Below are 144,179 nucleotides of genomic sequence, written 5' to 3'. Positions count from 1 at the left end.
CAGGGATTCTGGACAGATACGCTGGCCTTCTCCCAGGAGATTTCCCGAAACACAAGGACAGTAGACCCTCTTTTTTGCTTATTTCATATCATAGATAGATCTCTTAATGAGAAGCACCCTCCAGTCACGAGATGGGAACACCTTCTTCTTCTGGCAGCCAAAAAGGCTGTCATGAGGAAATGGTTAGAGCCTACTGCACCCTCTATAGGCGATTTAAAATTAACTCTTACTCACATTCTTCACCTTGAGAGATTATCAATAGAGATGATAAAACCAAAAACAGTTCCAAGGTTTTTTAAGACTTGGCAACCATTTATCGAGCACTCATTCACGAGAAGCCAAATTATTACTCTAATGAAAACTTTTGAAGATACCACAGGGCAAGATTGGGGGATACCTGGGTCGCTTGGAAATATAGTTAGGGGGACGCGCAAAATGACCAGCAAACCTTATGTTGGAAATAGGCTTATACTATCTAGGAAGAGGGATTAGGGGAAGAGAGAAAGGGTTTTTATTATTTTATTTTATTCTATTTCTTTTTATTTTATTTTATCATAAGTTCAATTTTAATTTTAATACTGTTTTCTGACATGGGTCACTAGTATAACCTATGTACTAGATCGTAAGAGATAGACTCTGATCCATGTTACATTAGAAAGTTAGAGCTAAATTAAGACAGCAAGAGAGATTCTATGGGTAGGTTATGAAGCCCTCACTAGACTGAGGGGCCTGCTTATAATTGAACGATGCCATATGTGTTATATTTTATAACAAATGATATACTCATTGCAACGCCATTAATATGTCTGATCTTCTTGGCTACAATCTTTATGATGCCATTATTAAAACAGCTGATCAAATTGTAATAGTACAGTTGCTCTGATATTGTTACTGAATGTTTTGGTTTCTGTATTCCCCTTGCTGTTCTAAATAAAAAGAAGTTTAAAAAAAAAAGAAAGCCATAGACCCACTACAAGAGGTACTGGGAATTTGGGAGACTAATGAGAGCACTGTAAAGCTGGTGAAAAAAAACAGGGACACTGGAAAGCTGCAGCACTCTGGACGAGGAGGGGAAGGAGCACTTAAAAGCTGCAAACCACTATGGGAGGTATTGACAAGCTCCAATACACTACAGGAGGCATTGACAAGCTCTAACACAGTATGCAGACTGCAACATACTATGATGGGCACTGGAAAACTGAAAAATACTGTGGCAGGCATGGGGATATTTAACTGTAATACAGTACTGGAAACCTGTGAAATACTGGAAACACTGGAAAGTTGCTGAAAAGCTTGCACCACTTCTCATAGGATGGAAACTTTGGAACACTGCTTGGGGAAATACTGTTTAAAGCTGTGACCACTTTTGCCCACTGTGTTGTAGTCTTCTGGGAACACTATTGTAAATATGCAGAGGAGTGTGCATTATGTGATACACCCATTTCAATAAGAAGTTGGTAACCAGTAACACAGCATTTTGTGCTGGGTACAACTATAGGAAAATTGCAGTGAAAATCCAACCAACTCCCTGGAGGATCAATGAATGGAAGCTTGGTGTGAAAATGCAGATACATTAACCCTTTCCACTCGTATGTCCCGCATAGCAGGACGTCGCTAATTACCTGTTGCACTCGTATCTCCCGCAGAGCAGGACAGAAATATAGCAGCGGTTTGCAGGCACATCGGTCCCCCAACAATTCCCGATCTCTCTCCCCTAGTGTGTCCCAGCATGTAGACTACATGCCAACACCGTTAGTACCTCGCTGGCTGAAACCGGAAGTGCGCAATCAGCGCTACCACGAAGTGACCAATGCATTGAATTTTCCTTGCTGATTCCTTGCAGATTCCTTGCTTATTCCTTCTTGCAGATTCCTTTCTGCAGATTGCATTGCAGTTTTCTTGCAGATTGCCTGCAAAGTTGCATAGAGGAGCAATGGCATCCTATGCAATGGACGTTGGGGAGCATCTAAATAGTAGCCAGCATTTCATTGCTCTAATTCCAAATCGAAAATACCAAAGATTGCATCATGTGTAGTGACATGAAAACACCGGGTGGCGGGCATAAAACCACCGATTATTGCGAAACTTGCTCACGCAATTCAGGATTACACCCAGGAAATTGCTGTAAAATTTACCATCCCTTATCTTTCTTCTCTGCTACCAGCCAATAGAAGATGCCAAACTGTACTAATAAGGTATTAAATTAAACGTTATAATGTGTTCTTTAAAATAAAATATACCATGTTACTATGTTATGTTCCATGTAAGAATGGGAGAGAGAGTAAGAGGGAGAGTGCATTTCTGTAAAAAAAAAAAAAAAAAACTCTGAGTAGAAATGACTCCCTTTAGGAAAAGACTCTGAGTGGAAAGGGTTAATGATTATTTGATGTCTGGAGATAACATTAGCTCTTGGTTACCCCTCAGGGATGAACTGACAACATATGAAGATATGCCTCCCTATTCATTCCCAGGTTCAAGCAGAAGAAAAAGCCAGGAGTATTGAAATTGCTGTTTTGCCTTTGCAGATTTTTAAGATAGATGGGTGCCTGGATGGAAGAATGAGCACACAAACAAACAAGCAAGTAAATAGAAGCGTGTTGACGACTTTTGTAAAACAAATGTCTAGTTTCCTAGCTGTCCTGCTCATTTTATGTCTAAGAATGAGCAGAAAAAAAGAGCCTAAAGAATTAGAATGACTTTTAATGAGAAAAACAACAACAACAAACAAACTGCAAAAACAAAAAGATCGTAAAAAAATGAAGCAATGTTTAGCAGAAGAAAACGTTCAGTAATAAAAGTCTTTCTCTAAGCACATATCTAAATTTGCCTTCTGATAGCTTAGTAAGCAGCCTGCTCAAATGTTTCTTTTTAACACAAAGATGCTTCTGCAGATACATTTACAGTTCTAAAATTCTAATCACATGACCTGAATCAGGCCTAGGCAAACATCTCAGCCTAGGGTTGGGCATACAGTTGTTGAGCAGTCGTTTAGGCAGTCAAAAGTCATTTCCCTGCTGCAATGGCTACAGCAATCAAACAGCAGAAAAAATAGGAAAGTACTTCTATTTATTACTTCTTTAAATAGAACAAACAAGCAAAATTTTTGAATACTGCAATAGCATGGTGAAAAGTACTAGTGGCCATCTGATTGCCGCTTTATACACTGCTCCAAAATTTGAACGGCACACTTTGAATACACATCAAATCTCATTGAGAAAATAAATATTCAATGTGAAAAAACTATGCAGCTCGCTAGTTCATTTTGACGAAATTGAATTGCAGCAAATCATAAATCGTACTGAATAGTTGTATGCCCTCTACATGTTCATGCCTGATAACACTGGACGTGCTCCTAATGAGATGACATGTAGTGTCCTGGGGATTTCCTCCCAGATCTGTACCAGGGCATCACTGAGCACCTGGACAGTCTGAGATGCAACCCAGCTGCATCAGATAGACTGAGACATAGGCCTCGATTCATAAAGCATTACCTCATGCGGTAATGCTGAAAACAGCAGACTTTACCGACCACTTAGCAAAATGTCAATTCATAAAGGCTGTTACCGCATGAAAAGCTGACATTACCGACCAGGGAGCTAAATTACCGACTTGGCTGCAGTTACCGACAACACATGTCAGTAAATTGTCAGCAAATGTCAATTCATAAAGCCTTCAACATGCGGTAAGCCAGGCGGTAGTTACCGACACCTCTAGTGAGGTCTTAACAAGTTACCGACAGCTCTGACAGCTCTGATTAATGCAAAGTGCAGAGATCCGAAAGTCTGTTTGATTCATCTGTGGAGAGAGCCAGAAAGCCCTCTGTGTGAATCATTTCAGCAGGCAGGGAAAGACTGTGTGACTCATCTGTCTGAGTCATCAGTGGTAAGAGCCGGCTGTGTGAGCAATTTCTGCAGGCAGGGAAAGACTGTGTGACTCATCTGTCTGAGTCATCAGTGGGAGAGCCAGAGAGAGCCGTCTCTGTGATTCATTTCTGCAGAGCAAAGAGGGAATCGGGACACTGCTCTACTCTACCGCTCAATGGGCTGCGGTAATTTACCGACCTCCAAGGGCAGCTGGGGAAATCTTTATGAATTAGCACACAGACCGGGAAAATACCGAGTGCGGTATTTTCCCGACAAGATTTTTGTTATCGCACTGCTGTTTATGAATCGAGGCCATAATGTCCCAAAGGTGGTCTATTGGATTTAGGTCAGGCAAGTGTGGGAGCCAGTTAGTGGTATCAGTTCCTTCCTTCTCCAGGAACTGTCTGCATACTCTCACCACTAGAGGCCAGGCATTGTCATGGATCAGGAGGAACCCAGGACCCACTGCACCAGTGAGAAGAGATATGAAGATTTCATCCACATACCTGATGGCAGTCAACGTGGTGCTGTCTAGCTTATAGAAATGTGTGTGCCCCTCCATGGAAATGCCTGCCCAGATCATCACTGACCCACCACTAAACAAGTCACACTAAACAATGTTACAGGCAGCATAATGTTCTCAACTGCTTCTTCAGACTCTTTAACGTCTGTTACATGTGCTCAAGGAGATCATGCTCTCATCTGTGAAAAGCACAGTGGCACACATGACAAATCTGGTATTCTATGGCAAATGCCAATTGAGCTAGATGATGCTAGGTAGTTAGCACAGGGCCCTCTAGAGAACGTCAGACCCTCAGGCCACTCTATGAGGTCCATTGCTGATGGTTTGGTCAGTCACACCGGAGTCAATGTTGAAGATTATGCCGTACTGCTCTGGCCATGCTCATTATGTTCCTCTTTGCCCAAAGGTGCAGATACTGGTCCTGCTGATGGGTTAAGGACCTTCTATGGATTGTCTAGCACCTCAGAATTTACTGTCTCCTGGAATCTCCTCCATGCCATTTAGACTGTGCTGGGAGATACAGAAAACCTTCTGGCAATGGCATATATTGATGTGCCATTGTGAAGGTGTTGGACTACTTGTATAGGTTCTGTGGGGTCCAAGTATTGCCTCATGCTATCAGTAATGACATTGGCCATAGTCAAATGCAAAACTAGTGGAAAGCCTGTCAGAATAAATGACAGTGCACCTGTTAATGTCATTAACACCAAAGCAGCTGAAACTGATTAACAAATCCCTGTGCTGCTGAAGTGACCAAATCAATATCCCAGAAGTTTAATTGACTTAATCTCATGGTCTGATTAAAAGTGTTCTTTTATTATTATTTTTTTGAGCAGTTTATATAGGCCCTGTAGTTGTTCCTGGATGTTGGATTCACAAAGTCACTGGTAGTACACAGCCATAACATATTGATTTTCAGTGTCTTATTTATTCATTTACCGAGAAAACAGATTAGACTTTCTAACTAAAAATAATTTCTGTGTATCCTTGTTTTGTATCTTGTAAGTCTTATCTCTCATCAAAGTCACACTGCGTTTACAAATGTAATTTTAAGTTGCCCTCTGTGACTGTATCGGAGACATGAGCAAAAGTACAGGGAGCAAATGCTGAAAGCCCCTAGAGCTGAAATGATCTGATATGATGTGCTGTATCATAAATAGGGCTTGAAAATAGCTAGATAATGCAAACCACCCATGTCCTGTATCCACTGTCAGACACAGCACTGGGGAATAGTGCACTAAATATACAAATATTTACCACGTTACAATTTAGCATAGTAATATATATGAAAATGAATTATGTTAATCCCATTCTAACATCTGATTTAGATAACGGCACTAGGGGATAGGACTGCATCTAACCTTACCTATTGCATAAGTAATGTGATGCTGTATTTAAAAAGAAAAAAAAATGTTTTTCCAATAGCCACAGAAGCATGAATTCAAAGAGAAATCAAGATTACATGTCAAGGGAAACTATAGTGTAGACAAAGAGCGTACTAGAGGGAAACAGCAGCTGTGACCGCAAGGAGGCCCAGAGCCGTGGGGACCCTACCTACTAACCTTCCCTTCCTCTGATACAGGAGACTATTTATCAGATCAGGTGTTTTTGTGGCTACACTTGTTAAGGGTGTTAAGATCATGATGGCCACACTTGTTTTATGACCCCTGTGAGATGGGTCCCAAGGCTGTGAAGGACACCAAGAGTAGGCAAGGGGAGGGGTGTGAACACTGGGGGGGGGGGGCATTAAAGTGAACCAGAGATGAAGCACCCGCATGTATTTCACCATATATATCAGTGGGAACATTTGACAAAACACCTACCCTGCTCTCTGTTTCATCATTCACTGCTCAGCCTGCTTGTTATCAGCCCTGATAAAATCCCCGACTGAGCATTCAGTCTGTCTTTGCTCAGGAATCATTATAGCTGAGTCATTATAACAGAGCCAGAAGGGGCGGGCTTGGGCTTGAAAAGACATCAGAATAGACACAGCTATAATAATTCCTAAACAATGCCAGACTGAATGCTCAGTCTGGGATTTTATCAGGGCTGATAACAAGCAGGCTAAGCAGTGAAGGATAAAGCAGAGAGCAGGGTAGGTGTTTTCTCTAATGTTCCCACTAATATCTATGGTAAAATACATGACTGTGCTTCATCTCTGGTTCACTTTAAAGTTTTGCTGGGGGGCCCCATGAATGATAGTTACATCACTGGTGTAGACTTTAATAATCAGAAGTGTAGTAAGACATTGCTGTGTCCAGGAAAAGATGCTGTCAATGCCCCCATCACACCCCATAGAAGAGCTGTGGGTGAGGCCAGTTTGAGAAATATTGCATGGAAAATACAGAGGCCATTACTAGAATCCTACAAGACTGTAGTGTCCCCCATAATATGTTCCCCACCTGACAAGTGCTTCCATTATGTCCTCTCATAATATTTCTCCCACAAAACGATAACATAATAATACATCCCTTAGATAATAGTTGCTGCCATTATGTTACCCTGTAAAAAGTGCGGACATTAAAGCGGATCTGAGATGAAAAACTATCTATAACAAGTAACTTGTCTATATATCTTATGTAAAGTTTAGATACACAGCAAATCTAGCTGCAAACAGCTTTAATAGAAAATAATTATTTCTTCCTGTGATACAATGACAGCAGCCATGTTGTTTGTAAACATTACACAGAGGCAGGCTTATCTGTATCTTGAGCACTCAGCCTGTGAAAAAAACCTAATCCCCCTCCTCCATCCTCCCCTCTGCCTCTGAAATTAATGGCTAGTAACACCTCCTCCTCCTCCTGCCCAGACTGAGCTCCCATGAGCCCTTGCTACTGCCCAGGCTCTCTGGAAACCTGTGGGTGTGGTTTATTTAGTTTATAGGGAATTAGAGCATTAAAACAAAAACAAAAAAGTATTTGGCTTGATGAATGCCCTATAAACAATAGGAAAGGAACACAATTATGCAATTAGTAAAAGTCCACCTCGGCTTGGATCCACTTTAAGCACCTCATGTACCCAAAAAAGGGGTGCCAATATGTTGCCCTATATTATGCCTCCCTTATAACTAGAGCTGCTATTACTGTATATGCCTTTCCATAAAAAGAATTTCTATATAATATGTGCAGCCATTATGTCCCTCTATAATGTGTCTCCCATATTACAAGTGATGATGTTATGTATCCTCATAATCTGCCCCTTGTATGACAAGTGCCTCCCTTGTATCCCCACATAATATGGTTCCTATATGACATGTACTGTTATTATGTTATTTTAGGATTCATAGCCTTATTCATAAGGCTATGAATCCTAAAATAACTTTCTGGAGTTTTTTTCAAATTGTCAAAATTATTTTTAGCTATCTGTAGGACTGGATGAGGTGAGTGGTCAACTGTACAACCAAATAAACCATTTTTAAAACTATTGCCATGCTTCATCCTTGCCACTGCTACTCTCGCCACCCTTTTCCACCATCCTTAAAGCGGCAGGGCCAGCTATACTGTCCCAGGAAATAAAACAAACACTTATACTATACAAGTAGATAGCAACCTGTTCTACGTACATAACAGATGTATTATACTGTCCATGTTTTGATTTCAGTGAATTTTATATAGTACATAAAGAGAATTCTGTTCCTTCCATTTTCCATCTTGCTTCCCTCTGACTGAAGCCAACCCAGATGCAATTTCCTCCCTTAATTTTTTTATTCTCCTAGAAACTGCACTGTCATCGCTAGCTTGCTTTGTAAACACATGTGAGCACAGCATAGATCAGATTTCAGCAGCTCACTGCCATGAGCCAATCAGTGAGGAACAGGAATGTGGGAGGGGTGATAACAAGCTTCCTTCTCATTGGCAAGGGCAATAATAGAGTAAGGATGATTGAGATAAGATTTATTACAGCAGGAACATTTCTGAATAAATTGAAGTACTTGCAATGCAGGGTAAGGTTGCAGGCTGCATAATAAAAACAGAGCAGTAGAATCAGAATCAGAATCAGTTTTATTTCGCCAAGTAAAGCAGAGCTGTACTCGGAATTCTTTGTGGTACACATGGCATAGGCATAGTATAGGAAAACAAAACGCATAACACAACACAAACAGTTGGAGTTACAGTAAAGGTATTGGTCTAACCCACATTAGTAGCAGACCCCAGTCATCAGTTAGTGTTCTTCCTGTCATGCAGGAACAGTCAATACTGCTAATAGTCATGATAATGATAATAGTAATAATGTTGATGATTGATGGTGGCCCCCATACTGCCCAGGGCAGCGAGAACCAGGGCGGGCAGCGGCGAGGACTGGCTGGAGGGCCCCACCAGGGCATGCCGGAAGGCGGGCCTGACAGGGGGAGGTTGGAGTTCAACAGCCGAACCGCTTGGGGGAAGAAGGTGTTCTTCCGTCTGGAGGTTTTGCATGGTATAGTCCTGTAGCGGCGGCCCAATGGGAGAAGCTTGAAGTAGCGTCTCCCTGGGTGGGAGGGGTCACGGGAGATCACAGTGGCCCTCTTCATCATCCTAGCGGAGTGGAGGAGATCAAGTGGTGGAAGAGGAGACCCGATGATACTCTCTGCGTCAGTTATGACTCTCTGCAGTTTGTATTTTTCGCTGGCCGTTGCACCCATGTACCATACAATGATTGAGGAGCAGAGGATGGATTCTATAGTGGCCATATAGAAGCTGGCCAGCAGCTTCCTGGGCATGCCGAATCTCTTCAGTTGGCGCAGGAAGAACAGCCTCTGCTGAGATTTCTTCTGAATGTTGGTGGTGTTCTGCCCCCACTTAAGGTTGTTGGAGAGAGTCGTGCCGAGGAACCGCACAGATGTCACCCTAGAGACTTCGGTACCCCCAATGAGGACGGGTGGGAGGGGGGGGGAGGGTTCTTCCTGAAGTCCACGATTAGTTCAACGGTCTTAGCGGCATTGAGTACTAGGTTATTGTCACTGCACCAATTGCAGATTCTCTCTACTTCGCTGCAGTACTCATGCTCTCCGGAGCTGCCAATTAGGCCGATGATGGTGGTGTCGTCTGCAAATTTGATGATTTTCACAGAGTCCGCGGATGATATGCAATTGTTGGTATATAGGGAGAACAATAGTGGTGACATTACACAGCCTTGTGGAGCCCCTGTATTGGTGGTTCTGATGCTGGAGTAGCAGTTGCCGAGCTTCACTTGTTGCGTTCTGTTTGTCAGGAAGTCCTTGATCCATGCTCGAAGGGAGGGATCTACTCCAAGCCGCGTCAGATTTGTGAGCAGGATGTCTGGGCAGATCGTGTTGAACGCTGAGCTGAAATCTAGGAACAGGATCCTGGCGTAGGAGGTAGGGTTGTCTAGGTGCTCAGTGAGGTATGCAAGGCTGGCATTGATGGCATCCTCCACGGATCTATTTGCCCTATAAGCAAATTGGAGCTGGTCGAGGTGGGCGTCCGTGTGTTACTTCAGATGGGCAAGGACCAGCCGTTCAAGGAGCTTCATAACGTTGGAGGTTAGGGCCACTGGTCGGAAGTTGTTGTGCTCAGTGCTGCCGGGTTTTTTGGGGATGGGTACAATATCGGACCGCTTAAAACACGGGGGAACAGTACCGTCCAATAATGACCGAATTTTGAGGCTGACAATCCCTCTGTAATGACATTTTCTTCTGTAGTGGTGGGAAATGTAGTCTGCTCACTCTTGTTCTTCCTGGTTTGGGAGTAAAACTGTAAATGTACAAAGGGCAGGAAGTTAGCTACAGTGCACAAACTCAACTCAGAAAAAATGTATTTTTGTCCACCACTTTGTTGTTTATAGTGAGAAAAACTAGGTGAAAGATGTTAGGAACTAGGTTCCCCAGGCAAATTTCAGAAGGAACAAATAAAATGGTACAATGGTCTCTAGCATTAAAGGATACCTGAGGTGACATGTGACATGATGAGATAGACATGGGTATGTGCAGTGCCTAGCACAGAAATAACTATGCTGTGTTCCTTTTTTTCTTTCTCTGCCTGAAAGAGTTAAATATCAGGTATGTAAGTGGCTGACTCAGTCCTGACTCAGACAGGAAGTGACTACAGTGTGACCCTCACTGATAAGAAATTCCAACTATAAAACACTTTCCTAGCAGAAAATTGCTTCTGAGAGCAGGAAAGCGATAAAAAGGTTCAATAGTTCATACATTTTAGCTCTGGCATACTTCAATGAATGTGTCATTGAGCAAAAACAATAACAACAGTTAAAACTTTAAAAGTAGATTTAACAATTTCACAACTGAGGGGTTTTACCCCTGAAACACGAGCGCGATTTTTACCTTTCAGCGCTGCTTCCATTCTAGTATTGATGTACTATGATTGGTTATTGGGGACTGGAGAGTCCCCATAACCAATCATAGTACTGCAGAGCCGGGGTGTGTGCGCACTGCACGTTTCTTTACCTACATTGTTTTGAATGAAGACGGCTTTTGTTTGAAGCCGTCTTCATTCTACTCGCAATCGGCGAGGCTAATTGGATTTAGGAACGCTTGTTCCTAACATCCAATTAGTCACCTGCTGTGCGGGCTGGCTGGAGTGTGAGCGAGAGTTCCCCGCCCACTCCCAGCCAGTAAACAAACAAGTGCGCCTTTCTCTGTCCCTGGGGGTGAAGCGGTGCGCAGAGGGACGGAGAAATTTAGCACTGGGGGGGTGAAGTGGTTAAACAAAAAATAGAACTGTGGAATATCTTAAAAAATATTTTTTAGGAGAAGGAAGATAGGTACAATCGTTTGTTTCATTTGTTTATTTTTGCCTCTAGTGTCCTTTAAGATTGAAAAATAAAATACTTTATAGAATCGTGTTAAAAAAAAATGTAGACTCCAGGACCACCACATGACACGTTAAAGTATAACAAGCCTCCTTTGTTTATTATAGGAGTTTATACATTTGCCTCAGTGATTACAACATATGCTGGAAACATACACACCAGATATTTACAGAGATCAATACAATGCAAAGGTGGATCAATTAAACATCAGTCAATGCAAAACTGTCTCGACTCAGACTTCGGGTCAACACGTTTCACAGACACTTCCTTTTATTAAATAGATATTCAGGGACGTCTGTATGGCTGATATTGTGGTAATACCCCTCCCACAGTGTAATGCGATGACCATAGTCCTGACAGTTTGCCGTCTGTGAACCTTGTTGCATTGTGGGAAATAACAGGTTAACAGTTTTTTGCAACTGCCAAGCTTGCAATATATCCCTCTGTGCTTAGAAATCTCAATAAACAAACATTCCATACAGATTAACTGGTAGGGCTAAAGATGTCGCCTTCAACCACCATACATAAGACCATCCAATCAGGAGCAGGGAATCGGTGACCCAGGCAATAGCTGTAAGGAAGATATCCCGCTGCACTTTGAGTTCGCTTAAAAGTCCAAATTTTTATTGTGACATCAATGGACAAAAGATAAAAAGCTCACGTGTATCGGAGAAAGCATGGCTCCCTAGTCACAGCTATGACTAAGGAGCCATGTTTGCTCCAATACACATAAGCTTTTGATTTTGTTTTGTCTTTTTGAAAATTAATTTTTATTGAGTCAACTTAGGTTACTTACACACCAGGACGTAGCGTTTAGGGGACGTTATAGGGCACATAACGTGCCCCTAACGCAACGCCTGGTGGTGTTGGAGCAGGACGCTACCAAGAGCCGCGTTACAAGCAGCTCTTGGTGCGCCTGCTCTGTCAGAGGTGCTGCAGAGACCACGTGAGCGGAGCTCTTCACATCACGTGGTCCCACCAGCCAATCAGCGGCCGCTCCAAAGAGTAAACACTGCAAGTGCAGTGAATGCCAAGTAGCCATGTGCCTGGCTACGTAGCGGCCTCTCCCCGCCTCCTCTCCTCCCCTAAAATTAAAAAAAACACTCGTACTGAGCATGTGCAAACAGTCTAACGTGGCTTAGCCGCGTATAAAGTACTGCATGCAGTACGTTCTCTTGAAGTGAAGCGTTACTGTGTAACGCAACGTAGGCACTGTGAACAGCCCATTGATTTTTCATTGCTGAGCGGTGGGGGTGCGTTACGGGCTGCTCTAACATGAGCCTGTAACGTCCCACTGTGAAAGCAGCCTAAAAGAACATTAACAATCACAGTATATGATTACATTGCATATATTGTCAAGCAATGTATATAATTGTGTTAATGTGACAGAGTAATAGTTATGTAACATGTCTGTTAACAGGTAGACTCATTTTATAAAGTAATCTATAATAAACAGATTGGAACAAGAGGAAGAGAGAGAGAGAGATAGGGAAAAGAGGGGATGAGGAGGGGAGTAGCAGGGATTCCAGACCTCGGACTCATGCACTTTAAGAATGGCATGTCAAATGGGCACAGTCCATCATAATTTAGCAATTAAAGCATGAGAATGGGCTAGATTCTATGGATCCGGAGTTGCTGAAGACAATTCATCCAAAGTAGTTTTTATTTGTAAATGAATCTTGTTTATCAAACCAGCAAGCCCAGGTCGAGACGTATTTGTAAATTCTGTTTTGCGAGGAGTGAGCTAGTTCTTCCATTTACATTAATATGATTAATTGTTGTAACGATCGGTGTAACAGAGAGAGGATCTGATTACCGGTGATCTGCAGTATCACCGAGAATGCAGATATACACCCGATTATTGATGATCTGCAGTATCACCGATAATCAGATATATCTCTAACCTCTGGACACCTGAGAGATGGGAGTATTTTGGTGCAAACAGTAATACTTTGAGGACCGCACCTGAAGATCAGGTGCTAGAGCAATAAGGAGTACTGCTCCGCAGCAAGTTCCTTCCGTTGGTCTGAGCTCTCCGCAGGGAGGAGTCAGGCTGAGAGTGGGAAGGACAGAACGTGAATGACACCAAAGAGGGAGTGTCACTGACAGATCTGTGAACTATCTCTCAACAGGAGAGATAGTTCTCGAGGTCGGGCAGGCCAGGTCATTAACACACGAACAGATACAGTACAGATACAGTGTAGAGAAACCGAGAGTCCAATATAGTGTAGTATGTTAAGCATAAATGAAGTAAAGGTTATCGTGAGAAAATTATACTCACAAACATGGGTTACCACACAGGCAACCACTGTATAGGCAGGTGAGGAGATTAGACCTGTCCTCACTCAGGGATAAGAAGTCGCTCTCTGTAGATGCGAAAGGGGGTAGATCACCCCTCCACCAGGGGTGGACACGGTATAGCAGTAGGAGAACAGAGGCGCCAGCAGGATAAAAGTGGATAAAAACTTTAAAATTTGCTGGGAGGAAGCGGTGGACTTGCCTCCATAAAGCAGACACGAAAGACTGTCTGAATAGTAGTCACATTTATTAATTAGTACCCCAAAACAGTGCAATGCGTTTCGCAGGCCCAGCCCGCTTCATCAGGCAATAAAAATGGGGACAAGACAGAATTTCAGCAATAGCAGGTGAGGTGCTACACCTGCTATTGCTGAAATTCTGTCTTGTCCCCATTTTTATTGCCTGATGAAGCGGGCTGGGCCTGCGAAACGCGTTGCACTGTTTTGGGGTACTAATTAATAAATATGACTACTATTCAGACAGTCTTTCGTGTCTGCTTTATGGAGGTAAGTCCACCGCTTCCTCCCAGCAAATTTTAAAGTTTTTATCCACTTTTATCCTGCTGGCGCCTCTGTTCTCCTACTACAGTACAGATACAGGAGACAGATGCAGAATCCTAAGACTAGCCGGGTTGGCAACAGAGTATCAGAATGACAAAAGGAACAAAATCAGAGATCAAAAGAATGGTCAGGAAAGCAGAAGGTCACAACAAATAATCAACAATTCCTAGACTAAGGTGTGAGTTCCTTGGTCATCAACACCTTGGAAACTGGTCTAGATAATAACACAGATAATAACAGAATTCCTAGACTAAGGTGTGAGTTCCTTGATCATCAACACCTAGGAAACTGGTCTAATGAAACACAGATACTGACAAGGTCTGAGTGCTACCACGTAGTGATCGCAACGCCAGACACCAGAAGAATGACCAGCACCCAGTATATATACACCAGCGCTCACCTGCGCCTCCCCTAAGTGCTGGACCAATGAAAACTGAAAGAATTGTCAGCTGACCGGCCTGGTCAGCTGACACCCTTCTGGCTGTCATAAATGCTCTGCCTCTCCGTGCGCGCACGCGTCCTTCTGAACCTGTGTGGACTATCAGTCCCAGCCACACCAGACATGTGTTGTAATGCCTCTACTGTTTTGAATGCGGAATCCGCCGCACCGCTGTCCAAGCGTGCGGCGTTTTCTCCACATTCAGCAGTACTGACAGAAGTAGGCCTATGTGCCGTGTCAGACGCGGAATCCGCCGCCCTGTTCTCTGGGCATGCGGCGGTTTCTCCGTGCTCCGTCAAGCCAGTGAATGCAGGTCCCTGCGCGCAACCTGCCATGTTGAACGCGGAATCAGCCGCCTTACTCTAAGTACTTGCGGCGGCTTTTCCATGTTTTCTCACAATTGTATTAATAAGTTTAGGTAATTGTGGAGTATTAGTTGATTTCCAGTGTCTCGCTATAATTTGTCTGGCAACCACCAGAATATGTCTAGGCCTCAATTCACGGAGCTTTATCAAACGTTTGATAATTTACCTCATGGGTAAAATCTAATTTTGAATTCACTAAGGTGTTATAGATTTATCGAATGTTTTATCGATGAAATGATCAATAAATCTATAACACCTTAGTGATTTCAAAATTAGATTTTACCCATGAGGAAAATTATCAAACGTTTGATAAAGTGTTTGATAAACCTCTGTGAATTGAGGCCTAAGAAATGGTTTCTTAGCTCTATAGTAGAGCCTGATAAGCAAGATAATAAAGCAATTTTTGGAGTTGGAGACCATGGGATACCCATAACTTTAGAGTATAGTTTAAATGTTAAATGCCAGAATGCTTTGATAGGTTTACATTCCCACCACATGTGAAAAGCTTTTGATCTTTTGTCTATCGATGTTCATTTTAACCTATCTCAGTGCAGTGGGATATCTTCCTTAGAAATGATACATTTCAGAATGTAAATCAGGGAGAGGAAATATTTTACAATGGGCAAACACTGACTAAATAATTTATATTGAATATTGAAAAAACAAACAATTTTATTAATTGTTATTTTCACTACAGTTCTTCTTTCAGGACTGTTTATATTAACTTATCAATCTGATTGCAATTGGAATTTGCCTTGTTTTATTTTGGGTGTAATTGTGCGTTTAAGTGCTAATGAGGGACCAGGACCAAATTTAAAAGTCCGGGCAATATAGGCACAACAATTTGGTGCCTCAAACTGCGCCATAATGTGATTTGATGCCACGCTAATTGCTGATAAGGATAGAGAAAAACATAAAAACATGCAAACAAATGCTACGTGTGGAGTTCCCTTTGTGAGGGGAGCTCACCGATAGCTTTGAGCAAAATAGTTACGAAGTATGGCTTACACACTAAGTTCTGCAGAGAGAAAGAGTAAGGGAAATTAGAGTATCCATACTATTTTTTCCTTTTCAACATTAAAATACTAACCAATCATTACAGTAACATGTGTGTTACATTTTACTTTCATTTTAGTTTATTTACCCAGTATCCTTTGTTCGCCACGGTAATTCACTGCTTCCATGTAGGAAGTCCTTACTGCTTCGCAATAAGTAATGCAACAAGACAGTTATAACTGCTTTCCCACAGTTTCATTAGAAAAAGTAAAACCATGCTCTCAAATATGCAATTTTGTCTCGTCTATCTTTTTCTGCTTGGCTGCATTTTTCATTAGATTAGTTTGAACATAGAACTGACATCAGAAGTTAATTTAGTATCACCAGACTTCAGCAACAGAAGTCTACCACTTAGCTGCAGTACATGCATTTATTCTAGTTATACCTTGACTGCACAAGGTTACCGTCAAAATACATTTAGATTACTTAAAAGAAAACAACTAAGCTCTTAAAGTGCACATTAACGGTGCAGTGCTGCCCTCTGGTGGATGGTGAATTAATACACACGCTTTGAAGTATGCAAAGGCGTCATCTTTAAAAATAGTTGAAAATATTGTATGCATAAATTAAAATGGAAGCGTAAACACTTCAGGGGTTTGAGATGTGTTGGCTGCACACCTTACAAATAGGAGTTAAATTGTAATATCAAGATGCACTCACAGCCTGTTCCGCATTTAAAGCAAACCTGAACGCAAAATAAAGTTATGAGATAATTAATTGTATGCGTAGTACTAATGGTACTCTAAATAGGCTGTTACTAGAGTCTTATATGTTTTTATTTTCAATTTGAAGGGTTGTATTTCTAAAACTGCATTCTAAACAGCAACCAGGCAGTGTGATGGAGAATCTGGTTCATTCAGCATCAAAACAGAAAGATCTTCAGCAAATCAGAAGTGTTTTGGGGGCCCTGATTATTTTTTTACTTTCTGTAATAATAAAAGGGACATAAAATAAGTTCCTGGTAGCATTGGCTGTGGCTTAACAAGAATCCCCCGGCGCTCCAAGCACAATTATCAAGGGGGGCCCTTTCCACCCTCTCCCACAGCCAGTCAGTCACCCACGGCCCCCCAAACACCCCCTTGCAGAGTGAGCACAGCGGAGGAGTATATATTTACCTGCTCCATTGCTGTGTCAGGTCTCTTCTTCTTCCAGGAAGCCACAGCTCTATTTTGCAAACCAGACTCCGGATCACGTGACACACATCAGGAGCTGGAAGATGGCAGCATAAAGCGTACGGCTGCTAGGAAGAACAGGAGAGCCCACAGAGCGCTGCAGCAAGTAAATATGCAATGATCTGCTGCATTTACAGTTCGTTAGACAGGGAATCAGTGAATCGGGACATGGTGCCTTTCCCCGGCAGAAAAAGCAATGGCTTCTCTCAGAAACCTCGCTCTTTCTGCCTCCTATGTCCCCCCTACGTCCCTCTAAGCGTACATGTTACGCTTAGAGTGACATAATGTAAACAAACTCATTATTGCAATCTTGTGGCCAAATAGTAAAACTACATCTACATTTAAAAAAATAAATAAACACATACTTACATTAAAAAATTACAATTTACATCCCACCCTCCCAAAATTACCCAAATAAAATGTTTAATAAAAAAAAAAAATACAATAAAAAAAAACGTAAATATTTACCTAAGGGTCTAAACTTTTTAAATATCCATGTAAAAATGAAATATTTTTTTATTTTTTATTATAAGCTTGTAAATAGTGATGGATGCAAAATGGAAAAAAATGCACTTTTATTTCCAAATAAAATATTGTCGCCATACACTGTGATAGGGACATAATTTTAATGGTGTAATACCTGGGACTATTAGGCAAATACAATACGTGGGTTTTAATTATGGAGGCATGTATTATTTTAAAACTAAAATGGCTGAAAACTGAGAAATAATGAATTTTTCCATTTTTTCTTATTCTTCCTGTTAAAATGCATTTACAGTAAAGTAGCTCTTAGCAAAATATACCACCCAAAGAAAGCCTAATTGGTGGCGGAAAAAACAAGATATAGATCAGTTCATTGTGATATGTAGTGATAAAGTTATAGGCGAATGAATGGGAGGTGAAAATTGCTTGGATGCATAAAGTGAAACACGGCTGAAGTGGTTAATAGATTCATAACTCTTCATGTAGAGCTGTTTACTCTTACTTATATCCTTTATCACATATGTGTGCTGTGATTATTCTTTAAAAAGCTTGCCTACCATCGCTCCATGTGCCAATCTCTGCATAGGATTGAGGAGGAAACTGTATAATGGAGGGGCGTGGTTTTGAAAAATTGGGGCATGGTTAAAAATGTAGCAGGGGTGTGTCTTAGTGTCCCTTTTTCCTGGCTCCAAAAATTGGGAAGTATGCGTGAGGTTGTGGGGCGAATGTTACGCCAGTGAGAATTAGTATTATATATGTTTCAGACGATACACAACTGTACCTCTCTGCCCCAGACCTTAACTCGCTCCTTAAACGTGTTCCTGACTGCTTGTCTGCTATATCCTCCTTCATGTCCTCTCGCTTCCTAAAACTTAATATGAGTAAAACAGAAGTAATAATTTTTCCACCGTCTCTGTCCACCTCCCTGCCTGAAGTAACAATAAATGTTAATAAAACTCCCATAACTTCAGTTACCAAAGCACGGTGCTTGGGGGTAATATGCAACTCTTCTCTCTCTTTTATTCCTCATGTTCACTGCATAACCAGCTCCTGCCATCTCCAACTCAAAAATATATCTCGCATCCGTCCCTTTCTCACTCAAGACACAACCAAAATGTTAATACATGCTCTCATAATTTCTCGTCTGGACTACTGCAACGTACTACTTTGTGGACTACCTTCTAACAAACTGGCCCCGCTCCAGTCGGTACTAAACTCAGCTGCTCGTCTCATTCATCTTTCTTCTCGATCTTCCTCTGCTGACCCCTTTGTCAAGCTCTTCACTGGCTGCAAATTAACCAGAGGATTCAGTTCAAACTCCTAACCCTAACCTACAAAGCTCTCCACAATCTCTCTCCCCGGTACATATCCTCACTAATTTCCAGATACAAACCCAATCGCAATCTCAGATCGGCACATGATCTTCTGTTGTCCTCCTCTAGAATCAACTCCTCACATTCACAAGACTTCGCACGCGCTGCACCCCTCCTCTGGAATGCCCTCCCACAACACATCCGTCACTCGCCAACCTTTGTTACCTTTAAACGCTCTCTAAAAACACACTTGTTCTGACAAGCATATGCGCTACCTTAGGCCACTTCCCTTTGTACTAAGACCAAACTGTGCTCCTACTAGGTATCCTAAAACACAAAGCCTCTATATATTTGCTGCATACTACCCCTCCTCCTGTCCCCCCCTCCCCCCCCCCCATTCCCTTTATATTGTAAGCTCGCAAGGGCACAGCTCTCTCTCCCTTTTGTGTCTTGGTAACCATTATACATTTTATTCGTCATGTTAATTTTATCAGTCATTACCAATTCTATAATTTGTATTTTGTCACTAATTATGTATCTTGTATTTTGGTGTACACCATTGTCTGTATCATTATGTACCCCATGTTTGTTTCTAACTTTGTACAGCGCCACGGAATATGTTGGCGCTTTATAAATCAATAATAATAATAGTAATGTTTCATGTTATCTCGCCAATGTCACATGCCATTTCAGGAACATTTTAATCGTAGCAGGTTTGGATCTAGGACAGAAACATTTTTAAAATACAACTTATCCCTATAGAGTTATCATGTCATTATCAAAGCAAACCTACAGTAAATGTACACTTTAAAAATCGTGACATTGTCTGCAGCTTAGAGTAACAGACATGCTTGCCGCAGTGTATTTTCACTGTTATGTCTCTCCCGTAGCTGATTTTTGTTGCTTGTTGTTGATGTACAATAGCTGCTTGTCCGTTTCTGTCAGTTATTATTATTATTATTATTATTATTGATTTATACAGGGAGTGCAGAATTATTAGGCAAGTGGTATTTTTGAGGAATAATTTTAATATGGAACAACCACCATGTTCTCAATGAACCCAAAAAACTCATTAATATCAAAGCTGAATATTTTTGAAAGTAGTTTTTAGTTTTTTTTTTAGTTTTAGCCATTTTAGGGGGATATCTGTGTGTGCAGGTGACTATTACTGTGCATAATTATTAGGCAACTTAACAAAAAACAAATATATACCCATTTCAATTATTTATTTTTACCAGTGAAACCAATATAACATCTCAACATTCACAAATATACATTTCAGACATTCAAAAACAAAACAAAAACAAATCAGTGACCAATATAGCCACCTTTCTTTGCAAGGACACTCAAAAGCCTGCCATCCATGGATTCTGTCAGTGTTTTGATCTGTTCACCATCAACATTGCGTGCAGCAGCAACCACAGCCTCCCAGACACTGTTCAGTGAGGTGTACTGTTTTCCCTCCTTGTAAATTTCACATTTTATGATGGACCACAAGTTCTCAATGGGGTTCAGATCAGGTGAAAAAGGAGGCCATGTCATTAGTTTTTCTTCTTTTATACCCTTTCTTGCCAGCCACGCTGTGGATTACCTGGACGCGTATGATGGAGCATTGTCCTGCATGAAAATCATGTTTTTCTTGAAGGATGCAGACTTCTTCCTGTACCACTGCTTGAAGAAGGTGTCTTCCAGAACCTGGCAGTAGGACTAGGAGTTGAGCTTGACTCCATCCTCAACCCAAAAAGGCCCCACAAGCTCATCTTTGATGATACCAGCCCAAACCAGTACTCCACCTCCACCTTGCTGGCGTCTGAGTCGGACTGGAGCTCTCTGCCCTTTAGCAATCCAGCCACGGGCCCATTCATCTGGCCCATCAAGACTCACTCTCATTTCATCAGTCCATAAAACCTTAGAAAAATCAGTCTTGAGATATTTCTTGGCCCAATCTTGACGTTTCAGCTTGTGTGTCTTGTTCAGTGGTGGTCGTCTTTCAGCCTTTCTTACCTTGGCCATGTCTCTGAGTATTGCACACCTTGTGCTTTTGGACACTCCAGCGATGTTGCAGCTCTGAAATATGGCCAAACTGGTGGCAAGTGGCATCTTGGCAGCTGCACGCTTGACTTTTCTCAGTTCATGGGCAGTTATTTTGCGCCTTGGTTTTTCCACACGCTTCTTGCGACCCTGTTGACTATTTTGAATGAAGCGCTTGATTGTTCGATGATCACGCTTCAGAAGCTTTGCAATTTTAAGAGTGCTGCATCCCTTTGCAAGATATCTCACTATTTTTGACTTTTCTGAGCCTGTCAAGTCCTTCTTTTGACCCATTTTGCCAAAGGAATGGAAGTTGCCTAATAAATATGCACACCTGATATAGGGTGTTGATGTCATTAGACCACACCTATTCTCATTACAGAGATGCACATCACCTAATATGCTTAATTGGTAGTAGGCTTTCGAGCCTATACAGCTTGGAGTAAGACAACATGCATAAAGAGGATGATGTGGTCAAAATACTCATTTGCCTAATAATTCTGCACTCCCTGTAAAGTGCCAACATATTCTGTTCTGTTCCATATTCTCATATGGCAGTTCTCTACATAGTGATCTGATCTTTTTCCTTTTAGAAGAGTAAAAAACTATTATGAACTATTACGAACAGGAAGTTTGGTGCAAAGATAAACTGGATAGCTTTTCTACTTAGTTCACCATTTTGATAACTTTTGTTCAAGAGAAAAGTATACCTTGAACCTATAAACAAAACCTCACATACAAAATTAGATACTTACCTAAAGAGAGGTAAGCCTCAGGATCCTATGAAGGCTTCCCTCCCTGCTCTGATGTCCCCCGTTGCTGAGCGCGGCCCCCCGGAATATTAGCGACAAGGCATTGTCCCTAATCATATTGGGGCCGCTCAGCTCCTGTACTTGCAGTGTGGCCACGCAGTAGCAAAACGAGCCCACCCACATATGCACAGGAAGCCAGAGCCATAGGTTCTGTGGTACTTCCCATGCACGGCCATGCTAGCGTGTCTACTGCGTGGCCACGCTGCAATAAAAGAAGCTGCGTGCCCCAATATGGAGAGGGGCAGTGCTCATTGTTGGGGACATCAGACCAATGAGGGAAGCCACAGTAACATCCAGAGCAGGGCTGCCCAATAGGTCGATCGTGATTTACAGGTAGATCGCCGCCTCTTGGCCGCATCTCATTAAATGATGCGGCCGGCAGCTGTAGATCATCATGTTTTGCTGCCGGCCGCTAGCCAATAAGGATACAGGGGAGGAGAGAGGGAGGAGAGAGGCGGCGTGGCCACGACGTCATGGCTGGGGGTGGTGCCGGGCATGTTACAAGCAGTGCGTGCTTGTAACGTGCCCGGCACCACCCCCAGCCATGACGCTGCCCGCCGCCCCTTTGCCCACCAGAGCGCTCCTGAACCCTCAGCAGCTAGAGGCCACATTACAAGCCCGCTGCCCCATAGCCTGCCAGAGCGCTCCTGTACCCTGAGCCGCCGGATTGAGGTAGCTATATACTACCTCCTATACTGCAGGCACATATACCTGGCTAACCTATACTGAGGGCACATATACCTGGCTAACCTATACTGAGGGCACATATACCTGGCTAACCTATACTGAGGGCACATCTCCCTGGCTAACCTACACTGAACGCACTTATACCTGGCTAACCTATACTGAACGCACATATACCTGGCTAACCTATACTGAACGCACATATACCTGGCTAACCTATACTGAACGCACATATACCTGGCTAACCTATACTGAACGCACATATACCTGGCTAACCTATACTGAACGCCCATATATCTGGCTAACCTATACTGAACGCACATATACCTGGCTAACCTATACTGAGGGCACATCTACCTGGCTAACCTACACTGAACGCACTTATACCTGGCTAACCTATACTGAACGCACATATACCTGGCTAACCTATACTGAACGCACATATACCTGGCTAACCTATACTGAACGCACATATACCTGGCTAACCTATACTGAACGCACATATACCTGGCTAACCTATACTGAACGCCCATATATCTGGCTAACCTATACTGAACGCACATATACCTGGCTAACCTATACTGAGGGCACATCTACCTGGCTAACCTACACTGAACGCACTTATACCTGGCTAACCTATACTGAACGCACATATACCTGGCTAACCTATACTGAACGCACATATACCTGGCTAACCTATACTGAACGCACATATACCTGGCTAACCTATACTGAACGCACATATACCTGGCTAACCTATACTGAACGCACATATATCTGGCTAACCTATACTGAACGCACATATACCTGGCTAACCTATACTGAAGGCACATATACCTGGCTAACCTATACCGGGAGGGGGGGAGGAGCGCTAAGCTTAGAATTTGCAATGTTGGTAGATCTCCTGGCCTCGGCAAATTTTAAAGTAGCTTGCAACCAGAAAAAGTGTGGGCACCCTTGATCCAGAGGATTCCCTCTCTTCAGGTGAGTATCTGATTTTGATCCTGCGCTTCAGCTCGGTATCACTTTAAAACAAAGAAGTTCCGGGGGTGCACTGATGCTGGAAAGAGTAGAGAAGCAATAAGACGGGTCTAGCCTCTCATGAACCTTGTGCTTTACTCTGCTTATTAAAATTCGCTGAGATTTGGCACTCTGCAGAAAGATCCTCAGATCCGTTAAAAGACAGAAATCTGATCTGCGTTTTGGGCCTGTGCTGGCAGCCTGTAATAGGGTTTCTCAGTACAATCTGATCTGCAGTTTGTCTCGTATTGGCAAATACAGCTGAGTTAGCGTGAGATGGTCTCGCCATTCACTTGAACGTGAAACTTAATTATAGTTCTAAATTATAGTTTCCATTGACTTGCATATAAATTTGCATAAATGATGCTAAATTTGAATGATGTGCTCGTTTCTAGAACACAGCCCGGCTTAAATGGAAGTCCCTGTACTGACAACTGTGCAAAAACGATGATGTTAAAGGAGTCAAAATATGCATATGGCATTTAAGCAATTACTTTCAATCTCAAACCATAGTTTAATTTATGGAAAATTTGATTTACACAAGTCCCTCTTGGAGCACAACTCGGGCGTACCTTGAGAGCCCCCTGACTATAAAGAATCACTGCACGCTATTTTGGGAGCAGCCAATCAAGAAATTGTATTGATTAAAGCACGCATGGCTTAGTGGAAGAGGGGCGCACACAGAGAGCTGCAGATTGAGCGGTTTCTGTTTATTCAATTAAAGGGAAAATCCACTTTTGATAAGATTTGCTATAAACATGTGTATCTGTTCTGCGCAAATATTTTGCAATTTTATGTTATTAAAAATGATCTTTTCATTTCAATTTACAGCCATTCAGAGGAGTTGGGGACACATTAAAGAAATGGGGCAGCTCTGGGCAATGTAAGAGAAACTGTGCTGAACGTGTAATGGGCCACATCAAAAAGTGCCTAACTAGAATTAAGTGGCAACACCACCAGCAAAAGGTTGGGCAGAGCGAAAATCAGGCCCTAACTACCCTACAAACAGCTACTTGAGACAGACTTAATACAGACTTTGTAAAATCTTTGCTCATAGTGGGGTTGATGCACAAAATAGCAGTAATACTGCTGTGTACAAACTGTGCACCAAAATATTACCCTTACTATCAGCAGCTGGTACCACTAGTTACACTGTTAGCATGACCCCCGGTACTCGGGGAGCATGACTGTTCCTACAGTAACGTGTATTACTAATGAGCGATTCCATTAGTAACGCACTGCCTACCGCAGCCACGATAATAGCGTAAATCGCAGTATTAGCTGCAGAGAGTAAGGGTAATATTTCTGTGTGCAGTATTACCGCTATTCTGTACATCAACCCCAATTAAACAGGCATATCCCTCAAACAGCATAATTAGGCAACATATCCCCAGAAACAAGCATGTCACAAAAACAACATAGTTAGGCTATTTGACTCCCCTCCCCCATCACCACCAAAATTAGGCAGTATGCCATTCAAAATATCATTACGCCCATCGGAACATAATCAAGCAGTGTTTCCCTAAACCATAATTAGGTAGAATGTCCTCCGTTCTAATTAGGCAGTGTATCCCAAAACATGATTATGCAGGTTGCTTGCCCAAATTCTAAGCTTTGTGCTCCCAAACATAACTAGGCATGGTTCCCTCCAAAATATAATTATGCAGTTTGCCCCCCAAAATAAGCATTGTACCCCCAAACCTAATTAAGGAGTGTAGCCCCAAAATATTAGGAGCTGTTCCTCAAAACATAATTAGGCAGAGTGCCTTTGTTGGTGCCAGTGGTATCTGTATATATAAAAATAGAGCCACCACACGCACCATCACTCACATCCTGCAGCCCCTTCATCTTCAGCAGCAAATGTCCTGTGCTCTAAGCCACACTATAATAAAGTGCCAGGTGATGTAGCTGTAGCACATAGGGCTTGATTCATCAAGCAGCTTAATGAGCCGTAGAGCACCCTATGCACACCTTACATAGCAGCGCTCGCTGACATGTAAGGAGTGAGCCTTCCTTAGTTACGCGCATTGCTTCCTCAGCAATGCGCGTAACATTGACTGCGGGTGGCCCTGCTTCTGTGAAGTATCGCTACCGCAATACTTTACTCGCAGCCGCTACTGAATTAATTTACATTGCTATGTAAATAAATACGAGCATTGCGCAAGGTAGCAATGCGCTGCTTGATGAATCAGGCCCATACTGTATTACTCCACATCATCTCAGACTACCATTATGACAGCCTCAGCATGCAAAGAATCACTTTTGCCTTGCGCCTGGCTGCAGACAGGAGATTCAAAAGGGCACTTTTTAATCCTGCAGAAGGATCCAAGAAAGTGCTGCAAAATATTCAGGGCAGTGGTCCACTGACCAGCAATGGGAACCAACATCAAAGCCTACACTATCTCTTCTCATGTTAGAGGGTGTCTAGTAAGTCATTCTGTTGCTGAGGTAACTCTGTTATACCTACAGCAACAAACATTGCCTCAGCTTGTTGCTCACAGTAATGTGTATGTTTCATATATACAGTAAATGCATGTAACATTTAGCAAGGCCGTCCACCTAAACTTACAGGCCAAACAAGGAGAGCGCTGATCAGAAATGCAATCAAGAGGCCCATGGTGACTTTGGACAAGCTGCAGAGATCTACAGCTCAGGTGAGGGAATCTGTCCATAGGACAACTATTAGTCATGCACAGTACAAAGTTGGCCCTTATGGAAGAGTGGCAAGAAGAAAGCCATTGTTAACAGAAAAGCATAAGAAGTCCCATTTGCAGTTTGCCACAAGCCATGTGGGGGACACAGCAAACATGTGGAAGAAGGCTCTCTGGTTAGATGTGACCAAAATGGAACTTTTTGGCCAAAATGCAAAACGCTATGTGTGGCGGAAAACTAACACTGCACATCACTCTGAACACACCATCCCCACTGTCAAATATGGTGGTGGCAGCATCATGCTCTGGGGGTGCGTCTCTTCAGCAGGGACAGGGAAGCTGGTCAGAGTTGATGGGAAGATGGATGGAGCCAAATACAGGGCAATCTTGGAAGAAAACCTCTTGGAGTCTGCAAAAGACTTGAGACTGGGGTGGAGATTCACCTTCCAGCAGGACAATGACCCTAAACAAAGCCAGAGCAACAATGGAATGGTTTAAAACAAAACATATCCATGTGTTAGAATGGCACAGCCAAAGGCCTCGATTCATCGAGACTTATCGAATTGGTTAATGACAGTTCGGTAAAATACCGAATTTGTTAAGTTGATTTCAGGATTCATCAAATTTATCTACAGCTGTTAGCGAGCATTCGGTAATAATTTGGTAATCATTCGTTAGTGATGTGTTAAAACGGAAGAAAGTGCAATTCATGAAAATGAAAGTGGAAGTGGTTTTGCGGTAAATTTAGGATTAGTTATCTCCTTCACTGCTCTGTCGTTATTCCTGTCAGATCATTGCTGACAGAGAAGATGGAGCCATTTGAAGTGGTTATGTATCAGCTGAGAGTGATTCAAAGGTGCAGAAGGGCAAGAATATGGTCTAGAACAGTGGTTCCCAACCTGGGGGCGATCGCCCCCAGGTGGGCGATTTGGGTTCTAAGGGGGGCGGTAAATTTGTGGGGGGCGACAGGGGGGCGATCAGTATGAAAAGGCAGAAAAAAGTAAAGTGTCGCAGTGTCACTCATTTTTAAGAAAATTATAGGCAAAAAATATGATCTGTATAAAATATACAAGTGTGCATGATAGAGTTGCGTAATTCCTCAGGGCTCGATGGTCACGCGCCGGTGTAATGTCAGATGTTGCAGCCCGGAAGCAGCCTTCCTCACTGAGTATCGCACATGCTCAGTGGGAAGTTAGATATTATTTACCTGAAATATCTCCGCTTCCGCAACACGTACACTCCCGAAATTTTCAGGGGAGGGAGGGGACCCCCAGATCTAGCTCTGTGTCGAATTGCAGCCCCCGAGCCCCACTAGTTCCCAAGATAGGTTTGCTGCAATCAGTCTCGGGAACCAGCAGGGCTCGGGGGCTGCAATTTCGGCACAGCGCTAGATCTGGGGGTCCCCTCCCTCCCCTGAAAATTTCGGGAGTGTACGTGGTGCGGAAGTGGAGATATTTAGGACGTCTTACGTGGCTGCACAATTTAATGGGACGCAGGCTCCTACTGCGCATGCGGGGCTGCACAACGTGCGGGGCTGCAATAGCTGACATTACACCGGTAAGGGAATTGGCGCAAAGTAGTTGAGTCACCGGCTATTTTTAGCTGGCAAGGTCACAGCGCTACCCCCTCCACTGGCACCAGCACCTGGCGTAAGGGTATACCGTACTAAGAGAAGGGAGGCGACAGGGGTGAGTCGTCTTCCCCTAAGGGGCGATACCTCATAAAAGGTTGGGAACCACTGGTCTAGAACCATATCAATTTGCAAGGGAATAGATTTATTTGCTATAACAGGACATCTGCATTTCTCTTGAATCATCTTGTAAGAGAACAGTGTCAGGGTTAACTAAATTGCTAGCTGCACTACATTTTCTTAGAAAAGGCTCCTATCAAGCCGTAGCTGGCAAAACTGTGGGATTGTCCCAAGCCACTTCCAGAATCCTGGTCCAGGTGTTAAGCCCTATTCAGAATGTTGCTACGTAGTGTTCAAAGGACTGCCTTTTACCTACAATTCTATGGGAATCTTATGGCCTTGTGTTAAATTACCACTGTAAAATGAAAATATCGACACGTTACCGAATTATATCGACACGTTACCGAATTATTATCGATATTTTATCGAATTCACACCGAATGCTGAAAAACCTTCATGAATACAACTAGAAATCGATAAACTTCGAATTCGGTAATTTAACAAACTGGAAAAAGTTTTCTCAAAGACAATGATGAATCGAGGCCAAAGTCCAGATCTAAATCCAATCGAGAATCTGTGGCAAGATCTGAAAACTGCTGTTCATAAACGCTGTCCATCTAATCTGACTGAGCTGGAGCTGTTTTGCAAAGAAGAATGGGCAAGGATTTCAGTCTCTAGATGTGCAAAGCTGGTAGAGACATACCCTAAAAGACTGGCAGCTGTAATTGCAGCAAAAGGATGTTCTACTAAGTATTGACTCAGGGGGCTGAATAATTATGCACACCCCACTTTGCAGTTATTTATTTGTAAAAAATGTTTGAAATCATGTATGATTTTCGTTCCACTTCTCACGTGTACACCACTTTGTATTGGTCTTTCATGTGGAATTCCAATAAAATTGATGCATGTTTATGGCAGTAATTTGACAAAATGTGGAAAACTTCAAGGGGGCCAAATACTTTTGCAAGCCACTGTATGTAACCTAAATAAATACATGACTTTGTTCATTAAAAAACACACCAAAGACACGTGTATCTCAGCTGATTAAGTGTGATGTGTTTGAAATGTATAGCAACCATAGATTTAACCTCCTGGGCGTTACAATAATATCGCAGGAGGGCGGCGCAGCACTTTTAATTTTTTTTAAATCATGTAGCTAGCCTAGCGCTAGCTACATGATAGCCGCTGTGCAGCGGCATCCCCCCACCCCCTCCGATCGCCTCCGGCGATCAGAGCAAACAGGAAATCCCGTTCAGAACGGGATTTCCTGTTTGGCTTCCGCCGTCGCCATGGCGACGGTCGGGATGACGTCATCAATGTCAACGACGCCGTGACGTAAGAGGGAGTCCCAATCCACCCCTCAGCGCTGCCAGGCACTGATTGGCCAGGCTGCGCACAGGGTCTGGGGGAGGGGGCGGCGCGGCACGGTGGGTAGCGGTGAATCAGCGCGGAGCGGCGGCGATCGGTAGATACACGCAGCTAGCAAAGTGCTAGCTGCGTGCCGCGAAAAAAAAAATTATGCAAATCGGCCCGCCAGGGCCTGAGAAATCCTCCGCAGTGGTTTACCCCGAGATCAGCTCGGAATTATCGCCCAGAGGGTTAACAGTATTATAACTGATTAGCACCTTACTCTGCACTATGTAAATAAAATTGTGTGTGTCTTTTATCTCAACAGAATCTTACTCCATGCAAAAAATCCTAAAGCAGTGTTAGTAAGTAGGAAATCAAAATGTCTTTGGATTACAACCAAAGAGGAAAAGAAACGTGGTTGGATAGTGTACATGATAGTGTACTGATTAAGGGCCCTGCCTCTGACACAGGAGACCAGGGGCAAGGTTCCTGTTCAGTAAGTTAGCACCTATTCAGTAAGGAGACCTCTGGCAAGTCTTCCTAACAATGCTACTGCCTACTGAGCGTGCCCTAATGGCTGCAGCTCTGGTGCTTTGAGTCCACCAGGAGAAAAACACAATATAAATGTTCTTGTCTTGTACTTTGTGCAGTAGCTAAATGTCTCTTGATCCACTGCAATCTGCATTGAGGTATTCATGAAATAATATGTAAACACAACGACTACGGCCTTCTGTTATTTCTGAAAATACATGAATAAATCTCTGACTGTTAACACGGGAGATCACAGGTGCATGACATGCTCCGGAATCACGCTGTAGGCAATGTTTCCTCAGTATTTCTCAGCTAAGCAAGTATTCATATTGTAAATTCACATGCCCTAGCAGCAAACAGGATTGAATATTTGCATAGTAAAAGGCATATTCACAGTTTAAATTGGAGATTTATTGGTTCATTGACCTCCGCTGTCGAGCCACTGTGAGGCTTCCTATGGCTCAGGAAACAATAGAACATGACCCTGGTCAGCTACTTCAAATTTTACCAGATAAAGTACACTACACAAAACTCATTTTTGCAAACATTTTTTACCAACCAGTAAAATGAAACTTTTGACTGTGTTAAGAAGAGTTCTAAATTGTCCCGTGTTATTGCAAGCCAGATATTTTTGCTGAAACTCACATGATATTCATTTCACCAGAATAACAACTAGTTTAACCTCTTGAGGACTATGGGCTTTACCCCCCCCCCCCCCCCCTCCCCTAAAGACCAGGATATTTTTGTCAAAAAAAGACTATTGCAGCTTTAAGGCCTAGCTGCAGGGCCGCACAACACAGCACACCAGTGATTCCTCCCCCCTTTTATCCCCACCAACAGAGCTCTCTGTTGGTGGGGTCTGACCGCCCCCCCCCCCCCCCAGTGTTTGTTTTTTATTATGTAAATATTTATGTTGGATGTTTTATTATAAATCTGCCTATTTTTTTTTCCCCTCCCACCCCACAGCCAGCCAATAACCACAATCGGCATTCATAGGCTTCTGCCTATGAGTGCCGATCGCTCTCTAGTGTCCCATGGGGACAGCCGTGTCACACGGCTGTCCCCAGTACAGCGCTGCTGCAGATTGCAGCGCTGTACAATGTAATTAGACGGCAATTCCGCTGTCTAACAGTCTCCCAAGAGGCAACCGCTCGGAGACTGAAGGAGGAGCTCCGCTCCGCCCACTGACAGGAGATGCGCGCGCAGCATGTGCGCGATCTCCTCCCCTACGAGCCCCAAGGACTTGACGTTAGGCGGTCCTGGGGCTGTTGCCGCGGCCACGCCCGTCAGCGTGACGCGGTCGGCAAGCAGTTAAAAAGGAACTTCAGTGAAAATAATGTAATAAAAAAGTGCTTAATTTTTACAGTAATTATGTATAAATGATTTAGTCAGTGTGTGCCCATTGTAAAATCTTGTAAATCCCTGATTTACATTCTGACATTTATTACATGGTGACATTTTCACTGTTGGCAGGTGATGCAGCTGCTACATGCTTCTTTGGCAGTTGGAAACAGCTGTAAACAGCTATTTCCCACAATGCATAAAGGTTCACAAACAGGAAACTGCCAGGAGTACCACAGCCCCACAGAGTTTCTTGTGGGAGGGGTTTCACCATAATATCAGTCATACAGCGCCCCCTGATAGTCTGTGAAAAGGAATAAATTTCTCATGTAAAAGGGGGTATCAGCTACTGAATGGGATAAAGTTCAATTCTTCGTCGGAGTTTCTCTTTAATAATGATCATGTGTGTGGGTGGGGGGTGAGGGGCAAGGGAAGGGGCAAAGTGAGGAGTCTATGTGCTGTTTCCATATAGAAGGAGCTTGAAGACTGGAAGTCAGGTAAAGAGCTCTATGGCAAATCCCTAATAAACATTTGCCCTTTCAGGAAAGCCCACAAATCTAAGATGAGTGTTGTGTCATTTTCTAGATCGTCCAGTTTCAATATGCACATGGCATCTTCTTAGAACATATTATATATAGCAGTATGTAGGGGCACTACAGGCAGCTTTGGAGGGCATTACAATTGTCTATGAGGGATATCACAAGGAGGCCATTAAAGAGCACTTCATTGGTCTGCACAGGGTTTTACAAATGGGCAATTAGAGGCTCTACAAGCAGCTTTGGAAGGCACCACTAGGGGGCAAAGGAGGGCACTACAGGGGCACCAGAGGACACTACAAGAATCATGATGAGGAGGCATCTAAAACGTGGGCAAAAAATGGCACCACCAGAAAAGGAGGGTCTCAGCTTTAAGGTCCTCTCCAAGATCCGTTGGCTTTGATGCAGCTTTGTCACTGCAACATGTAGAGGGCTTAGCAGGACCATCTAATTTCACACTGACAGAGGGCATGTGACTCCCAGATTTGAGAACTTCCATAGGTAAGTATGGTGGAGGGTGGTAGGTGGGAAATGGGCTGGCTCGGTCTTAGATGGTTTAAAAGAAATTAAGACACGTTTCTTGCAAAAGGTATCGGTGTATTAGAACAATACTAGAACGCAACATATAAAAGTACCCCATATATTGCACACACCCCTATACAACGGACTGACCCAGCTATTGCTGCCAGCCTATTCTAGACTGCCTGTGCTGCATAACAGTCCTTGCTAAACTATTGCTAAACTAAAAATTCCAGCCAAATTCAATGGGACTGAAGCAAGCAGAACTGTGCACTCTTCACATGTCCATTAATACAGTGCTTATTAGAAGAAAAGCCTGGATTTCACCACTCCTACCCTCACCCACATGCACATGGGGGGTAATCGCGTAGTCTCCAGAAGCCTTGCGGTGATCACTTGCGGAGGTGGCCACACCCTCCTCTTCTCACATGGACTTGCAAAGTGCGGGCATCCCCGCATGCCAGGAGGGGGCCACTATGCTGCAAACATTGTCTCTCCCAATCTGCACTGGCTTCAGGCCTCAGGATGCTGGAATAGTGTAGTTGAAAAGCTCACAGCACTTCCTGGATGAGAGACGGATGGTGGCCAGGCTTGGCCAAACTTAGTCGACCGGTTTCATTGCATAAACAGCAATTTCTTCAGGACATAATGGCATAGTTACGCTTGGCACCATCTAGTGGTTCTTTTTATAGCTGCATGCCCTTATAAATTTATTTGCATTGGATTCAAATATAGTACAAGCAAAAGTGTAAAAGCACTCCATCTTGTGGATTTTTGCAAAATTACACATATTACAAATGCTTACATTTATATTGCATCCCATTTATGCATTTAAAGCTGTAGACCCATACCAAGCACAAATGCCGTTCATTGGCCTAATACTAAATCCTATAAAGGGGCAGGGGGGGGGGGGGGCGGGGAGGGGGGAGGAGGGGGAAAAGGGACCGCCAGACACCCACCACAACTTAAATCCAGTCCACAGCAACACTGTCAGATGAATGAACTCCCACAAGCCAGCCCACAAAATTTACGCTTATGAGGTCAATCACATCGCAAAAATCGGTGCAATCTCACTGAAGAGCAACCCAAATGCCAATCAGAGGAACACCCCCAGATTTAGGTCCACATTCAAACCATGCGGACTCATAGAATTGCATTGAAAGATCCACAAGCAATCCTTTTGCTATAGAATTTTATCAAAAACTCAGCACCTAGGACTTATGTTCAGTTTATAAATTCCTCTATACCTAAGACCTCTATTATCACTGTTATGGCATTCAGTAAAATGTTGGCTAACAACACTTTTTTCATTTTTATTTTTTATATTACTGAGGTGTTCACCTATCCTGGCATTCAGCTCTCTCTGTCTTAGATGGGACAGAAGGGTGAGAGAAAAAAAAACTTGTGGAAATGACCTGTGGCAAATACACTTATCTTTTCAAAGTGTTACTAACGAGACTTTGCCATAGGCTTTGCTGCTTTCTTTATTAAAATTTAATTCTGCATTAAAGAATGTTTTGCTGCTGTTGAAGCTTTCTAAATCCGCTCCATTATGAATCAGATTTAAAACTTGCAGATTACAGAACAATGGTACATAAGACACATCAGCATTGAGATACGGTTGTAAACGAAACACGGAGTTCCTTTACAATGCTGTTATTTACCCATCTGAATAACTAAGCATCAGTGTCTTTGTTGTCTCACGCTGGAAGTCTTTTTATCCGGAGGAGTTCTGCTAATCTGATGCAGTCATCTTCCAGCAGAGCTCACATTGATTCCTGGCTGCAAAAAAAATTCCACGTTTTAAAGAATATCTGATCACTGAAACAATTATCAAAACATATTCTGTCTTATATGTAATCCTTTTTCTCTCTGTAGGTTGCCTTTGTGCTCTAATGCAAAGTATCCTTCCCCGGCGTAACCCCAAAGGACGCCCGCTGGCTCCGCATTATCTCTTCTCTCAATTCTCTGAATTTAAATGCTGTATTGTCTCTTCTTTGCTGTTTCCCTCTGTAAATTAAAGAGAAGGAGCTTCATGAAAGATATTCAGATGGAGCGTAGAAAGGAACGCTCATAACAAAAGAAGAGATTGTGTAGAACGCTGTGCGTGAGGGAAGCCATTCAGATTGTTCTTCCGCTAATAACAATAACAATAACAATAATATTTATATAGCGCTTTTCTCCCTGGGGACTCAAAGCGCTGTGACCCTGCATTATGCAGTCTCAAAGGCTAGGGAAAAGAGGTGAGTTTTTAGCCTTTTTTTAAAGCTGTCCAGAGAAGGAGCCTCTCGTACTGATTGTGGAAGTGAGTTCCATAGAGTAGGGGCTGCATAGGAAAAGGCCCGAGCACCAAATGTTAAGTGTATCCTGGGAATAACCAGCTTCATCTTGTTGGCAGAGCGGAGGGTGCGTGGAGGGGCATAAAGTTCCAATAGATCCGCTATGTATTTGGGTCCCATGTGGTGTAGAGCCTTGAATGTCAGCAGGCAGATCTTAAAATTGATTCTCCATTTTACTGGCAACCAGTGAAGAGTTTGCAGTACTGGGGTGATGTGTGAGCTGCGGGGGGCATTGGCTAGGAGTCTGGCTGCAGCATTCTGTACTAGCTGTAAGGGGCGCAGAACCTTATCTGTAGATCCGATTAACAGGGCGTTGCAGTAGTCTAGGCGGGAGGATACAAATGCGTGAACCAGGGCAGGTAGGTCTTCAGCTGGGATAAGGTGTTTTATTTTCGCTATATTTCTTAGATGGAAGAAGGAAGACTTGACGACAGCTGATACCTGCTGTCTGAGTTTTAGATTTCCATCCAGGATCACCCCAAGGTTTCGCACAGAGTCTTTATACTGTACAGTATCTCCCCCAATTGCTAGTTTGAGGTGGTGAGCGTTTTGAACTTTATCCATCATGTGTGGACCACCTAGTTCAGCCTCAGCCAGCTGGTGTTCATCCAATTTTGTAAATCCACTAGACACGCATTTATGGATGCTGATGGGTCTTGGGTGCCAGGCTTGAAGGACAGATACAGTTGTGTGTCATCTGCATAACAATGGTATCCTAAACCATAGTTCTGGATTATTTTGCCCAGTGGGAGCATGTAGACTGCAAAGAGTAATGGTGATAGTACAGAACCCTGTGGAACTCCATAGGCAAGTGGCACTGCATTAGAGTAGTGTGTGCCCAGACATACTTGCTGTGTCCTGCCAGATAGGAAGGTCTGAAACCAGCTAAGAACAGTACCCCTTAGGCCACAGTAATTCTTCAGTCGCTGGATTAGTATTTCATGGTCCACAGTATCAAATGCTGCTGACAAGTCAAGAAGAATCAGAATTGAGCAATCACCCTTGTCCCTTGCAGTAAGTAGATCATTCATTACTCGGACTAATGCTGTTTGACACAGGTAAAGGTATGAAGCGGTTACATACCGAGACAATACATGTGAGCAATAAGGCAAGGCTGCTTCCGATAGCCTTACTAGAGAGAGCGCAGCATGGTGGAAAAGTAGAAAAAAAGTCATAAAACAAAAAACAATCCAATAAAAGGCCGAAGGAATCAAGCTTCTAGGTGCAAAAGAAGGAAAGGTGGCCATACATTATTTGATCTGCCACCAGATCAACCATTAGATTCAGCATGAAATCTATTGAAAACCACCACCCCCAAGTGTATATGTGTGTGCCCCCCCATGCTATGTGCAGTGTTAAAGGCTCACGTCCCCATTCGCACAAATTCTGGTGTCCTCCAGTGTCCAGTGTCACAGCAAGGCACATGTATATGTACACCGCTGGTGAGCTGGGCGCAGGGTGAGCCAAATAACGGCTCACCCTACTGCCACTCAAATCTCCGGTGGCAAAAAATACTATTCCGGGGTCTGGCGATTGTCGGAGACCCAAATTACCCATGTGCCCCCCACACAGTGTAACATTACTACTATGGGGATTATCACCTGCTTCGACAGCGAGTGCCTGTGCCACATGACACCACCACATGTGGCGACGTGACAACATGCGCCGCGGTCAGATGGCATTAGCCATGTCTCAGTAAAGCTCAGGAAGGTGAATGAGTAAGAATTGAAGGGATCATGGATATGGGCCAGTTTGTTAGCTACTGCGCGGGCATTCCAAAGAGCAACATATATGGGAGGGAGAGAATGGGAAAGAAAGGGAATGTTAATGAGGTTATTCAGGTTAGAAGTGTTTGTGGGTAAGCTAGAGTATAGGTAGTAAGTGCAGGATGTAGAGGTTACTATAGCAGAATGAGGACTGGGAGAGGGACCTGGATTTGATGATATGTCCCCAGCAGAAAGTAGGAGTAGTAGGCAGAGGTGAGGATGGGTTTTTTATGTGATAGAGTTCTGTTTAATAGAAGCTGAGGAGGGTATCAGGGAGCTGAGGAATAAGAATAATTCATGGCTAGAGAGAACGGGAGATGGTAACAGAGAAGGGCTATGTAAATGGCATTGTTGACAGCTGGGGGGTGAAGTGTTGTATTTTGAGCAGAAGGGATGAAAGAGCAATGGCTATGAAGAAGATACTAAACGTGTTGAGTGCTAAGTAATGTATGCAGTCACAATGTAAAAAATGTCATGAGTGACACTCTTATGGGAAGCACTGCAAACACTGTATTGGGCATAGGACCTGCTAATATGTTAACAAAGCTACTGTACTTCTAGGTTAGATAAATTGTTGATAAGTGGTGATGACTAATAGCAGGAGAAAGGAAGCTAAGCAAAAATAATCATAAGTAAAAATAAAACAGTTCACACCAAATAACTGAGAGCAGCATACGGTTAGCAGTGCCTTACTGGTAGCAGTAGCCTTGGAAGTAATCCTTGATGTAGCTAACAGTTAACAGTGTCCTGTGGCTGTTTAATTCCTGAGTGAATTTCTTGGTAAATTCGGGTAAATGTTTAGATCTGTAAAGCGCCACTTCAGATGGCACACGTGACCCTCCAAGTCAACATCAGTACATACTATGTCATAGGCATTCCATAACCTGCTGTTATGGAATGCCCGAAGATGACCAAGCACCGTCAAAGTAATGTATTTAAGCTCTTTATTTAAGCATCAAAGATAAAGGCAGGTTATAGAGTTTTAAAAGAGGCTAGTGCATCACTAATAGCAATGTTTCGGGAGGAGTTAGAGGTTCTTGAATGACTTACATCACTTCCTGGTGACGCCTTGTCTGTTTTTTCTGCTCTTATTGGTCACTCTTTTTCATTTAGGGTTTCCTGATTGATGGAAACTGACTGCTATCAGCGCTTGTCAGGCTTGTCAAGGGAGGATTCCGGGACACTTTAGGGGAGCCAGCGTAGACTGCCTGCAGCTACAGGGGAGCCTCATTGGGACAATGATGCTTCCCCCTCCCGAGGTGAGTACCCCCCAGGGGAACTTTTTTTTGATACAGAGTCTCTTTAAAGAGAACCAGAGACGAAGCACCCTTATGTATTTTACTACATTTATCAGTGGGAACATGAAAGTAAACACCTACCCTTCTCTCTTTTTCATTCTTCTCTGCTCAATTTGCCTGTTTGCCTCAGCTCTGATAAAAATCCCAAACTGAGCATTCAGTCTAGGTTTGACCTGGAATCATTATAGCTGAGTCAGTCTTCTGTGAAGTCTTTTCAAGCCCAAGCCCGCCTCCTCCTGGCTCAGCTTTCCTTCTTTGCATACTCAGAGCTCTGATTACATGGGAGGGGCTGCTCTGCTGAGAAAGAAGCTCTGAAACAACAGACAAGTGTGGCCGTGTGATCTGTCTGCACTGTGCAGTCAGTCATCATTATTATCTATGCAGTTTCATTCCTATGAGAGACCCTTCCTACAGGCAGCCACGCATCATACCAGAATAATGAAAGCACACAGATGAAAGGCTGCAGCAACAGCCCTGCTTGTCTATAGTTTCATAGAGCCTACACAGCACATCCAGAACAATTCATAACCCAGAATCAGAAGGCATATGAGCCGGTAGCCATATTGGATTTTTCCTGGAGCAATAATGGATAAAAAACACTCAAAAAATCACACCAGAGCAGCGAAATTATCAGGTAGAGCATTTATTCTTTACAAGCTATCGACTGATATGTTTATTTGGTGTGAAACGTTCATCTCTGGTTCCCTTTAAATACATTACTTTGACAGTGCTGAGTCATCTTCGGGAGTTCCAGTATGTTGCAAACCCCAGAGGCTAAGGGATTTGGACCTGCAAGCACGTCGACCTTCTTGGTGGGTGCACCCTTCATCCTGGCTGTTCCCACACCTGCTATTATGGGAGACACTTTTAAACCCTCTTAGAATATGCAAATCAGATTACTTACATTATTAAAGCAATAATCACTAGGGATGGGACGAATCCACAATTTCTTCGAATCCGAATCCGGATCCGAATCTAAAAAGGTTCTCGAATATCTCGAACCTTTCGAATCCCGAATCTAACGAATCCTGCACATAAGAATTGTGCGATCCATGGTATAGTTGCCTGCAGTATAGGTACCCAGGCATAGGTAGCGAGGTAAAGGTGCCTTCAGTATAGCTAGCTAGGTATGGGTGCCTTCAATATGGGTAGCTTTCAGTACAGGTAGCAAGGTATAGGGGCCTTCAGTATAGGTAGCAAGGTATAGGGGCCCTAAGTATAGGTAGCAGGGTATATGGGCCTTCAGTATAGGTAGCAGGGTATATGGGCCTTCAGTATAGGTAGCAGGGTATATGGGCCTTCAGTAAAGGTAACAGGGTATATGGGCCTTCAGTAAAGGTAGCAGGGTATATGGGCCTTCAGTATTAGTAGTTAACTAGGTATAGGGGCCTTCAGTATAGGTAGGTAGGTAAAGGGACCTTCAGTATAGGTATATAGGGTATAGGGCCTTAAGTATAGGTAGGTATGTAGGTAGGTATAGGGGCCTTTAGGTAGGTAGGTATAGGGGCCTTTAGGTAGGTAGGTATAGGGGCCTTTAGGTAGGTAGGTAAAGGGACCTTCAGTATAGGTAGCAGGGTATAGGGCCTTAAGTATAGGTAGGTATGTAGGTAGGTATAGGGGCCTTTAGGTAGGTAGGTAAAGGGACCTTCAGTATAGGTAGCAGGGTATAGGGCCTTAAGTATAGGTAGGTATGTAGGTAGGTATAGGGGCCTTTAGGTAGGTATGTAGGTAGGTAGGTATAGGGGCCTTTAGGTAGGTGGGTAGGTAGGTGTAGGGGCCTGTAGGTAGGTAGGTATAGGGGCCTTTAGGTAGGTAGGTAGGTATAGGGGCCTTTAGGTAGGTAGGTGTAGGGGCCTTTAGGTAGGTGGGTAGGTAGGTGTAGGGGCCTGTAGGTAGGTAGGTATAGGGGCCTTTAGGTAGGTAGGTAGGTATAGGGGCCTTTAGGTAGGTAGGTGTAGGGGCCTTTAGGTAGGTGGGTAGGTAGGTGTAGGGGCCTTTAGGTAGGTAGGTAGGTATAGGGGCCTTTAGGTAGGTATAGGGGCCTTTAGGTAGGTAGGTAGGTAGGGGGGCCTGTAGGTAGGTAGATGGGTGGGTAGGTATAGGGGCCTTTAGGTAGATAGGTGGGTAGGTAGGTATAGGGGCCTGTAGGTAGGTATACGGGCCTTTAGGTAGGTAGGTATAGGGGCCTTTAGGTAGGTAGGTATAGGGGCCTGTAGGTGGGTAGGTAGGTATAGGGGCCTGTAGGTAGGTAGATGGGTAGGTAGGTATACGGGACTTTAGGTAGGTAGGTATAGGGGCCTTTAGGTAGGTAGGTAGGTATAGGGGCCTGTAGGTAGGTAGGTAGGTATAGGGGCCTGTAGGTGGGTAGGTAGGTATAGGGGCCTGTAGGTAGGTAGATGGGTAGGTAGGTATACGGGCCTTTAGGTAGGTAGGTATAGGGGCCTGTAGGTAGGTATAGGGGCCTTCCCCATGCCTCCTCCGCTCACCGCCAACTCCCCTCCCCGTGCCTCCTCCGCTCACCGCCAACCCCCCCGCGGCCCCCTCCGTCCCCCGTGCCTCCTCCGCTCACCCCTGCATGAGTATCTACTCACCTTTCCGTGGAGCTGTGATACAAGTCTGAAGAGTCTGTGTGAATGACTGGCTGTTAGGTAAGAAACACATTAGCAAGCTAGTCAGTAGGTAGAGAGGACATATTTTGTATCTTTTAGTAGTGACGGACCATTCTCCATAGAAAACCGTTGACAAAATAGAGGTTACTACGAGTTATGTAAACACGTTGTTTGCGCTGCTATCACGCGGTGATCACGAACGATGAATCATGCTTCCACGTTGTTGATAGGCTGAAGGACGAACCCACCCAGTCACAAGTACTGAGCATGCGTGGCACGTGATATGGTTATATAACATTGTGTTGCAATAAGCGCGTAACCCTGAATTAACTGTTTCAGGGAATGCGCAACTTAACTAGAACTAGTTCTGTTCATGAAAATATTGACTATAAGTCATCCAACCGTAGTGAAGCTCATGCCTGTGCATCCCCAGGATGCAATAGGGAAAATGGGTGGAGCTATGAGTATAAGAAAGAGAGATTTCCCTTGCTCTGATGGGACTCTCCACTACTGACGAGTTGTGTGATGTTGTGTATGCGCTGCCTCCTGACGATCGCTGGTCCCCCGATACGGAGTGATGATGCAATATCCGGTAATGTATTGATTCTTTACTCTATTACTTATCCATGATTCACTGCTATACCTGTAAATAATGTAAATAATTTAATAAATATCCTAATACAGTGTGAAGTTGTAAGCTATGTATTTACCTAGTCTGTGTGCTAGTGTGAGTCGAGTGTGAGGCCTTAGCAACGCCAAAAACATAGCATTACATAAATGGCGACGAGGATGACTTTTGACCTCTGAAATATACTGCCTATGATTCTGTGGGTCTCTGGGTGTAATTTTGCAAAATTTGGCATTTTGCCAGTTAGTGGGGCAATTAATCTAAATCTTTGTAAAATTGCCCCTGTATGGTATATTGACTTGATGCTTGATATTTATATAGCTTAAGACAGATTACAGGTGTGGGCAAAGTTTGGAGTTGATAGCTCCTCCCACTTAGTTTCAAGTCAAGATATCTTTTGAACTAAGCAAAATTTATCTGTGGGAAGTTCGACCATTGGTGTCTAGAAGTTGAGGGGCACCTCTGGTCAAAGCCACGCCCAGTTGTCAGTGTGCCAAAAGTAAGGCAATATGTTTAAGAAAAAGGCCAAATGCCTAAAAGAACCTGCGGAGATCCCCGGCTGGACCGAGTCTCCGTATAATATTATAGAAGTGGAATTAGCTAGCCATGGATTGGCAGAATCGTGGGATAAGCAGTTGAAAGAATCAGAACCGGTTGATTTAGTTCAAGTACTTGAAAAATTCCCTGCCAAGGTAGGTGATGCAGTTACCCTAGCTAGAAGGAGCTGGGTGTTGGCCTCTGCATATCGTGGTGTGCACAAGCCATTGCAGAAGGCGTTCCAGGATCAAGAAAAGGCGGAACAGGCTCAACTTGAGGTTGAGGGACGCTGCCTGATGCTGGAATATAGTGATTCCCCGTTAAAGCGGGTGATGTTGTTGCTCTCTCTAGATGTAGATAAGACTCTAGGGGGGGGGGGTTCCCCGTTAAAGCGATGATGTTGTTGCTCTCTCTAGATGTAGATAAGACTCTAGGGGGGGGGTTCCCCGTTAAAGCGGGTGATGTTGTTGCTCTCTCTAGATGTAGATAAGACTCTAGAGGGGGGCCCTGTTAAGGCGGGGCATGATGTCGCTCCCGGGCGGCATAGTGGAATGTTGTTGACAGCTTATAGAAAGCTTCAACAAAGATTGTGTAAGTTGAAAGAATCAGAATCCCTCAATGTTGTTACTTTACTTGAAGGTATTCCTGTTGGAAAAAGGGTATTCCTGTTAGAAAAAGGAACTAGAGTAGAATGACAGAGTGATAGTTGCACAAGTGTCATCACAGGCAGCTGCAGATAAATACCAACATGTAACAGAATCTGCAGCTGGTAAAATAAATGTGCTGGAGGAAGTAGCTGGGGAAGAGGCTCCTGTGATGACACATTTTGGATTGTTATCAGTGGAGCAGGGAGCTTCTGTAAATAAAAGGAAGCCAAACTCTGCCACTGATCATTGCACAAGACATAGGACAATGTGCATTGAACTGGAATTGGAAGTGTTTAGCACAAATGTATTTTGTTCCATTTGAAAAGATTAGGAATAGCTGGGAACTTTCTTTAGGTTGTTACTGCTGTTTTTGTCCCTCTTAAGGAAAACCCCATATTTTTAATGATAAAATATGGATGGGAAAAAGGGGCAGAGAGTAACCTGACAGTGAATCTCAGCTTTTACTACTACGGTTTTTAATACAGTCTGTGTCTTTGTTGGTAGATTTCGGAGTATAATCTTGGAGTGCTGTGTTTAAACTTGTAAAGCAAATTCCTTAAAGTGACAGTATCTGACTGCACTGGCAGAGTTGAAATGGTAATATAATCTGGATAAGACAGGTGGGTTAACATTGTTGTTTCTAGTGAATGTTTTATATGGTGAATCCGTTATAGCGAGTCCTGATTAATCATGTATTTATATGTCTGTTTTTTGTTTAATTGAATGCATAGAGGAATGTTTTAAAAAAAAAATGCATTTGTGCACGGGAGGTGAGTGCTCCTAGGGAATGTGTGCGAGTCAGTGAGTGTTTGAGATGCTGCTCTCCTCAGCTGGGGGTGCTTGGCAAGCATTATTTTTTCATTCAGGAGTACATGCTGTAAAAAAAAAAATATTGACCTTTAACTCTAACGGATAAGTACCACTCTTACTTCATGGGACATGCATCTTGTTTGATAAAATAAATGGTGCAGTACTGTGTGTTGTGCTGGGTTTTGCTAGAACTTCCAAATCCCTGCAAATGCCCATTTTTTTGGGTTACAGGGTTAAATGTGATTATGATGTCACGGTGACATCTGTGCCAGCAAATTTTCCCCTGGTTTCTAGCTATAATTGTGCAGGAGTGAAATTGTTTACCTGTTGAGCTGAAAGCTAGATTAGATGAGACTGTGTGAAAGAAATAGAATGGTGAAGTCTATTATGGCAATGTAGCATGAAAATATTGCGTAATTAGACTGGAAAACCTTTTTATATAATATGCCTGTGTCTCTGCGTCTATTCAGAGTTTTGTTTTGTTTTTTTTAGCACTGCACATGTGCAGGGAGGGGCGCAGAAACACAGGGGAAAAGTTGAGGGAGGATAGGGCCAGAGGCGGCCAGCGTGTGCGCAACGGTGTATGAGGGCACGCGTGTGGCGGGTGCATGTGCACAGCGGGCACATGCATGCGCAGCAAAAGGCCTAGCTTGTTTTTTTTATTAAACGGGCTAAGGTCATTAGTTACTAAATGAGATTTGTTTGTCTTGCAGAGAAATGTCTGGTTTCTCTAGGGTTGAATGTTGTACTGATTAGCTGAATGGCGTGAAGTGGCAGAATGTGTTGATGATGAAGTGTGAATTGAGTTGTTTCTAATGAATTGTATGAAGTTTGCTTTGAGACCTTACTGATATAGAGTGTATTATATGTTCAAGAATACCTCTGTTAAAGATGCTAGAATGTATGCATATGCTAGTTTAGAATAATACAAACAAACTGTGAAGATAACAGATTTTTGTTTATACCAGAAACTAGCTGGTGGGGTGGTTAAATTAGAAACGATTCCTTATTGAAAAATGCATAAGGATGCGGTAGCTCCATATAGGGGAAAACCTGTATCAGCTGGGTTGGATTTGCATGCTTTAGAAGTTGTTATCATTAACCCCTCGCAGGTTACAACCATTCCCACAGGTATAGGATGTAAAATACCTGACTAACATTATGGGCAAATAGCTACCCAATCCAGTTTTGCTCAGAAAGGAGCTATAGGGATAGAAGGAGTAATTGACTCCGACTATCAAGAATAAATTAAAGCGATCATGATTAACCTGGGAAATAGTGAGTTAATTATTGGAAAAGGAGAGAGGATGGGTTAAAGTTTTTAGGGGAGGACACTGTGTATACACAGGCCAAAGAGTTGTATAGCCTAGGTTCTCCTGAGGGCCCTTTTACACTTAATGCGCTGGTATGCATTAGTACGCATATAATTTTGTTGTTTGTTTTTGTTTTTTCTTGTTTTTTGTTGTTTTTTCCCCAATGGCGATGCATTGTGAAAAGATTTCAATGTTTTTTCAGTGTATAGTGTAAAAGAGGCCATAGGGGGACACGGACGCTGGACTGTACATCAGTTGTTATTTTGATTACAGACAGTTAACAGCAGCTGATTAAGTGTAAAGGGACCCTAATTCCTTTATTTGTAGAGAGGGAAGCCCATCAGTAAAGGGTGATGAATATTTTGGTTCTACTAATACAGTAAATGTTGGAGCTAAAATGTGGGTCAGAATCTCCAAGGACCGCCTCCTCCAGCAGATGTGATTGCAGTAGGCAAGGACCGAACTCTGCTGGTAATGAGGCCAGAACAGGAAAAGTGGGAATATATCCCACAGGAAAAATGTTATTTGCAAGAATAAGTCACACTTGTTTGGGTTTTTTGCAGATTGATCTCCATGTCTATGGCATTGTCCTTGGAATCCTTGGTATCGTGTGGTTGGAAAGTTGTGGCGTTAATGCATGGACTTCAAGTATTCGAGTAACCGATACAGGGGATCCACGGTGACTTTCGTGTGGGGAAATAAAACCAAGAGTTGTGTACAGAGAAACTTTACCGGTAATGCTAGGCAAGCATGTGACGTTCTCAATGTTACTTTCAATGGAACATGTCTCGGTGGGGCCTACTTTGATATTTGTGGATATGATGGATGCTAAAGTGGACCCTGGGCATATAAAGAGACTACCTTCCACTTGTGTAAAGGTGGGGCAACATGCCTAAAAGACTGTGATTCATGCTAAAATCACGTTTCCAGCTGCCATAAACTGTTCTAAACCACACCAAATACGGAGAGAGTGGTATGACACTTTGTTAGGAGGATATGGGACATTGACTGGAACTCTTAATAGTTTTGATATTGAAACATTAGCAAATAGATTGCATAACGTTGGAAGTAAAATAAATGATGTCTTAATTTTACAAGCTAAATGGATGCCAACTATATGGGCGCCATTTAAATTACAAGCTAAAATAGATGATGATTTGCTTGGCTTAATTAACGCAAGTGCCTCTGTTATGTATGAAACAGATGTTAATATAACTAGAATTGTAAACTGGACTATCTGTTCCATGCAAACCTTACAACAGCAACAACAGAAAGAGTTATTTCAAACTATGTTGTTGACTGGAAATGAGGAGGTTTGGAGGACCGTGTTCAGTTCCATGATAAGAACTGATCACTGTATAGATATCAAAGCACCTAAAGTGATGTGCAATGATACATTTTGCAAGGGACAACTGACACTTTACAATGTTACTAAAAGTGGTATAATGTGTAAGTATGTTATTTTGCCATTATTAATTGGGCCAGAAGGTGATCAGCACTTCTGGGTACCAACGTTTTATGGACAGGTTATTGATGACAGCAACAGAACAGATGATTTGACTTTTTGTGAGAATACTTTAAACAGTAAAATATGTAAGTTACAGTCTACTGCATATGAACCTTGTTTGTTACAGAACACTGTAAACAAATGTGGGTGGACCATAATGCCTACATCATATCGCTGGATGGTGGAAATAACACCTCAAGTGATATGTGTAGTGACTGATCGTCCGGTGGTCCCTAAAATGAGGGTGCCTTTTGCAGGATGCATACACAATATCACTGTATTCCAATGGGAAAATGAAACTTTTATGTTGATGCCCGATATAGCGTTAACTACAAAGGTTTCCTGGCAAGGCCAAGGTTTGGAAGTTCCCAATTGGGATCTAAACCTGACTAAACTAAAGCAGATTGTTGAAAAATCTAACGGAAGTGAAAAAGTGCTATTAAAAAGTTGAATAGAAGTATAATCGTACACCAGCTCAGTACTACCGTGATTGCAAATAAAATTGTTAAAGTGGGCTCTGCCATAGCAGATGCCACCTCTCACCATTGGTGGGATGTATTTATGGGTTATTCGCCATCAGCAGAAACAATGATGAAGTGGATAGTTCATCCTCTTTTGATTGCAATGATTGTTATAGTTATCCTATCCAGATGGAACTGGTATGTGGCATATGGGATCTGTTGTAAGGGAAAAAAGTTGTCATGGTTTCATATGTTAATGGTCATCACTAAGGACCGAATGTGATACAAGTCTGAAGAGTCTGTGTGAATGACTGGCTGTTAGGTAAGAAACACATTAGCAAGCTAGTCAGTAGGTAGAGAGAACATATTTTGCATCTTTTAGTAGTGATGGACCATTCTCCATAGAAAACCGTTGACAAAATAAAGGTTACTGCAAGTTATGTAAACATACTGTTGACGCTGTGTTCACGCGGTTATCACGAGGGATGAATCATACTTCCACGTTCTGGATAGGCTGATGGTCGACTATACCCTCTGCAAACAAGTACTGAGCATGCGTGGCACGTGATATGGTTATATAACATTGTGTTGCAATAAGCGTGTAACCCTGAATTAACTGTTTCAGGGATTGCACGACTTAACTAGAACTAGTTCTGTTTATGAAAATATTGACTATAAGTCATCCAACCGTAGTGAAGCTCATGCCTGTGCATCCCCAGGATGCAATAGGGAAAATGGGTGGAGCTATCAGTATAAGAAAGAGAGATTTCCCTTGCTCTGATGGGACTCTCCACTACTGACGAGTTGTGTGATGTTGTGTATGCGCTGCCTCCTGATGATCGCCGGTCCCCCGATACGGAGTGATGATGCAATATCCGGTAATGTATTGATTCTTTACTCTATTACTTATCCATGATTCACTGCTATACCTGTAAATAATGTAAATAATTTAATAAATATCCTAATACAGTGTGAAGTTGTAAGCTATGTATTTACCTAGTCTGTGTGCTAGTGTGAGTCGAGTGTGAGGCCTTAGCAACGCCAAAAACATAGCATTACAGGAGCGCAGAGCGGCAGACCTCTTCGATACTTCCCTGTTCCCTCTAGTGGCCGGACCGGCTCTTACTGATGACATCATTGTAAGAGCCGGTCACTAGGGTGAACCAGGAAGTCGGCGAGAGGTCTGCCGCTCTGCGCTCCGCTCAGGTGAGTTGATGCTGGCGAACGGAGGAGGCGCGGGGGGGTCGGAGGAGGTCGGGGGAGGACGAGTGCGAGCGGAGCGGGGCGGGGGAGCGGCGTATGCGGCGATGCAGCGTCGGGATTCGGCGGATTCGAAAAGTGAAAAATGGCGTCGGGATTCGAATCCATGAATCTCGAATATTTCTCAATATTCGAGGGATTCGTGGATTCACCGGATTCGTCGTCCCACCCCTAATAATCACTATAACATTTTGTACAAATAAGAACAAATTAATAAAGATGGACTAATGCAGCTGGGTTTTATGGAGTGTTGCTAAAATGTGCTTTAGTTAGGTTTCAGGACTGATTTGTGCAACTGTTAACATTCTGGGGATATGTTAGGTCAGTACCTAAAAACCATTAAAGTCAATGGGGAAAGTTTATACTGTTTTTTTCTATTCTCTGGAGAGTAACTACCGAGGCGCTCAAGGCACCACAATGGCATGGGAAGAGTACATGAGTTCTGGCCGCATGGAATTTGGGCGCAGGAAGAAGCCCAGAGATGGCTCTGCCTGCACTAGGTAATCTAAGGGAATATAACAGATATATTCCCCCACTGATTACCTAATTTAAACCTTCCGCTGTGTAATTCGGCGGGCTATAGCCAGCACCCAAATTATACTCTATTCTGGCTATGCCGCTATAACCGTAATAAACATTAAGCTGTGCCCAAATCCGGTGCAGAGTTAGTGCTGAAATAACCTGCCTCGCATGGGAACCCCATCAGATGACCGAGGATCATAGTGATATTTAACAAAGGAGAAGAAGGAAAGTGTAAACAATAGTGGAAAGGAGCCACTTTATGCAGCTTAGGAGGTCTGCAGTCATGTGACCAATGTGTGAGGCCCGTTAAAGTTTCTTTAGTTTCCGTTTAAAGAATGTAATAATAAAATCTTTAGAAGGGTTGATCTTAAAATTGTGCACAGGCAAACATATTACGTAAACCAGAGTCAAATAAAGAAACCATATATAGCCAAAGCAGTAACAGTTTTAAAGTCATCCCTTTCAACATGACATAATTTTGTAGATATTGGCTATCATTCATAAAGCATTTCCGCATGCGGAAATGCTTAAAACAGCTGACTTTACCGAACACTCGGCAAAGTCAGCATTCATAAAGGCTCTTTCCGCATGAAAAAATGACACTACCGAGCAGAGTGATAAATCACCGCCTTGTGCGGTGATTATCGGAACAAATCCAGCAAAATGTTAATTCATGAAGATCACCGCAAGCGGTGTGAGGTCGGGAAGTACCGCTCACTCTGATGTGGTGATAACAATGTAAGTGAATGGAGACACACAGACCTCCCAGGCAGCTGCAGCAGAGCGGAACACGGAGAAATGTATCAACTCGGCAGCTTCCGTGTCTCCGCAAGCCTACCGCCTGCCTACCGCCAGCCTAGTTCGGGGAATCTCCGCACTGCTACCGCACATGGAAACATTTTTATGAATGCCCACCCAGAAGTCTAAAATACCGGCAGCGGTGTTTTCCCGCATCGATTCTCCTTACCGACAGCTCCTTTATGAATGATAGCCATTGTATACAATGTATTGGTGGCCTGCTCTTCTGATTTAGTACCCTGGGGATGAGGTTATGTACACAACATTCTGATAACTCTATACAGTCCATCATTACCGTGCCTCTACTTACACCACTGCATTATTTGTATAATTTGGATTTGTTCCTGGATGTAAAGCCTCGTACACACGCCTGACTTAAGTCGGCTGAGGCAGCCGATAATGACTGCTTCAGCCGATAATCAGGAGTGTGTACAGCTGCCGGCGACCACCTGTCGTGTGATGACGTAATGCACGCACCGCTTGTCATTCTCCCCCCCCACATAGCAAGACAGTGTGTCATCAGCTACACAGCTGACACAAGAGTGTGCAGCCTGAACCAGCGATGTCACCAAAGGGTATTCGGTCCTGATGCCAGACGGGCAACATCCGTCAAAGGTGTTATATGAGGAAGATTTTTGTCACGATGGTTGAGGAGTATATTTTTTTTACACCACTTCGCAGTAACTGAGGATTGACACTTTGCAGAGCAGCTGAGTTATTTTCAATACAGCATCATGATAGACAGAGGCATAACTATAAATCATAACCCCACCCCCACTAAACTTTACTGGGTTAACCGTCTCAATGATAGCAGCCAGTCCCCCATGGTGATCCTAACAGCTTGGTGGTTCATCTTCCAAGGATCATATAACAAGTATGGCAGTCTTAACCCCCCCCCCATCCATAACAAGTGGAGTTCCAGCAACACCTGTTTTGGAGGAGATTCTGCATTGAGGAAGAGAGGGTATGCATTTTTGCTTCTACAGTCCTTGGGCTTCCTGCAGTTGCATGGGCTGCTCCCCCAATAGTTAGGCCTCTGATAAGAGGTCTCTTTTTCAAAACAATCCAGCAATTTGTGATCATGACCACTCCATAGTGAGGTCTTGCAGAGCACGGATGGTGACATTATTTGAGGAGAAAAGACCTTATTTTGAGATCTTTCCAACAATGAAAAGTGTTCATTTCTAACCGCAAAACCTCTACCACATAAACATAGAATTTCTTCATGCCGGCGGCAGCAATAGCCATCTGTCAGTTTGAGGATATCCTCTGTGTTCTACTCATAGTCCTTGAACTGTAAGCCATTAGATCTTCATGGCCACCACTGGCTGTGTGACTGTAAACAGCAGCGGTGACACATGGAGCAGCCTCACCCGTAAGGTCGACGGGTTTCTTTGAATCATAATATCATTCAGCACTGCTTGAAGTGTGAAGCTTATATCCAGCTTTAGAAAATGTATCATGAACCTGAACCTTTAATCCCTTCCAAGCTACAGTTCTTATTGATTCATTTCTGAAGAAGTTGGGCAAAGTAATTCTTTCAGAAAAGTATGGGGAAGAAAAGAGGTAGTTCTAGAGGAAGCCTGTGATTTCTGTCTATACTTTGCATCTGAAGCGAGATCCAGACTGGTAGATGTTATAAATCATATCTGCAGTCATAATAACAGCTCCTATTGCCACATATCATTATACGTTATATGCAGACAAGGTTAAAACATATTTGCCACAGATTGGTAAGTTTACTATTTGCAATATTGACATGTTTCTCTGCCGGGCATTTCAAATTCTGCCACAGTGTGAAAGACGGGTATTTTAGTGACCACCACTACTCAAAGCACAATTATAGAGCTTATGCAGCAACCAAAGAAGAGCTCTAATTATGCAACAAGCGCTACGTAGCAACCGGAAATTTTTACCACTGCATAGTAAACACACGCCATTTAGACTCTCTTATTGTTATATACTGTAGTATTTCTATAGTGCTGGCATCTTCTGCAGCGCTGTACAGAGTACCGTATATATTCGCATATAAGCCAAATTTTTGGGACTAAAAAAGTGTCCCTTAAAGTGGGGAGGTCGGCTTATATGCGAGTCATGTGTAGATCATGCCCCCCCCCCCCCCCTTCCCTGTTGAGTGTACCCTCCACCGCTATATGGCCATTGAGCGGTTATGGCTTTGTGGTCTACCATGTGCAGAGATGTGTGGGTGGATTGTTACATACCCTATGTAGGAGTGCTGCCACAACCCACTACCAGAGCGGAGCAGCAGGTATAGCCATGTTCCATACTTGTATGTGCCTCCGTGTGTGCCCGCCTCACCAATCTGCGTTTCCATAGGATTGCTCTTCCTGTCTGACATAGTCCCATTACTATGGCCCCTGCATTGGTGCATGTAATGAGTGGTGCCACTATGTGGCGTCATAGTAATGAGACTACTTCAGAAAGGAAGAGTGATCCTACGGCAGTGCAGACCAGTAAAGAACACGCACCGCTCTCCATACACCGGCGTGGCAGGCACATACAGAGGAGAGTGATCCTATGGCAGCGCAGACCAGTAAGCAACCCGCACTGCTCTCCATACATTGGCGGGGGGTGGGCACACACAGAGGCACATAAAAGCATGGAAAATGGCTATACCTGCCGCTCTACTCTGGTTTTGGTGGCTCTCCTACATAGGGTATGTAACAATCCATCCGCACGTCTCTGCCCATGGTGGGAGGGATCACAAAGCCATCACTGCTCAGCAGCAATAGCCATATAGCAGTTGATGGTACACTCGGTGGGGAAAGGGGGGGCTGGTGGCACTCCTACATAGGGTATGTAACTTCAATCCTCCCGCACATCTCTGCACATGGGGAGGGTAACAACAGCCATCACACAGGGACCAGACAGACAAGCGAGCCCTGATCCTGTACAACTTGCAGCCTCTTGACAGTGAGCTTTGATTATTTTGGACGTCTGTGTGCATGTGGCTAGTTGCAAGCCTTTTGTGAAGAGAGACATGGCTGCATATTTGTAGATGTGGACAATTTCTGCAGTTTGTGCAAAGAGCAGCTGTTGTATTTTCCTATTCTCAGCTTATACGTCAGTCAATCATTTTTCCAGGTTTTTGGGGGGTAAAAGTTGGGTCGGATTGGTCGGCTTATACGTGGGTCGGCTTATATGCGAGTATATACAGTATATTGTCTTGTCACTTAAAAAGAAACTCCAGTGAAAATAATGTAATAAAAAGTGCTTCATTTTTACAATAATTATGTATAAATGATTTAGTCAGTGTTTGCTCATTGTAAAATCTTTTAACTCCCTGATTTACATTCTGACATCTATTACATGGTGACATTTTTACTGTTGGCAGGTGATGTAGCTGCTGCATGCTTTTTGGCAGTTGGAAACAGCTGTAAACAGCTATTTCCCACAATGCAACAAGGTTCACAGAAAGCAAACTACCAGTGGTACCACAGTCCTCAGAGTTTCTTGTGGGAGGGGTTTCACCACAATATCAGTCATATAGCGCCCCCTCATGGTCTGTTTGTGAAAATGAATAGATTTCTCATGTAAAAGGGGGTATCAGCTACTGATTGGGATAAAGTTCAATTCTTGGTTGGAGTGTCTCTTTAACTGTCCCTCCGAGGGGCTCCCAATCTAATCCCTATCATAGTCATATGCCTATGTATGTATTGTGTATGTATAATAGTCAAGGGCCAGTTTGGGGGAAGCCAATTAACTTCTCTGCATGTTTTTAGGATGTGGGAGAAAATCAGAGTGCCCAGAGGAAACCCACGTACACATAGATAGAATATACAAACTTCATGCAGATAGTGCCCTAGCAGGTATCCAAATCGTGGACCCAGTGCTGCAAGGCGAGAGTACTAGCCACCATACAACCGTGCTGACCATTTCTTCAATTTCTGCACCTTCCTGCACCACTCTTAGCCAAGAAATCCACAAAACTTTACACAACTGAGGTATGGTCTGGTGTTAGCCGTGGATAAAATCTGTCGACATTAAACCAGCAAATGTTATGGTCGCAATCCAGTTCTGTATCATGCCAGGAGAAGAAACTTGCAAGATAACTACATACAGTTAGTCAATAAAGGTATCTCCCGAATCAATATTTGTTGGTTTGCTGTCTAAAAACGTGATTTTTTTTCAGAAATTGTACCACGTTATCTGGTTTCTCTTTATCTCTATAAAACCTTTTAAACACCCAGAAAGTAAGAATTCAAGAAAAGTAATACGAAAGTGAAATGTATCAGGAAAAAATGAATTTTGAGTTATATTTTTGTATGAAAGTGCTGAAAAGTTATTTTATAGATAAGCTAAGGGAAAGGTGAGAAGAGATAATTTATGAGACAGATTTTGTGAATCAACCCCCATGGCCCTGTCATCTCAGTAAAGGTTATGGTGATCTGAATCAACACAGATGTTATTACCTAGAATGTATTATAATGCCAGCACATTCCTACTCTTAAAGGAATACACACACACACAACTTTGAGAAACTGTAACTAATGTATATAAAATGTAAATGAAAGACAATGCAATTATTTCCCATTGGGCAAAACCTTTTAAACTGCTGTTGAGGAAGATGGCGCCTTAATTGGCACCATGGCCACAGGATTCTGGCCTTTTCTTGTTTTTCTTCCCTTTTCCGTACCAATTCACTTTGCTTTTTTTTTGTTTTTCCTCCTGAAGGTGTGCAGTGTGGTCCGCTGTAGCTTGGTATATTGGTGCGGGTCATGGGGAGTCCGGATCTGGAGTTTTTTCCGCCTTGCCACTGTCTGGTTCCATTGACTGTGCAGGTACAGACCATGTGGAGTCCACCGCTGCTACCCAGGAAGTCACAGCTCCACTGAGGTTGGAAGACATCACCCTGATCGGGAAACCTTTGGCCTCGCTGGATGCCGGCTTCATCCATCCATCGGCTGCTGCTGCTCCCCCGCTGAATGCTGCCCTGCTGAATGCTGCCCAGCCCTGCTGAATGCTGCCCAGGAGTCGGGACCCACCACAGAAATGAACACTACTGCACCTTGTGAACTGAAACACCTTGGCCAGCACTGTCAGTTGTCATAAATCGGGATCCTCATCAGCATCAGCCATCACTGCTGGTTTCTTTCATGAAGAACTGGTACATCACTGCTAAACCTTCACCTCCCAACTTTCGGACATTATCACCCCCATCCTTTCAGGACTTGTATGAGCCAAAACCAATTCCAGGTACAACCTCCCGTTTGTATTTGGCGAAATAAATTATTCTGATTCTGAAAAGAGGAGAAGGATTACCCAGTTAGTTATCAGTGCACAGATCATAATATGTCAGCATCTGTGATGCTATAGGAGGGCACTAGTGCACATGGTATTAGTAGTGCATACATCTGAGAACACATAATTCATACTGGAAAATATGTACAGATTTTGGAGAAACAGTCACCACCCACCGGAAAGCCACATTTATTTCAGCAAGGCAATGGCCTCAATTCAATAAGATCATGCTGGAGATAATAAGGCAAGAGAAAACTTACCTCCACACAGTTAGGGGGTTATCTTATCTCTTCATTCCTTAAGTTACCTCCTCTGTAGTTAATTTACCTCCTCTGTAGTTAAGTTACCTTCCCTGTAGTTAAGTTACCTCTTCTGTAGTTATTTTCACACGCAGTTAATAAACAGCCTGTCTTTAACTCTGGAGTTATTTTAAGGATTGAACGTGACACAGTGACATCCTGTGGTTGTTTTACTATACTGCAGTTTAAGGTAATAATGTTAAATCTCTAACAATAACAATTACAATTATGAAAAAAGTGTACAGGTTCTATATTGGCCTGCCTGCAGTTCAGACCGGAAACTCATTGATAACATTTAGCATACATCAAAGGAAACCTCAAACTGCTGAGAAGCAGAAATCCTATAAGAATGGTACAATATTTCAGTTTTGTAAAGTGACAACATTTAGTGTCCTCAGTTCCCAATCATTTATAGTGTTGTTATGAGAAGCGGAGAGATAACACAGTGGTAAAAGTGCCCTTGTTCATTTTTTGAAGACTGTTGCTGGCATCAAAGTAAAAGAAAAAGCATATATTTTTCAAAAAAGTGAAAATTACATTTGCTATGATGGCTTTTTATAATTTTGATTTATGAAATGAGGATGGTGTCCATGGTCATGGACTACATGTGAGGTCAGTAGGGGACATCCTTTGGCCAAGGCTAAGATGAGGGGTGTGAATGGAGTGAACAATGTACACACACAATCAGGGTTGGCTCTAGACTTTTTAGACTTGCGTAGGAAGCCATAAAGTTGCCGTGGGATTGTACCACTATGTAGTGTACAGTATATGCCCCACTGTCATCCACTATATATATATATATATATATATATATATATATACACACACACATATACACACAGTGGGATGCGAAAGTTTGGGCGACCTTGTTAATTGTCATGATTTTCTTGTATAGATCGTTGGTTGTTACAATAAAAAATGTCAGTTAAATATATCATATAGGACACACACACAAAGTGATATTTGAGAAGTGAAATGAAGTTTATTGGATTTACAGAAAGTGTGCAACAATTGTTTAAACAAAATTAGGCAGGTTCATAAATTTGTGCTCCACAAAAAAGAAATGAAATCAATATTTAGTAGATCCTTCTTTTGCAGAAATTACAGCCTCTAAACGCTTCCTGTAGGTTCCAATGAGAGTCTGGATTTTGGTTGAAGGTATTTTGGACCATTCCTCTTTACAAAACATCTCTAGTTCATTCAGGTTTGATGGCTTCTGAGCATGGACAGCTCTCTTTAACTCACACCATATTTTCAATTATATTAAGGTCCTGGAACTGAGATGGCCATTCCAGAATGTTGTACTTGTTCCTCTGCATGAATGCCTTAGTGGATTTTGAGCAGTGTTTAGGGTCGTTGTCTTGTTGAAAGATCCAGCCCCGGCACAGCTTCAGCTTTGTCACTGATTCCTGGACATTGGTCTCCAGAATCTGCTGATACTGAGTGGAATCCATGCGTCCCTCAACTTTGGCAAGATTCCCAGTCCTTGCATTGGCCACACAGGCCCACAGCATGATGGAACCACCACCATATTTTACTGTAGGTAGCAGGTGTTTTTCTTGCAATGCTGTGTTCTTTTTCCTCCATGCATAATGCCCCTTGTTATGCCCAAATAACTCAATTTTAGTTTCATCAGTCCACAGCACCTTATTCCAAAATGAAGCTGGCTTGTCCAAATGTACTTTAGTATACCTCAAGTGGCTCTGTCTGTGCTGTGGGCGGAGAAAAGGCTTCCTCTGCATCACTCTCGCATACAGCATCTCCTTATGTAAAGTGAGCAGAATGGTTGAACGATGCTCAGTGACTCCATCTGCAGCAAGATTATGTAAGTCTTTGGTGCTGGTCTATGAGTTGACTCTGACTATTCTCACCATTTGTCGCTTTTGTTTATCTGAGATTTTTCTTGGTCTGCCACTTCAAGCCTTAACTTGAACTGAGCCTGTGGTCTTCCATTTCCTCAATATGTTCCTGACTATGGAAGCAGACAGCTGAAATCTCTGAGACAGCTTTCTGTATCCTTCCACTAAACCATGATGGTGAACAATCTTTTTCTTCAGGTAATTTGAGAGTTGTTTTGAGACCCTCATGTTGCTACTCTTCAGAGACAATAAAAGAGGAGGGAAACTTCCAATTGACCCCCTTAAATACTCTTTCTCATAATTGTATTCACCTGTGTATGTAGGTCAGGGGTCACTGAGCTTACCAAGCCAAATTGAGTTCCAATAATAAGTTATAATGGTTTTGGAATCAATAAAATGACAACAGTGCCCAAATTTATGCACCTGCCTAATTTTATTTAAACAATTATTGCGCACTTTCTGTAAATCCAATAAACTTAATTTCACTTCTCAAATATCACTGTGTGTGTCTCCTATATATTTAAATTACATTTTTTTTATCAAAACAACCAATGATTTATACAGAAAAATCATAACGATTAACAGGGTTGCCCAAACTTTCGCATCCCACTGTATACTCACACACAATTCCCTACTAAAACAATGAGATTTTCTGCTTTAGAGCTCTGCATTATTGTAAGGCTAATATTGTGTGTTTCTCTAGTAATGATATGCTACATTCCAAGAAGGATAAGTAGAACCACACAGGGCATTAATATCTGCCAATATTACAGTTAACAAGGCAGCATTAGGCTTTCAGTTCAGCCAGTATTGGTTGCGGAACGATTACCTGCAAAGCAATTATTCTTCCACATGTAGATATTTCATACATCTACTTATCTTCTGAAGTATTTGTTATCTCAGACATCCGTTTTTCTTTGGAAATAATTCATTTTCTATTTTATCTAATTTTAAAGGAATTACATGTGTATTTTATTTGTTTGGTTGATTGTTGTATAGTGGAGAACCTGTTGTATAATTGCTTTTGAATTCCTAGGGGGAATTCCAAGTAGCTGATCGTTTTCTGCACTTAGGAGGCCAAAACACAGCTATAGGTAGACACTCAATGCAGTCTAATATGGTACAATTTCACAATATACTGTATGTACAGTTTCTTATTGTCCAATGGTGGTAATGCAGAAAGGATGAGTTTATAGGCCAGATACCCGGTAAGCAGTATATTTTAAATGCTCTAGAACAGTGTTTCTCAACATTTTATTGGTATGTACCCCTTTTAATACCCTTTACTCACCAAGTCCCCCCTAGCATAGTAAATATTATCGCAAGTACCCCTTGACAAATATATATTTAATCATAGTACATGATAATTGGTTCTAAACAATTTCCAAGCATTTACTATTGCTTTTAATTGGCTAAAACACTAATTATAGACTTAAATCAGAAATATAGCTACTGGTATATGGTGCCTGTGTCACATCAAAGTGACTATATAACATAAAAAATACTAAAATTGTAAAAAAAAAATGTAAACTCTTTTTATTGAAGAATGCATCGCAATAGTAACAATAACAACAATTGTAAGTAAATAATCAAAAGGCAATTTGTGTTGACAGTTCAATTACTATGTACAAACTGATTGGGTTACAAAATAACAGTCAAGCAGATAGTCGCACAGTGATGAAGAAAAGGTGTTACTGGACTGGGCTAGAAAAAGCAAGGTAATCTAAAGAGAACAGGTATAATCTTCGCATTCTCATAAACATAGAACAGTAACATAAAGAAAAGAATAATAAACACAACTGCACTGTGGGCCCGGCAACTTCATCCGTATTAAATTTAAAGAGGAACTCCTGTGAAAATAATGTAATAAAAAAAAGTGCTTCATTTTTACAATAATTATGTATAAATGATTTAGTCAGTGTTTGCCCATTGTAAAATATTTTAAATCCCTGATTTACATTCTGACATGTATTACATGGTGACATTTTTACTGCTGGCAGGTGATGTAAGCTGCTGTATGCTGTTTTGGCAGTTGGAAACAGCTGTAAACAGCTATTTCCCACAATGCAATAAGGTTCACAGACAGGAAACTGCCAGGAGTACGACAATCCTCAGAGTTTCTTGTGGGAGGGGTTTCACCACAATATCAGTCATACAGCGCACCCTGATGGTCTGTTTGTGAAAAGGAATAGATTTCTCATGTAAAAAGGGGATATCAGCTACTGATTGGGATAAAGTTCAATTATTGGTCGGAGTTTCTCTTTAAGAGTAAAGCTCCAGCTCTTTATTCATAGCACTATTGTACGTCATCTACCAGAAAAATTATTAGATTCAGGGCTTAAGCAACTAGGTCTCAGAAAATTATAAATATTTAAACTTAGTTAAAAAGAACTCAAAGAACTTTTAAACTGACTCTATGCTTAGTTATACAGTAATGAAATATATTGATGGACAGACAATAGAAACACCACTGTACAATAGGAACAGCTATACAAAAGAAAAAAAACAGCTATTTGATGTACTTATTCATTGTTACATTCTGAGCCATCTATAAGTAGAAAATCTATGGGCATATAACACAGGTATTTGACTTACTCATTCGCTGGTGCATTGTGACAAGACTATACAAATGAATACAAAGGCATGTAAATCTGCAAGTCATAATCAACTTCGAAAAAACACTGTCAAACCACTGAAAAGATCATAAGATTTTTGGCATTTATACATTAAGATCTATAATTTCCACAATATGTTATTATTTGAATGTGTAGCAAGTGATTGTAACATTAAAGGACAACTATCAAACAAAGTCGTTTTCAGTGAACCCATTCATAAAGGAATTGAGGAATAATCTACTTTTAGCCTCCCCCCACCATGCTTTCTAAGCTATGCGACTGCTGCAGCAGGATTGTACGAGGATTGAGAGACAACCACTCTCGCTCCCAATCTTAATCTGCCAGGAGTAGTATCATTTACTGCTGCCCATCACTTTTTGCTGTATGCACTGTACAATATTTCACTATCGGGGTATGCGCAGTATTGGATTTTCCTGATCTAGAGGGCGGTTACAATTAGGAGAGGTTGGAAAGGAACAGAAGAAGGAATGGTGTGTTACAGGCTAGCTGTGTCACCTTTAACAATCCCCACAGTGCGTCCTGAAAACCTTTGTGCCAGTCTCAACATGCTACACCTGCTGTACCCACAGCTAACTGAGAGAATGGCACTTGCAGTTATTGGCTGTGGCATGCCCATCTTTCAATGCACCATGCCCTCTCCAGGAATGACTGTGGGAGGCAGTGCCTCTGGGATGGCATGGAGCCCACCTCCAGGAGACATAAGAGACACTACCAGAAATCCTAACATAACATCATCCCCAAAGCTTTGAGGGAAATCTTAGGAGTATTGGTAAGGGAGTGAGGCCCTCATAAATGTTGGGAGGGCATTTTTGACATGTCTGTTTTTGACTTTTAGGTGGGCTCTATGTCATCCCAGAGGCACATGGCGTGGGAGAAGAGCGAATGAGTTTCCAATTTTAGGTGATAGTGATAAAATGCAACAGATCACTAAAGAGTTTGGGAATTCCTGTACTTGCGCTAGATTTTAACCTAGAATCGTCAACACTGATTTCAGAAGATGAAAATCCAGCACGAGCACATAGCTTAAAGAGAGCCCGAGGTGGGCTCAAAAATATAGTAGGCTACCTGATCCACGGGGCTGAGCGGATCAGGTAGCCACAAAAACCGCCACTCCCCGCTGCTCTAATGGGCCGCACTGGCCCACTTTCACTTTCGTGACATCTGGGTCATGACGCTGCACTGAGAGACTGTGTGTCTCTCTCGTAGCGTGCAGGGAGGCGGGGGAGCGGCAGGGGCATAGCTAGGGAGACTGCCCAATGGCAGAGAACATGCCTCTGTGTCCCATCTGCCCCCCGAAGATCCACCTTGGGTTATCTTTAAGTGGGCGTGGGGATTCCTTTGAAAGATCGAAGAGTACTACCCAATTGCACAGTGCTAGTTTCCCGCTGTCACACTGCACAGTGCTTTGAGACACTTTATTTGCAAATCTGTATGCAGTCCCACTAAGCACCCATGTTTAATGCATGGCAGATGTAGCTGTCTGCTTCCAGTGATATACATGTGTTTATAAGCCTCCACTCTGCTAGTTTTACCAGTCTTTCATTAGATATTTTTCTATGTCGTCCTATGATGTCTGTGCATCACAGTTCTGAAGCGTGGAAGCTTATTAACTATTCCTCTGTGGAATCAAAGTATTATATAACGACATTACAGCTAGCTTCATAATTATCTCATGCTTTAACTTTGTAGTTTGTGTGAGTGCTGCTGCGGTTAATTTGACAGCTCAATGCTTCTCCACATTGCTAGAAATTTCGTTTTCTATATATTTAATTGAGGCAGAACACCATCATGCAGAGTTCACATCAATGTGTTTCCAGCTGCTTAAAGAATAACTCTAGTAAAAAAAAATGTCAGGCAGGTAAAAGAGGCCTGAACTCACGATATCATTTTCAAAGTAAACACGAAACAACCTTTTTCAGCAGCTTCAGTCTCTGGTGTCATTAAAAAAATCATCACTGATGATACATTTTCAAAGCATCTCCAGGCATGACCATGTAGAATTAATGTCACAGGCACAGCTTCCCAGAGCCTGTCCAGTGACACAAATAAGGGCGGACATACCATGAAGTACTGAATCGCGTGATTCAGGTGGCAAAATCTAGGTGGTGGTGTTTGAATAAACAGTTTGGGCCACCTGGCTCCTGCCTCCTCTCCGCTCTCCCACCCACCTTCTTGGAACACTTACTACCCTCTTCATCCACGCATCCACAAATCACCGCCCCTATTAAACCGGTGGCACATGCCGTCCTTCCCTATGACATCATAAGCAGGTGAGGTGCCGCGAGACCCCTCACCAGCACCAGTTATCAAAAGGAGCAATGGGATACTGTGATTGGCCGGCCTGGTGCCAGCACCCCTGACTGATTGGTCACATGCCAATGCTTCCCCTCTGACTTGCCATAACCACGGCACCCAAACATATGATAGTGGGATTGTCTGCAACCATTAATTATTATGTACTTGTGGATTGACTACTAGCCAGATCGGGTTGCTGAATCAGCACTTGGGAACCCGATTAGTGATAAACAACACAGGCGTCTATTAGACATCTGCCAATCGCAGAGTATTCACCGGCACAATGCATCCTTAGTCCCATCGTTAGTCCATGTACTTCATTTCCATCCCCAAGGCCTCTCTGTTCCCATGACCCAACGACATATTACGTGAATACATACATGACATCTGATCACGGAAAACAGGCATTGGCGAGAATGGAGTTGTAAGGACACAGAAGGGAGAGCGATGGCTGCACAGGTGATCTTGCTGCTTTGCTGAGAGTCCTCTGCAGCAAAACAGGGCTCTGTGGGTGCATTATTAATTTGAGAGGAGACCTTGGGGGCCCAGCAGCCAGCTCTGGGGGCCTGGGCAATTGCCAAGTTTGCCCCTATGGAAGTACTGGCCCTAGCCCAAGGCCCCCTGCAAAATATTCCTTACTTAGTAGATCACCATGTAGCATCCCTCACTTTCCGGTGCCCCTATCTTTGTAACAATCATACAATTTGCATTCCCCAACCCCCCAACCTGCAGAATGCGCAGCCAGCACTGGCTGAAAACATATGGTTCTTAGAATTCTCTGTATGTGACATCAAACGGAAGGTAATGACAGAACAGTGCCCTTTACATTCAGTGTGTCTTCTTTCCAAGCTTTATCAAGAAGCAGACGTGCCAGAGATGACCGGACTGCAAGTAAACAACAAAATAGCTGCAGAAAAAAGCAGTTTCACCCAGAAATTTTCTTTTCATATTCTTTTGAATGTCCAGATGAAGTTACCTTATTTTCCTTTTGCTATATAATTACCTGGATCAATGAAAACCACCGCCAAAAATTACTGAAAAAATAAGGATAAACAATGTTTTACTCAGCTCACACAAACATATCTTTACTTTAATTTGACAAGAAAACTTTAAGGATGGGTACAATTAGCAGAACTTTTGACATGAACAGTGATTCGCTTTATGTATGCATACTGGAAAAGGGTATTGCAATGTTTTAGCTAAAGAAATGAAATGCTAGTGTAATTTATTGGTGTAGAAGTTAGAGCTTGCCAATAAAGTTTCGGAAATACTGAATATATGTTGCTGAGTTATTGCCCATCAGTGAGGAGATGACATGACTAGACACTGTCATGTGCATTTTTTATATATTCCATTATGACCTTGAACAAAAAGTATCAAGGCTGCCATGATAAATAACTAGCTAGAGCAGAGTGTCACTGCAACACAAAAAATAATGACAAATGTATTTCTTCTGGCTATGGAGGAAAGAAAAGGAAAGAAACCCTTTTTCCAAATAAATTAAACCACCCATTAAACAAAGACAAAGATATAGTGAACCTTCCAAACAAGCCGAACATTAAAGGACAACTGAAGTGAGAATATGGAGGCTGCCATACTTATTTCCTTTTATACAATACCAGTTGCCTGGCAGCCCTGCTGATCTATTTGGCTGCACTAGTGTCTAAATAACGCCAGGAACAAGCATTCAACTAATCTTATAAGATCTGACAATAATGTCAGAAACACGTGATCTGCATCTGCTTGTTCAGAATCTATGGCTAAAAGTATCAGAGGCAGAGGATCAGCAGGGCTTCCAGGCAACTGGTATTGCTTAAAGGAAATCCATATCCCTCTTGCTTCAGTTGTCCTTTAGGTCGCATTCACAGTGGGCCGTTGCGTTTTAATGCAATGTAAAAATCACAATGTGTCTGCGTTGAGAGGTAACGCACTGCAAGCAGTGAATCACCACATTTTTCAACGCAACTTTAACGTCGCACTTGCAGCCTATACCTGCTGAAAATATGGCATGCAGCTCTAAAGACCAGGCAAAAGCCCATAGAAAGGGGACTCTAGGGGGAAGTTTTAAAAGAAAAAAAAAAGGAGGGTCATTGGGTGTTACAAATACGAAATTGTATTCCATTTCAGCCCCTCTTGACCTAATAACACTGAAGATTGACGTTCTCAAAAAAGTTCATGACATCGGCGGCATTCGCACCCTTAATGAAGATATTCTGATCACAGGAGGCATTGTCTGAATAAAGAGCATTCTAGAAGATCTTCATCCTCAAGATCGAATTGTCATTCTAGATCCAGGTTGACTCGGCACACTCCGCTTCCACTCTTCTCCAACCACTCAGCAGGAAAATCAGCTGACTGGGGATAGGGAAGAATGGCGATGCCGGATACGATTATTTGAGTGAATTGTTATACTGAAAATTCTGAAGACAAATCTGATAACTCCTTTTAGAATGTTACATCTTTATGAAGCAAGCAGTAAGAGGGGAAATATGTTCTAAAGCACCATTGCAGTTCCGTCAACTTCACAGAATGACAGATCCTTCCAAGTTGATTCTAATCCAGAGGCGTATCTAGAGGGGTGCAGGCATAGCTTGTGCCATGGGCGTCACAGCACTATGGGCGCCATTCCTACCCCTGTGCTGCACCGCCATGCCTGCCCCTATGCTGTGCCACCATACCTGCCTCCATGCCTCCCTGTCATTCAGACCTCAGAGCAGATTAATGCGAATATCTGGGGAACATCTATATATATAATAGAGTAAGTGCCTCAACCTTCAAGCAAGAAGAAGAAGTAGTGCCCTGCCCCTGGGCCGGTCCAAGCAACAAGAAGGGGCTGGTCCAAGCAAGAAGAAGAAGTAGTGTCATATCAAACCAAGGGCAAAGAGGGATAATTTGCATATTCAGTAGCCCTTGCATTGTGGGTAACCACACATGTTCACTTACAGCTGAATTATTGCAGATTTGCTTCTGTTTTAAGAAGGAAAATTACACCAAGCTTTACTTTTTTTAGTAGGAGGGCTTTTTGGTCCCTTTTATCCACCTATACATTCTTCGTAGTTTGGGTCACCCTGAGCTGCTTGGTTACTCTGTTGTACTGGTCCAAGCCCTATCTCATACAGCCTTATCAATTCCTGTTATGTACTGATGAGGACTAAATGTCTGAAATAGGCTGTCACATGTGGGTTTGGTATGACTGTGTAAAACTTAAAGCAATAGGCTTGCTTGACTTGCCAAGGGTGAAAAGGAATAATTTCCATATTTAGTAGTGGTGCATTGTGGGTAATCACAAATGTTCACGTATAGCTGAATTATTGCAGATTTTTTTCTGTTTTAAGAAGGCAAATTACACAGAGCTTCGATTTTTTTTTTTAGTAGAAGGTCTTTTTGATCCCTTTTATCCACCTATACATTCCGAGTGGTTTTGGTCACCCTGAGCTGCTTAATTATTCTGTTGTACTGGTCCCCAAGCCCTATCTCATACAGCCATATCAACCCTTGCCATGTACAGATGAGGACCAAAAGTCTGAAACAGGCTGTCACATGTGGGTTTGATATGACTGTGTAAAACTTAAAGCTATAGGCTTGCTATACATCAGTGGTTCTGGATGCTTGCTTGGCTTAGTAAGGGTGAAAAGGAATTATTTGCATATTTAGTAGCAAAGCATTGTGGGTAACTACAAATGTTCACTTATAGCTGAATAATTGCATATTTCCTTCTGTTTTAGGAAGGCAAATTATACCAAGATTTGCTATTTTTAGTAGGAGGACTTTTTGGTCCCTTTTATCCCCCTATACATTCCGAGTGGTTTGGGTCACCCTGAGTTGCTTGGTTACTCTGTTGTACTGGTCCAAGCCCTATCTCATACAGCCGTATCAATTCCTGCCATGTACTGATGAGGACCAAAAGTCTGAAACAGGCTGTCTACATGTGGGTTTGATATGACTGTGTAAAATTTAAAGCTATATGCTTTCTATACACCAGCGGCTCTGGATGCTTGCTTGGCTTTCCAGGGGGGAAAAGGGGTAATTTTCATAATTAGTAGCAGTGCATTGTGGTTAACCACAAGTGTTCACTTATAGCAAAATTATTGCAGATTTCCTTCTATTTTAAAAAGGCAAATTACACCAATACAGTGTGCGGCATTGCAGGAAGTGACGACAGTGGAACGCACGCTGGAACACGGAAGAGGTGAGTCATCCCCGCCCGCTGCCTCTTACTAATAGTGGTGGCTACTACTGTGCTTAAGCAGGAGGGGGAGCGCACATGGGGGACCCAGGTGAGGAGGGGGTTCCTGCTGAGCTTAAGCTGGAGGTAGAGCACACATGGGGGGCCCAGTTGAGGGGGGTCCAACCCCCCTCCCCGCCGCTGTGCCCAATACCCTCTTCCTGCCCTCTACCCTCTTATGCGGCGTATGTTCAGTGGCTGAATAGAGTACTGGTTAAGGGCACTGCCTTTGACATGGGAGACCAGGGTTCGAATCCTGGCTAGGGTCAGTACCTATTCAGTAAGGAGTTCAAGGCAAGACTCCCTAACACTGCAGGGTGGCCTCCTGAGCGCGTCCCAGTGGCTGCAGCTCTGGAGCGCTTTGAGTCCGACAGGAGAAAAGCGCTATATAAATGTTCGGATTATTATTATTATTATTATGTTACGCCGCGGGTCGGCTAGTGGCTACATAATTATGTAGGGCGCACTTTACTTAGTGTTAGAAAAGAGGACAGAAAGTGAATAGGAAGAACCATTTCCCCCAAAAAACCTCAGCAAAATCCAGAGCCAAAAAAATACAGGCCATCATAACACGTTTGTAACGAGAAAAGATGATGTTTTTAGAGGGGAAGGGGACTCTGGCTGAGGGGGGGCGCAATTTCAGTGTTTGCCATAGGCGCTATATTACCCAGATACGCCTCTGTTCTAATCAAAGGGTTGTTTCTGAAACAGAAGGTAATGGGATTTTCCACTAAAGAACATTTTACAGTGGAAAGAACCAGAAGATCCTTCCATAGAAGTAGGTAAATATTATCCACATCTTACCGAGGTTGGACTTGCGTTTCCTTTAATGAAAGAAATCAGAAGAGTGATTCTTGAAGAAAGGAGCAAAGTCGATAATAAACAAGAGGGTTATCGGTGTAGATTTAATTCACTCCGCAAGATATGATTATGCCTACCCATCTTCCATCATACAGAGAGAAAAGTCTGTCATCTTCAATATGCCAAACAATTAATAGTGCAAGTTGCAGTACTTGGAGGTACCTTGCTCACAGAGAGGCAAAGGGATGTACTCTCCTTTGTTGTTGTTCGGCAAGAAAACAGGAGTTTGGCAACCTGTCATAGATCTGGAATCATTTAAACAAGTACACACTGCTTCCAAAATACAAGATTGAATTTCTTCAATCCATTATCCTGACAGTCCAATAAAACCATTTTCTAGTTCCAATAAACTTAAAGCTAATGGGAACCCATGCGTAAATAAAAAAGTCAGATACTCACCTAAGGAGAGGGAAGGCTCGGTCCTAATGAGCCCTCCATCTCCTCTCTCGGTGCCCTCGATGCTGCGCTGGCTCCCCCGTTCACATCCCCTGCCGAGGGGACTTTGGAAGTCTTCGGGAGCCGAGTCCTCCCGAAGATAGGCGGCTCCACACTGCGTATGCGCGAGTGTGTCATAGAGGGCGCTCGCGCGTGCGCAGTGTAGAGCGGCCCGTCTTCGGGAGCACTCAGGCATTTCCGAAGCCTTCGGCCGGGAAACAGCAGTATTTGACCGAATCGGTCGAATACCGCTACGGGGGAGCCAGGACAAAAGCGGGGACCGGGAGAGGAGAGGGGACGCTCTATGGGACCCAGAGCCTCCCTCTCCTTAGGTGAGTATCTGACTTTTTTATTTAAAAACGGGTTCCCATTCACTTTAAAATATGATATTTCCGTATTCCCATACATCCTCAGTGCCAACAGTTTCTTTGGTTTGCAATTCAAGACATTCATCTTTCATGGGAATGTTAGCTGCTACAATAATGATGAAGTGGCCACACTGGCACATGATGCATTTTTCAACTCCCTTTCTTACATTAGTGGGGCAGAGTGCCTCTACAACAGAAAATTGTGATTTTCCACATCAATGAAGAATTTCCTTATCTGGTATTGCAATCAGGATTATTTACTCAATGGATTCTCTGATTCTGTCTCCATTGACTTATGTTTCAGGGATGCTGGTCTATTGGAATGGGGAGCATGGTGCCAAGACCAATTGGTTCAGTCATGTCACCCCTTAAAAAACAACTAAAATCCTTTGGAATTAAGATCTGCTTGTTAGGCCTTCAAGCTTTTGCACATCTAGTAGGGAAAACAGAGTGCAACACGAACGGTCAATTTTTACCACAATTTTTCTCCAGGAACCATTGTCAAGCAGCAGTGGGAATAGATGCTCTATCACAGTCTTGATCTCCTCTGCTTCTGTACGCTTTTCCTCCAGTACCAATAATCTTTCGGTTCCTGAAGAGACTTATGAAGGATAAATCAACAGTTCTTTCGATAATTCTATGCTGGCAGCACAAGCTGTGGTTCCCACTTCCTCTCCAATTATCTGAGACGGAGCCAATGTTTCTCACGTTCTCTATGAAACTGTTGTCTCAGAGCCATTGTTGTCTCAACCAACACCTCACAAATTTTGTCTGGTGGCCTGTATATTTGAGGGGAGAAGTTAACTAAGTTGGGATGTTCCAAAACAGCAAGGAAAGTATGAACAAATGTGGTATACCCAGGGCCGGCCCGCTCATGAGGCAAGGTGAAACATTTGTCTCAGGCGGCATTTCTGGGGGGGGCGGCACCCACCTGTCTATGGGTGCGGGAAGCCGCCCGCCGAGCTGGAGGCGTAGCGGACAGAAAGGGGGTATTGGGGGATCACTCACCTTCTCCGTGTTCCAGCGTGCGCTCCACTGACGTGTGGGTGACAGATGTGGGCGGGGTGGACAGCGGGAGCCGGCGGGGACTTAGCGTCCTGCAAGGAAGCGTAAGTGTATGCGGCGGCTGAGCGGCGAGTGACGTCGGGTGCGGCGTAGTTACAATGTAACAAAGTTGTTACATTGTAATAACTTTGTTACATTGTAACTGATAGAACATTTCCGAGGCTATTGCGAGGGATCATTTATTTAAAGGGACAGGTAAGTATTAATGGTTAATTTAGAATATTAAAGGACTTTTTTTCGTGGTTATGTTTTTTGTTCAATTAAAATACTTTTTCTAAGTGTTTGTGTGTTTATTTACTTTTAACTCTTAAAGGAAATGGGTAAGGGGTACAAGTACCCCTATACTCATTTCTCCTGGGAGGGGGGGTGGGCATCTGGGGGACCCCTTTTTAAAGGGGACTCCCAGATGCCACCATGAACCCCCCCCAGGAAATCTCGGCCTCCACCTCCACCGCCCATCGGAGGCGGAGAAGAGCCCCTTGTCCTTGGATTGGACAAGGGCTCGGAGGGGGAGGGGAAAGCTTGGCTGCCCCTCCCCTTTCGAGACCCCCCAATCCATGGACCATGCGGGCTGGTATAGTCAGGGTGCGGAGCCCCACGCGGCCGGTGCTCCGCATTCTGGCTATCCCAGCCTGCATGGGGACAAGGGGTTAAAGAGGTCTGGGAGGGGGGACCCCATGTCGTTTTTTTTTATATTTCCCACACTCAGAACGAAGTAAGTAAAACTCTTCCCACTTGGGGGAATCTATGAAAATAATACACTATTGTTACCTGTGCAAAAGAAACTGACATTTTCCGCATTTGAAAGACATTTTTCCCCTTGAAACTTAAAAATCGATTTTCTCAAAAACTATAAGGTCTTTTTGAAAACAAAAATTCCTCTTATTCCTTCTGATCTCCTTAATATATTCTCCAAATCTGAGGCTCTTAGCATTTAAGGGGGCTTTGCTATTAACCCTAAAAGTCGGCGGCTTTTTTATATTATACGGGAACGTAATATTACGCGATTACGGCAGACTGTGTAATTTCAATAGGAGTTTACGGTCTTACGCATAATTTGTTACGCGTAATAACGTAACTTACGGTCTACGCGTAATTAATTACGTGTAATACCGTAACCTTACACGTAACGCTTACGGTGCATTTGTAGAGAATTACGATGCGTAATTACGCTAATGCGTAATTTCGGCCCAGCACTATTAAATACTATTCCCCCTCTAGGTCCACGTGGATAGTGGGGAATTAATGTAATTCGGCTTCCAGCTATTGCCGGAGGCTGAATTACAGTGTTTTAAAAGTAACTTCAGTTCAGTCTTCTGAAGGCGCCGAAGTTACTCACTGAGCACCGCTATAGTTGTAATTCCTATTACGGTCTATGGTGGTGCCGACTGCACCCAAATCTCCTGCTCTGTTATTACAGCGCTCGCTCGAAACACCGATATGGTGTTTAATGAGCACAATGATAATAAATGTTCACCATTCCATCATGGAAGTAATGGGCAACACACTGGCAAGTGGCAAGCTGAAAGAAAGTGAGGATAAAACTAATATGAATGGGGGAGTCAAAGGTCATTGTTTCCTGCAATTTTAATGCTGAGATGAGCTCTGGATTTTGTGATTATGTTGAAGACAGGTATAGAACTGATCTATCATATGAGCTGTACCAAATGACTAGCAGAACACAGCAGTGATCCTCATGTCATATATGAGGCCTGATGCAGCGCATGTACTAAGGGCTAGAGGGGGGGCAGTGTGCATTACCCTATTAGAGCATTGTTATGGTAATGTTGAGTACACAAGTTACCACAGTAATAGTTAATATGTTTTCAGTGCACATTTTACCCCTCCTTAAAGCACGCCTAAAGTGAGAGGGAAGTGGAGGCTGCCATACTTTTTTTTTTATTAAACAATACCAGTTGCCTGGCAGTCCTGCTGATGTGATCCACACCTGAAATGCATGTTGCTGATCCAGTCACACTTCAGTCAGAATATCTGATCTGCATGCTTGTTCAGGGTCTATGGCTAAAGGTGGCCACACACAATACAATGTTTTAAATATCTGTTCAATTCAAGAATAGCAATCAGTTTTTCTGACTGATTGTAACAATTAAAAAATCTGACCAATGTACCACAAACTTATGTTCAATTTTCCCCCTATCATAAATTAAATAATGGAAAGCTCAGAAAAAATTGATTGGAACTGTACATCAAGTAATTGACAATCCATCACACACCACACAATCAGGGGCGTAGCTAGAAATGACTGGGCCCCATAGCAAAAAATTTTTATGGCCCTCAAGAAGCCCCCCAGGTTAGGTAGTGAGTGACAGGCGCCCCCCAGGTTAGGTTGTGAGTGACAGGGATCCCCAGTTAGGTAGTGAGTGACAGGGACCCCCAGTTAGGTAGTGAGTGACAGGGACCCCCAGTTAGGTAGTGAGTGACAGGGACCCCCAGTTAGGTTGTGACAGGGATCCACAGTTAGGTAGTGAGTGACAGGGACCCCAGGTTAGGTAGTGAGTGACAGGGACCCCAGGTTAGGTAGTGAGTGACAGGGACCCCCAGTTAGGTAGTGAATGACAGGGACCCCCAGTTAGGTAGTGAGTGACAGGGACCCCCAGTTATGTAGTGAGTGACAGGCGGCACCCCCCAGGTTAGGCTAGGCCCCCCTCCCCCGCTCAGGGACATTTTTGGGGTGGTGGAGGGGTGTCAGCATGAGGGGAGAGCTTGGTGGCACATCGGTGGGGAGGGGGGAAGGGCCCCCCTCCCTCACCTTGGGCTCTCCCCTCTGCGCTCCCCTCCAGCACTGATTATGCAGGCAGCAGCGGGCAGCAGCGGCAGATACATACCTTCCGTGCGCTCCATGGATGCTCCTGTCTCTAGCCTCTGACGCGACTTCCTGTTTATACCGGAAGTCACGTCAGAGAGAAGAGCATCGGTGGAGCGCACGGAAGGTATGTATCTCCCGCTGCTGCCCCGCCGCCTGCCACCTGCATAATCAGTGCTGGAGGGGAGCGCAGAGAGTAGAGCCTGAGGTAAAGGGGGGGGGGCCGTCCCCCCTCCCCACCGATGTGCTACCAAGCTCTCCCCTCATGCTGCCACCCCTCCAGGTCCTTGCGGGCCCCCTGTGACGTGGGGCTCGGGCAGGCCCCATAGCAATGCTATGGTTGCTATGGTGATTGCTACGCCCCTGCACCCAATTCTTGATAAGGTTGGTCTGAAATTTCAAACATGTCAAATCTCTAAAAATCTAGACAAAAACGGGGAAATTTAATCGGATTTATCGATGATCAAAAACAAAGAAAAGCTCTTGATTTTTCGGGACAATCCATCGAATTTATGAAATTGTTGAAAAATTTGATCTTTTAATTGTATGGTGTGTGGCCACCTTAAGAATGTTAGAGGCAGAGGATCAGCCGGACATCCAGGTAATGTGCATTGCTTAAAAGTAAATAATTATGTCAGCCTCCATATCCCTCTCAGTTCAGATGGGTTTTGAACTGTTATTCAGGCCATCCAGAGGCGTACATATAATGAAGCCACTGGGAAATTTGGGCATGGGGTAAATCCAAAAAACGCCTCACCCTGCTCCTGCAAATGTCCTGGCGATGTTACTATTACCAATGCAGGTCGCTGTGGACAGTGGGGAAAGACGTATCTTTGGTGCCAGCTATTGCTGGTGGCTAAACGCTGTGTTTATAGTAATTTGGGCTCCGTTTTTTTGACAGCGCTCAAATTACTGCCTGAGCGCCGCTTTACAGCCAATGGCAGTACTGTGCAGTAATCTCTGGCGCTGTTTTTTCTTGATTCGATCCAGAGACTTAGAGAATATAGAACACTGAAGGTCACATATGCTCTAAAATGTGTATAGGTTGAGGAAGTTATGATGAGATGAGTTCATCCACCCTTACTGCACTGTTCAGGGCACAAATGCTGGAGATAGACACAGTCTCAATATTCAGATCTGCACATCAACATTTTAATCTGGCCATTATGTCATAGTTACTGTAGAAGAGACCACATTATCCTGGAGTGAAATTAGACTGAAATGCAATTAAGTTTAGAGCTGAAACCAATACATGAAGGCAGTGTTTGGCAGTTGTTTATGAATAAGCAATTTATACAGCTTTTAAGTAGAAATCTTTGGAACAGCGCACAGATTAACTTGGTTTAGTCAGGATGGCTGGTACACAAATGGGTTTTGAAAACAAGAATGCATTTCCTCTCACCGTGTCCTCCTACATTCCCTTTGTTGTTCACTCATGGCAATAATTTAATCTGCAGCTGCATAAAATGAGAAGAAACCATAATACCAGCGCAAATCAAAAATGAATTTTGCTTAGCTTGGAAGATCAAATTAGATCATGAACAATATCAAGTGCCTTATCATTTCAAATTGCTCACAAATGATGGTTTGAAGTTGGGAGCTTTCCCACTAACATTAAATAAAATAAAAAGTAAAAATGGCCAGTCCAAGCTGGTTAGGCTCATTAAATATTGTAGCTATGATTCCATTTTTATTACGCCCATTGTATTTTTGTAAATAATATTAGCTTTCAACCCTGTAGATTCCCAAAAACAACAAACAGCAGGATTAGTGCTGATTAGCCCAGCACTGCCTTGCTTTGCTTATGGCCCTCCACCATTATTTTCCATAGGAAGTTGGCTTGTGCAGTCTCCTACACCTGCCATGCATCCATCTCTCACTCTAGAAGAACTATGGTTCAACTTTATGTTTCCACAAATACTAGCTTTCTATGAAGTAACAGTACTTAGTTGATAGAACCGAATGCATTAGGCTCAATATTTGTTTATTTTTGGGAGATTACACTATATCCCTCTCAGTTTAGGTTCCCTTTAAAATGAAATATATGTGTGTATGCTTGAGACTCCCCCATTAGTTCCCAAAAGAGCCACCTGTCACCGTGGACATTTTCCTGCAGCCTGGGAGCCACTACTTCAACCTCTAAACCCAATAGGCGTATCTGCTTTGTAATATCTGTTTCTTCTTCTGCACAGTACTGTGCATAGTTGTGGGAGGGTCACACGGTGTAAAAGCACCTATAGCGACTCATAGCAGAACATAAAAAAAAATTCAGGATACCCATTTTTATGTTTTTTTTTTGTAGTTTTCAGTATCAGAAACACTTCTTATAAGTAAGTAGCCTCACCCTCCAAGTGATGTTTAGTCTAGGCTTTATGTCTGCCCCAGAGCTGGATAGACGTAGTCAGGGGTATAACGACAAAACATGGAGCCCCCTGCCCGAAAAATTTCATGGGGTTCCAGTGTTCACACTCCTTCACTTGCCTCCCCTTGGCAGTGCGTTACCAGTACTGCAAAACACACACGTTGACAGTGAAGAATACTTTTCACTGACCGTTTGCTTCACTGTATGAGGCACAATGTGCGGTGCCACTTTTACGTTCCGTTGCATTGCTTTTCTGCTTTTACAGGGAATGCAGTGCAACACCATAGCCTGTGAACATAGCCTTAACCTTGCTTGATTAGTTTGTATCGACCATGATACCAATCTCTGATGACATCAGAGAGGGATGCTGCCTGCCCATACACCACACACCGAATTCTAATAGATTTCAGCATGAAATCTATCAGAAATTGGCCTAGTTCCGCCTGGCAACCAGCAAGTTTAAAAATATTCCCCTGGTGCCCATCACTGCCGTGTCACTGTCACCGCGATAGTGTGAGCCACATGGCAACAGGCGCGCGCGTGTGACGTTATGGCGGAGGAGGGCAGGACAGGTGATATTTTAAAACATTGCACTCGAGCATGGGGGGGGGGACATTTTACACTTGGGGGAAAACAGGCCGGGGGGCCTCCAGCCGTCGCAATATCAATTGCCGTTACCATTACGCACCTGAGATTTTGGCCCAATTTCAATAAAATAATTCAATAAAATTATCGAATCGTAAGGTTCATCAGCCCATAAAATTATTTTATATTGCCTAACACTTCTCACCCTTGAATGTGAGTTTAAACTATGTTAAGCTGTTTTATCAGCCTGGTTGCTTTGTGAATTTTTACTTATCTTGTGGATTTTTACAAAAAAAATGAGCTTTCAATTGTTGGATTTTACAAGAAATGATTAAACTTGTTTCTTAGCTGCAACCAAGTGCAGTGTTTACATGTGTTGGTATGTGTAGCCAATTTAAACAGATGATAAGAACAGAAATGGCAACTAATTGGGTTCATAAAAGCAGCGTGACAAAGACCACAAAATACTGTTTATTAAGGAAGAAGGCAGCACAACAAATCAGTGTTGCAGCAGACTAAGCAGATCAGAAAGGTGTATTGAAATGTGTGTCACATACAAGCCCTGCTAAGTGCAGCCAGTCAGAACATGAAATATGATGAGAACCACTGCAAACTGCAGTCATTTGTAAAATGATTTCACTAATTATCTTACCAGTAACAGATGCTGCTAAAATCATAGTCTGTTTTGATTTATATTGCCGCCTGAGGAATGGAATGCTGTATGATGTGGCTGATTATAACAGATACATACCTGAACACCTTAATTTTTTTTAAACCATGTATAGTTTCAGTGGTAAATGCAGCATGATCATTTGTTTTCCCTGTCTTGCTTCTTTTTCATTTTCTGATAGATTTTCCCTTTTGCCCACTTTAGCAGGAAAAAAAAAATCCTTTTTCAATTAGGAAGCTGTCTTTTTCATAAATTGCAGGAGGGCTTTCAAACAGTGGTTGTTCTCTGTGGCGAGTGAACAATGAATGCAAACCTTTCTCATTCTTCATTAATGTAGAATAGCTTATCCATGGTCATTGCATAAACATAGGACAGTTATTGATGCTTTCAATTGCAGTCGCCCGCAGGGATCGTGATTCAATATCTCGGGAAACAGTTTGGGGCCAACTTCTGTACAGACACACTTCTAAAGGTGGCCACTAATGGTCCAATTTCTAGCAATAAATTGTTTGAGCGATCAGAAATTCTGATCGGATTGGTTGAATAATCTCAGTTGATGGGCACAATCGATTATGAATGGTTATAAAAAAAAAAAAAGTGTCCAACTGGATTTTTGTCAAACCAAAATTTGGATTTTCTTGATTGGTTGTGATGGATAGGAAGCAAATATTGGTTTGTTGATGGTGTAGTGAACGATTTTTCTTCCGATCAGAATTTGATCGCTCAAATGAATTTTTCCTTTGAAATTGGACCGTTAGTGGCCACCTTTACTCAGATGAAACACTCTTGGCATAAGCGGCATCCTCAGCACTACCATAGCCTGCAATGTTAACTGCAGCTGTGGTGCGCCTGAGCTCTTAGATTGTGCATACTCAGCAATAGCATTGGTGCAGCATTATTATGTTGCCTTACCGCACTTTAGTGAATCAGGGCCCTAGCCTCTTACGGTTCTGTGACAAGGTTCTTGCTCAGCGCCAATCAACTCATTTCTTCACATTTCCAGGAAGTTAATGAAGGCGCTAGGCCTGCCATCTTTCTTTACTTCACATTCTTAGGCGGTTGGTCTCACAAAAAAAAAGTCGCACTCATGGAGAAATGTCAGTGATATAAGGTGATATAGGGCTCTTAATGATGGTCATGTTTAAAAGAACTCAGAGAAACATGCGATTTGGTTTATTAGCTGATAGATTTGCAAAGTCCTGATTTGCTGTGATCGCCGACTATGACTAGCAAATCAGAGACTTGCATATCTATCACCTGACCAAACTGATCACATGCTTCTCCATGATTTCCAGACGCTGACAGCCATTTTCCTTTCGGCCCTCGGAGGCCCTGGATCCCTTTGGTGAGATTGCGGTTTGTCATGATGACAGATGGCAATTTCACCGCACGATTACATCGCCACCCAGAGGACATAGGGAGAATTTCAGTGCTGGATCCCAGGGAGGCAAGTGCAGGTCTGCCGCAGCTCTCTCTGCTGTATAATTTTTTTTTTCTTGTTTCAGGGTCTAAAAGTGTGCAAAAAAAATTGCACCGCTTTTAGACCCTAAAATCATTCTGCCAGAGGAGGTTAAAGAGGAACTGTAGTGAAACTATGAATAAAATTGCTTATTTTTTACAATATTCATTGATAGATTATATACTCAGTGTTTCCAACAATGCAATGAGATTAACAGACAGCAAACAGTCAGTACCATGGTCATGACATCACACTGTGGGAGGGGTTTCACCACAATATCTGCTACACAGAATCCCCCCCCCCCACCCCACCCCATTCCTAAAAGTAGAAATTTCTCATGAAAATGGGGATCTTGGCTACGACTTTAGGACGAAGTTCAATCCTGGTTTATAGTTCCTCTTTAAAGAGACACTGAAGCGAAAAAAAAATTATGATATTATGATTTGTATGTGTAGTACAGCTAAGAAATAAAACATTAAGGTCAGATACATCAGTCTAATTGTTTCCAGTACAGGAAGAGCTAAGAAACTCCAGTTGTTATCTCTATGCAAAAAAGCCATTAATCTCTACGACTAAGTTAGTCGTGGAGAGGGCTGTTATCTGACTTTTATTATCTCAACTGTAAGTGAACTGTTTTCTTTTTATCTGCTAGAGGTGAAGTCATTACTTCACAGACTGCTCTGAAAGACTCATTTTGAAAGCTTAGTGTTGTGTAATCTGCACATATTAGAGAATGATGCAATGTTAGAAAAAACACTATATACCGGAAAATAAAAGTATGAGAATATTTTCTTTGCTGCTAATCTTCTAGTAATTATTCATAGTACACAACCAATTCATTATATCATATTATTTTTTTCGCTTCAGTGTCTCTTTAACTCATACCATACAGTCTGGTTTCAAATGCCATTTCTCCTTATATGTGCAACTGAACAGAGAGGGATATGGAGGCTGGCCTTTATTTCCTTTTGAACAATGTAGATAGTCTGGTTGTCCTGCAGAGCCTCAGTTTCCAATACTTTTAGCCATAGACCCTGAACAAAAAAAAAATTTGGGCCACGGGTAATACCAATATTCTACATTATCAATAGTGGAATATAAGTAATGTTATCAATATTCTATCGCCGTCCCTAACCTCTCTCACACTTAACCCTCCCCCCCTTCCCATACACACCTAACACTAACCCCTTAGAAGGAAATGTGCAATAATTCAGCTTTAAGTGATCATTTGTGGTTACCCACAATGCAGCACTACTGAATATGCAAATTATCTCTTTATGCCCCTGTATGCCAGGCTAGTATCCAGAACCACTGGTGTATAGCAAGCCTATATCCTTAAATTTTACACAGTCACATCAACCCCACATGTAGACAGCCTGTTTCGGACTTTTGGTCCTCATCAGTACATGGCAGGTATTGATATGGCTGTATGGGATAGGGCTCGAACCAGTGCAACAGAGTAACCAAGCAGCTCGTGGTAACCTAGGCATAACAACAACATCTACATCTAAAACTATTGTTAACTGTTGGAGCAGACAATGGAGGGGGTAGCTTCATCTAGGGTAGATAAGAGGTTATAGTGAGCAGCAGCTTGATTTGGACAGGTCAACCTCATGAGGGAGGGAGAGAGAGTCAAGGGTGTTAGAAAGGATGTTGGGGTGGAGATTGCAAAGGTCTGTTTGCAATGGACCTAAGGTAGACTGAGGGTGGGGGATACAGGATCAGGTGATCAGAGAAGGTTAGAGAGGAGGAAGGAAGGAATGTCTATGTCAAAAAGGGAGGTGGACGTGGAGATGAGATCAATGGTATGACCTGCAAGGTGAGTGGGACTATTGGAGTGTTGAAAGAGGCTGAAGTGACATATGAAAATTAGAAGCAGAGCTGGGATATGTGCAGGTTCAGGATGGCTTTTTATTTTTTTTTTTCTGGTTGGACTTGATGGACAAATGTCTTCTTTCAACCAAACTAATTATGTGACTATGTAACCTTCAGAAAAAAAAAAAAGTTAGGTTTGATTGTATGTTGAGCCTTCAAATTTCTGCACTTTAGCTGCCTTACACAACACAAACAAATAAAGGGCTGTGCAACTAGCATGAATAAACCCTTAAGATTTATTGGAATTCATTTGAAAGCAGTTTCTGCCCCAAATTTTTACTCTGAGAATAGGGAAAAATTACAGCAGCTGTCATGTTCTTACTGCTGAGAGTTGTCAAGTTCCATAACAACCATAAAATGTAGAGATTCAGCTCAGTATCTGACTTTGTGACAATAGTTGGCCACACAGAATAATCTTTTTTTGTGAGGTTTGAACTCTTTGCTCTTTTGGCTCACACCTATCTTCTTCATATCAAACAGTAAGAGGGCTAGCAGTGAGGGATGTTTACCACTGTAATCCAAGTGTACCGGTAAGTCACACAAAATAATCTAATAATGGTAGATGTGATAATAACACACTTTAAAGGCAGTCCATTCAAAAGTCCACACAATTGATGTAATAAACTCAATTTATTTTGCCATGCACTACCTTCAACAGAAAACACATCAAATGTATTCTCATCTGGGCAAAAGCTGATGTGCCAGAGGTGGACAACGAGAGAACAGTTCTGACGGGATTGCTTTGTGCTTTCCGCACTGCAGGTCATTAGCCTGGAGGCCATCCCAGCTGACGTCCGCCAAGAACGTGTAGGTGAACGTGGTACACAGACTGACCACCATCTGGACCATCATTGATAACCATACGGTAGCCATTCTCCAGGCCCACATCGGCGGCACATTTCTTGCCAACGATTAACAGATGTCCTAGTAGCTGTAGAAAGAACAAAAAGGTTACATGTCTGCACTGCATACACTGATATAACAATATTTAGCCATAGTGCATCGTGCAGAAGTGACAGACACAAAGCTCTGCTGCCTTGGGTTAACAAGCCTAATCACTAACCAGACAGAATATTTTTCACCCTTCAGATGTGATGAGATTCCCCAGCACAGAAGTGCAAAATGAGGACACACAGGCACAACATAACATCGCTCCACTGCAGCCGAGGATAAGGAGCAGCCGTACAATTTTATCACATCAGATATGAGGAGCACACCTGCATGACGTCTCATTTACATGATGGCTAGGACTGTATAACTGCATATTATAATTTTACACGATTGATTTCTTGCTGTCATAAAACAGATGAATGGTCAGGAAATCAATCTGCAGGAATTTTATATCCTAGCATTTCCTAATTAAATCCCACAGCTTCTACGGGTAACAGTGATTAGCCAAGCTGGCACTTTTAGAACTGAATGCTGCCTTCAATGGATAAAGTGTGCAAACATAAAATGTCTAACAGCAAACCTGGTGTCCTTCACAAATTAAAATACCTGAAGGCTATCAAAGGCCAGGACTTGTAGTTCATCTGAGGGCCGAAATCCTTGTCTAATGAAAGTCATGAAAAGTATACATTAGATTAAATCTACAATCTTCCACACTTCATAACCGAGATGTTCAAACATGTTTGATAGTTAAACGAACAAAACATCTTTGAGGGCTCTTTTACACTACATGCAATTCCGATTTTTGAAGCGATTAAAAAAAAAAAAAAAAAAAAAAGTCCTGCATGCTGTGTTTTTCTTCATGTGCTGCTAGCATCCATTGAAAAATCGCAAATCAGAAATAGGAATTGTGATTTGCAGTGTAAAAGAAGCCCAAGATGGGCAGAAATCGTACTCACTTGTCTGTACTACTACTCTGCACAAAAAAAAAAACTCAGAACAATAATAATAATGAAATCTAAAACAGTCTTTCCAGTTACAGAAGCATTCACACAGCACCACCTACTGCCCTAATAAGGCAATTGAACCCACAGACAATATTTTGTTTGCAATACATCCAGTATAATAAACACCACAACAGATCCATGGAATGATGCATTAATGTCACCATGAAATTAACCTCAGCAAAAAAGCAGTTATCCAGAGTGAAAACTCCATGTGCAGTTTTCTGCAGTTTCACAAACTGGAGACAAACAAATCAGGTACAGTAGAAATTATGGTACTTACGTATTATACTGTCAACAGATTTTGTCAGCCTTCTGTTAAAATTATGTTTACTCACCTGGTGACATCAGACCACCGTTGGAAAGCCTTGAGTCTCGGCTTTTATTTGTAATGGGTAGAGAGTTGATGCGATGCACCTTTTCTGAGTTAAGCTGCGTTGAAGGAAGGGTGTCCAATACGCCTGGCTGCAAAGAGCGCAGTGAACGGCTGGAGGAGGGAGAGAGCTCAGCAGGTAGAGAAAAGAGCAGAGACAGAGGAGGAAACTTATCACCCATCTTCACAGGGGATTCTGCAGCACATAGCCGCCCAAGGACATGCACCCCCTCCACAGTAGATCCTGCAGCCCCACCTGGATATGCACACCGTAACAGGGGATCCCAAAGCACACAGCTGTGCTGCACATACACCCCTCCACCATCCACAGGGGTTCTGCAGCACACGACCACCCTGGATATGCTCCACAGGTGAGGTTGTTGATTGGAATTGATTAGTGTGAAGAGCACCAATTTCCACTTTTTGGATTGTCAGGGGGGCAGGAGAAGATGAATCCCCTCTGGAAATCCTACAGTCACTATACAGAGGGCATCTGTAGAGTCACTGGAGACTCAATTCCTCTAAATGCGCTCTTCTCTTTACCTCCCGAGCTCTCTCGCTCCTCCAGCTCTTCACAGTGCTATCTGCAGCCAGGCACAAAGGACACCCCTCAATTAACATCCCCTAACTCAAGAACAGTGCATCATACAGACTTGAGACCTGGTGCAAAAGAAAGCCAAAACTTACAGTTTTCCAATGTTGGTCCAATGTAACCAGGGAAGTAAGTAGAATTGTAAGAGTAGACTGACAAACTCAGGAGACAGTATAATACTTTTCAGCATTCTGCAATTGAAAAAGTACCAAAAGTACTTGCTTGCTGGTGGTTTAAAGGGAACCTGAGCCGAAGGGTACAAAAAGAGATTTTAAAGTACCCCTGATCCCGTTTTTAAATGAAATATTTTCATTGTTTTTTTTATTTGCTGTGCCATATGATTCACAGCACCATCCTCCCCTTTAGCGATTTTTGTACCCGAGTTTTGGCTCACTTTAAAGGCATTTTATTGATAAGTCATGAAAATAAAACCTAAAAAAAAAAAAAAAAAAAAAAAACTTAGGAGAAAAAGTGAATTGAATGAGGGCCCGTGCACCTTATGGACAAAATTTTACATTATTAACCACTACAGGACCGACGCAGTTGAAAGTTACGTCCTGCATGTGGCAGTGCGGATCTGACAGGTCGTAAATTTCAAAACCCGTTGCCGCTCCCGGCGATCGCGCTGCTTTCTCCCCGCCGCAGATCACTTGCTCTGCCGTCTATATGACGGCAGAGCTCTGTGTGCCGGTCAGGAGCAGTTTTCATTGGCTCCTGGCCCTGTCATTACTGTAAGCCATTCACATTGGCTTACATTTGACAGGGTCAGGAGAAAATGAAAGCAGCCCCTGAGCAGCACACAGCGCTCTGCCGTCACAGCGATGGCAGAGAGAGGTGCCTGTGGCGGGGAGCGAGCAGGGTGACCGGTGAGAGAGGCGAGACCGAACGAAGATTCGTCGGTAAGCATAGTTTTACGCCACTTCGCTGTACCAGCAGTCTCTGGTCCTTAACTACTTGTGATATTCTACTAGTGGCTTTCTCCACCACCCTTTTTAGATGAACGCCCCCTTGAGGAGCAGTGATAACTTAGATGGGGAGCCAGCTTGAGGAGAGACGCTCTAGAAAGAGGCCCCTGCGTTCAGGTCTTCTGCATCACGAGGTTCCCCACTCATCAAGGATCCAGCTCTTCAGCGTCCCATCTGCCACACTCATTGCTGCAGTCTTGGTATATAGACTGCAGCCTTCTGGTGTACGCGTGTCTCTGCCGAGACCCTTCTTAGTTACAGCATCATGGGCACTTCCTGGTTACAGTGCATGTGACGTCAGGCGCACATACGACGCTGCAGGTCACACAGAAGAGGCACTGTAACCAGGAAGTGCCTATGCGCTGTAACTAGGAAGGGTGTCGACAGAGGCACGTGTACACTGGAAGGCTGCTCGAAGAGGAGCGTGGCAGATTGGGACGCTGAAGAGCTGGATCCTTGATGAACTCGGATGATCGGGCAGGCTCGGATTACCACAGACGGAAGAAAGGAGCGGTGGCGGCAGGATCAGGTAAGTATATTGCGGGACCCAAAACCGTACCTTTGGAATATAAGACACTCACTTTTTCCACCCAGTTTTGGGGAAGAAAAAGTGTGTCTTATACGCCGAAAAATACGGTAGGCCCCTAAGTGTAACCCTCCGATCTAGAGTATGATCAGCATGGCCATTTTTAAAGGTGAAATATTTATTTCCTTTTAACAAATACCAGTTTTTCAGCCCTGCTGATATATTTGGCTGCAGTAATGACTGAATCACACCAGAAACAAGCAGCTAATCTTGTCAGATCTGGCAATGTCAGAAACACCTGATCTGCTACATGCTTGTTCAGGGTCTATTGCTAAAGCTATTAGAAGATCAGCAGGACTGCCAGGCAACTAGAATGCTTAAAAGGAAATAAATATGGCAGCCTCCATATCCCTCTCATTACAGTTGTCTTTTAGGGCCCTTTCACAATGGCGCGGTGAGACAAATTGCCGCACTGCTACCGTAGCCTAATTAAACCCTATGGGGAAGTTCATACTTCCCGCGGTACTTTGTGCCTGAAGTCCCTAATCTAATGCTAGTGCAGAACTACGTTACTGTGCGAGCTTCGTGGCGACCTGCGTCGGGCCAGAAGTCCTGTTAGTCTATGGAGACGCAGGGTTTTTAAAATAAGTTGACATCACGGCACGCATGCGCGGAATCGTATTTTTACAATACACTTCCGTGCACTTCTGTATACCCCAAAGTAGGAAGTGACCACAAGCGCATGTCACTTCCTGTTTGGCTGGTGGCCCGACAGGGAACACAGCGTACTAACGCGGTTTTCCCTGAAGGCCTGTTTTTGGCGGTGCGGCTGGCGCAACGCACACGCCGGTTTGCAGTGTAAAACCAGCCTAAACAACAATTCTAATTTCCTGGATATAAAAAAAAAAAAAAAAAAAAAAAAAAAAAAAAAAAAACAGATCTCAGCTTACCATATATGTGAAAAGGGACAGCGGTACTATAAAAACCTCCCTTTATTGTTCAGCTGTACACATGCCAGGTTTTATAATTTGTTACCATCCTAGATATACTGTCATGCAGTGTACCTTTCATTCCACCACAGACTGCTGCTGGTGTTTTGATTTTAAGTATAATTGAAAGTTTTAAGTGGTTTAAATACCACAATACAGCAGGTGATAGTTTTATTTGTAAATGCTGTAAAAGATCTCTGTCCCCTATTCATCTGCATCCAGCAGACATATAGTATGATTTATATTTGTGTCTACTTCAAGGAGAAGCCAAACTGTTTTGCTAGCTGTTGGTTTCTGTTATACCCCCAGATTTCACAGAATACATCAAAGTAAATCAGTCCCTGTGCTGTCTGCACGGCCTACGGCAATGTATCCTCAGTGGGCCAAAAGAGACCGGTTATTCATCAATATAAAAATGAGCTTTCACTTACAGCTGCATCAGCAGGATCCGCTTTAGATATACCGCTAATAGCCTTCTTAGGAACCACTAGGAAATGCGTTGGTGCTTGTGGAGAGACATCATGGAAGGCGATACACTGGAGGAGAGAACAACAGCAGCATTACGTAATAAAACACACCTAGGGCACTCCAGGCTATGTCTGGGTTAAGCACAAAGTATAGACATCACAGGAGAGAAGAGAGAACAACGGAGGGAGTAGAGTAGGAAAGATCAACATTTTACAATAAAATACTTAAGATTTGAAAATAACCCAGGATCCTCCTGAGCTCAGGAAAGGGATATATGAAAACCGGGCCACTCAAAACTACCAAACATGCAGCAGGTTTTTGTAAGAAATATCTGGTCTGGACAATATCTTTTTCTATCAGTGCTTCTTTATTAACAAAATACCACCATGCTCCCTGGCTACGTGCTGGTGTCATTTCCATGTATGTTCTCTGTGCTACATGCAAATGTAAAGTGGACCGGAACTCAGAACGTCCTCTGCTCTAAAAGATACTTAACAGCATAATAACCTATAAAGAAAAACATTTCTTTGTTACAGCTGATACAAATTCTGCAATAAATCCGAAGCTTGGCGCGGCTATAGCAGTAATGCTTTAGTCCGCACCCCGAGCACGAGTGATCCAGCAATCGCCGGACCCCGAATTACTTCTCTCTCCGTATTGCGACGACTATGAGGGGGAATTATATTTCACACCTTCCCCCCCCCCCCTCCCCTCGAATTTGTGCTAAAGGGTGAGCCATCATTCAGCTCACTCTGCACCAAAAGCCCTGTGCGCCGAAATGCCGTGTAAACAATAAATCTGTAGTGTTCAAGTGTTACTGCTGCGCTCACCAGCTCTGTTACTTGCAATATTAGTTCAAATCAAAAGAGCTATAATTTATCTTAGGGCTTGTTTCCACTGTTGCGACGCGATTTCGGCCGCATTCCGACGCTTGTAAAAACGCATGCGGATGCGTTTCCACATGCGTTTTTACCCGCGATTTCGCCTGCGATTTCGCATGGCAGGGTGCCATGCGAAATTAACCATGACACTGCCAGGGCTAAATAAAATTGAAAAAGGTGCGAAATCGCGGGTAAAAACGCATGTAACAAACGCATGCGTTTTTACTATTAAATACATTAGCGGCGATTCGCACGGATTCCCGACGCAGGCGAAATCGTTGGCTCTTTTGTGCGTTTTTTTCACGCTGAAAAAAACGCACCTCAACAACGCTACAGTGGAAACAGGCCCATCCACTTGTATTACATGTGCGGATCTGCATGCGTTGGACGCATGCAGATTCGCGATAGTGGAAACGAGCCCTTACACAAGTCCTCAAAGTTCCGATCAGAAAAAATTCATCCACCTTTAGAATTGCTGCTAGAAGTTCACTGAAATAGTACGATTGGACTTGCCACTCCTAGAAAAATACAAAAATTCTCCACATAGGGTGATAACGTTCAGGTTATCAATAGTAAGCAGCACACCACCCAGAAGTGCTCTAGTGAATTGTGAAGGCTGGTGTTAGTTGTTTATAGACCCACACCCCTTCTCCTTATATGCTCACCGGATTCAGACCACCTCAATTATTGGTGGGTCTTAGGCAGTGCTCATATCCACATATAGATAATAATAGTCCTGTAAGAAAAACAAATCTCGACATAGGTTAATACTGTTCATATACAAATATGCTTCTCCACAGTGTCACTCCGTGTAAACCGTGCTCTCATTCCATGCAGTGGGGATCCCACTCCCTGCACAACAATCTGCTCACAAGATGGAGCCCACCTCTACAGACAGATGGAGATTGCGCTTAGTAATGCCTTGCGAACAAATTTCCTCACTCCTGTTCATAAAATCTAACCTCTCCTGAGGTCTTTTATTCCAAGGAGTCTCAAACACATAAAAGAAAACAGTGTAAAACTGTAGATGCTTGCCTCTGGGCGCACATAGAAATACACTTGCGTGTCCAGGGCAAGTTCAAGCATATCACAGGCCACTTTCGCCGATGGCCATCCGCTGAAGCAATGAAGGATTTCCCGATCCGCGGCGTCCCGCTCTATTCCTTCCTCCACGCCGGACTCATCAGGGAGCCCCTGATGAGTCCGGCGTGAGGACGAAACGCGTAGGGCGGAGCTTAACATCTGACGTCACGCGCACACCCAGAAGCGAGTGGACCGGCCCGTCACCGTTACTAGCGCGGAACTACATTGAAACACTCGGCGTGGAGGAAGGAATAGAGCGGGACGCCGCGGATCGGGAAATCCTTCATTGCTTCAGCGGATGGCCATCGGTGAAAGTGGCCTGTGATATGCTTAAACTTGCCCTGGACACGCAAGTGTATTTCTATGTGCGCCCAGAGGCAAGCATCTACAGTTTTACACTAGGTTTTCTTTTATGTGTTTTATTTGAGACTCATTGGAATAAAAGACCTCAGGAGAGGTTAGATTTTATGAACAGGAGTGAGGAAATTTGTTCGCAAGGCATTACTAAGCGCAATCTCCATCTGTCTGTAGAGGTGGGCTCCATCTTGTGAGCAGATTGTTGTGCAGGGAGTGGGATCCCCACTGCATGGAATGAGAGCACGGTTTACACGGAGTGACACTGTGGAGAAGCATATTTGTATATGAACAGTATTACCCTATGTCGAGATTTGTTTTTCTTACAGGACTATTATTATCTATATGTGGATATGAGCACTGCCTAAGACCCACCAATAATTGAGGTGGTCTGAATCCGGTGAGCATATAAGAAGGGGTGTGGGTCTATAAACAACTAACACCAGCCTTCACAATTCACTAGAGCACTTCTGGGTGGTGTGCTGCTTACTATTGATAACCTGAACGTTATCACCCTATGTGGAGAATTTTTGTATTTTTCTAGGAGTGGCAAGTCCAATCGTACTATTTCAGTGAACTTCTAGCGGCAATTCTTAGGGCTCGTTTCCACTATAGCGAATCCGCATGCGGGCACTGCATGCGGATTCGCATACTTAATGTTAGTGGATGGGGCTGTTTCCACGTGTGCGGCGGCGTTTTTCGGTGCGGGGAAAAGTCGTGCAGATTCGCGTGCGGCAGGAATGCGGGCGAATCGCCGCTAATGTATTCAATAGGGAAATCGCATGCGGCTTTGTCATGCGGATTTCCCCGCGATTTCGCAAGAAAGCCAATGGAACTTAACACAGGCAGTGACATGGTTAAATTCGCATGGCTCCTTGCCATGCGAAATCACATGCGAAATCGCGGGTAAATCTGCATGCGGAAACGCAGCCGCATGCGATTTCTTCAGCGGTGGAATCCAGGCGATTCCGCACCGCTACAGTGGAAACAAGCCCTCAAGGTGGATGAATTTTTTCTGATCGGAACTTTGAGGACTTTTGTAAGATAAATTATAGCTCTTTTGATTTGAACTAATATTGCAAGTAACAGAGTCTGTTAAGCGCAGCAGTAACACTTGAACATTGTAACAATATTTTGGAAACCTCTGCAGTGACCCCAGAAACTGGTGATAGATTACTATACAGGACTTTTGTGGACTGTGGCGCAATAATTAAGTAATAATAAATCTGTAGTGTGTCTACTTCCTGCCTTCATGAAAGCAGGGATAATGTTAACATGCTGTGTTTACAAATTAGCTGCTCTGCCAGAGGAGATTCCTGAGCTGACAGATCTGAGAGATTAAATTACAGTGGTGATTAATCACAGGTGAGGGGGAATTAGACAGGCTAAACTCTCTAAATACATACAGGGTGCATTCCTCTATGTTTCCCTTCTGGCCTGTGGAAGAGTGCAGGTCCACTTTAAGCAAGTGTGTTGATGCTTTAACCCCTCAACCGTGGCCAAAAATGAACCTGCGCCAGGGACATATCCAGGTTCACTACTCTATTTACAGTAAGGCACATCCCAGACAGGGAGACACATTTCTCATCCTGGACGTGAAGGTGGACCGCAAAGGATAACTGCTTTACTAAGTGAGTACAGTTATCCCTAAAGAATAGTAGTCTCCATTTTTTCTTCTTCAGGTTGTTTTTACAATCCATCCTTCTTACAAGAATTGCTACTGAAAATAACAAAGGACATCTACATATTTGCCTAGGCTCTGGGTACATGAGCTCTGACACCTCCCATTTCCATTGTGTCTTGGGTCAGGTTCAGCACATTCTCAGAGGAACGAACATTTAGCAAGCTGCTTGTAGAACAGTGACCTGACAAGACATTTTTGAAGTTTTCCATGCACACTGAAAAATAAGGAAATAAGGATTTTCCACTGTACTGTGGTGTACCCTGTTGCAGCACTGCTCAGTAGTGTTCAGGGCCCTTTCACACCAGAGGGCTTTTTCGGCGTTTTAACACCACGGCCGAAGTTGGCGTTTTCCTAGGTAAAAGAAAGTCCATAGACTTTCATTTTACCATTCACACTAAACGCTGCGTTTTGGAGCGTTGCGTTTCAACGCTCCCAGGCGCTTTTTCTGGGCCTACCGCGGCGTTTCTCATTACAATTGATTGTAATGTATAGGCGTTAAAACGCCTTCAAAACGCCTGCAGCCAAAACGCAGCGTTTTAGCCTTTCACCGCTGCCTGTAGTGTGAAAGAGCCCTCAGTGAGCGAAACCTTCAAAAACTGGTGTATTAGGGCTCTGCCACCGACATAGGAGAGCCAGTTTCAAATCTCAGCTCTTCCTATTCAGCAAGCCAGCACTTATTCAGGAAGTCTTGCCCAATAACTCCTTATTAACACTGCTACTGCTTACTGAGTTCGCTCTAGTGGCTGCCTCACAAGCATATTGCATTAAATGGCACCTGAGATAAGCAACAACAACAACAACAACAAAAAAAAAAAAAAATTATAAAAAAAAAGTGTACACATACTTATGGTTTTCTCCAGACCCCTTCAGGTTGATCGGTCCCTCACCGTTGTCCGCCGCCGCCTGGATCCACCACTATGGTTCCCAGTTATTTCCGAAGTCGGCGCCAGTCAGCGCAGGCACAGTCTGGCAGCTAGTGCTCCCTCGTCACTCTCCCGCCAACAGGAGCGGGATTGGGTGCGTGAGGCCAGGCATGCACAGTACGCCCTGACTTGGGAAATTACTGGGAACCATAGTGGAGGATTCAGGCAGCGGAGGAGGACAGCGAGGGACCAATCAGCCTGAAGTGGTGGTCTGGAGGAAGCCCCAGGAATGTATACTTTTTTTTTTTTTTACTCATCGCAGGTTTACTTTTAGACTTGCACCGTTTTTCCACTTCGATCCACTCCAAAAAACAGATTTTTGCCAATCGCGACAGCACCACCATTTTCCATTTGCACATTTCAGTTTTTCCCGAATCACAATTGTCGGCCTGCATGACTTTTTGTGCCATTGCGATCCGCTTCGAACGGTTCACAGCGCAATCAACAATGGAAAATGTAGGCTGCGTGATAGCATTGCAGCGCGATTTTACATGTGATCTCGCCTCCTAGTGGAAAAGCAGCCTAATAGCTACTGCAGCTCTGTGCCTTTCTCCTGAAACAAAAAAAAAAAATTTTGATAGTATGTTTGCATAAGTATCTTTGCAGCAATGCGCCGAGTGCACATACTTGTGACTGTTTGCATAACAAGCTGTGCAACCTTTACCCGCAAGTAAATGAAGCAGAAAACTACTATCTCCATTAACTTTGCATACACTCTGTGGCAACTGCTTCCCTGTATCAGTGATTAGAACTTCAGCACAGGTCAAAAAACAGCAGCTGGATTTTGACAGGTTGCTACTGGAAACACTTTGAATTCCTCTTTATATTTTAACTCTCTCCAGCTACTTCAGAATCAACCATCTGTCTCTCAAGCTAAATATAGTGACACAGATGAGCCTACAGGATGTTAGACATCAGCTCAGCAGAGCAGACCTTTTCAGCTGAGGATTCTCCAATAAGGGTTGGAACACATCAGGAAGTTGGGTCACAATTATGACAGGAAAACATCCCCATCCATATTAAAAATCTGTTATATACATCATGGAGCTTCACTGCGATTTCTCAGCTGACCACATACAGAAAACCGAATTTATCCTTGCTAGCTCAGGAGATTATTTCCTCAACACATCTTAGGCGCCTTTTACACAGGAGACTGAAAGGGGTGAATACACCACCTGTCAGCGTCTCCCGTACACCAGCCAGACCCTTGCTAGGGCTCAGCACGGGTGTTGGAAAGTTGCCCCACCCCCCATGGAGTCACTTATGCGCAGTTGTGCTCAGACGCGACAAATTCTTTGCGTATCAAACGATGACATGGATGGGGTTACAAATGCCACCATTGGGTTGCATAGAGTGGCAGCCGAACCTTGTTTGTGGCCAGCAGCCTGAAGTTTCTACATCTATCCCAATGCACTCTTATGCTAGGTACACACACAATAAGATTTTATGGCAGATTTACTGCCAGCTCGATTATTTCCAATAGGTCTGATCTGATTACCAATCAATTTTCCATAGAAGTGAATGGAAAAAAAATCGATCAGAAATGTTATAAATAATTGATCTGCCAGTAAATCTGCCAGAAAATCTCATTGTGTGTACTAGGCAAAAGACTGACTTATCTTTTGCAATATAAATGTACCCTAGTAATGAGCTATGCATCCTTAGGAAAAGGCAGAGATGATCTGGTCTTCCAAGACAGAAGAAATGAAGCAAAATCATATATCAGGCATGCCTAAATGGTAGCATACAAATTAAAGCTAAAACTGTGTGTGTGTGTGTGTGTGTGTGTGTGTGTGTGTGTGTGTGTGTGTGTGTGTGTGTGTGTGTGTGTGTGTGTGTGTGTGTGTGTGTGTGTGTGTGTGTGTGTGTGTGTGTGTGTGTGTGTGTGTGTGTGTGTGTGTGTGTGTGTGTGTGTGTGTGTGTGTGTGTGTGTGTGTGTGTGTGTGTGTGTGTGTGTGTGTGTGTGTGTGTGTGTGTGTGTGTGTGTGTGTGTGTGTGTGTGTGTGTGTGTGTGTGTGTGTGTGTGTGTGTGTGTGTGTGTGTGTGTGTGTGTTAGAACCTGTTGGGTTTCCCCCCCCCATACACACACAATAAAACCTGTTGGGTTTTTACAGCCATAATGATGGGTGCCAATAGATCTATGAGAGACACACAGAGACACACAGCATTAAAAGTGGAAGATGAAGGGTCAGAACTGCCATTTTATTGCTGTTCATCTCCTCAGGAAGCCCTATATAAAATAATTTTTCCATATTTCCTTTTCTATTCATCGACAGGAAGTGAGGTGAATGCTCCCCAACAAGGACACACATGGCAATACAATACAACCATGTTCTAACCTTTCAGAACAGGGAGCGAAGGAAAAGCTCCCGAATGGAAGGGCAGACAGCAATACAAACCCAATAGCTTTATATAACAATTAGCAATTTAGAAAACTCAAGCTGCAGAGGGGGGATGTATTGTTTTATAGTTCAGATGTGTTTGTTTCTGGATGGCAGGAGGGTAAATCATTACTTCATTTATTGCAGAGATTGACAAGTCAACTGATTTCAGTCAACACGTTAACTGAGAAGAGATGCTAATAATTCTGTATTGATGCAAATGTTTTGGTAAAACTAAGCAAATGTATGCAGCTTGGAAATGGACCAATCAAATGCAGCACTTTTGCAGTACGTTCCGCAGGAAACCAATAACATTCATAGGTGAGGTAATAAGTCTCAGCAGACTTAACCTCTTTGGCGGTATTCCCGAGCTAGGGTAGGGGCGAAAAACCACAGCTAAGAGCGGTAATCCCGACCTCTGCTCGGGGTAGCCGCCGGGAGGATACTACAGAGTATAGCGCGCAGCGGGCGTTTGTACATACCTCCCGGGGGATCCTGACGTCGGCCGCCATTCTTCTTCCTCTCCTCCCTTAAAGGGAACCTTAACTGAACGGGGGTTAAAGAATTTTACTTACCTGGGGCTATTACCAGCCCCCTGCAGCAGTCCTGTGCCCTCGGCGCCGCTCTGGAATCCTCTGGTCCCCCGCTGTCACTTAGTTTCATTTTTGATGACTCACCAATCGCCGGCCGCCATGCGTATTATTGGACGCATTCACCAATGCAATTAGCGCTATTGCGGACCGCAACGCGTACAAAAATACGCGTTGCCACATTCCTCACGCGTAGATATGCGGCAACGCGTATTTTTGTACGCGTTGCGGTCCGCAATAGCGCTAATTGCATTGGTGAATGCGTCCAATAATACGCATGGCGGCCGGCGACTGGTGAGTCGTCAAAAACGAAACTAAGTGACAGCGGGGGACCAGAGGATTCCAGAGCGGCGCCGAGGGCACAGGACTGCTGCAGGGGGCTGGTAATAGCCCCAGGTAAGTAAAACTCTTTACCCCCGTTCAGTTAAGGTTCCCTTTAATTTCACTTTAGAGTTGCAGAGCCACCCGGAGGACGGAGGGAAAACTGCAGCACTAAAGCCAGGGGGCGAGTGATTGCAGAACTCCCTGGCAGCATGATTTTTTTCCCCCAGGTTTTAGGGTCTGAAAGGGTGCAAAAAAATTGCACCGTTTTTAGACCTTAAAATCCAGAAAGAATCATAACACCAAGAGGGTTAATGAACATGCATTGTTAAGGGTGGACAGGGTTGGGTTAAAAACCAGTTACCTAGAGAAAGGGAAGCCTCTGGATCCTCAGGCTTCCCCTCCATGCCCTCCGTTCCTCCATAGCCGCTCACAGCCCCTCCAGCTGATCTGGGCAGTACTCAAGAAGAGGAGCACTTTAGACGTGCGGGCATGGTCTCACCTGCACAGTAACCGATCCGGCTTATTTCGCAGGCACAACCAAACTCGTGCAGTGGTGCAGTACATCCTTGCCAGAAGAGAGGGGCGGTAACAAGACACAGCAATGCACCACCTTTAGCAACGTTCACAGTGCGCCGACTGCATTGCAGTACAACGGTGTGCAGTATAGCAACATACTGCATTCAGTGGGTTACCGCAAAACATGCGCATTAACAAGTACAGTGCAGCATACTTCATACCCGGCAAGTGAGAAGTTCAGCCTTCATGGAAAAGAGGCCTTACCTGATGCAGCACCGGACAACACTGCCAGGTCTCCCATGTGATCCGCTCTCCAGTGCCACAGCCCACTCTCCCATTTCCTGGGTTCCTGATACAGGAAGAAACTTGCAACTTGCGGCCACTAGAGAATAATTGCATGGGAGGCCTAGTAGGGTCATGTGGATAAGGTAAGCATGATCTTCAAGTACCTCCACTGTTAATAGTCTGCTATAGGGGACAAAGCTGAAAACCAGGAAACCCTATATGGGAGGAGTAGGGCAACCACTGGACACCACTGGAACCTATACTGGCTGGGGACAGATGTAGCCACTAGACACCAGAGAAATTTATATGAGGGAGGTGAGTACTACTGGACACCAGGGAAACCTACATAGTGAGGGGAAGGGAGAACCACATGTGTAAGCAAGCAGCAGTGCATAATCACAACATACTGCTGCATGCATGGTTGCCGAAATGCAGCCGTATACCATCAGTGTCAATGTAAGGGATCCACACCGCAAAGGAGACAAAGACTGCAATGTAACACAATGCCATCTGTGTTGCACAGAGTGAATGAGGCCAAACAGTGAGGCAAGTTTCACACTGGGGTGTTACGTTGCAAATCCTGAGGGACAAGACTATATACTCTGTATAGCGCTGCGTAGGATGTCGACGCTATACAAAGATTAAATACACGCACCATTGTCACTGCATCTCAATAGCACATTAAAAATGAATGCCAATAATGTGGCTCATTGTTAAATGTAAAAAAAAAAATAGGTAATATGTAAGTTGTTGTTTTAGGCTTTGTACCCTTATAACCTACTTCCAAGGCCTGCCCAACCACAGACATTTCAGGCAGATAAGGGCTGATGTAATTATTTTATTGCACACATTAGCAGAGAGCAAACAAAAGCTCAGATGGTGGGTACATAGGAAACTGTACTTCAAAGAGTTTAGAGAAGTCACAGATGCTATCTTCACATCTTACCCAGATAAGTAATGGGCAGCTAATAGAGGGGGGCATGGCAGCTCCTATAGCTATTAGAAACTAGGAAGAAAAAAAAGTGGTGCCTTGTTCCCTTTATTTTCAAATGCTAATATGAAGAAAAACAAGTGATGATAGAAAGGACTAGTGTGGTGTGAATTCTAAAATTATATATTTGACGCTAGTCTAATTTAAGGTACCCAGCAGGAAACCATTCTTCAATCACAGCACAAAGTGTTGTGACTGGCCAAATAGTGTGGGTGTAGTTTACTACAACCTATTGGAAACCTAGCAGGTCGAGAGGGTGCTGTCCACCCAATCACATTAGCAGAATTTCCCTGAGATTTCCTGCTGGGTCTCCTGAAATAGACTAGAAAGCACCATGTTTTCTCATGAATGTTTAGTGGCAAACGTGGCTAGGGGTGTGGCAGTGGTGTGTCTTAACCACTTGCCGACCGCCCCCAGCCGATGGGCAGCGGCAAAGACTGGGCCTAAACGACCGCAATACGCCCATCGGCGGAGGCAGGCGTGGTTATGTGGCAATCGCGTCACGAATGACTGGCTCCGCCCCCATCGCGCTGTAACCCACCGGCTGTTCGGAAGCGCCGGCGGGTTACTAGCACCCGGATTACCGCTGCACGTATGTATAATAGGCTTTGTAATGTATACAAAGCCTATTATACACGCTGCCTCCTGCCCTGGTGGTCCCAGTGTCCAAGGGACCACCAGGGCAGGCTGCAGCCACCCTAGTCTGCACCCAAGCACACTGATTTTCCCCCCCCCTGCCCCCTGATCGCCCACAGCACCCCTCAGACCCCCCCCTGCTCACCCCCCAGACCACTGTTATTACCCAATCACCCCCCTAATCACCCATCAATCACTCCCTGTCACTGCTATTTTTTTTAACCCTAAACTGCCCCCTGCTCCCTCCTGATCAGCCCCCACCCCTCAGATTCTCCCCCCCCCCGTGTACTGTATGCCTCTATCACCCCTGTAATAACCCACTGATCACCTGTCAATCACCCCTGTCACTGCCACCCATCAATCAGCCCCTAACCTGCCCCTTGCGGGCAATCTGATCACCCACACCAATAGATCGCCCGCAGATCCGACATCAGATCACCTCCCAAGTGCAGTGTTTACATCTGTTCTCTACCCTAAACACCCACTAGTTACCCATCAATCACCCCCTATCACCACCTGTCACTGTTACCCATCAGATCAGACCCTAATCTGCCCCTTGCGGGCACCCAATCACCCGCCCACACGCTCAGATTGCCCTCAGACACCCCTCCCCTTAATTCGCCAGTGCATTATTTACATCTGTTCTAACCTGTAATAACCCACTGATCACCTGTCAATCACCCCCTGTCACTGCCACCCATCAATCACCCCGTCACTGCCACCCATCACTCACCCCGTCACTGCCACCCATCAATCAGCCCCTAACCTGCCCCTTGCGGGCAATCTGATCACCCACACCATCAGATTGCCCCAGACCTACCCTCAGATCACCTCCAAAGTGCATTGTTTACATCTGTTCTGCCATCTAATCACCCACTGATCACCCATCAATCAGCCCGTCACTGATACCCATCAGATTAGACCCCTATCTGCCCCTAGGGCACCAAATCACCCGCTCCCCACACCCTCAGAACGCCCTCAGACCCCAGCCCTGATCACCTCGCCAGTGCATTGCTTGCATCTATTTCCCCCCTCTAATTACACCTTGAGACACCCATCAATCACCTCCTGTCACCACCTGTCACCCCGTAGCACACCTACCCATCAGATCAGGCCCTAATTTGCCCCGTGCGGGCTCTTGATCACTTGGCCAAACCCTCAGACCCCCTTCCGATCACCTCCCCAGTGCATTGATTGCATGTATTTTCCCCTCTAACCACCCCCTGAGACACCCATCAATCACCTCCTGTCACCCCCCCTAGCACTCCTATCCATCAGATCAGGCTCAATACAACCTGTCATCTAAGAGGCCACCCTGCTTATGACCGGTTCCACAAAATTTGCCCCCTCATAGACCACCTGTCATCAAAATTTGCAGATGCTTATACCTCTGAACAGTCATTTTGAGAAACTTGGTTTCCAGACTACTCACGGTTTTGGGCCCGTAAAATGCCAGGGCAGTATAGGAACCCCACAAGTGACCCCATTTTAGAAAGAAGACACCCCAAGGTATTCCGTTAAGAGTATGACGAGTTCATAGAAGATTTTATTTTTTTTCAACAGTTAGCGGAAATTGATTTTTATTTTATTTTTTTTACAAAGTGTCATTTTTCACTAACTTGTGACAAAAAATAAAATCTTCTACGAACTCACCATACACCTAACGGAATACCTTAGGGTGTCTTCTTTCTAAAATGGGGTCACTTGTGGGGTTCCTATACTGCCCTGGCATTTTAGGTATTCCGTTAAGAGTATGATGAGTTCATAGAAGATTTTATTTTTTGTCACAAGTTAGCGGTAATGATTTGTATTTTTTTTTTTTCACAAAGTGTCATTTTCCGCTAACTTGTGACAAAAAAATAAAATCTTCTATGAACTCATCATGCCTCTCACTGAATACTTTGAGATGTCTTCTTTCCAAAATTGGGTCATTTGGGGGGTATTTATACTAGCCTGGAATTTTAGCACCTCATGAAACATGACAGGTGGTTAGAAAAGGCAGAGATGCTTCAAAATGGGAAAATTCACTTTTGGCACCATAGTTTGCAAACGCTATAACTTTTACCCAATCCAATAAATATACACTGAATGTTTGTTTTTTTATCAAAGACATGTAGCAGAATAACTTTCGCGCTCAAATGTATAGGAAATTTAACTTTATTTGAAAAATGTCAGCACAGAAAGTTAAAAAAAAGTCCTTTTTTTTTTGACAAAATTCATGTCTTTTTTGATGAATATAATAAAAAGTAAAACTCGCAGCAACAATCAAATAGCACCAAAAGAAAGCTGTATTAGTGACAAGAAAAGGAGGTAAGGGCAAAAAGACTGTGGTCCTCAAGTGGTTAAATCAGAACAGAAGTATCCCAAAAAAAGTTTCACTTATACCTAGTGAAGCGGGCTTCTGCCAGCTCCCTGCAGCTGACCTGTGCACACAAAGTTACCAAACGATCCTCCATTCCCCCACCGCAGCTCACTGTCACATCTTGCAGGCGATGTCCACTGCCTCATTCAGTAGATTTTCTCATACTGCGCAGGACGCTCCTGGCCACATGAACATGGATACATGATGTGGCCAAGGTGCAGTGGCTGTCAACTCAGAAGTCGGCTTCAACTGCATTGAGAAAAGTGAGCCGCAGCGGGGGAACGGAGGATAATTTGGAAACAGCAATGGGCACAGGTTGGCTGCAGGGACTGTCAGAAGCACCAGGTCCCAGGTAAGTTTTTTTTTTTTTTTAGGATACTTCAGTTAAGCTTTAATGTGTCCATTTTTCTCATCACAAGAAGTTGGGAGGTATGATCACAACCTTCCATACATTACCCATGACAAAATACATGACACTGCAAATCAAATATTTAATGTTCTGGAAGCAATCTGTGTCTTAAAATTTAAGGAAACTCATGCAATAACTCATGCAATAACAGTAACTCATGCAATAACAGAAGCAAGCTGTCATGAAGCGCCAGAACAGGACTAGTAGCACATTAGTGGCTTGAGACAGACTTTGAAGCTGTAAAAGCTTTTATTATTAATGTAGTATAGGTTTTATTATTTTTATCATGCATAACATAGCTATTCCTGCAATCGCAACGCGTCCTCTTCAAATCTGCGGCAAATTGCTAAAAATGACAAGCGCACACACACCACAGACCATAGTAGCCAGCTATAACGGTGTAATCAGAGTGCCCGCCCCGGCCATGCTGCCTGCAGAGGGTGGTACACGTGCTCCGCACAGCCACGTACTTGCTCATCTTCATAGAAAATTTTGGCCGGAATTTCCTTGCGGATGATTTTGCCGAAGATGGTGTCACCCCCGGGACGGGCGGCTTGAGCCTTACTGATCTCATCCGCCATGACTGCAGCCCGACTGACAGATAAACTCCAGGGGGAGGATCTAGGTGAGGGCAGATCAGTGACCAGCTGTCGCAGCTATACAATGTAATGCTTAGTGCGCCGTCTGACGCCGCCATCTCTGATGTGGGCACACATTACTGTTTTTTTTTTTTTTACTTTTTTGAGGGGAAGCTGCATGTTTTCAATTATAACGATATGATGTCTATTAGCAGTTTGATCAAACTCTTTTTGAAAGTTAGTATCCAAATTTGTCTTGTCCAAGGAGATCCAGCACTGGGGCGTGGCTAAGAGTGTGCAGAGTCTGCAGACATTGGTTGAGAAGATGGCCACGTGCTTTTTGTAGGTGACCGGAGTAGGAGGATCTGGTGAGCGGAGCAGCATGAAGGTGAGCGACAGGAGGGTTTTTGTTTAACAATAAAACATTAACAAATCTAGGAAATCTGCTTTAATTACATTATTAATCAGTACCATCATTTCCCAATACATAAGCACTGGAACCACATCCCTTGTGTCTAATATTCGTATGAATATATTATATTAGAAATCTTCAATCAATGTCTGGACTCACAAAGACAGAAAAGGAAGGGATTTGAGCTAGTCTAGTAAATACTTTAATGTAGTTGTTGTAATCTTTAATAGACACTTGGCTGAATCAGATATTTAAAGGGCAACCAAAGTGAGAAGAGTATGGAGGCTGTCATATTTATTTTATTTTAAAGGATGCCAGATGCAAAAGCATCTGGTATAAACTGAAGCTGTACTGGGTAAGGCGGCATACACAAATACTCACCGCACCTCCCATCGCCCACTGTTCTTCTCTGGTCCGTCCCGTTGTACTGGCGACTCCAAACCCGGAGATGCTGCGCATGCGCAGTATGTCTGTTCTGCTCCCCTGAGGCCGCGTAGTGACTTCACAGGACAGGAGCGAACTCTCTCCTGCATCCCGTCGTGAGCGCTGATTGGAGATGCGGGGGGAACAAGCGAGCTCCTGTCCTGTGAAATCACTCAGCGCAGCCACAAGGGAGCAGAACGGACATACTGCGTGGCGAAGTATGTCCGGGTTTGGAGTCGCCAAAGTCACCTAGGCCAAGGGGACGGACCGGAAAAGAGTGGCGGATGGGAGGCGCTGTCAGTATTTGATTATGCCTCCCTACCCAGTACAGCTTTCGCATCTGATATCTTTTAAATAAATATCAGTTGCCAGGCAGCCCTGCTGATATATTTGGCTGCAGTAGTGTCTGAATCACACCAGAAACAGACATGCAGCTACTCTTGTCAGATCTGACAATAATGTCACCTGAACTGCGGCATGCATGTTCAGGGTCCATGGCTAAAACTATTAGAGGCAGGGGATCTGCAGGATAGCCAGGGAACTGGTATTGCTTAAAAGAAAATAAATATGACAGCCTCCATGTACCTCTCTCTTCATTTGTCCGCTAAGGAGAACGAAGCCTCTGGATTCTATTAAAGCTGTCCTCTGGGACCCCACTTAACATTGGTGGTGCGCTCCTCTCCTGTCACGAGTGTAGCCATGCTTGCGCAGTAGCATGGAGCCTTTTGTGCATGAGCAGCTCCGCCTCACAGCGCTGGAACAGCTGTACTTGTGCAGGCGCAGTTTGGGCGTGTGCATGACAAAAAAGGAGCTCAGAAATTCATACTTACCGGAGGAGAGATTCCTCTGAATCCTATTGAAGCTTCCCTCGCTGTCCTCTGGTCCCCCGTCGCTTGCCAGGACTTGCTTTAACATTGGAGGTGCACTCCTCTTCTGTCACAAGGGTGGCCATGTCTGCATGAGCAGCTCCAGCTTACTGCAGTGCACAGGCAAGTGACAAAAAAGGAACGCGACCCTGATGTGATTGCTAACAAGTCCTTGTCGCTGATCTTCTGGAGTTCAATTCTTGGTGATGGGGGCCCAGATGACAGCAAGGGAAGCCTCATTAGGATCCAGAGGCTTCCATCTGTTTAGGTAAGTATCTGTTTTTGTATCCGAGCTTCAGCTTGGGTACACTTTAAGTATTGTTGTTGCTATTATTTTATGAGCCCCGCTCTTTGAGTTGATTTCTTTTGTTAAACTACCTTCAGATGGTACATACATTATTGAATATGCCAGGAAATCTACTGATGCATAACTTTCCCATTGTTGTATACCTGCAGCCTCTGAAGCTTTTGAAAGCATTGCACAGAACAAGGAAGCAAGTGTTCCAGAATGACACCAGAGCATTAGAAGGTAACGTGGATACAGATGCTTTGCTAAACACTTAGGCTGGTTTTACACGTATTTTTTGTGTTGCAGGTGGGGATGCGATGCTTCTGCCACATCTCAACGCATTGCAAAAAATGACAAACAAATTACCCTGCGGCAGAGTATGCCGACAGGGTCATATGCTTATCGCTGATTCCCGCTCAGTGACGTACTCCCTGCTGGGCTGTAAGTGCGTCACTAGGATTCCTGTCGGTGTGCGCCACAATGCACAGCACTCCCATTGAGGAAATTCCTGCGTTGCCAATTGACTCCGATTACTTCCGTGGCCGCAGAACTCATATAGTAACGTTCAGCAGACTTTGCGTCATCTTGGTGGCAATTCCGAAACTTCCGACGGGATGCGGTTAGTGTTTAAGGCCCCATACACTTGCATTGCCATTGTGTTAATAATCAGAATAATAATCCGAACATTTGTATAGCGCTTTTCTCCTGTAGGATTCAAAGCGCTCAAGAGCTGCAGCCACTGGGGCAGGCTCAAGAGGCCACCCTGCAGTGTTAGGGAGTCTTGCCTTGAACTCCTTACTGATTAGGTACTGGCCCTAGCCAGGATTTGAATCCTGGGCTCCCATGCCAAAGGCAGAGCCCTTAAGAGGTACACTATCCTGCGGGAAAACAGGGAAACGCAATGCACACTTGCAATGAAAGTGTAAAAACCTTAAAGGACACCTGAAGTGAGAGACATATGGAGGCTGCCATGTTTATTTGCTATTGAACAATGCTAGTTGCCTGGCTGTCCTGCTGATCCTCTGCCTCAGATGTTTCTGACTGAAGGCTGACTGGATTAGCCGCATGCTTGTTTCAGGGATGTGATTCAAACACTAAGGACTGGTTCACACTGCAAGAGCTTTTCAAGCGCTAGTGATTTGAAAAGCTATTTCTAATGCAATGCTGTGGGGGATTTTTATAAAATCACATCTTTCATATCAAAAGCAATTAGAAAACGCTCTTGCAGTGTGAACCAGCCCTAATGTAGCCAGAGAGATATCGGCAGGACTGCAAGGCAGCTGGCATTGTTTAAAAAGAAATAAATAATATGCTGCTCTGTTACAAAAAAGTGCATGTGTATAGTACATCAATGGTAATTATTTATTCATTTTTTTAAGCTGCAAGACAAAGAATTAATGCAGAGTTCCGAAAAAACAAAAATGAAACCTCTCCAGAAAAGTTATCAGAGGTAGGTTAACCTGCTGGCTCAACATTACAGTCAACTAATAAATGCCTTCTTACACCTCATTCACCTTATATCATTATTTACAGGGGAACCAGGTAGCTCTATGTGTGCATTCATATATATATTTTTTGTCTTTTGATATTGACATTTAAATCGGATCCGAGATGAAAAACTAACATAACAAGTAACTTGTCTATATATCTTATCTAAAGTTTAGATAGTTCACACAGTAAATCTAGCTGCAAACAGCTTCAACAGTATATGATTATTTCTTCCTGTAATACAAGGGCAGCCATGTTCTGTTTGTCACATTACACACAGGCAAGCTGATAGCATCTCCAGCCCTAAGCCTGTGAAAACTTCACTCCCCTCTCCTCCTCCCTCCTCCACTCTGCCTCTGAAATCTCTGGCTAGTAACACCTCCTCCTGCCCAGACTGAGCTCCTATAAGCCCTTGCTACATGGATCTGGGAGTGCCAAGGCACTCTGGAGAAGCTGTGGGCGAGGCTTGTTTAGTTTATAGGGAATTAAAGTATTAAAATTAAAAAAAAAGTATTTGGCTTGAGGAATTGTGAGGATCCGCTCGGCTGCCTGCGCAGGCAGGCAGCTTTTTGACCACTGTTCAGGTCTGCATTCTGCAGGTCTCTGGAAGAGAGACCTTTTGTCAGTTTTGCAGCTTGCTGCTGAGGAATTTGCATACGTTTGTCATGCAGATTGCCTAGCCACATCCTTTGTAGGCTTGCTCTATAAATACCATGTGATATCACAGACCTGGGCTGGTCATAAGGGTTAGTCCTGTGAAACACTCCTGGAGTGTCAGCCTTGCTCATTGTTTGAAGATTAGCTTAGAGTAATTCCTGGGACTGCACTAGGCAGGTTCCCTAGTGCAGTTAGGATTGCATATCTGTTTTGTTTGTCTGTTGCGATTGTCCTGTCCCTGCGGTGGTCGACAGGAGATCGTTCTGATCTTTGTTCTTGGAGTATAGCTGGAGCAGCGGTTGCTACCAGCTATCTCATCTGCCTGTCTCGCTTGGATCGCACTCGCCTTGCGCTAGTGCTGTGGATCCTTCTGATTTGTCTTCCTGGATCGCACTAGCCTCTTGCGCTAGTGCTGTGGATCCTATCTCACTTATTCCTGTTTTTGTGTATCTGTCTTGTCTGCTACGAACACTTGCTGGAGGCTCGGTGAGGTAACCGTTAAGCAAGCGCTAGCGTCCTCTATTTTATGTTTGTCTGTCGGTGGTTAGTTAGGCGTGCTTGTCTCTGTTGTGCTTAACACGCGGAGACCGCGCATAAACGCGTGCACTGTTGCGAATGAGTGCGGTCTTCGCATTTAGTTAGCGTTTGTTATTTTCCTTATCTTCTCATTGTATATTTGCTGTGCCTTTGCTACTCTCGTGCTCTGCCTTGCTGTAGCCTTGTGTCACCTCTGGCAATCGCCTCTCTCGCGATTGCGTTCCTACTTCATATCTGCTGTTGTGTATGCACCGTCGCGGGTTGGCGACTAGTTTGGTGCACACACATACAATCTGTCCCTTTGCTCAATCTCATTTGCAATCGCTTCTCAGGCGATTGCGTTCTCACTCAGTTTCCTTTGTTGTGTGTCCGCCGTCGCAGGTTGGCGGCTAGATTGGTGGACATACATACATTCCTCATCTGTGCTTATTCGGTCTTGTGTCGCTGTTAGCAACCGCCATCTCCGGCGATTGCCTTCTCACTTTATCTTCCTGGTTGTGTGTTCATTGTCGCAGGGTGGCGACTAGTTTGGTGAACACACATACCCTCTGTCGCTTTGATCTCTCTCTTTCAGGGCTATCTTGCCCTGCGTTTCTTCCCTTCGTGCAATTCCTGTCTGGCGTGTGTGGCAGGGCAGAGGAGCTGTTCCTCTGCACTCCACAGCTCCACCTGCCGACAGGAATTTCCCTCTACAGGTGCATTGCACCTTTTGCTGGGTTCCCTCAAATTATACGCTTGTGGAGGATTTCCGCAGTGTCAGCGCACGTCTTGTGCGCTGATCACGGAGAGAATTCCACAATCGTTACAGGAATGCCCTATAAACTATAGGAAAGGAACACAGTTATGCAATAAGTAAAAGTTTATCTCGGATCCACTTTAACCGGTGTATCAAATCTTTTTATTTATATACATAAAACCGTGAGCACATACAGTGGTTTGCAAAAGTATTCGGCCTAAAAGACTGGCAGCTCTAATTGCAGCAAAAGGTGGTTCTACAAAGTATTGACTCAGGGGGCTGAATAATTACGCACACCCCACTTTGCAGTTATTTATTTGTAAAAAATGTTTGGAATGATGTATGATTTTCGTTCCACTTCTCACGTGTACACCACTTTGTATTGGTCTTTCATGTGGAATTCTAATAAAATTGATGCATGTTTGTGGCAGCAATATGACAAAATGTGGAAAATTTCAAGGGGGCTGAATACTTTTGCAAATCACTGTAAATACAAGATGCTAATGCTGTATTCTGTAGCTGAGCATGGTACAAAAGTAGTATAGCGGGTAAAGGATGCCACACACCATACAATTAAAAGATCCAATTTTACACAAAATGCGATAATTACAGTTGGTAAAGCTTTTTTTTTTTCATTTGTTTGAGACATCTGATCAAATTTCCTGTTTTTATTTGATAAAAGAAAATCGGGAGTGTTGGATTTTTCTGATCAATTTTTATCAAAATTTTATGGTGTGTGGTAGATTGTCAGTTACTTGATGTACAGACCCAAACAATTTTTTCTGAGTTTTCAATTATTTTATTCATAATTGGGGAAAAATTTAACATATGTGTGTCGTGCATTGGTCAGATTTTTGAAATGTTTAAATTAGTCAGAAAAATTGATTGTAATTCTTGAATTGAAAAGTTTTTAAACAATTGTATGGTGTGTGGCCACCTTAACACTGTCAGTAAGTAATCTTTCTGATTTTGTGCTTCTGGTTGCTCTATACTTCTATTTTATTGTTTTCACAGCTTATGAAAATAGGACAGGATGTTGAAATTCTCCTCAGAACAACAGTTATTCAAGGTGTCCATGATGAAAGTGATAGAATAGGTAAGAGCTGAATATCTCATCTCTTCATTGCAAAGCAAAATAGTAGTTAGAAAATGCAGTGAAAGAGGCAAAGTAGTGACATATAGTAGAATGTAGTAAATTATTCAGGATAGCCGCATTTACATTAATTATCCTGGTTTCAGCAACAGAAACACATCCTATAGCTATATATTGCTTTATATTGGTATGTAGCCCTGCCTTTTCAGTGATGCCACAGCCTAGGCTGTTTAGTTATACATCTTATAGCAGAATATTAAAAGCACTTTATAATGGCGCATATGGTGGCACCCAAGTTTCTGCTGCTTCCCTTCTGGCACTAGAGGGCAAGAAAAGCATTCAATCTATCTTCTTTGTAATCTTTACACGCTGGTTGCCTGCATTCCAAGCACCAGGTAGTCCCAGACTTACAAACAGCAGACTTATGAGCGACCTGCCAATATGAACTGCCAGAAAATGTGAAATTTCATTCCATGGTAGCAAGTTGTAACAATCGGTGTAACACAGAGAGGGTCTGATTACCGGTGAACTGCAGTATCACCGAGAATACAGAATATACCCGATTATTGGTGATCTGCAGTATCACCGATAATCAGATATATCTACTAACCTCCTGGACACCTGAGATACCAAGTGAGTGTTTAGATGCAACAGTATACTTTGAGTACTTCTCCAGAAGTATGTTCCTTCCTCTGGCCTAGACCCTCCAGAGGGGAGGAGCTAGGCTGAGGGGAGGAAGGACAGAGCGTGAGTGACACCCAAGAGAAAGGGTGACACTAACAGGTCTGGGAACTGCCTCTAACAGTAAGGCCAGTTCTCGAGGTCGGGCAAGCCAGGTCGTTAACACACAGACAGATAAGGTACAGATTCAGGAGACAGATATGGAATCCAATAAACAGGCAGAGTTTGGCAACGGGGTATCAGAATGGCAAGGTACAGAATCAGAGTTCAGAGGAGTGGTCAGACAGGCAAAACATCATAACAAATAATACAGTTCAATATTCCTAATGCTAAGGTGTGAGTTCCTTGATCGTCAACACCTTTGGAAACTATGCTAGAACACAGGTACAGACAAGGTCTGAGTGCTACCACGTAGTGATCGCAACGGCAGACAACCAGAGAATGACCAGCACCCAGTATATATAGCAAAGCGCTCTCCAGCGCCTCCCCTAAGTGCTGGACCAATGGCAGGTGGTGAAAATGTCAGCTGACCCTTTTCTGGCTGTCATATAAGCTCTGTCTCTCAGCGCGTGCGCGTCCTTCTGAACCTGTGTGGACTAGCAGTCCCAGCCACACCAGACATGTCTTGTAATGTGACCACTGATTCAGGCGCGGAGACCGCCGCCCAGCTCTCTAAGCGAGCAGCGGTTTCCCTGCGTCCAGCCACAATGCCAGCTGCTATGTCATGCGTACAATCCGCTGCCTCCAACGCGGACTCCACCGCTCTGCCCATGCGGCATGCGGCGGTTTCTTCGCGTTGTGCCGCCATGTTAGACGCGGAAACAGCCGCCTCACTCTGAGCCCTTGCGGCGGCTTTTCCGCGTTTCCTCACACAAGTCAAAAAACATTTTCTCAAAAAGTAGTTTTTGAGAAATTTGATTTTAAAAAAAAAATACAGTCCCTGTTCGGTAAGGGGGGACTACCTGTAATGCATTTCTAGCTAGACTGAAGGTGCCCATACATCTAGCAATGTATGGGCAGATCGACCAAGAGGCAGATCCCTCTTTGATCAAATCTGATTGGAGAGAGATCTGTTGGCGGACCGTACACTGCAGGATGATTTTCGCTCAATTTCAGCATGAAATCTCTCAGGAATCTGCCTAGTGCCGCCGCTGATTGTGCCTGCCTGACTGTCCCAAATGTTAATGCCCTCCCCATCTAGCTGCACCAACTCCCCGTCTCCTCCGCTGTCTCCCATGGGCACCGTCATCACACAGAGCTCCACCACATGTTGGCGTGTATGCCACGTGGCACGTGTGTGACATCACACACGCACCTGGAGGCTCTCGGAGAGACAGCGGAGGAGACCGGGTGTCACGAGAGCTGGACAGGTGAGATTGCAATGCATGAGGATCAGGCGAGGACATTTACATTTGGGGGACAGAGGGCAGGGGTTTGTCGATCATCAAAATATTACACACTGTTCCCAGCGAGCATCCGATTGAAAAGGCGGACCAAGATTTTTCTAGCTTGCTCGATCAATACATTAGACCGATTTCGGCCTGGAATTTGTCGCATCATCGATCAGGCATGCTGGCTGCAGCACCAATTTTCACTTAAACGGATGGTCAGTCAGGCCGCAAAATCCCTACATGTATGCCATATGCTATGTCCAATTAGGCACAACACCAAAATCAGCTGAGATCTGTATTTTTTTTTTTTCCCTGATAGAGTTCAGTAATGAAGAAACAGCTATATTTCGTATGGTGGATTACATTCAAGATTCAAACACTTTGTCATTGTGTGACACAACATAATTACATAACTACAAATGTACTTACTAATTATGAAATTACTTAATTAAACATAAAGGCCTCAATTCACAGAGCTTTATCAAACACTTTATCAAACGTTTGATAATTTTCCTCATGGGTAAAATTTAATTTTGAATTCACTAAGGTGGTATAGATTTATTGATCATTTCATCGATAAAACATTCGATAAATCTATAACACCTTACCGAATTCAAAATTAGATTTTAAACATGAGGTAAATTATCAAACGTTTGATAAAATGTTTGATAAAGCTCTGTGAATTGAGGCCAAAAAGTCTAAATGAGATACAAAGCTTAATGTGCATTTACATTTTGTAACTTCCACTTCAAATCAAAGTCCTTATTTCAGGAGATATGGGCAGAGGAAGAGCTTCTTTATTCATATGTATAGCAGCATCATCTCCGTGGCACTTTATGCCGTTTAGTCTTTGGAGTACACCGTGCAGCAGGGCTATAACACATAAACGTCTCTAAACTTACCAAGCCATTTATTATTATTATTATTATTATTTATTGTATTTATAAAGCGCCAACATATTACGTAGCGCTGGACAATAAATATATACAATGATTCAAGGATGACAGACATAACAAGGTTATACAACATAGAACAAAGTTATACATGCAAATTGTACAAAATACATTATCATGCAATATGGGCTGGTTAGGTAGGCCCAGTAATACAAGTACAGGCTGTCATAGGACAGGAGTACATGATCCTGTAGATTACACTAGGGAATGGAGGACCCTTCCAGAGGCTTACAATCTAAAGGGTGGGGTGGAAACACTAGGTGGGGCTGTGAAATATTCAGTAGAGAGTTACTATGTGGTAGGAGGTGGGTAGGCAATCATAAAGAGGTGGGTTTTGAGGGCTTGCTATATATACCATCTTGTATCCAGACAGACTTTACTGTGACTATAAAGGATGAAAGAACCGATAACTAGGATTTACTGCATGGGAAAAATGTATGCTAGATAGCCTTTATGATGTTTTTCTGATTCCAGTTTGTTCCATTTTATTTCAGTCCTACGACCACGATATGACGTACTTCTAGACAATGTGCCGTTTTGTGATGCACCAAAGAAATAGCTCAGTAAGTCTCAAGAAGCTCCGCACTTTCAAGGATAAAAGGCGAAAGTCCAGGAGGTGCCAAACCTCAAATAGGCGAATGTGATCATCATAAGCTACAGATCCAATACAAAAGAAAAGGCATCCATATAGCATGGTATAATATTCAAAAATCATACAAAAAGCACTGTAAATGATAAGCAAATGTATTAGGGACTTGTCCCTTTTAAAAACAATCAAAACATAGTTGGGGGTACAGGTAAGGTGTCACAGATCTAGCGGGGGCACCGGACAGGCTGTCATTACGGGGATCTTGGTGGTAAGCTCTATCTTTTTCGCACACCATCTCTTTACCTGGGTGGGTTCTATTCCTGTAATTTGTTTATATAGGAGACTGGCATACTATTATTAGAAGATAGGTTGACTAAGGGCTCTTTTCCACTATGAAATGCGATTCCGATCGCGATCGCAATCGCGTTTCAATTTCCACCATGCGATTGAGATTGAGCTACTACAGTGGTGTGAAAAACAATTTGCCCCCTTCCTGATTTCTTATTTTTTTGCATGTTTGTCACACTTAAATGTTTCTGCTCATCAAAAACCGTTAACAATAAGTCAAAGATAGCATAATTGAACACAAAATGCAGTTTTAAATGATGGTTTTTATTATTTAGTGAGAAAAAAAAACTAAAAACCTACATTGCCCTGTGTGAAAAAGTGATTGCCCCCCTTGTTAAAAAATAACTTAACTGTGGTTTTTCACACCTGAGTTCAATTTCTGTAGTCACCCCCAGGCCTAATTACTGCCACACCCGTTTCAATCAAGAAATCACTTAAATAGGAGCTATCTGACACAGAGAAGTAGACCAAAAGCACCTCAAAAGCTAGACATCATGCCAAGATCCAAAGAAATTCAGGAACACATGATAACAAAAGTACTGTAATTGAGATCTATCAGTCTGGTAAAGGTTATAAAGCCATTTCTAAAGCTTTGGGACTACAGGGAACCACAGTGAGAGCCATTATCCACAAATGGCAAAAACATGGAACAGTGATGAACCTTCCCAGGAGTGGCCGGCCGACCAAAATTACCCCAAGAGCACAAAGAAAACTCATCCGAGAGGCCACAAAAGACCCCAGGACAACATCTAAAGAACTGCAGGCCTCACTTGCCTCAATTAAGGTCAGTGTTCACGACTCCACCATAAGAAAGAGACTGGGCAAAAACGGCCTGCATGGCAGATATCCAAGGCGCAAACCACTTCTGAGCAAAAAGAACATTAAGGCTCATCTCCATTTTGCTAAAAAAACATCTCAATGATTGCCAAGACTTTTGGGAAAATACCTTGTGGACCGACGAGACAAAAGTTGAATTTTTTGGAGGGTGCGTGTTCCGTTACATCTGGCGTAGAAGTAACACAGCATTTCAGCAAAAGAACATCATACCAACAGTAAAATATGGTGGTGGTAGTGTGATGGTCTGGGGTTGTTTTGCTGCTTCAGGACCTGGAAGGCTTGCTGTGATAGATGGAACCATGAATTCTACTGTCTACCAAAAAATCCTGAAGGAGAATGTCCGGCCATCGGTTCCTCAACTCAAGCTGAAGCGATCTTGGGTGCTGCAGCAGGACAATGACCCAAAACACACCAGCAAATCCACCTCTGAATGGCTGAAGAAAAACAAAATGAAGACTTTGGAGTGGCCTAGTCAAAGTCCTGACCTGAATCCTATTGAGATGTTGTGGCATGACCTTAAAAAGGCGGTTCATGCTAGAAAACCCTTAAATAAAGCTGAATTACAACAATTCTGCAAAGATGAGTGGGCCAAAAGTCCTCCAGAGCGCTGTAAAAGACTCTTTGCAAGTTATCGCAAACACTTGATTGCAGTTATTGCTGCTAAGGGTGGCCCAACCAGTTATTAGGTTCAGGGGGCAAATTCTTTTTCACACAGGGCCATGTAAGTTTTGAGTTTTTTTTTTCTCACTAAATAATAAAAACCATCATTTAAAACTGCATTTTGTGTTCAATTATGTTATCTTTGACTAATAGTTAACGGTTTTTGATGAGCAGAAACATTTAAGTGTGACAAACATGCAAAAGAATACGAAATCAGGAAGGGGGCAAATAGTTTTTCACACCACTGTATATTCATTAAAGTCCAGCTCAATCGCATACAAAACGCGGCAGGACGACGATTGCGCTTTGACCAAAATCGCATCGCAATCGGATCGCACTAATGGAAATTGCTGCTGCAGTTTCCATTAGTTTAATGTACCTTGCTATTTGCGATCAGAAGCAAATCGCAAATCGCAGGCTAGTGGAAAAAGGCCATTATCATTGATTTACTAGCTTTTTCCCTGTATTGCATATCATATATGCTGTGTTATGTTATTGTTCAGCTGATGACCATTATTACATGTGTCATTTTTCTGTGACACCTTACCTGTACCCCCAACTATGTTTTAATTGTTTTTAAAATGGACAAGTCCCTAATACATTTGCTTATCATTTACAGTGCTTTTTGTATGATTTTTGAATACTATGCCATGCTATATGGATGCCTTTTCTTTTGTATTGGATCTTGATAATATATAAATATAAATATATATATATATATATATATATATATATATATATATATATATATATATATATATATATATATATATATATATATATATAAATTTTGAATAACATTTGGCTCACTTGCTGTATTTTGCTCATCATAAGCTACAGCAGAGGTGCAACTAGGACTCAATATAAGAATTTAATCCAACACATATTCATAAAGTGGCTGGATGGTGTACTGGTTAAGGGCTCCGTCTCTGACACAGGAGACCTGGGTTCGAATCTCGGCTCTGCCTGTTCAGTAATTCAGTAAGGAGTTCTTTGGGCAAGACTCCCTAATACTGCTGCTGCCTACTGAGTGCGCTCTAGTGGCTGCCTCGCAAGCGCTTTGAGTCCGACAGGAGAAAAGCGCTATACAAAAAAAAGGTATTATTATTATTATAAATTGAGTTGTAACAACCTAATCCTCTGCCTCAAATATTCTTAGCCATAGACCCTGAACAAGCATGCAGATTAGATGTTTCTGACTGAAGTCTACTGGACTAGCAACATGCATGTTTCATGCATGTGATTCAGACACTACTGCAGCCAAAGCGATCAGCCAGACAACTAGGCATTTTTATTTTTTTTAACAAACTTTTTTGAGTTTTCATATAAGACATACAGAAATTGGCATTCCTACTACAAATGCTTAACCTCCTTGCCGGTCTAATTCCCGCCGGTAAGGAGGCAGCGCAGAACTTTTTTTTTTTTTTTTTTTTTTTAAATCATGTAGTGAGCCTAGGGCTTCCTACATGATAGCCGCTGAGCGGCGGCATCCCCCCACCCACTCCGATCGCGGCGATCAGAGTAAGCAGGAAATCCCGTTCTGAACTGGGACAGGGCTTTCTCAGTCGCCATGGCGGGATGACGTCATGGACGTCGGGACATCACAGGGAATCCCGATCCACCCCTCAGCGCTGCCTGGCACTGATTGGCCAGGCTGCGCAGGGGTCTGGGGCGGGGGGGGGGGGCGGCGCGGCGGGTAGCGGCGGTGATCGAATGTTACAAGCAGCTAGCAAAGTGCTAACTGCATGTAACAAAAAAAAATTATGCAAATCGGCCCAGCGGGGCCTGAGAAATCCTCCTGCGCAGGTTACCCCAAGCTGAGCTCGGGATAACCGGCAAGGAGGTTAAAGAATCAAAATTGCATTTGACTTGCATGGTGCTATATGCAGTAGAACTGATGTTTTTGAAAATTAAGTAAATATGGCAGCCTCCATATCCCTTTCAGTTCAGGTGTACTTTAAATAATTTGTCATGCTCCTGAACTCAGTAACTAGGAATAGTCCTATACTGGGCCGGCGGCACTGTTCCCCAGTGGCCCCCGTCAGACTTGGCTGCATCATCACCTCACTTTATTTTAATGGATTTTTACATTGTGATGCTTTGATAAAAAGGCATGTAGCAGCTTTGAAACACTGGATTGAATAAAGTACTGGTTTGGGATTTATAATCATTAAATGGATTAAAGCCACAAGTGCTAACTCCACCTGTGGTGTGAAAACATCATCCCTGCTATTTCTTTAGATCACTTTATTTGATTTACACACCGTTTCATGAATGTACAAAGCAGCTAATTAAAAAGATTGTTTTATTTCAATACACTGTTTATCTATGTGAATATGAACTCCAGGCATATGTAAATGTCCAGCTTTTTGTGTCGTTGTGTATACTAAAAATAAATGTAATTTGGTATACAACTAGTATGTCAATCCATCTCTTGTAATCCACCAGAAGAGAGAGAAACCATGCACCAAAACAGCAAACAAGCATTAGGGGAACCTGAGCTCTGCATAAAATTGCAATTTGGACTTACCTGGGACTTCCTCCAGCCCCCGTAGCCCGCATGATCCCTCGGCGTCCTCCTGACTCTTCTCCTGTTTCCGCTGGCGGCTCCATTAATCGGCGACTTCAGCCTGAAGTAGGCAGTGCGCGCCCCAAACAGGCACGCTACGCATCATCACGCTGGCAGGCTTGAGTCTTGCTCATGCGTGGTTCAGTCTTAGAGAACCGCATATGTGCAGGACTCTTAAGCCGGCTGGCACGATGATGAATAGCGTGCGCGGCGGGGGCACGCATGGCTGATTTCAGGCCGAACTTGTCCATTAACAGAGCTGCAAGCGAGGATGTCGGGGGACCTTGTGGGCTATGGGGGGCTGGAGGAAGCGCCAGGTAACTCCAAATTGCAATTTTATGCGGAGCTCAGGGTTCCTTTAAGGCTGGGCGCATACTAGAGCAATGCACTTGGAATGACTTTCTGTGGGCTGCAGAGGTTTCCTCAGTCCTTGTCTGTTTGTTTCCTCTTTTTGTTTTTACATCTGCTTCAAATAAAAAAAAAACTTGACTGCGTACATCTTTTCCGCACGCTGTGTGCTTGTCTAATATACAGTTATTTGCCACAATTTTTGAAGTCACACGAAGAACACATTTCCAAAACAAAAATTTGCAGGGCGAAAACAGATTCATAGTGTGTTACAAGAAAGTACAATCAAGTCTGCGACCAGTCTTAGCTTCCACCTAATTAATCAGTTCATAACCATCCTTTTTCAAGAAAATCGGGCATAGTATTATACAAGATCTGTCAGCCATACTATCTCAGAAAAACAACACATATAGAAGTAGATAAATACTTGCTCTACTTACGGTACATACGATATGCATTGCACTGTCCACATTTTGATTTTACTGATTGTTCTATAGTAAAAAAAAAAATAAGCGAACATCCTTCTTAGGATTTTTCATTTTGACTGTGTCTATCTTGAAGCCAATCCTGACATAATTTCCTCCCTTACTTTGTCTGTGTATCATTGCCCGCCCTTCTCCCGTCTTCAGACTCTCCCACCCAGCTCTGCAGTTGAAAGTGCATTTTCTCAGCATGAGAAATATTGGCCAATTAGAGAGGAACATAGGTGTGGGATAGGAAAATTGGAGTGAAAGAGGCTTCAGCCAATCAGGCTGCATTAGTTATGTCTGACTGGAAAGTAAAGAAGTAGAAAAAGAAAACCCAGCATGCCCTGCAACGTCCTTTGGGGGCAGATGTACCAAATAAGAGCCAGGGAAACTGGGGAATGATGTTTTATGGAGAAGAAAAGTAAGAGTGTTTTTTAACTTTGGGATTGCCTGGTTAGCATCCTTATTACTTGTTTACTAGATTGACATTTAAGGGCTCGTTCACATCTCACTAACGCAGATGGGCGTGCGATCCGAACGCAGCGCATCCGATCGCACGCCGCTGCGCTGCTGATCCCATCCATTGACAGTGATGGGATCAGCTCTGCGCTTCCGGGCAAAATGCATGCAGCAGTACGCAAGCGCTTCCCAGCGCATCATACTGCTGCATAGCGCAGTAGATGTGAACGGTAGAAGGGCAGTCTATGCCCTTCTGCCGTTCCGGCGGTACGCAGGGTGTCAGCGTTGCGCAGCAGCGCTTAAAAGCGCCCTAGATGTGAACAAGGCCTAACACAAAAAACACCTTATCCAGGCATTGGTGCACTTTGTTCTAATGTCTGGATAAGGTGTTTTTTTTTTATACTACTTGGGAATGGCTTCAATATAGGCATTTCCCATAACCTAGATTAGGAGATGGTGGAAAGGTCCATAGTGTGTTACTGATTTGCATAGTCCAGAATCTTCTGACCCATCTGTTTGCTGGAGGCACCAGGAGAAAAATCAGGTTATGTTTCTGACTGTTCTTTGTTGTGTCTAAATCACATTACTGGCTGCGTAGAATTACGCAGCCAGTAATGGTTCTGATCCAGCTCTGAAACATTCCTGAAGAAGAAACTTCAAGTTTCAAAAGCTTGCAAAGGAATCTTGTACAGTTAGTCATTAAAGGTATCACCTAAACAACTTTTGTTGTTATGTCTTCGGATTCTCTCCATGACTAATTCCGGACCACAGGCAACGTTCTTTCTTGAATCCTGTATAACATTTTACTACTCACCTATTGGCTTCATCAGTTTGCGCAATCTAGCGGGATACCATGATACCAATGCGTAAATAGCCCTATCCTGCAATAATCACCCTACCTAATAAAACCCCTGTGTATCTGCGTCCCATGTCCGTGTGTGTGTGTGTCCCTGCTTTGGGCTACTGCACATGTGCCGCAAGGACAGACGATGTTTGACCGGAAGCAGGACAGCCAGGGGGCCGACCGTGCGGGTGTGTATGCGCGCTGACAGCTGGCGGCGGTGACAGACCTAGAGCCCGTTAGGTCCCTAGTACATTATAAAAAAGACCTGTTTAGTTCCCCTCAACTTGTTGTGTTGCCTTGTTAGGTTACTATGTTACATTTATTTTGCTTGTAAAAATATTTACTTTCACTCACCACTTGCTTTTGTGGTTAAACTATTTTTCTCTGTAGTTATTTTGCCTTTATTGTTAAAAAAATTGAAAGATATGTGTGCTTTTATGCCAAAAACACCATGTTTTCTATATTTAGCTTAATTCCAGTTTCAGATCTAAATGAACCAACGTAATAGCAAGGTGAGCAGAGATTTCAAATATTACTCCAAAGGTGGTACCGTATTTAATTGGTCCATTTTCATGCTGCATAAATTTGCACATATGATTTGCTTAATCCTGTATCAACTCTGAAGTATTTGAATGTCATTGACCACCCCTAACAGTCAGCAGTTTACTGTAACTCACCTAGTTGTAAGACTAATAATTACTACAGCCATTACATTGCCTAATTCCCAAGCTAGTCATTTAAACTGAGAAGTGAGAATGTGAGGTTCTCCTGTCCACCAAGCAACACAGTTTTGTAAGAAAGCATAATTTGAATGTCTTGGCATGTATTGAAAATGGTGGCTGGCAAAATGACTTTATGTATGAATTATTTTTCACACTCCCACCCACCTATCTTCCTTGAAAAACAGCCTTGGATTTCAAATGTATATTTGGTGTTTTAGTATTTGTATAAAATTGTGCTAAAAATGAAACCACAAGATGGCACCAACACACTGTGATGTGACTACAATTCACACTTCTTGGATACAAGTGACAAAAACAGTAATGCTTAAATACTGCAGTTTCTTACATCCTACAATTATAAAAGCTCTGCTAGTCTCTCACTTCATTTCCCATCTCTTACAATCAGGGCCGGAGCTACCATAGGAAAAAATAGGCAATTGCCCCAGGGCCCCAGAGCCTGTAGGGGCCCCCAAGGTGTCCCTCCCCCATCTTCACTGTTGCTCCCCAGGGACTCCGCAGAGTCTGTTAAGTTGGGAGGTGATTGGGGGACGGTCAGCAGCCAGCTCAGGGGCCCAGGAGGCTGCAACAAAGGGCCTCTAATGATGCTTTTTGGTTGGGGATGTCTGTTGGGGGGCCCCCAGGCTAATTTTGCCCTAGAGCCCAATTGTTACTTGAACCGGCCCTGCTTACATTCCACACTTGTTATATGTTTAAAATGCCACAATCTCCCTGCATTTTAGTTTATCTATTTACACATTTAATGAAAATCAGCATTTTCACATCTTTTGATTTCAAAATTACAGGAATGGCTTGAATATTTCTGTAATGCCTTCAATAGTCAAACATTTCATGAAATATATCTATAACAAAGACATACACAGGACATTTTGTTTTATTAACACAGAGTTTGTTAGAAAGCAAATACAAATAATAAAAATAAAACAAGTAAATATATGCATAGACATCAGCAAATTAATAGCACAGATAAAAAGTAGAATGGTGTCCAACATAATATTATTTAGAGAGGCACCATAGTGATATATAGTAGAATGCAGGAAATTATTCAGGATACCCACTTTTATGGTAATGTTCCTGGTTTCAGCATCAGAAACACTTTTTATATCTAAATATTGTTGTCTATTGGTTAGTAGCCCCGCCCTCCCAGTGATGTTCAGCATAGGCTGATTAGTGATGTGGCATTCTCTCTCCCCACCCACAGCAATCTGGGAGACCTGGTACATTTTGTACTGGCTCCAGAATTCTCCGTAACCAAACATCCCACAGGGATCACCTGACAGGACTAAAGAGGTCACCACCTGTGATAAACTCCAGAATGTAATTCAGGGTGAGGAAAGATTTTACAATGAGCAAGCACTGACTAAATCATTTATAAATGTAAATTTATACGTAATTTTATTTATTTTTACTACAGTTCCTCTTTAAAGGACCACTATTGTGAAAAATTGTACATTTAAAAAAGCTTTTAAACACATACAAATGAGAAGTATGTTTCTTCCAGATTAAAATGAGCCATAAATTACTTTTCTCTCATCTTGCTGTCACTTACATTAGGTAGTAGAAATCTGACAGAACGAACAGGTTTTGGACTAGCCTAACTCCTCATGGGGGGTTCTCAACATGACCTTTATGATTTATAAAGCCACACCTTGAAAAGGATTTATATAAAGATGCTGCCTTGCCTCCCTAGACAAAGATGTCAGCCGACCTCTATACTTGCTGCACACTATTTTGGCAGTTTGACTGACCAACTGCAGTTCAGTATGTGCTTCTGTAAATAAAGACATAACTGAGAATCCTCCATGAGGTGAGGGACTAGTCAGATTTTCACTAACCACTATAAGTGACCGCGACATAGGACAAAAGTAATTTATAGTGCATTTTACTCCGGGACAAATGTACATTTACAGTGGGTTGCAAAAGTATTCGCCCCCCTTGAAGTTTTCCACATTTTGTCATATTACTGCCACGAACATGAATCAATTTTATTGGAATTCCACATGAAAGACCAATACAAAGTGGTGTACACGTGAGAAGTGGATCGAAAATCATACATGATTCCAAACATTTTTTACAAATAAATAACTGCAAAGTGGTCTGTGCATAATTATTCGGCCCCCTTTGATATGAGTGCAGTCAGTTGCCTATAGACATTGCCTGATGAGTGCTAATGACTAAATAGAGTGCACCTGTGTGTAATCTAATGTCAGTACAAATACAGCTGCTCTGTGAGGGCCTCAGAGCTTGTCTAAGAGAATATTAGGAGCAACAACACCGTGAAGTCCAAAGAACACACAAGACAGGTCAGGGATCAAGTTATCGAGAAATTTAAAACAGGCTTAGGCTACAAAAAGATTTCCAAAGCCTTGAACATCCCACGGAGCACTGTTCAAGCGATAATTCAGAGATGGAAGGAGTATTGCACAACTGTACACCTACCAAGACAAGGCCATCCACCTAAACTCACAGGCCGAACAAGGAGAGCGCTGATCAGAAATGCAGTGAAGAGGCCCATGGTGACTCTGGACGAGCTGCAGAGATCTACAGCTCAGGTGGGAGACTCTGTCCATAGGACAACTATTAGTCATGCACTGTACAAAGTTGGCCTTTATGGAAGAGTGGCAAGAAGAAAGGCATTGTTAACAGAAAACATAAGAAGTCCCGTTTGCAGTTTGCCACAAGCCATGTGGGGAACACAGCAACCATGTGGAAGAAGGTGCTCTGGTCAGATGAGACCAAAATGGAACTTTTTGGCCAAAATGCAAAACGCTATGTGTGGCAGAAAACTAACACTGCACATCACTCTGAACACACCACCCCCACTGTCAAATATGGTGGTGGCAGCATCATGCTCGGGGGTGCATCTCTTCAGCAGGGACAGGGAAGCTGGTCAGAGTTGATGGGAAGATGGATGGAGCCAAATACAGGGCAAACTTGGAAGAAAACCTCTTGGAGACTGCAAAAGACTTGAGACCGGGGTGGAGGTTCACCTTCCAGCAGGACAGTGACCCTAAACATAAAGCCAGGGCAACAATGGAATGGTTTAAAACAAAACATATCTATGTGTTAGAATGGTCCAATCAAAGTCCAGATCTAAATCCAATCGAGAATCTGTGGCAAGATCTGAAAACTGTTCACAAACGCTGTCCATCTAATCTGACTGAGCTGGAGCTGTTTTGCAAAGAAGAATGGGCAAGGATTTCAGTCTCTAGATGTGCAAAGCTGGTAGAGACATACCCTAAAAAGACTGGCAGCTGTAATTGCAGCAAAAGGTGGTTCTACAAAGTATTGACTCAGGGGGCCGAATAATTACGCACACCCCACTTTGCAGTTATTTATTTGTAAAAAATGTTTGGAATGATGTATGATTTTCGATCCACTTCTCACATGTACACCACTTTGTATTGGTCTTTCACGTGGAATGCCAATAAAATTGATGCATGTTTGTGGCAGTAATGTGACAAAATGTGGAAAACTTCAAGGGGGCCGAATACTTTTGCAACCCACTGTATATGTATGATAAAACAATGGATATAGATGGCTACATTACACTGACCACATAGGGGGATACAGGAACAGCCACTCCCCGAGGAATCCAATAAAATCAAAAAGGACCAGGACTAGGCCAAATAATGCTTATAACACATTCATCTTCATTTATTTTGAAGCAGAAAATACTGCAAAACATCGGCTCACCCTTTCTCAAGGCACTTGAATTGCGAACCAGCCTGAAATGTTGTGCCAGTGTTTTGCTGTATTTGCTGCTACAAAATAAATGAAGATAAGCTTGCTATCAGCCACAAAGTAGAGCCATGGGTTTGGAAGAGCGGCACCGCCTTCATCTTTTGGGTACTGTAAATAGAGTTTGATCTGAACTCTTCAATGTCCCCACCCAGGACATTATGTAGTTTAAAGCAATTAAAAGACCCTTTTGATTTCAATATCCATTTAGTTATAGCTCTTTAGACATGCCAAAAGATTCAAATTACCGTATGTATCCCTGCAACACTAAACAATGACATCAGGACACTTTTTTAAAAAATTCTCAGGTATACTTTAAAAAAAAAAAAGTTTGGTTGCTCTGGTTATATGGTATACACTCAGAGAGCACTGACAGATCTTAGCTCTACACCAAGCAGAACCCTTGAAATCTGACTTGGAGCTTTGTATTCAGTATTTCTGCCAGCCACAAAACAGTGTCTGTAGGATAGATATAACACTATGCACTAGAGAGTGGTGCACTCTTTTGGTACTTTGGGGCAGATGTATTAAAACCAGTAGAAAGGATGCCAAGCTCAAGGATTTTGATTGGTTACTCTGAGCAAATGCTTCACTTTTTACAAGTTTTGTTCTAATAAAAAATAATTGCCTTTCCTCTTGAATCAGGCCCATGATGTTAATAAGTGGATCAGGGATACTATAAATAAGAGAAGCAATGGGCCCAATCCAATTAAGTTTTTCTGCTAAGTTTTCACATCATAATTAATAATGCCTTTTAACCTGTTTACGACCGCGTCACGCCGATGGGCGTGGCCGCGGCGGCAGCCCGAGGACCGCCTAACGCCGATTGACGTAAAGTCCTGGGGCTGTAATTTGCATGAGATCGTGCGCACGCTGCGCGCGTATCTCATGCTCGGAGGGCGGAGCTCCGCCCCCTCTTCATTCTCCGAGCGGCAATAGCCACTTGGGAGACTGTTAGACGGCGATCACGCAGTCTATTTACACTGTGCAGCGCTGCGATCAGCAGCAGCGCTGCACTGGGGACAGCCGTGTGACACGGCTGTCCCCCTGGGGGACAAGAGAGCGATCGGCTCTCATAGGCAGAAGCCTATGACAGCCGATCGCCGTAATTGGCTGGCTGTGGGGAGGGAGGGAGGGAATAGTTTAAAAAAAAAACAAAGATTTTTACAAAAACAAACAAACAATAATGTTTATTATAAAAAAAACAAACATGGGGGGGGGCGATCAGACCCCACCAACAGAGAGCTCTGTTGGTGGGAAGAAAAGGGGGGGGGGTCACTTGTGTGCAGTGTTGTGCGGCCCTGCAGCTTGGCCTTAAAGCTGCAGTGGACAATTTTACTAAAAATGGCCTGGTCACTAGGGGGGTTTAGCCCTGCAGTCCTCAAGAGGTTAAGTCACCACCAGCAAGCAATTTAATAGAATGATTTTAACAGTACATTTTCACCTACTTTTGTTGGTGCTTTATCACTTGCAGAGTGCTGAAAAGTTATTCTTAATAGAAGATGAAAAATTATCTCCTAGGTGTGAATTGGATCAGGAGGACCACTGTCTCAGCTCATTATTAATGTAATTGAGTAAATGGTGTTAGCCTGTATGTAATAATTAAATCATAGCATCTCCTTCATGCGGTTCAGTCTTACTCCTCCTCCTGTGCGATGTAATTGTCTGTGAGCGCTGGCTAGTTAACTCTTTGGTCTCTAAATCAGCAGGTTGGCCTAAATAAAACTGAGTGACAAGCTGCCTTGTCATTATTTTCAGGACATGGAAGGAGAGGACTAGTTCTGCACTTAAAAAAATCGCATAGATTAGATGGACAGCAAACTCCAATGGCAATCTTAGAATTTCTTGATCCGTCAATAGGAATAAAATAAGAGGCATCTGGATGAGAAGACTAAGAAGCAGGAATCCAGCCAGCTCTGGCACCTTATGAAAAAAAAATATATATATTATATAATATGCATCATCTACAATAATGTACATCAAATGTGAGTTAACGTTTCTACCCCACATGCAGACTTTTTATTAACCTACTTATTTAGAACCTAACCCCAAGCATCTACACTTACCCATGAGTTATGTAGCCATCCTTAAAGTGCGATTGTCGGACACAAAATCAAATTCCATTTACACAATGCTCTGTGTTTAATATGCAGCCTGCAACCTGACCTTGCATTGCAAGCATTCCAATCTAATCATAAATGTGTTTGCTGTAATAAATCTTATCTCAGCCAGTCTGGCTCTGTGTGGTACATTGCTGATGAGGGGGAAGCTCGTCATCTACCCTCCCTTATTCCTGCTACTCACTGATTGGCTGAGGGCAATTCAGTGTAAAGCTGCGGAAATCTGATCTTGCTGTTCTCACATGTTCACAAAGCAAGCTAGTTATTACAGTGCAGATTATAGGAGAAAAATGTAAGGGAGGAAATAACATCAGGATTGGCTTCAGTCAGAGGGAATCAAGATGGCAAATGCCAGGAACATAATTCTCTTTATTTACTATATAAAATTCACTGAAAGCAAAATGTGGACAGTGCAATACATTTGTTATGATAGTAGAACAAGTATTTATCTACTTATATATGTGTTTTGGTTTATTTTGCTTGGGACAGTATGGCTGTCCCTGCTGCTTTAACCTTCGAGTTAGAACATCTGGCTAAGCTATTTGAATGGAACAGTTGTCAGTAACAATGTGATCCAGCTGCATTAATAAGCACACATTTATCAAAATACCTTGACATCTAGTTGCACATACAGTATAGTAGGCAGACAGACAATGTGAAGGTCAGAGTAGCTGCATCTGTAGGGAACAGACTATAACATACCAGCGCTAATGGTCTTGTTGGTGGATGCAGCTGCAGAGTGGGAAGATTTTTACCTCCGACCAAACAAAGTTTACAGCAGCAGTACTCAAACAAGGCATAATGGCGAGCTTCAGAGAAAAGGCACCTTGTCAGGTGCATTTGTCTACCATGCCTGTTGCACAATATCAGCCTGGATGTCACTGTCAGGTAAGCCATGATACTGTCAGATGTGCCAGAATAAGAGCCAGCAGAGTTTTTGCAATCCATTGTGCATACTTACCCCAGCTAGTGATGATTAAAGTCTTCTGTTCACAGTCATCATACACTCTTGACATTTCCACAATCTGCTTTGCATACTCTCCACTCTCAGCCAACAAAGACAGGTGGATCAGTTTCCTACTGAGCATAAATCTAAGGGCTTGTTCATATCCAGGGCATTTTCGGCCTTTTTTCAAGCGCTGGTGATTTTCAAAATCGCTCACAAAACGCTTGTGCAATGAATCTCTATGAAAAGGTTCATAGCAGCGCATTTCGTGCCTGTGTCACCTTTGGGGGCGATTTTGGTCTAATGGAAGGTATAGGAAGAGCGCTAAATGCTCACAAAATCGCTTTGTGCAGCAATTGCTTTCGCAATTTTAAGAATAAATACATTGTATCTATTCTTTTCCAGGTCCAAGAGTTCACTTTCTGACTAGTGTCAGGGAGTGAATTAAAAAAATTGCTCTGCAAAGCGCTGTAGAAAAGCGTTTTTTAAAAAACGTAGCGTGCAGGTAGGCTAAAAAAATTGCACACAAAATTGCATTTGTGATTTCAATTTTGGATGCGAACAAAGCCTGACTTCACGCTACAGTGGGATGCGAAAGTTTGGCAACCTTGTAAATCGTCATGATTTTCCTGTATAAATCGTTGATTGTTACGATAAAAAATGTCAGTTACCATATATACTCGCATACAAGCCGAATGTTTGACCCCCAAAAAGGGGGCCAAAAGTTGGGGGGTCGACTTGTATGCGAGTCGTGGGTGGTGGTCCGCGCCGCCCGCCCGCTCCCTCCACGGCCGCCGCTGCTATTACCTGCTTTAGGCAGCGGCCGCTTCCTAATCCGGGTTCCCCTCTCCATCATGCGTGTACTGTAAGTGTATCACAGCAGCGCGCCCGGCGCTGCTGCTGTGACGATGCAGGGGGCAGGAAAGAGCGGTTCCCCTGGTAACGGCGATACACATCGTTGTTACAGGAAGCCGCGCTCTTTCCTGCCCCCTGCATCGTCACAGCAGCAGCTGCTGTGATACACTTACGGTATACACATGATGGAGAGGGGAACACGGATTAGGAAGCGGCCGCTGCCTAAAGCAGGTAATAGCAGCAGGGCCGCGGGGGGAGGAGGAGGAGGGGGGGCACTATACTGGCTATACCGGGCACTGTACTGGCTATACTGGGCACTCTACTGGCTATACTGGGCACTTTACTGGCTATACTGGGCACTATACTGGCTTTACTGGGCACTATACTGGCTATACTGGGCACTATACTAGCTATACTGGGCACTATACTGGGCACTATACTGGCTATACTGGGCACTATACTAGCTATCCTGGGCTCTGTACTGGGTATACTGGGCACTTTATTAGCTATACTGGGCACTATACTGGCTATACTGGGCACTTTACTAGCTATACTGGGCACTACCTACTCATACTGGGCACTATACTAGCTATACTGGGACACACTGGCTGGATTACGTGCCTGCACCAATCCAGCATTTCCTACCCCCGGCTTATATGGGGGTCAATCATTTTCCCCTGGTTTTTCAGGTAAAAGTTGGGGGCTCGGCTTATATGTGGGTCGGCCTATATGCGAGTATATACGGTAAATATATCGTATAGGAGAAATTTGAGAAGTGAAATTAAGTTTATTGGATTTACAGAAAGTGTGCAATAATTGTTTAAACAAAATTAGACAGGTGCATAAATGTGGGCACCACAAAAAAGAAATGAATTCAATATTTAGTAGATCCTCCTTTTGCAGAAGTTACAGCCTCTAAACGCTTCCTGTAGGTTCCAGGTCTGGACTCTGGTTGAAGGTATTTTGGACCATTCCTCTTTACCAAACATCTCTAGTTCATTCAGGTTTGATGGAAAACTCTATTTAACTCACACCACAGATTTTCAATTATATTCAGGTCTGAGGACTGAGATTGCCATTCCAGAACGTTGTACTTGTTCCTCTGCATGAATGCCTTAGTGGATTTTGAGCAGTGTTTAGGGTCGTGGTCTTGTTGAAAGATCCAGCCCTGACGCTGCTTAAAGGAATACTATCGATTCACATATTTTTTTCAATTGACACAGGAATTGTTTGGGAAGTGCTGCTAAGTACTGGTGTCAAAATACATTCAAACTTTACTGACGCCAAAACTGACGGCTGACTGAGCCATGAGGAGAGGAGAAATTCCCCTCACACTTGATCAGTTAACTCTATGTGTAGCTCTGTGTGTGACAGAGAAGAGAGCTCCCAACAGCTGCAGCTCCTGTGTCCTGTGTTTCTCACTGACGTGTCTGAAGAGAGCACAGGAAATGTAACTACCGGTAATTGTCACAGCTTTTTCATACTGTTTTTGCTTTCAGAGTTTGATATGTTTGATATTTGCTTTCTGTAGTCTGATATGCAACTCTGGCTGTGCATTGAAGCAGTCACCCTTTCTGCAATTGATTTTTCCCAATATAGCTAAATCCTACCCTCAATAAATTACAGCTTTTGACTCTGATATTTAACATGAAAAGTAGGAAAAGGTTTACACAGCTACTTAGACATTATTTGCACACTGTCATTTTAGAACACTTGGGTATCGATAGTATTCCTTTAAGCTTTGTCACTGATTCCTGGACATTGGTCTCCACAATCTGCTGATACTGATTGGAATCCATGCGTCCCTCAACTTTGACAAAATTCCCAGTCCCTGCACTGGCTACACAGCCCCACAGCATGATGGAACCACCACCATACTTTAATGTAGGTAGCAGGTGTTTTTCTTGGAATGCTGTGTTGTTTTTCTTCCATGCATAACGCCCCTTGTTATGCCCAAATAACTAAATTTTAGTTTCATCAGTCCACAGCACCGTATTCCAAAATGAAGCTGGCTTATCCAAATGTGCTTTTAGCATACTTCAAGAGGCTCTGTTTGTGCTGTGGGTGGAGAAAAGGCTTCCTCTGCATCACTCTCACATACAGCATCTCCTTGTGTAAAGTGTGCCGAATGGTTGAACGATGCGGAGTACTGGTACTGGTGCTGATCTGTGGGTTGACTCTGACATTTTTCACCATTCGTCGCTTCTGTTTATCCGCGATTTTTCTTGGTCTGCCACTTCCAGCCTTAACTTGAACTAAGCCTGTGGTCTTCCATTTTCTCAATATGTTCCTAACTGTTGAAACAGACAGCTGAGATCTCTGAGACAGCTTTCTGTATCCTTCCCCAAAACCATGATGGTGAACAATGTTTGTCTTCAGGTCATTTGAGAGTTGTTTTGAGACCCCCATGTTGCTACTCTTCAAAGAAAATTAAAAGACGAGGGAAACTTACAATTGACCCCCTTAAATACTCTTTCTCATAATTGGATTTACTAAGCCAATTTGAGTTCCAATAATTAGTTCTAAAGGTTTTGGAATAAATAAAATGACAACAGTGCCCACATTTATGCACCTGCCTAATTTTATTTAAACAATTATTGCACACTTTCTGTAAATCCGATAAACTTCATTTCACTTCTCAAATATCACTGTGTGTGGTTCCTATATGATATATTTAACTGACATTTTTGATCGTAACAACCAATGATTTATACAGGAAAATCATGACGATTAACAAGGTTGCCCAAACTTTCGCATCCCACTGTATATGCATTGCAAAATGCCTGTGCCACAATGCAAACATGACGCAATGAACACTGCATGTTAAAGCTTGCATGTTATTTTCAGGCCATGAACAATTTCTTTGTAACCTGCACACCTTATCCAGAGATACACTATAGAATAATGGAGTCCGTTACAATGCAGGGATGTACAATCATATGCAGCAACACAGTGCAACAACAATGAGGCTTCCCCCTCCTCTGTAGCTGCAGGCAGTCCAGCGCTGGCTCCCCTGAAGTGTCCGGCAATCCTCCCTCGACAAGCCTGACAAGCGCTGATTTATTTACCTTTCCTGTCTCCAGCGGGGGCGCTGTTGCGGCTCTCCGCGCGGAGATAGACAAAAATAACCAATCTCTGTTGGGCTGCTCTACTGCTGTTTGGGGAGCTTTATCTCCGCCGCTGTGGGACGGGGAAGCCTTAATAGGATCTGGAGGCTTCCCCCACCCCCAGGTGAGTACTCCCCAGTGGAGGTTTTTCTCATTACAGGTTTTCTTTAAGCTTCCAAAGAGGAAAAATTATAATATAAGGTAAGAACAGAAATATTGAAAATGAAGTTAATCAGGAACAAAGTGATTATTTTGCATGTAAATGTGCTGAAAGGTTATTTGTATTAAAAACATGATAAGTCATTTATGAGAAGTTTTGTGAATAGAGCCCATTGTATATCAAACCAAAAATAAAATTATTAGTATAACATTGTTTTGCGCTCTTTCTATCGCAAATTGTGAATTAAGACAATGGCCTTGATTCACAAAGCGGTGCAAACTGTTTAGCACGGGTGTGCTAAACAGTTAGCATGTGAAGTGCTTTTCGCGGACTTTTGTGCGCACAAAAAGTCCTCGATCGCGCGAATCGCGGCACTTTGCGCGCGCAAAAGTCCGCGAAAAGTTTAGCACACCTGTGCTAAACAGTTGGCACCGCTTTGTGAATCAAGCCCCATATCTGTGTCACTGGGCTGTTTCACTACTTCCCCCCCTGGTCCACATTCAGATAAAAAGCTAATTTTAATTTACCTTCTCATGTAAATTTCCAATATAGCCCAGGTAAAGTCTCAGGCTTTCAACACATGAGATAATTACGAAAGCTGTGATCAGGAGAAACTGATAGTAATTAGACAGCAGGACATACTGTGGAAATAAAGAGAACAAAGGTTATAGTATAATCTTTTCAAATATACAAACGGTATGCAAAGAAAATCATTTTTTTGCCCTTACTTAAAGGACAACTATCAAAGTTAACTAAAATTCTTAATGCCACATATATTTCCAGTAATTACTAGCAAATAGCAATACAAAGGCTTTTTTTTTTCATCTTTTCGTGTTTTACAGTGGGTTGCAAAAGTATTCGGCCCCCTTGAAGTTTTCCACTTTTTGTCATATTACTGCCACAAACATGAATCAATTTTATTGGAATTCCACATGAAAGACCAACACAAAGTGGTGTACACATGAAAAGTGGAACGAAAATCATACATGATTCCAAACATTTTTTTTACAAATAAATAACTGCAAAGTGGTGTGTGCATAATTATTCGCCCCCCTTTGATCTGAGTGCAGTCAGTTGCCTATAGACATTGCCTGATGAGTGCTAATGACTAAATAGAGTGCACCTGTGTGTAATCTAATGTCAGTACAAATACAGCTGCTCTGTGAGGGCCTCAGAGGTTGTCTAAGAGAATATTGGGAGCAACAACACCGTGAAGTCCAAAGAACACACAAGACAGGTCAGGGATCAAGTTATTGAGAAATGTAAAGCAGGCTTAGGCTACAAAAAGATTTCCAAAGCCTTGAACATCCCAAGGAGCACTGTTCAAGCGATCATTCAGAAATGGAAGGAGTATGGCACAACTGTAAACCTACCAAGACAAGGCCATCCACCTAAACTCACAGGCCGAACAAGGAGAGCGCTGATCAGAAATGCAGTCAAGAGGCCCATGGTGACTCTGGACGAGCTGCAGAGATCTACAGCTCAGGTGGGAGAGTCTGTCCATAGAACAACTATTAGTCATGCACTGTGCAAAGTTGGCCTTTATGGAAGAGTGGCAAGAAGAAAGGCATTGTTAACAGAAAGCATAAGAAGTCCCGTTTGCAGTTTGCCACAAGTCATGTGGGGGACACAGCAACCACAGGGAAGAAGGTGCTCTGGTCAGATGAGACCAAAATGGATTTTTTTGGCCAAAATGCAAAACGCTATGTGTTGGCAGAAAACTAACACTGCACATCACTCTGAACACACCATCCCCACTGTCAAAATATGGTGGTGGAAGCATCATGCTCGGGGGGTGCATCCCTTCAGCAGGGTCAGGGAAGCTGGTCAGAGTTGATGGGAAGATGGATGGAGACTGTAAAAGACTTGAGACTGGGGCAGAGGTTCTCCTTCCAGCAGGACAATGACCCTAAACATAAAGCCAGGGCAACAATGGAATGGTTTAAAACAAAACATATCTATGTGTTAGAATGGCCAAGTCCAGATCTAAATACAATCGAGAATCTGTGGCAAGATCTGAAAACTGCTGTTCACAAACGCTGTCCATCTAATCTGACTGAGCTGGAGCTGTTTTGCAAAGAAGAATAGGCAAGGATTTCAGTCTCTAGATGTGTAAAGCTGGTAGAGACATACCCTAAAAGACTGGCAGCTGTAATTGCAGCAAAAGGTGGTTCTACAAAGTATTGACTCAGGGGGCCGAATAATTACGCACACCCCACTTTGCAGTTATTTATTTGTAAAAAATGTCTGGAATCATGTATGATTTTCGATCCACTTCTCACATGTACACCACTTTGTATTGGTCTTTCATGTGGAATTCCAATAAAATTGATGCATGTTTGTGGCAGCAATGTGACAAAATGTGGAAAACTTCAAGGGGGCCGAATACTTTTGCAACCCACTGTATATGAAGAAAATGACATTTACAGAGAACAGTTTTCACTGTAGGCATTACTGTGGAGGACTGTCTCCAGCACAACTAGCTTACAGGAACAATCTTCACTGGCTGTAATACCTTGACTGGAATCTGTTCAGAATGATAGAATGATAGAAAGCAGAAATATAGCTTCAAATGTGTGTAAATAATCACTAGCTGCAGCTCTGTTTGTGTGTTCCTCTCTCTCTTTACAGCCAGGTTACAGTTCAGCTCTGCCCATTAACCCCCCCCCCCCCATCATGCCGACACAAAATTGGCACAAACAGCTGATTAATAAAGCATTTTTTCCACACAGGCTGTGCTGAGAGACCCCTGAAAAGCTTTGTAGTGTTGTTGGCTAAAAGCTATGTGGGGTTTACAGAAAAACAGTTTCTTTGATAGTTGTTCTTTAAAGGAACAACAGTCAAGTTCTCACCCTTGCTTTTAAAGATTAGCCACACCATAAGTTCTTCTTTGCTGTGGAGGCGATATTGCTCTTTGATCACTAAACAGAGGAGATAAGGCAAACGTAGCAAAGACCATCTGTCTGTAAGTTTCACAGACTGAAAACAGATCTGTGCTAATTTTCATCACTGAAGAACTTTATTAAATGATTAAGATGTAACATACCTATGCAATGGCAGCTTCCAGCACAGCTGCACGTAGATGAAATTACTTTGGGACAAATAACTTTGTAGATAATAAAGAGCTTTTAACCCACTTTACACTGAGGGAGTCTATTCTTAAATAAACTGTTTGCATTCTGAAGCTGAGATGAACAATGCTAGTGGCATCATGCATTGTCAATGCTTAACACTACCACCATCTCTTCAGCAGCACTAGCTATTCATATCAATGAAGATGTGCAATGCAAGCGAAGAACTCCCATCAAAATCCATGAAAACTTTGTGGACCCATTACAAGGTATACTTTAGGGCTCCTCTTGTGCCCCCCTTCAAATTCAATTCTGTACCTCCCACCTTGGGACCAGTAATGGCGTAAAACCTGAATGGCCTACTGCTCAAGCTTCTGCCACTTTCAGTCAACACCCAGCTCCTAATTAAGGACATTTTTTTAATGAGCGAGCAGGATACCTTCCTGTACGTACTGCACCTGTGTACGTACTGCGCATGCGTGAATATGGCTTTTTCCTTGGTGCCTTCATACTACTGCGCATGTGTGGACTGTACTTGCGCATGGGTAGCATGGCCATGCTCGTACATGGTCGGAAGCATGGCTGAAAAGAAGAAGCGTGCAAGCCAGAAGAAGTGAGGGCGAGGAGGACACAGGAATCCTCTGGATCATCAAGAGGCTTCCTACTACTCAGGTAAGTAGTTAACTTTTACTTGTTTTCCTCCCTACCAGTTCGCCTTAGTAATTCACATAATTTAACCACAAATATAGAACCAAAGAGATCATAAGGATGAGTGAAATAGAAACACAGCTGTATATGCTCACCTTAAGTTCTAGCATAATGACCTCAGACACAAACCAAAAAGGAAAAAAGAAGACATTGAAATATAAGGCCATCTGAAGAGGGAGGCTGGACATCACATCATGGCCTACACAAACACAAGAAATGGCAGAAAGAGTTACTGTGCAAGTCTAATTCACCAAATTAACTAGGTATGGGCCCATATGCAATAGACAATGGCCTCAATTCACCAACCTTAACTCCTGTCTTTAATAACTCTTATGAGCTGTTTTACAGTTATCACCATGGTAAAATAATTGTGATAACTGTAAAACAGCTCAGAAGAGTTATTAAAGACGGGAGTTAAGCTTAGTGAATTGAGGCCTTTATCACCTGAGTTTACTTCTACATGATATGTTTACACCTTGTCGATAAAATGCCTTTTAATCCACCAGCATGTAAGTTACTTTTTCAAATGCAAGAAAAAACTTAGGAGAAAAAGTGATTTAAATAAGGGTCTCTGAGATGCAAATAAATCTGAGTTAGTGCAGATTGTATGCTACTTTTTGTACAAATACATTCAGCTTGGAAATGGACCAATGAAATTTAGCAACTGCTCTATTTGATTAGTGCATTTCTAAGCTGCACAAACTTCCATAAAATTAGCGTACTATTTACATTAACTTAAAATTATTTGCATCTTATTGACCATCCCTAACCAGAACATGTTTGTGTGATACTTTGCATTGCTGTTTGAGCAAAATGTACACAGACTGACCATATTGATGCATGCGGTGCAAATTAAAACACTGGATTTTCTTGTATTTCATTTCCATGCTTGTATTGGTACTTTGTTGAAATTGTTAGTTAATTAGTGAAACTAATAACTGTTACTTTTTCTAGAGAATTTGTTCAGAACTGCACCCTAGTGCATGTGCATATTTTTTGTTATTATTATTGTCAGGTGCTTCATTCAGCCAATAGACTGGGGACTTGTGCTGGGAATTTATCACTGTAGTGCCACAATTGTGCCCTGGATGGCGCCTGCGAAACTATGAAGCTGTGGTGCCGGCACCACCATTGTGGTGGGTTGCACAAGGCGTAGGAAAGGCTAGCCTTGTCAAATAAATATCCGCCTCATCTCAGGTTTAAACCCTCCTCCTGCTGCGATATTGTTGAAGTGACGTTTACCTGGCCATGAACCCAACACTTGTGTCCTGCTGCTGCCAGTACAGTGCCCAACGTTGCTGCTGCTGCCAATACTTTATCCATGGATTGCTCCTGCCTACAGGGTGTCTGTAGCAAGTAGTGGTAATGACTAAGGCATAGGATTTCTATGCAAAATACTACTAGTGTCAGATAGCTCAAAATGCATGGTAAATCTTTTTGAATAGGTTCCATTAAAAATTGCATATTTTGGAAAAGACCATGTCCTTGCTGCATTTCATACGTGAGGTAACACTTACAGTATTTCATATGTGGGATAACATTTGCTGCATTTCTTCTGTGGGGGTAAGGTTTGCGGCATTTAATATGTGGAGTAATTTTTGCTGCATTTCATATGCGGAGTAATGTTTGCTGCATTTCATATGTGTGGTAATGATGCTGCACTTCATATGTGAGGTAACGTTTACTGCATTTCATATGTGAGGTAACATTTTTCTGCATTTGTGAGGGTTAGTTTTGCTGAATTTCTTATGTGTGTGGAAGTACAGTTTGTAGCACTTTAATTCATATGTATGGCAGTTGCAGGGAGAGAGGGTTTGAAAAAGTAACTGCAAATGATTACTTATTTTCCAGATACGTGCACATTGTGCATAGGGTTAATGAAATTAGACAATATCATGAGCTCTAGTTTGTGAATGCTAAATTTCATATGTGGGCGTAATGTTTGCTGGATTTCATATGGGGGTAACTTTTGCTGCATTTTTTTATATGTGGAGTAATATTTGCTGCATTTCATATGTTACGTAACATTTTCTGCATTTCATATGTGAGGTAAAGTTTGCTGCATTTCATGTGTGGGGTAATGTTTGCTGCACTTCCTATGTGGAGTAAGATTTTCTGCATTTCATATGTGATGTAACATTTGCTTCATTTCACATGTGGGTGGTAACGTTTGCTGCATCTCTTATGTGTGTGTGGGTAACATTTGCTGCGTTTTATATGTGAGCGATAACATTTGTTGCATTTCATGTGCGACGGATAATGTTTCTTATGTGGGGGTAATGTTTGCTGCATTTCTTATGTGATGCCATGTTTGATGCATTTCATATGTGACTGTGAGTGTATGCTGCATTGCTTATTTCATATGAGGTAATGTTTGCTGCATTTCATTTCATATGTGGGTTAATGCTTGCTGCATTGTTTATGTGGGTTAATGTTTGCTGCATTTCGTATGTGGGTTAATGACAACTGCATTTATTATTGGATGATCATAATTGCTGTATTTGATATATTGGGGTTATTGTCGCAGCATCTGCCATGTTGTGGGCTTGTGATTACTAAATGGTATACTAATGCATGACTGAAAAGAAACACAAAGACAGGAAAGTTGATATATTTTGCTGGCCATTTTATTATTCCCAACTTGCTAGTACTGAGTTATACCCTTTTTTTGCCTCCGGAACAGTGTTAATTCTTCATGGTATTCCTCAGAGATTTTGGTCCATATTGACATAATATAATCATGCAGTTTCTGAAAATTTATAGGCTGCACATCCATGTTGCGACTCTCTTCCACATCATGGAGGAAATGCTGCCTTATCATGTGTGAGGACACGCTTCCTAATTATGTGTGTCTTTTGAGGGAAAAATGTTGTCTCATTACCTTTAGGGTCACTTTGCCTAACTGTGATTTGGGAGAAAGCTTGGGCCTCGGCCCCCTGCCTTTGGATTACACTGTTACGTTAAAGGTGGCTCCACCAACATCCTGTCGTGGTCACACTTATTTTCGACATGGAAACCATGCGTTGCTATTCTGCTTTGAATTGAAGGGAGAAAAATCCTAAAGAAAAAAACGAAGAGCTTGTTAGAGAGGAGCAGCAGATGAGAACCAAGTAGTCGAGCAGCTGAGTTCATTACAGATTGGAGGGGTGCAAGTCTGTTAGTTGGTAGGCCACAAAGTAGCATATTACTATAGTCCAGACAAAATATTATAAGAGCATACACTTAAATTGAGTAGTGTACTACTGGCCTAGGTGAGAAAAGGTTGAATGCGAAATTTGTTTCTGTGTTGGAAGTGTCAGAAGGGGGTTAGAGAGTGAATGTGAGGCAGGGGTTACACTTGAACAAATCTGCAGCCTTTTATTGTCTACAAAATGCATGCGGAAGCACATATAATAATAGTCTATGGTGCCTGTGCATTTTCCAGAGGCATATGCGATTCTGCATTGTTTAAAAAAGAAACAACCTGCACTACTTACAGCAGAACGGATTTGCTAAAGTATTGACTTCTGCCTAAAGTGTCAATGGCTACTGTAAAAAAAAACAACCTCTCAACTTAAAACGCTTTGCAAAACGTACCAAATTATCACCAGCCCTTAACATTGCTGATGGTTGTAACTGGATCCAACCCTCAAAGTATTTCTAACAGAAGATCATCTCAGTATTGCATCCAGGCACCTAGCATTATCAGAGGGTCCTCTGCAATGATAGTTTCCACATCTCTCTCCTGAGCAAAATTCAAGCTTTGTCTGTAAGATCAGGACCTTGTTTGGTCAGCATGAGTGGAAAAGGCTCTTTTGCAGGAAATTAACAAGACTGTCAGAATGGTAAGTTCCTCTGGACAAAAGACGTAACTGGCATTGATTTAAAGGGTTACAGAATATATAGGAGCCATATTAATAAAAGCAGGCTTTTCAAGTGAAACTATTACCTGTGTGATATGAATGGCCTTCCCCGCAGTCTCTGGTTTTGTTCTGGATGAATAAAGATCCACTGAGGCTGGCAAGTCCGTGGCGGACACTGCTGGGCAGTGGAGTGTGTGCAGACATGGCCAGAGCTCACAGCAGGCTCACATTGTGTTCTGGCAGCATTAATACCATGGCAGGCTGTCCTAATTGTAAGATCTTAATGGGATTCCCCAGAGCAGGCTGCCCTTCAGGGATTAACCAACTGCCATTTACCTGTTAACAACATATCAAGGAAGACACTAATAAAACCTATTAAGATATTCGCATAAACTTAAGTGTTTTGATAGGCATATTGAAGCTGCCAATTTGTTTCCACTGTCACTGGATCTATACGGGAAGTCCCTCATTTTAAAGGCATTTTATTTAATTAAATCCAGTGAGCTCATTTACAGTCAGTTGTGCCCAGTGAAGGAACCTCCACTTAGCAGGACTGCAGGCTTCCATGTAAGAAGAGAGGATGTTGTGTAATGGTAAGACTTTTCGATTGGACGTATGGGGGTGGAGATAAGAAATGGGTAGATATTGAAAATAAATTGGTTGGATTGGATTTGGCAAAAGTTTTTTGGCTCCCGGGGAGGTTTAGAGATCTACCAAGATGGACACCCTATTGGATTAAAAATGTATTTAACCACTTAAGGACCAGGGGATTTTTGGATGATCTGTGCTGCGTGGGCTCTCCAGCCCGCAGCACAGATCGAGTAAAAGGCAGGGCGATCAGACTTCCCCCTTTTTTTCCCCACTAGGGGGATATCCTGCTGGGGGGGTCTGATCGCCGCCGCTCTGTGTGGCCGAATGGGGGGGGGGCTCCTCAAAGCCCCCCTCCACAGCGATTTTCCTCCCTCTCTCTCCTTCCCTCCCTCTCGTTCAGGCTATGGGCGGCACAGGACGGCGATCCATCCTGCGCCGCCTCTAAAAGGCTTTGGCCTATCAGAGGCCGGGGATCGCTGATCTCCTTTAAGGCGCTGCTGCACAGCAGCTCCGTATTGATGTAAACAGCGGGGATTTCTTCCCCGCGTGTTTACATTACGCCTGCTAGCCGCGATCCGAGGCTCGCAAGCAGTTCACCGAGACACCCTCCGTGAACTAAAACACATATATCCAGGCACATCGCCTCTAGTTAGGACATTAAATAAGTTATTAAGAAAAAGAGAGGTGCTGAAGGGGGTGTGGCCATAAAACAGCAACAATCTATTAACCCTTCGCACTCTCGCATGCAAATGTTTAAACAAATGCATTCACAGATTCACTCATCCAGGCACCACTGTTATCCCTACAGCTAAGTTAAAAGCCGGGGTTTTAGTTCACAGAAGGATGCATTCTTATGCTTAGTCACCTATACTGCGCAGAAGTACCCAGGTAAACATAGATGTCCTAACTCTGACCCTGTAACATGCATAGCTGGTGTATGTGCATGGTGCGCATGGATACATTACGTTAGCTCCCTTGTGCGATTGGTAAGATGCGCTATCTGTCCCAGGAGAGGATGTCAGGATGTGTGCTCCTAATCCCTAGATAGGTTTGATGCAATGAATGATTGTATGTCTGCACTATGCATGTTACAGGGCAAGAGTTAGGACACCTATGTTTACCTGGGTACTTCTGCGCAGTATAGGTGACTAAGCATAAGAATGCATTCTTCTGTGAACTAAAACCTCGGCTTTTAACTTAGCTGTAGGGATAACAGTGGTGCCTGGATGAGTGAATCTGTGAATGCATTTGTTTGAACATTTACATGCGAAAGTGCGAAAGGTTAATAGATTTTTACCCTCCTTGAACTCACATGGAAAGGCCGCTCGAACGAGCGGCTGTTTCCATGTAAAACCACTTAACACCTAGGTCCGCCGATCGGCTGACCGTGGTCGTTAAGTGGTTAAGGTGTGGGATGTTGTTGATAAAAAGGGGGGTTGGTCTATGGGAATTTCCTTGATGACTCCTTTGGGGGGATTCTCCCTTTTTTCTGCCAGGAAAAGAAAGAGGGTTTTTTGGACCATGGGGTGAGAGAGGAGGTGTAATATTAAGAGATATTATGAACAATGGAGAAATTAAAACTTTGATCCGGTTGCGTGAGGAATATGGGCAATTTCCATTTGATTTTTGGAGACATACTCAATTAAAAAAATGTTTGGCGGAGAAGGGGAGAAATCTTTCCATTTGTACCGAATTATCAGAATTTGAGAAATTGTTTGTGAAGGGGGCTCCTCCTATGCATCTGATATCATTTTTTATAAAGAATTTAATACAATGAGGGAGAATTTCCTAAATATTTGAGTAGATGGGAGGAGGATGCTGGCATCTCTTTAGAAGATGGGTTGAAAAGGAAAATATGCATTTTGGCTCATGGTACATCAGTTAGCTTTAGAATTAAGGAAATTAATTTTAAATTATTGACAAGATGGTATAGAAAACCAGAAAACCAGATAGGTTGGTTACAATGTTTCAGGGGGTGAGTGATAGATGTTGGAGGGGGTGTGGAGAAAAGAGGTCTTTAATACATTTAGTGTGCGAGTGTCCAGTAATATCGGGGGTTTGGAAGGGTGTGTTGGACTGTATTAAGGGATTATGGGTGGATTGTGGAGATTGGGACCCAGTAAAGGTATTGCTGCATGGAACATCTATGTCTATTGGTAAATATAAGAGATCTTGTGTTCCTCAGCTCCTGATTGCGGCTAAAAGTTTAATCGCGGTTAAGTGGAGACGCCAGGGTCCTCCAACCCTGAAAGAATGGGTTGAGAGGGTTAATAAGGTGAAGAGCATGGAGAATCAGATTGCTTTGCAGCAGGATAGATTAGAAGCATTTAGGCTGCTTTCACAGTGGGACGTTAAAGTCCCACGTTACAGCAGCCTGTAACGCAGCCCAACTCACAGCAATGAAAAATCAATGTGCTGTTCACAGTGCCCACGTTGCGTAGGAGTATAACGCTGCACGTTAAATGAAAGTGCAGCATGCTGTGCGTTATACACGTATTTCACTACATTAGAATGTTTGCACATGCTCAGTAATGTTTGTTTGTTTTTTAAATGTTCCGCATGCGCCGTTTTCGTTCGATCAGTATGCGTCAAAAAGTATGCATCAACAGACGCATAACGCAGCTCAATGTAACGTCCAACTTCAAAGCTAACATGCGTTGCGTTAGGGGCACGTTATGCGACCTTAACGTCGCATCAAACGCAATGTCCACGTGTGAAAGAGCCCTTAAAGTGGACCCAAATTAAAAATACAAGATTTAAAAAATAAAATCTATTTTCTAAATTATAATGATAAATAGCAGCCTTTTTTCAGCTGCATGATGACAAATGTAAAATATTTTACATTTATTGGAGGAACCCCTCCCTTCCTTTCATATTGCCGGGACAGAATCCGGCAAAATGCTGGAGAAGGTGCTGTCCGGCAAAGGAGGAATTGCTAATGGCTGCTACCTGTTTAACCCTGGTTATGAAAAGAGAAGGGTGAAAAGCATGCACTGAAATGCTCGTAGGCTTGAAGGAGTGTTTATTTATCTTTGTATGTGTCAGAGTGGTGCAACTACATATTTTGAATTAAAAACATTTTTGGTTTGGGTCCGCTTTAATGTTAAATGGGGAAAATTGAGAGAATTTCAAGATACTAAGGAGTATGAAGATATGGTGGAGATGTAAGGGAGGGAGCCTCCTGTAATTATAATTATAATTTTTTTTAAATTTTTTAGTACTTTGGATGGTAATTGGTGAGGGGGGGGGGGGGATCTTTAAAGAAAAAATCCTAATGATGTTGACTTATTTGCAAGAGTGTTGATTGGAAGATTGAGGAGAATAGAGGGTGGTATATTTTTATTCTTTTGTTTATTATGTATTCTATAATTTTGTAGATATAAGAAGAAGAGAATATGATGATATATTGCACTGGAATTGATATGAAAGATGGAAATATTCTTACTTCTTCAATAAATTATATGAAAAAAAGAAGAGAGGTGTAATAGATCACGGAAAAGCCGCCGCGTGTACTGGTAGCAAGGCGGCTGATTCCGCGTCCAGCGCGGCGATTTGCGTGCGCCTGGTGTGGCTGGGTCTGATAGTTCACACAAGTTGAGGAATACGTGCGCGCGCGCTGAGAGGCAGAACCTTTATGACAAACGAGGAGGGATCAGCTGACCAGGTTGGTCAGCTGACCTCAGAGCAAGTGGCTATTGGTTGATCGGAGATGGGTGGCGCCGGAGAGCGCCGCTCTATATATAGTCACTCCTGGTCAGTCTCACTCAGGTTGTCTGCCGTTGCGAACACTTACGTGAAAGCACTCAGACCATAGTCAGATCTTACAGTGTGTTAGAACCAGGAGGACCTGGGAATTCACACTGAGCCAGATTACTTCTGTGTTATAATTGTGTTATACTTCTGACTAGTTCCAGGGTGTCGAGACCACGGACCTCACACCCAAGACTAGGGATCTGTGTTATCATTGTGTTATACTTCAGACTAGTTCCAGGGTGTCGAGACCACGGACCTCACACCCAAGACTAGGGATCTGTGTTATTACTGTGTTATACTTCAGACTAGTTCCAGGGTGTCGAGACCACGGACCTCACACCCAAGACTAGGGATCTGTATCATCATTGTGTTATACTTCAGACTAGTTCCAGGGTGTCGAGACCACGGACCTCACACCCAAGATTAGGAATACAGTGTACCATCATATTATACCGGGTGTTGCCGACCTGGCTTGCCCGACCTTGAGAGCTATCCCTCCCCATTGAGAGATTAGTCTCCAGCCCTGCTTGTGACACCCACCTTCCAGGTGTCACTCAGCCACAGGTCCTTCCTGCTATCCAGTCTGGGGTTCCACCCCTTTGGATGTCTCAGGCTGCTGGAAGGTTTTGCACTTCCCAGAGGAAGGTATTTCTCATACTGCCCAGGACCACCTGCTCCACAGGTGGTCCCACTCAAAGTCATTACTGTTGCACCAAACACTCACACTATACAGGTGTCCAGAGGTTAGTTATACTTGGATTATCGGTGATTCTGCAGATCATCAATAATCAGGTATATATCTGTATTCTTGGTGATACTGCAGATCACCAATAATCAGATTCTCTCTGTGTGCTTACACCGATCGTTACAAGAGGATGCAGAGGTTCCCATGACGTGGGCCCTTGATCCAGAGGGCCATCATTTAGCCCAGTGGCATAGCTGGGAGGGGGGGCATTTGTCCCAGTCATAACTTCTGGGGGTGCATACTTAAAGAGAAACTCCAACCAAGAATTGAACTTTATCCCAATCAGTAGCTGATACCCCTTTTACATGAGACATCTATTCCTTTTCACAAACAGACCATCATGGGGCGCTGTATGACTGATATTGTGGTAAAACCTCTCCCACAAGAAACTCTGAGGACCGTGGTAATCCTGTCAGTTTCCTGTCTGTGAACCTTGTTGCATTGTGGAAAATAGCTGTTTACAGCTGTTTCCAACTGCCAAAAAAGCATGCAGCAGCTACATCACCTGTCAACAGTAAAAATGTCATCATGTAATAAATGTCAGAATGTAAATCATGGATTTAAAAGATTTTACAATGGGCAAACACTGACTAAATCATTTATACATAATTATTGTAAAAATGAAGCACTTTTTTTATTACATTATTTTCACTGGAGTTCCTCTTCAACTACCTACCTAACGACCGTGTCATTCCAATCGGCGTGAATGCGGCGGCGGCAGCCTCAGGAATGCTTAATGCCGATTGGCGTCAAGTCCCGGAGCTGCAGTTTAGCAGGGAACACGCGCCTACATGCGCGATTGTTCTCTGCCGGCTCCGCTCCGTGATCGTGGCTAGCAGGCCATTAGTAAACGAAAGGAGAAAGAGATCACCTTTGTATACATACGAAAAGTGCTGCTATCTAGTGCAGGGCTGTACAAGGGACACTCGGCTGTCCCTCAGAGTGGCAGGGGATCAAAGCCCTCTCATAGGCTGATGCCTATGAGAGGTGGAGAAGAGGACGGATCGCCGTCCTAATGAAATCAGGATGGGGCAGGGGGTGGGAAGGAGAAGCGGGGGGGAGGGGGGAACTCAGGCACTGAAAGCCTGTAAAAAAAAACACAGGTTTGCAGGAGCGATCAGAAACCTCCAAAAGAATGTCCTGTTAAGGACAATAAAAGGAAGTTAGATTAATTTGTGTGCTAAGTTGTAGGGCTGTGCATCAAATTGACAAAGCTGCACAGCCCTGTATTGTGAAAAATGGCCTGGTCACTAGGGAGGTGTAAGCCTGTGGTCCTGAAGTGGTTAAAAAATTTACATTGACGTCAATAGTTGAAATCTGATTGGCTGTTTGTGGCTCCACACAATTTTGACCGCAGTCACCCAGTGAGTAATTGTGCTAAGTTTGGGATGTCTGGCATTTAAACTGCAATAATAACAGTAGTTAATCTTTTTTCATTAAGGTCAATAGCTAAAATCAGATTGGCTGTTATTGCCCCACCCCTTTTTCCCTTAACTGTGAATCACAGTCACTCAGTGGCCAACACTTTAAGATTTGGGAATCCTGGCATTCAAAGTGTCGAAATGGCAGAAGTTTCTACATTGAAAATCAACCTTGAAGTGCAAACACCCAGTGAGAACATTGGTAAACTTTGGGGTCCTTGACATCAATAATATGAGAATAGCAGAATTTTAAATGTTCCCATGTAAATAAATCACTGAAATTCAATTGGCTGCTTGTGGCTCCACCCACTTTAAAAAATTTCAACCCAAGCTGCAATTTAAATTTTCCCAGCTGAAATGTGATTGGCTGTCGACGGCTTCGCCCACTTTTCAAAAATTCTAACCATAGTAATCCATTGACCCATGGTGCCAAGTTTGGGGACTCTGGCTTTAAAACTGTTAGAATGACAGCTTTTACAATTTTCTAATTAAAGTCAATAGGGAAAATCCGATTGGTTGTTTGTGGCTCCGCCCACTTTTGCAGTCCCCAAAATGTGACAGAAATGTTACGTCAACCCCATGACAAAGTGACCCAAGTTTGGTGAGTTTACCTTCACATCTGTCTGATTGGCGAAAGTTTAACATTTTCCAATGAAAGTCTATGGGAAAAAATGGGGTTTTCAGGGGGCCGCCCCAGGGGCACTGAGGGTAAGATCGCTTAACAGAGCCCAAGCAACCTACACGGCTATGGGCCAAAGAAGTGTGCAAAATTTCACACATGCCCTCCTTAACATTGGGCAGGTGTGGTAGCGAAGGGGAACTGTGGCTGTCTACCAAGTGGAACGTTGTGAGTTCGACTCCTGGAGCTGGCATGGGCAACCTGGACGTGGGTTAATGTCCATGGCGGCAGCTGGGACGTTGACTCAAACACCCTGGGGACGAAGCAGTAAACCTCACACACACCTGCCCAAGTTTTTATGTCACAATACTTTCTGACTGATTTTAGCAGCAATTATTTTTTTCCCTTTGGCTGTTGCTGGCTCCGCCCACTTTTTCAAACCATTTCAGCCCACGGGTATTTTTCATCTTACGGCTGAGAGGAATTTTCCCATTTCAGCACTCCTCCCTTTCATTCCCCAATAACTTTAGCACTACTTATCACAAAGAAATGATCTATACCTTGTTTTTTCCACCACCAATTAGGCTTTCTTTGGGTGGTACATTATTTTATTATTTTATTCTAAATGCATTTTAACGGAAATAATTAAGAAAAAGATGGAAAAAATCATTATTTCTTAGTTTTCGGCCATTATAGTTTTAAAATACCACATGCTACCGTAATTAAAATCTTCAAATTGTATTTGCCCATTTGTCCCGGTTATTGCAATGGTAAAATAATATCCCTAGTATAATGTATGGTGACAATATTTTATTTGGAAATAAAGGTACATTTTTTTCAGTTTTACATCAATCGCTAATTTTTAGCCCATACATTTATAATAATATTTTTCAGATTCTTTATTTATTTATAGGAAGCAGTGAACATATATTCCATGTACAAACTTTTTATATATACAAGGCATATACACTAAGTACTGGCATGACCATATTATAAGGCATGTATCTTAGGAGGCATAGCTCCAATTTCACATCTTATGTTGCAGAAACAGTAAGAGTCCAATAGCATACACATCCAGATATTGTTCGTGCTTCCCATTTTCTTTTTTAAGACTATTCTACCTTCAGGACCGGGTAAGTCGGACCCGAATAGGAAGAATTATCAGCAAATATATGGATATAACATATCATGTTGGCTGAAGAAGAATAAAAAAGAGAGAAAAACAACAAAAAGAAAACAAAAAGGTAAACCATAAACCATCATAGAACATAATAAAACATATCCCAGACAAATGAAGGCCAAACTCTCCTCACTTGACCACTATCCGTGGCCGTTCTGTGTCCGGGTCGGATGCGGTCTCTCATCCAACAGCCCCCTCCAAATATATGCTACAAGCATAAGAAATAATGTTTCACTCCCTCATCAACTCCCTAAGCAAATCAATTTGTATATCATCCCATATTTCTCAGTTCAGGTAATACTGCCCTCCAGAATCCCCTCGAATTCTACTGATTCCCTGAACATTGACCAGAATGCCCAAGTCTTTTTAAACGCCTCTGTTCTGTCCATAGTTGTAAGTGTTAGGTCTTCCATTAGGTGAATATGGTCTATTTCCTTTACCAATTCTGAGGATCTCGGGGGATCAATGTCACGCCATTTTCTTACAATTACAGTTTTGGCTGCGTTCAGGATATGTCGGACTACAGAACTTTTATATGCTCTCATGGACCAATCGTTACAATGTAAGACATAGAATTCTGGTGTAAAGGGTGTATTGCGATTAGTAACATGTTTTAATAATCGTTCCACTTTGCTCCAGAAGTTCTTTAAGATAGGGCAGGACCAAAGTATATGCAGTAGAGTACCTTGAGCCTCACCACATCTCCAGCATTTTTCTTCTATGTTTGGAAATATCTTATGGAGTTTGCTGGGCGTGTAGTACCATTGAGAGAGAATCTTGTAATTAGTTTCTTGGATTTTACTAGATATGGATGTCTTGTGGGCGTATAGGCACATTTTTCTCCTTTGAGCCTCAGAAAAGGTGCGACCTAGATCTCTTTCCCACTTCTTGAGGAAAGGGGCCTCATAGCCTGCTTGTGATATCAGAATGAGACATATTTTAGATAAGGTTTTCTCCATCAGTTCTGACCCGGAACATAGTTCCTCAAATTCTGTTAAGCGTCTCAGCTGTGATGGCGCTATCTGTAGGCGCCTCAGGAGAAATCTTATTTGGAAGTAGCCCCACCAGTCTAGCCCTGGTCTACTCTGGCTTGCCCTAAGCTCTTCTAACGTCCTCCAAGACCCATTTGCTTGGATGTCTGCTAATTTTAATGTTGCCAGATCCTTCCAATCTTTTTGTATATGTGCTCCACTATTAACCGGAAGTTCCGGGTTATCAATTAAAGGCAACAGTGGGGAGGGCCATGGCGATAATCCTAGTGAGTTTCTTAGTTTAAGAAAAATTTGTATAGTTCTGACACATAGGGGGGGTAAATTCCAATTGAAGTGAGCATTATGGGCTGTCCACATGCAAGAGATGGGTTGGTTAGGGGAGAGATCCTTTTCCAGTTTGACCCATTGTTTAAGGGTGCCATGCCGTGCCCAGTCCACTGCTCTGGTAAGCACTGCCGCATAACAATAATAGGCCACATTAGGGACTGCCAAACCTCCGTCTTGCTTTGATTTATAGATAATGTCGCGCTTTAATCTAGGAGGTTTTTTTTTCCAGATGTACTTATTGAAGATGGATTGCGCTTGGTACAAGAAAGATGTCGGAATAGGTACTGGGAGGGTCTGGAAGAGGTACAGCAGTCTCGGCATTAGGTTCATTTTTATCACCGCTACTCGGCCAAACCAGGACAATTGGGGCAGGTCCCATTTCTCCAAGTCCCGTTCTAGTGTCTTTAGAAGAGGGGGGAAGTAATGTCTAAAAATATCACCCAAGGAGTCAGAAATGTTAGTTCCTAAATATTTTATGTTTTGGTATTTCCATTTAAAGGGGAAATTATGTTCCAATTGGGTTCTAACTTTTTCGTCTAGGCCCGCGTTAAATGCCTCGCATTTATCATAGTTGATTTTAAAATATGAGAGCGCCCCGAATTGGGAAAAATCCGCCATCAGGTTAGGCAAGGATGTAACTGGACTGGTTAGAAAAAAAAGTAAATCATCCGCGTAAGCAGCAATTTTGTGTTCTGTACCCCCTACCGAGATGCCCTTAATATTTCAGTTCGCTCTAATCTGACACAAAAATGGCTCTAAGGCCAGGGCAAAGATCAGCGGGGACAATGGGCATCCCTGTCGCGTACCGTTCTTTATTTCCAGCGCATCTGAAAGAATCCCATTTACTTTTATGCGGGCTGTTGGTCTTGAGTATAGAGCATCTATACATGCAAATAGTTTATCCCCTATATTAATATTTCGTAGAACTGCTCTAATCCACTGCCAATTCACCCAGTCAAAGGCCTTCTCCGCATCAGTAGAAAGTAGCATGCATGGGGTCCCCTTCGACCGGGTGAACTGGAGCAGGTCAACAGCCCTTAGGGTGTTATCTCTGGCCTCCCTATGTGGGATGAACCCCACCTGATCCCAGTGAACTAAATAGCCCATGTGTTCTGCCAAGCGGTTTGCTTTAATTTTGGCGAAGATCTTTAAGTCTAAATTTAATAGGGAAATAGGGCGATAACTACCACATGCTGCCGGGTCTTTGCCGGATTTATGGATTATGGTAACGT

The 144,179-nt window shown here is 43.1% G+C and overlaps 3 protein-coding genes across 5 annotated transcripts; 1 reads left to right on the top strand and 2 right to left on the bottom strand.

The window, feature by feature from the left end:
• Positions 1–78,191: 78,191 nt before the first annotated feature.
• HINT1 (histidine triad nucleotide binding protein 1) lies at positions 78,192–97,448 on the bottom strand. The gene is made up of 3 exons (XM_068246600.1): positions 97,275–97,448; positions 83,349–83,453; positions 78,192–78,511 (listed from the first exon to the last, which is right to left on the bottom strand). The coding sequence occupies exons 1-3, from the start codon at positions 97,383–97,385 to the stop codon at positions 78,347–78,349; spliced, it is 381 nt and encodes a 126-aa protein (XP_068102701.1). The 5' UTR covers positions 97,386–97,448; the 3' UTR covers positions 78,192–78,346.
• Positions 97,449–97,666: 218 nt separating this feature from the next.
• On the top strand, positions 97,667–120,466 carry LYRM7 (LYR motif containing 7). 2 transcript variants are annotated; one of them, XM_068246621.1, is made up of 7 exons: positions 97,667–97,770; positions 99,540–99,612; positions 100,752–100,822; positions 103,805–103,886; positions 107,403–107,471; positions 114,498–114,541; positions 120,269–120,466. In XM_068246621.1, the coding sequence occupies exons 1-5, from the start codon at positions 97,765–97,767 to the stop codon at positions 107,465–107,467; spliced, it is 297 nt and encodes a 98-aa protein (XP_068102722.1). In that variant the 5' UTR covers positions 97,667–97,764; the 3' UTR covers positions 107,468–107,471; positions 114,498–114,541; positions 120,269–120,466. The 2 variants fall into 2 exon arrangements, with proteins under 2 accessions (XP_068102722.1, XP_068102714.1); XM_068246613.1 differs by lacking the exon at positions 114,498–114,541.
• LOC137525475 (transmembrane protein 17B-like) lies at positions 119,733–133,628 on the bottom strand. 2 transcript variants are annotated; one of them, XM_068246589.1, is made up of 5 exons: positions 133,406–133,486; positions 132,359–132,535; positions 129,573–129,676; positions 126,226–126,339; positions 119,733–120,433 (listed from the first exon to the last, which is right to left on the bottom strand). In XM_068246589.1, exons 3-5 carry the CDS (start codon positions 129,663–129,665, stop codon positions 120,113–120,115), a joined length of 528 nt encoding a protein of 175 aa, XP_068102690.1. In that variant the 5' UTR covers positions 129,666–129,676; positions 132,359–132,535; positions 133,406–133,486; the 3' UTR covers positions 119,733–120,112. The 2 variants fall into 2 exon arrangements, with proteins under 2 accessions (XP_068102690.1, XP_068102680.1); XM_068246579.1 differs by lacking the exon at positions 132,359–132,535 and having other exon boundaries at positions 133,406–133,628.
• Between the last annotated feature and the right edge of the window lie 10,551 nt (positions 133,629–144,179).

Source organism: Hyperolius riggenbachi, chromosome 1 (genome assembly GCF_040937935.1).
Source record: "Hyperolius riggenbachi isolate aHypRig1 chromosome 1, aHypRig1.pri, whole genome shotgun sequence".
Classification (NCBI taxonomy): domain Eukaryota; kingdom Metazoa; phylum Chordata; class Amphibia; order Anura; family Hyperoliidae; genus Hyperolius; species Hyperolius riggenbachi.
This window is presented reverse-complemented; position numbering and strand designations above follow the sequence as displayed.

Bases quoted from the DNA above. Each gene is read 5' to 3' on its own strand.
- HINT1 (XM_068246600.1), bottom strand. From the start codon at position 97,385: ATGGCGGATGAGATCAGTAAGGCTCAAGCCGCCCGTCCCGGGGGTGAC. The intron at 83,454-97,274 runs GTACGTGGCTGT...TCTCTCCTCCAG, and splicing joins TTTTCTATGAAGATGAGCAA to TGTATCGCCTTCCATGATGT. The intron at 78,512-83,348 runs GTAAGTGAAAGC...TTCTTTCTACAG, and splicing joins CGGATCCTGCTGATGCAGCT to CTACTAGGACATCTGTTAAT.
- LYRM7 (XM_068246613.1), top strand. The intron at 99,613-100,751 runs GTAACGTGGATA...CATTTTTTTAAG, and splicing joins TGACACCAGAGCATTAGAAG to CTGCAAGACAAAGAATTAAT. The intron at 103,887-107,402 runs GTAAGAGCTGAA...ATTTTATTTCAG, and splicing joins TGATGAAAGTGATAGAATAG to TCCTACGACCACGATATGAC.
- LOC137525475 (XM_068246579.1), bottom strand. From the start codon at position 133,523: ATGTCTGCACACACTCCACTGCCCAGCAGTGTCCGCCACGGACTTGCC. The intron at 126,340-129,572 runs GTGAGCATATAC...TTATTTCCACAG, and splicing joins TCATTATGCTAGAACTTAAG to TATGTCCTGCTGTCTAATTA. The intron at 120,434-126,225 runs GTAAATTAAAAT...TTTTTTCATAAG, and splicing joins TTGGAAATTTACATGAGAAG to GTGCCAGAGCTGGCTGGATT.